The 143,249-nt window shown below is 48.0% G+C and overlaps 4 protein-coding genes and 1 long non-coding RNA gene across 5 annotated transcripts; 2 read left to right on the top strand and 3 right to left on the bottom strand.

The window, feature by feature from the left end:
* Nucleotides 1-30,155: 30,155 nt before the first annotated feature.
* Nucleotides 30,156-67,461, top strand: LOC144155552 (protein disulfide-isomerase TMX3-like). Its single transcript, XM_077687069.1, has 13 exons — nucleotides 30,156-30,303; nucleotides 30,392-30,449; nucleotides 30,692-30,731; nucleotides 30,828-30,991; nucleotides 35,622-35,702; nucleotides 36,559-36,676; nucleotides 37,394-37,547; nucleotides 41,061-41,238; nucleotides 45,696-45,749; nucleotides 51,516-51,714; nucleotides 58,465-58,533; nucleotides 60,628-60,757; nucleotides 63,819-67,461. The coding sequence occupies exons 1-13, from the start codon at nucleotides 30,246-30,248 to the stop codon at nucleotides 63,845-63,847; spliced, it is 1,332 nt and encodes a 443-aa protein (XP_077543195.1). The 5' UTR covers nucleotides 30,156-30,245; the 3' UTR covers nucleotides 63,848-67,461.
* An 81-nt stretch (nucleotides 67,462-67,542) lies between these two features.
* Nucleotides 67,543-85,663, bottom strand: Gdap1 (ganglioside induced differentiation associated protein 1). Its single transcript, XM_077687070.1, has 5 exons — nucleotides 85,589-85,663; nucleotides 83,054-83,249; nucleotides 74,893-75,063; nucleotides 69,048-69,266; nucleotides 67,543-67,748 (listed from the first exon to the last, which is right to left on the bottom strand). Exons 1-5 carry the CDS (start codon nucleotides 85,661-85,663, stop codon nucleotides 67,543-67,545), a joined length of 867 nt encoding a protein of 288 aa, XP_077543196.1.
* Nucleotides 85,664-87,737: 2,074 nt separating this feature from the next.
* Nucleotides 87,738-90,271, bottom strand: LOC144172607 (uncharacterized). The gene is made up of 3 exons (XR_013323058.1): nucleotides 90,125-90,271; nucleotides 89,617-89,880; nucleotides 87,738-87,807 (listed from the first exon to the last, which is right to left on the bottom strand). It is a non-coding gene; the product is annotated as an uncharacterized LOC144172607 (long non-coding RNA).
* A 23,590-nt stretch (nucleotides 90,272-113,861) lies between these two features.
* Nucleotides 113,862-115,609, top strand: LOC144155551 (uncharacterized). Its single transcript, XM_077687068.1, has one exon. The coding sequence runs from the start codon at nucleotides 114,225-114,227 to the stop codon at nucleotides 115,275-115,277; it is 1,053 nt and encodes a 350-aa protein (XP_077543194.1). The 5' UTR covers nucleotides 113,862-114,224; the 3' UTR covers nucleotides 115,278-115,609.
* Nucleotides 115,610-125,085: 9,476 nt separating this feature from the next.
* LOC144172598 (uncharacterized) lies at nucleotides 125,086-129,037 on the bottom strand. Its single transcript, XM_077701254.1, has 2 exons — nucleotides 128,778-129,037; nucleotides 125,086-125,555 (listed from the first exon to the last, which is right to left on the bottom strand). Exons 1-2 carry the CDS (start codon nucleotides 128,829-128,831, stop codon nucleotides 125,274-125,276), a joined length of 336 nt encoding a protein of 111 aa, XP_077557380.1. The 5' UTR covers nucleotides 128,832-129,037; the 3' UTR covers nucleotides 125,086-125,273.
* Nucleotides 129,038-143,249: the final 14,212 nt, after the last annotated feature.

Genomic DNA, 143,249 nt, shown 5'->3' with positions numbered 1-143,249 from the left:
AAGAATCAGAGACAACGAAACGACCTGTAAAAAGAGAATGGACGCAAAGAAGTATACAGAATCGAAAAGTGGGAGATCACGAGGCAAACGTTCTTTGATAATACCAAAGGGAATGCATTGCTCTTTGGAGCCCGGGTGGATTGCTTGCGGACGAAAACGCTTATCCGCGAGCTGGTACAGGAAGAACTGTGCGGAGGTTGCGGCAGGGAGCCAGAAACTGTGCGACATATTGTAACGGAGTGCAAAGGTATCCGTCCAGTCCTCAGTGAGGATGACATCCAGCTTCCGGAAGCCCTTGGCTGTAAGATTAACGGAAGAGTGAATCGGACAGCAGTAGAAGTTATGAAAGGAAGGTTAGAATGTTGGTGGGAAACGAGCAGGTAACAATCTGGGAAGACATGCGAACAAAGAAGTCAGACTAGCGCAAAAATTCCATAAAGGGTGTTTTTTTTTTTTTTGCGAGGTGGTTGTACAGTGGAGTTACAACTAAGGTCGCTGTGCAACCCCCTCCCCCCCCCCCCCGTTACAAAGGGGAAGCCGCTACGCGTCATCATCATCATCATCAGAAAGCAACAAAAGCCCTTCTACGCTTCCTGAGCGAAACGAATTTACATGATCGACTGTGGCGCCTAAAACGGGACTAGAGTGCGCGCCTTGCCCCTTCTATTTCTTCCTCTTCGTTTTCCCTCTCTCTCTCTCTCATGCCCTGAACCCCATTTCCCTAGTGCAGGGTAGCAAACCGGGCTCTGCACCTGGTTAACCACCCCGCCTTTCCGTCCTTCTTTCTCCTCCGCCTCCTCCATTTTTCCGAGATTACTTGTGCAAAAGACAATCATACCCAGCACCTTTACAAGTGACGCCTATAGCAAATGCGCGTTTCCGAGTAGACTTGGGCGGCGCTGAGAGGCCGAAACCAGGGCGGAGATGAAACGGTAGCACTCGAGCAGCGAGTCGGCGGAAAACCAACAAGCGTGCGGTCTAATCACTGGTGATGCGTATTTCCGGAAGCGCTTGTTCTTCTTCATCGTTGTCCTGGCTGCAGTCGTTTGCCGCGGTTGTTCCACACTTCTCGTAGAGGTCCTCTACGCTTCTTGGCTTTAACGGCACAAAATCACATGACAATATATATAGATCAATGGAATCAGACATGGTGTGTGTGTGCGTGTGCGTGTGCGTGCGTGTGTGTGTGCGCCCGCGCGTGGGCGCGCGTGTATGAGTTTGTAACTTCCTACTGGGGCAGATTTTCTGCCATTCACGTACAGTCATGGACAAATGAAATGCGAATACGAAACTGCGAACCAAAAAATGCAAAATTTAGAAATGCTGTTAGCAGAGGTCCAGTAAGGGCACCCTATTTGTATATTTTGAAAGCCACATTTCCCAGTTTTATTACTGTAATTATGCGATGCATTAACTTGACTCGCACGGAAAGAAATCACGCAGTTTGTGTGTTCTGGTTCGTACTTCCGTGACCACATTTCATTTGTCCATGGCTGTACTTACATACCACAGTGGTTTGTTCAAAACTAGCGTAATATGACTACATTAATGTAGCCGTGCATGCGCTTTCAGTTGGGTTCCAAAACGTTGGCGCTTGAGGTGGGAAACGCCCATATGAGAAATAAATCCCCGAAATTTACCCCATCAACAGCGGAACTACGGAGCGTGTAGTGTATAAAAGATTGCTGGTTTTACCACGCAGCATGCGGTATATCGAAAGCGCAATTCATAATTTACTTCAGAGTATTTGTTCTCACACTAATTCATCGATTTGAAATACTCTAAATGGCTTTGTGGGGCATAAACCTGGGCGGAAGTTCTATACTTATACAATACCAAACAGTATTTTGGATGTGAAATCAACTTTTTATGAGTAAACCGAAAATATTTAGCAACGCACCGTGAAATATCGGACGAACGGTAGTGTCCTAAACACCTGAGGTTATCGGTTTGAACTTTAGTTTGACCATTCTTGTACCGCCGGATGCTCTAGAGTTTTTCAGTTTAAAACAGGGAAATTGGAGGTGGGAACATGAAACACTACCCCGGCCATTATTTTAAAACGCGCCGAATGCGGTTGTTCCAGAACAATTATCTGCTACCTCTCGGACTTGACTGCGTTAAAGTCGCCTTTGCTGTCATAGATTTGCCAGGAACAAGTCACTGGTACCCATAAATGTGTGTGCCTTAATTTCTTTAACACGCATACCTGAGGTGACTTTCTGACTCGGTAAATTGACGTCGCCGAATCTACGCACTTTGTCGAGCACTTTGTAGACCCATTGTGCTATAAAATTGCCCCTGAATGCCGTCGCAGCCCTGCATCGCAGAGAAAGTTCTAAATTCCTCGGTGTGCTGCGGAAAGAGCCCACAAAACATATCAACGGCGAATGATCACTATAGCTTTAGTCCTTGGTTGCGAAGCTGCTGTAGGTAAACTTTGAAGCGCGCCGCTGTGGAAGCCTGCGGACTAATTTTTGCCGCAGGGGATCTTTAACGTGTTTCGAAAGCCAGGCAGTGGGTGTTTCATTTCCCCTCCACCAGCAGAAGAGCCGCGAAACCGGGATTTCGTGCTCAGCAAAGAAACGCCTTAGCCACCGAGCCACCGCGACGGCTTAATGTGACGCTACGTAATGCAGTAACTTGGCAGCTAGCTGTCGTGGTTCACGAGGTACTACTTTTGTAATGTGGGCTATCAAGTTCTTTTATTAACACGTAGGTGTTTTATTTCCGGATACACCAAGATTTCACTCACGTCATGCCCGTCACGGAAGTGCCGTGCAGTACAACGAAGCAAGCGGCCTGTAAAGGGTGCACCCTCTCACACGGGGTCTTCTTGCGGGGAAGCAACCGCTAGTACTGAAGAGTACGTTATACTTAGGGCTGTTCGTTTTCGAGTTTTATATTTTAACACGAAAGTGTTTTATGCCGAGATACACCAAGATTTCACTGACGCCATATCCGTCACAAAAATGCCGCCAGTACAGCTTTGCCAAAGCAACCCGCCAGCAGGACGTCGCTCGCCAAGCAGACAAACAAGACAGCCGCCGACCCTCAAATCATGCTCAGCTGCAGATTTCGCTGCACATTTCACTTTCGTGTTTTACTGATTCCTACGACAGAGGAATCAACCACAGTTTTTTTTTTGTTTTATCTCCCTCCCCCGTTTACTCTTCAGTCTAATTGCGAGGCGACTTCCTCTTTCAACAAGTGTTCATTAAAATGAGTTTCGGTTGCTTGGGGGTTCCCGCAACGTTGGATTTTGCGCTGCAATATATTAACTTCAGCGCGACAGTGTTTCTATTCGCTCTGGTAAGCCGTGAGCTAAAATGGACTTAATCGCGCGTCAACCCGCACACCGATGGAGAGACTAACGCAGACATAGTATTTTGATCGGGTAGGTCCCATGAGAGTATGTTCGGGTCATTAGAAATAATGGTGAATGCGGAAGAACGTCCCGGACCTCATTTCACAACGCAGGGTCCAAACGAGGGGCGCGGTTGAGGAACAGATTTTGCCAGCCGTCATGGAGGCATAAACGCGCGCGTAGCGGGTCGAGCGAGAACGAAGGGTAGGGGGGGCAGGACGTGAGAGCCGGCCACTGAACTCTCGGTTCACAGACCCGGGCCAAATTGGGATTAGCAATAATCGAAGCGAGTCGGAAACGAGGCCGCATCGACCAACCACGTCCACGCCGGCGCGCTTCCGCTGTTGTTGGCCGCCACGATCGGCTTTGACAGGCCACCTCTCCAAGCTTCGGCGCGGTAGCATTTGCTATCACCATCGTCGTCGTCATCGTCGTCGTCACCCCCACCCTTGACGCTTTTGCCAAGAAAGTGAATCTCTAAAACCAACGCCGCCTGTATAAACATTGCCTAACGCGTCGCCCGCTTTCCAATGAGAACAGTAGGGTGTGGCCTCCGCGATCGCGGAGGCCACGAGTAGGGACGCTTAGTTCAGGCACTCATCCGCTATGTGGCGCACGCCGGCGGACGTCTCGCCTTACGTCACTGCTCGCGAGTCGCGAACGCTGCACCCACTTCTACGACGTGTGTCTGTCAGTTTGCATGTTACGTTTCAAGAGCCGTTTCGCTCACAGTGACGGGGCGCTAGTTCTGGGGCGCACTGGGGATCTCATTCAACGTGTCGCTCGCTTCATACCTGCTGCATTTTTAGCAGGATGACTGACGTTGGCGCAACTGAAATAGTCTAAGAACATATTAATTGTCGGATAGACAAATAGAAAACATAGAAACGGTATTTTCGGATGATGCAGCGAGTATTTTACTGATATATTTCTCACTGGAGGATATAGGGAAGAAAAAATTGCGTGTACATTTTCCGTTCAAGCGCTCACTTCTACCATTACTTTTCAAAAGTATCACGTGCTTTTAAATTTCAGATTATAGGAAACAAAGGGTTTCTACAGTACATTTTCAATTTTAAAACTTAGAACCGATGCGGAGTGCGAACAGACTGGACAAAACAAGGCCGAAACGCAGAGTCGACAAAGGGGGGATGCCCCACTCAGAAAATTTCGGGCCCCTAATCCCAGTACGTAAGCACGCAGAGCCGACATCAGCCTGCGGCACCACAAGTGGTTTTGCGTCCGACGGGGCGCAGGTGGTTTTATCAGCGTCAGACCAGGACAGACAGGCATAGCGATAAACAAGAAGGCGTAGGAGCGCCACCTGAGGAACGCTAGACAAAGTGTCAACTATTTTGCATAGTTTCCGAGAAGCGGCGCTGGCTGGCGGACATGAAAGCACGCAGGAAGGCTGAGGAGCGAAAAAGGGTATATAGGAGAGAGCAGCAGGAGAGTGGCTGTTTGGCCATTTTTCGCTCGCGCGTTAGGCAATGATTATACAGGCGGCGTTGCTAGAACATGGTACCTTGCTTTTTCGCCGCCGGTTCGCCAATCCTGGAAGAAGGCTGCTGGAGACTGCCATTGTCTCTTTCTGTGGTTCTGTATTTTTTTTGGGGGGGGGGGGGGGGGAGCACAAAGGTGGGCCTCTGTCATAGCTAGGGATGTGTGCCACGCCGTCCACTCATTCACTGCAGAGACGGCTTGTCTGCCGTGCTAGAAATATTCAGATCGGGGTGACTTTTTTTATTTTATATTCACATCCCTCTCATCTCCTGTTTCCTTTTTCTTCGTCTTTCTCTTCAACATACTGACTAATTCATTTCTTCTCCAATTTGTTTCAATGACTAAAACAAATTATTCTTGGCCAATCCCCCTAACTGCGTATGCGCAATTTTTATGGGCCACCACCACTACCACCCTGTCCATCGCAGGACTACGATCTCTCCCAAACTGCTCCTATACTCCGCTGTCCGAACCCATTCTTTGCACCAAAATTCCCTTATCTCATCCCTCAACCGAGTTATCGGTCTTCTTCTGCCTCCACTAACGTCTCTTGGTAGCCCCTCTCCGAGGGTTTGCCTTGACGAAGGCAAGTCTCTTTGCTGAAACGTTGGCAACAATGGTGGTTTCTACCGTGTTCGAAGTTTTCTTTTCTTATATATATATACCCAAAGCAAACTTACACAATTACGTGATATTAGAAAAACAGATGAAGTAGCGACGATTTACCACCTACTTTCTCGCACAGACTTTATGTTGTCCTAGCGACTATTCATAAAGCCACCGCCAAGAGATATGACGGTGGGATATATTTTCTGCCCTTTCTTTTTTTTGTTGAAATCGCAATCGACGCTGTGGAATCGCCCATCACGCTAACCTTGAAGCCTTAAATTTAGGCCTGCGTACTGACGCGTTCAAATACCAGCGCTTAATACCAATGGCGCACATTTTTTATATTTGTAACAAAACAGAAAAGTCCTACAACAGGCACATAAATACTACCAATGAATTAGATTACTTGGTCACCCTGAATAATTTGTTAGCTGTCGCCTTATCGAATGTGTTAGCTACACTTTTGTTAAAAGTAAGCTTTAGTTAACGCTCAGTTACGGCATTATTGCTCTGACCACTGCAATTCCTTTTGAGATAGCTATACCGGATGTGGGCATTACAATCAGTATGTCATCGTACCGCCTGACCCCCGGCCATCGTTCCGTGTGCTACATTGCGGAATCTTAAAACAGATTATGCCGTTACAAAATGAAAGGGAAATTTGACGCGCGGAGCATGAGATGGGACGTTTTTGGGTAGACGCTCTTTAATTCGTCCACAGCAGTACACCCCTCCGGAACGAGTAGCAGTAGAAGTAATGTAGCGAGTTGGGCAGTCAGCACAAGTGCACCTTCGAAAAAAAAACAGATCTGAAAGAGACAAAACTGCAGAACAAGCAGAAAAGATGATCGCTGGGCGAATGGGACAGTGTGAGGTACCGGCCTGCCTTTCTGCACGTGTCATCTACTTTGATACTGTTTCTGCTTCGAAGACAAGGTCGAGGGCTGCAGTTTCTTGCCAAGGGATTAAGTGCGCACCTTAAAAGTTTTCCCTGACAAATCTGTTGTTATTTGTATCTGTAAGAAACGAAACTTCTCCCCTGTACTGTCCTCAAAAACTGACCACGGAACTCACTTCCTTCGCATTGATGACACTTTTGGTTGTGAAAGGCAGGGTAGAGAAAAGTATAGAGCAATATCCACGTTTTGGTGCTTTTTTTTTGCTTATTAGGTTTTACTTACTTTTTGCGTAATATTTTAAAAGAACGTGATCCATCTGATCTTTTTCGTTGTTTTCCGTGCAAACACATTTAAAAAAAAACTGACGCAGTTGATGCCCCGTGGTATATCTCTGCTCCGAGGCGCAGCTTATGTTGCAGGCCTGTAGACTTATTTTAACCAGCTGGTGGTATTAAACGTGGATCAAAATCTCGATACACGGACGTTCTCGATTTCCATCTACTTCAGAAAAACGGTCGTGGGGAAGGGAGATCGAGGCCACTTGTGGTCAGCAGCAAACGGCTTAGCCACTGAGCAGCTCCTGCGGTCACATTTGTGAAGTATTAACGATATGCAGGTGTCGGACCTTTTAAACAAATTATGAAATGCAAAAAGTTTGCACCCATCGGGTGTGGGCTTTCGCTGTCGCGCAGTGGAGCACTCCTGAGCCTGATTGCTCCAATAAAGCCGCAACTAGGGAAGGGCAAAGTCGTTTTATATCCCCTGCAAGCTGCCGAGAATGACATTTCGCTTGGTCAGCTTGCCCTACGCTCGCGCTTCCAGCAGCAACAGACCATTGCTACATTGGTGCTCATTCATTTCCCCTGTTGTTACATAGTGCGTGATAATGTTCAATTGTCTGGAGAGGAAAGTGTAAGAGCGGGTACGAAGTTGATGGTACCTGAAAGAGAAAAAGGCCTGAATTTCATTGACTGTGCAACATACCAGTCTGGTATTATCGCACCAGACCGGTATTCTCGTAACATTGGAGGCCTTCTGGAGGTCGTGGGTTCGGATACCACCCGGCGGGCATTTTTTCCCCACTTTCTTTCTGACAAAAAATTCTTCATCTGTTTCTATGACACACCACAACCTCCCCTTTGCTTTCTGGGGTTTTCTTGACTGCCAACCCTTATTGTCTTTCTTATTTCACCGAGCCCCTCATTTCCCATTTCTGATGCGCTATATATAAATATATATATATATATATATATATATATATATATATATATATATATATATATATATATATATATATATTTATATAGGGAGCAGTTGAACTTTTGAAGATAGTAGAGAACCCACCAACAATCAGGCAATTCAGGCAACAATCGTGCTTTTACCTTGTTCAAAGTTTTATGTTCTTATATATATATATATATATATATATATATATATATATATATATATATATATATATATATATATATATATATATATATATATATATATATATATATATATATATATATATATATATATATATATATATATATATATATATATATATATAGCGAATCAGAATAGGAAATGAGGGGCTCGTTGAAAATGACACTGAAATAAGATTTGGCAGTCTAGAAAACCTCGGAAAGCAAAGGGGAGGATGTGGTAGGTCTGTTACGAGTCGGGAAGCCGTTCTTCAGCGTTTATTGGCGCCGTGGAGAGAGCGACGCAAAGCCGTGCATGGTCGTTCAAGCGCAGCGTTCCGAACTCGTGCGTGTGCCTGCTGCATTCCGCGTGCGTGCAAACGCGCCACTTCTTTCTCATCGTCTCTAAAATCCTCATCATTGTCCATGTTGGCGGCAGATTAGAAATCCGCAACATCCTCCGCGCCCACCAAATGCTCACTCGCATAGTTACCAAAGGCACAGGCACAACATTTGCACTAGTCAAGCAAATTCTCTACTGCATGCTAGCTGCAGTGGCTCGGTCCATGTTCCCGTTCTTTCCTATACACTTCGCCGATTGTCCAAGTTTCCAAAGCGTAGCACGCAGGCATATCGATGACTCCGTCAGTCGGTAATGGTGAAACTGGAGCAGTTTGCAGCTTGAAAAGTGCGCCCACTGTGTCTTCACGGATTTTCGGCCGCGAACTACCTTGGAAACATTGCGGCCTTCAACGACAGTATCGCTGACCCCACGGTGAAGTCGCTCATGACCGCTGTAAATGGGGTGGTTATAGTGATGATCTTCGCACAGTTGTACCAGACATCTTTCTTTGTCCGATGTGGAGCTGAGATTCGGTTCTATTTTATGGTTACTATTAAAGGACGATGCTCCTTCGAGGACGTCGTTCAAGGACGACGTTCTCACAGTGTCTGAAAATGCGTCAAAAGCGTCACGAAGGATAGTGGTTCTTGACGCCTCTAGGAGGGCCTCACGATGCGGCGAGTAGAAGGCATGATCCGGAACACACGTTCCCTCCACAATATTTTCTGCGTGGTCACCCCACTGGCATTGCCTCACAGCACCTTCGTGCAGTCTTATAACGTCTTCGTTTGAAGAAAGTTGTCGAGGTACTCCGTGAGCTCTAGAAAGGGCATTCTTGCCATCGTCGTCCATGGAGACCGGTGTGGACTTCGGCGGGAGTTGTGCCTCATAACGTTCATTTTCAAACACAGTTGAGTCGGTGGATCTGCGTCCGAATCGTTCACTGGGATGCAAGTTCGGCGTGTTCATAAGGCCAACTGCGTATACCTCCGGAAACCGCCAAAGAGAGGAAGAGAAGTCTTCATTCGCGTGCGCGTCCGTGCGGAGAACGCACACGAGGCTAGTACCTTTGCATCTATTGCTATCTTCCCGAGATAACGGTCCTTGTAAGGTCCATCCCAGGCTTGTGCTGACGGCGACCAAAGCAGGATTCGTTTCTTCCCACTGTACTTTGCTCGTTTTTGGTGTGAACTTCCAGATCTGGTCGGATCCAATGAGAAGGCTTGCTCCTCCATACCTGGGAAAGCAATGGTGTCAGCCAGTGGCTTCCCCTCGGCGACCAGGCGTTGCAGAAGCGTGTTGCCCTTCGGTGCTTCAGTTACGTCTTCACAAATGAAAGGCACGACGATGGCTTCCACCTCAGCAGACGTACTGTCATGTTGACTGCGGATGGTCGCTCTGACAACTTTAAACTTCTTCTTGGCACCTCCAGATCGGCCGAAAGCACTGATCGCCAGATCGACTTCGCCAATTGCAGCTAACTTGAGCTCAGAGGCGACGTCTTGTCGGATAAAAGTCCGCTGGCTGCCATTGTCAAAAATTCCACGGATGTAGCAGCAATGCGCCGAAGTCATAATCCACGCCCTGAACGTCTGTAGTAGGACGTCACTGGAGAGTCGCGGGATGGCTGATTTGCGCGTGTTGACGTGCATCGCTCCATGTCGTGTTTCTACAGTCGATTCCGACGGTTTCCGAACGGGGTCAGTGGTGCACATCGTGGTGGCGTGGCGGCGTTTACATGTCCGACACCGGACCTTCTTTCGGCAACTCCGTACCAGATGTCCCTTAGCCGTACATCTAAAGCATCGGCCGTCACTTGCTAGGCGGGTTCGCTTGTCGGCCAAAGGGATGTCGCTCGGACATTCTTCTGTGCTGTGATCTTTGGCGGAGCAGAAGAAACAAGACGAAGTCTGTGCCCTGTTGTGCAGGACGGCAGCGGTCGGAAAAGACTGCTGCTTCTTGGGCCCTCGGTCAGCCTCCTCACTTCGTTGAGGCTTGCTGATCTGGAAGCTTCTTTCCCTGCACTCTACTTCCACTCGCAGGAAAGACAGCAGATGTTCTACGTCCTGGGCAGAAGAACTCTGACTGCTCGTGGAAGCGGCGCTGGCTGCAAGGCTCTGCTGTTTGAAACAATCGACAATAATGTCGCCAGGTATCACCTTTAAAAGCACTTCATTCAGCATTGCCGCGTAAGAAGAAATGCCAACGCCCAAGCTTTCCAGTCCTCGCCGGTTCGTTTGCACGTGGTCGTACAGCTTCCTCAATGCGGGCACGTTGCTGGCTGAATCGACAGGCCTGAGCTTCCGCAGATTTTCAAAATGCTTCAGCTCGATCACTTTGGAATTACCAAAACGATTCTTCAAAATATAAAGAGCATCTTGATAGCAGGACTCTGTCACTTGCAGGCCAGCAACGGCTTCAGCAGCAGCTCCGTCAAGAAGTGAAACCAAGTAGTGAAAACGGTCAATATTAGAGAGCCGGGGATTCTCGTGTACGGAATGGCGAAACATGTCCCAGAAAGGTTGCCACCGCGTTATCGCTCCGTCAAAGCGCAACAGTTCTAGCTTCGGGAGACGTGCTCCAAACTCACGAGTCGGTGGTACGGGCTGTCCGGTAGAAGTCGCAGCCCGGCGGTCTCCGCTGGCGTCATCCAATGGAGGAGCAGTCTGGAGCGCCGAAGATGACTTCACCACCTCCATGTGATGCTCAAGTAAAGCCAGTGCGCTGGTCGCTGCGTCGTCATACTGCATGACGGAAGCGTAGTCTTCCGCTGCTTGTTCGTCGGTCAGGTGGGCTTCAAGCTCGGCGTTAAGTGCGGACAATGCTGCATTGCTCGCTCGAAGACGCCCGTGAAAGACACGAAGGGTGGAAAGGTCCATCTGCTGGGACTGTAGCAGCTGGTCCACCTCGCTGATGATCTTCGTGTTCATAGCCCGCCGTGACGCACGCTTGCTCTTGACTCGATCCATGCCGGTCGCAACTGAAGAAAAGGCTCACCCAGCTCGTAAGAAGAAGACTCGCCGCAACGCTGGCTTGCTTCCCGGGTTTCGGCACCAATGTTACGAGTCGGGAAGCCGTTCTTCAGCGTTTATTGGCGCCGTGGAGAGAGCGACGCAAAGCCGTGCATGGTCGTTCAAGCGCAGCGTTCCGAACTCGTGCGTGTGCCTGCTGCATTCCGCGTGCGTGCAAACGCGCCACTTCTTTCTCATCGTCTCTAAAATCCTCATCATTGTCCATGTTGGCGGCAGATTAGAAATCCGCAACAAGGTCATTAAAAATAGATAAAGAATTTGGAAAGAAAGAATGAAAGTGGAGGCGGGCATTTTTTCTCCACTTTCTTTCTTTCCCGCTTCCGGAAAAAACGGCGCATTTTTTCTCGACTTGAATTTTCAATTATTTATTCCTGCATAAAAAAAAAGGCAATCATATCTCATTCGGCACTATAAAACACTGTTAAAAAAAACGCCAAACAGCACTGGCAATAAGGACTGCAACTTTGATATATATATATATATATATATATATATATATATATATATATATATATATATATATATATATATATATATATATATATGTGTGTATATATATGCAAAGAGAGAGAGAGAGAGACTGACTGCAGTGCGCTGCTGGTGCGCGCCGCATGCTATGATGGCCGTTTATTCGTTTATTCTAAAGACCGCACACCCACTACGTCTCCCATTCCAGTGGTTTGCTACGGTCGTTCCCCCGTTGAACTTGCACCCTACATGCCCCTGTGTGATCATTCGCTTGGTCCAAGGATATCACGGCGTTGATTCGAGTTCGCGAAGAAAAGGCTTATTCTAAGCATTAGCTTTTCATACTTGTTTTATCAAACGAGACTTGCAACCATTCCCTGCAAGGGTCTTTACTCGATAGACTAATTACATGCTTCATGTCGCCTGGAAAACCCTCGGAGCAATCTGTTTGAATTTGTCTTTGTTTCTTTTCCGCTCAGTTTTTGTTGCAATTCGCTTAAATGTGGTGCTGAAGAAGTTAACAGCTGCTAATATGTAATAGAACCATTTGTCCGCCTATGACATCCAGATCACACAATGCCGAAATTCCTTCGGAATTTGGGCAAGAACGCAATTCGTCTGGCGACTGTGGTAGCGCACATGAACCCGGTCAGCCAGCGTCGCGCGCATGTCGTGTGGACGACGCTGACTGGCTGTGACCACCGGGAGTCCACGCGCATCGATCTCTGGCGCTGTTCGGAAGGCGAAAAAAGCTGCCACCCAGAAATTCCACCCGCCGTCTCGGACTACTGCAAGTCGGAAGAGGCCGAGATTCGCCTGGACACGCGAGAGCGAACAGCCCGGACACCTCGAGGCTGCTGCGGAAAGAGTCGCACCAACTGTGGCTCGCATTTCCCTGCACAGGGCCGCAGCAGAATGGACGGGCAAAACACCCGAGGGACCCGTGAGGGGAGCCTGGACGCGCCGTTCCCCGGCGATGATCCCAGTGCGAGCAGCGTCCAGGGAAGCGACAGCACCGATGGTCGCAGCGAAGGGCATTCACTGCCGGCGGAGCCGACGCCCGATCAAGTGACGGGCCGGGAGGGCGACGAAGCATGTACCCGTGCATCGAGCGTGGACTGTCAGCTGCAGTGGCCGCAGGGACCCGACGACCTGGAGGCTGCGCCGCCTCTCCCGCAAGAGACGGCGCCTCTGCTTCGGCGCATTCCTCCCGGCCTGACGGCTGTGAACGGTTCGCCCTACGCAACCTCTTGGCCAGCGGCGTTGTAAACACAGCGGCCCTACGCAACATGAAGGGGCATATTTCGCTCAAGGCCGCTGCGGCGAGTAGAAGAATAGTGGAGGAGGCCCGTGCATCGAGCGGGGACTGTCAGCTGCAGTGGCCGCAGGGACCCGACGACCTGGAGGCTGCGCCGCCTCTCCCGCAAGAGGACGGCGCCTCTGCTTCGGCGCATTCCTCCCGGCCTGACGGCTGTGAACGGTTGGCCCTACGCAACCTCTTGGCCAGCGGCGTTGTAAACACAGCGGCCCTACGCAACATGAAGGGGCATATTTCGCTCAAGGCCGCTGCGGCTAGTAGAAGAATCGTGGAGGAGGACCGTGCATCGAGCGGGGACTGTCAGCTGCAGTGGCCGCGGGGACCCGACGACCTGGAGGCTGCGCCGCCTCTCCCGCAAGAGACGGCGCCTCTGCTTCGGCGCATTCCTCCCGGCCTGAATGCTGTGAACGGTTGGCCCTACGCAACCTCTTGGCCAGCGGCGTTGTAAACACAGCGGCCCTACGCAACATGAAGGGGCATATTTCGCTCAAGGCCGCTGCGGCTAGTAGAAGAATCGTGGAGGAGGCCCGTGCATCGAGCGGGAACTGTAAGCTGCAGTGGCCGCAGGGACCCGACGACCTGGAGGCTGCGCCGCCTCTCCCGCAAGAGACGGCGCCTCTGCTTCGGCGCATTCCTCCCGGCCTGACGGCTGTGAATGGTTGGCCCTACGCAACCTCTTGGCCAGCGGCGTTGTAAACACAGCGGCCCTACGCAACATGAAGGGGCATATTTCGCTCAAGGCCGCTGCGGCTAGTAGAAGAATCGTGGAGGAGGACCGTGCATCGAGCGGGGACTGTCAGCTGCAGTGGCCGCGGGGACCCGACGACCTGGAGGCTGCGCCGCCTCTCCCGCAAGAGACGGCGCCTCTGCTTCGGCGCATTCCTCCCGGCCTGAATGCTGTGAACGGTTGGCCCTACGCAACCTCTTGGCCAGCGGCGTTGTAAACACAGCGGCCCTACGCAACATGAAGGGGCATATTTCGCTCAAGGCCGCTGCGGCTAGTAGAAGAATCGTGGAGGAGGCCCGTGCATCGAGCGGGGACTGTCAGCTGCAGTGGCCGCAGGGACCCGACGACCTGGAGGCTGCGCCGCCTCTCCCGCAAGAGACGGCGCCTCTGCTTCGGCGCATTCCTCCCGGCCTGACGGCTGTGAATGGTTGGCCCTACGCAACCTCTTGGCCAGCGGCGTTGTAAACACAGCGGCCCTACGCAACATGAAGGGGCATATTTCACTCAAGGCCGCTGCGGCTAGTAGAAGAATCGTGGAGGAGGCCCGTGCATCGAGCGGGGACTGTCAGCTGCAGTGGCCGCAGGGACCCGACGACCTGGAGGCTGCGCCGCCTCTCCCGCAAGAGGACGGCGCCTCTGCTTCGGCGCATTCCTCTCGGCCCGACGACTGCGAACGGTGGGCCCTCCGCAACCTCTTGGCCAGCGGCGTCGTAAACACAGCGGTCCTACGCAACATGGAGGCGCATATTTCGCTCAAGGCCGCTGCGGCGAGTAGCAGAATCATGGAGGAGCGAACCAAGATTCGGGCCCTTGGGCACAGCTGGCTGCGGGAGGGGAGAGCTCGGGGCCGGGAAGGACGGCCGCCCGGGAAGGATCCTGCAGGCGGCTGGAGGCGCCGCAGAGGGAGAGTCGGCGTGGGAGCGCGCACAACCTCTACCTGGAGGGCTCGAACGGTGGGGACCAGGACGGCGCCCCGGACCTGCGACGTGCATGTCGGATGTCTCATCCCGGACCAAATCGCGATGCCTCCGCTCACTCGGCAAGCCTCGAGGATGCTGAACCTGCAGCTGCTGGTGACTCCGGCGGCCAGAGCGGCCCCGTTTGGGAGCATGTTGAGCCGACGGCGAAAGACGAAAAGGGGTAAAGCGTCCACAGAAAGCAGAGCGGCCGCCACCCGTGCTACTATAGTCGAAAGTACGCGAGGCCTAGGGCGTTTGAATAAATTTGGTCAGTTAAGCCATGTCTGCGTTGTCACTCTGTCGTCGCCAAACTTAATTCTCCAAATTATCATTTACTTTCAGTTATGTTTTATTAGATGCTGCAAGCTCCACATCCACTTGACAAACTCCCACGTTCCCTTTGGGTTTTGCATTTTACGAGCGTAGCAAGCACCAATACCCATTACCCGCCGCGGCTGCTGAGCACGAGGACGCGAGTTCAATTCCCGGCCGCGGCGGCCGCTTTTCTGATGGAGGCGAAAAAAACGCCGGTGTGTACGAGATTTCGGCGCACGTTAAAGAATCCCAGGTGGTCAGAATTAATTCGGAGCCCTTCACTACGGCGCGCCTCACCGCCTGCGTTGCGTCGGCGCGTCAATCCGTACACTCAATCAAATCAAACCACGACCCAGTGTTAATGATTCGAGCTATCTTGTTGACTTCGACTCTCTATCCATTTCATGTAGCGTTGCTGATGTATTGCTCCCTTGAGAAAGGACGGCCATCATGGTCTGGTAAGTAAAATTCCTCGGGACACTTAAATATGCTTACGTGCTTCGAATGCGGAAAGGAGGGGCGCTGCGGTCGCCGAGGTGAGCGAACGCACCTCACATCGGCTCCGTCGATTATACTACTTTTCGGAGGACCATCCCGCCTCAGCTGTCCCAAACCTGTACGTACGCGTTCCTTTTAACGTCCGGAGCACGTCGATACCAGATTTGGGCATTTTCGCCCATCTCTGGCCGATTTACGAGTGTTTTTCTCGAGTGATGCGAGGCCGCCGGGCTAAGCCTAACGAAGGATACGACGACTCCGAGCATGGCGCCGGCCACGTCGACGGCCGCCGCCACGAGCGACGCCTCGGGCCCCGCCCCGACAGGGGCAGCGGGCCACCACGTCGCAGAAGACGCCTACGAAGATTCCACGGAAATGGATACGACACCTGCCGACTCTCCTCGCCGACGACGGCCCAGCCTGGATCGCAGCTCGGGGAGGACGGCCATTACGGTTCCCGGCACCGACGACGACGCCGACGCGGGTCCGCGCGCCGACGAAGACGCCGCCCCGGGCAACAGGGACCGCGCCTGGTGGATTCAAGTTGTCCCCCTGCGCCGCCGCAAGAACCAAGCGGGCAAGCAAGGGACCCATCCGCAGCAGGCCCCTTCGCCCACCGGTAAGCCGAGCCCCGTCTCCGCTTCACAACCCCGCACGCCCCGGCAGCCCACGCGGGCGGAGTTCGCTAACAAAGTCAACGCGGTCATGACGAAGACGGCCAGGATGCCCAATTTCGCTTCCCGCGACGAGAACAGGGTGGTCGTTCGACCACGTGGCGGCCTCGTGGTAGGCAAGGTGCTACTGACCGACCTGCGGAGAGCCGTTTTCGCGGCGGCAGGCGTGGACGCGGCGGCCATGGAGGAGGACTCCGTGTCGCCCAACGCGGCCCAGAACATTTTGGTGATTAGCACGCCCAGCGAGGAGCGCACCTTGCAGTACGAGCTGATCCAGGAAATCGCGATCGGAGGCGCGACATACGAGGCCTACGCGTACCGGGCGGCGCCGGAGGACTCGTCCCGGGGCGTCATCCGCGGCGTCGGGCTCGAAGACACGGCGGAAGACATCCACCGCTTCGTGGTCAACAGACACAACCCCACGGCGATGGACGCCCACCGCCTCGGCAAGTCCACGGCCGTCGTCATTCGCTTCGACGGCGGGAAGGTACCGTCCTACGTCAGGTACGGCGGAATGATTACGAGGTGCTACCTCTACCGGCAACACAGAGAGGTGTGCAAGACGTGCGGCCAAGTCGGCCACCGAAAGGACGTGTGTCCCACCCCCACGGCCCGGGTCTGTTTCGCCTGCGGGCAGCGGAACCCGGGGCCAGACCACGAGCAACGCTGCAAGCCCAACTGCAAGCTCTGCGGCGGCCCGCACGCCACGGGCACCAAGAGCTGCAAGAATAAGTTCAAGACCCCGTTTCAAGTCAAGAAGCGACAGTGGCAACGCAAGCTCGACGAGGAGCAAGCGAAATCGGCACCGCCGCCGCCGGCGCTGAAGGTCAGGATTTCTAGAAGAGACGATTTCCCGGAGCTCGACCAGCTCGCGGCGCGCGGCGGCAGCCGGGAGAAGAGCCGCGACAGGAGCGCGTCCGGCGTGGCGCGCGGAGATAGGCGCAGAGACCTGTCACGTGGCCCCACATGGGCGACGGTCGCCGTCGGCGGCGCAGCTAGAGTGTGCGCAGCTGCGTCGTCGAGGTTGGCGGCTGTCGCGGCGGCGGTCCAAGTCCGCGCGGCGCGAGAGATCGGCGTCCAGGGGAAGGCGCGCGAGCCGCTCCGGTTCGCGCCACAACAGCACGAGGCGGCCGGCCGCGAAACCTAACGGATCGGAGAACGCGGAGCTACGCGAGATGGTGAAGGAAATGCGTGCGACGATCCACGAACAGCGCATCACGATCGAGCGGCTCTCCAAGCAGCTAGAAGAGCTATGGGGACTGCCGAAGAAGGGGTGGGAGAAGACGAAGGCCGCTCCCGCCTCCGAGGCCTCGAAGCCTACTTCGACCACGGCGGCGCGCCCCGCGCAGGGGCAGGCTCCGCGGCCGCAACCCCAGCGACAACAGGCGGCACGGGAACCCACCCCTGGGCAGCGACAGGAACCGCAGCAGCCGTCTCCGGCGGCCTCCGTCTCCAGACCTCCCCGACCCCTCCCAAGAGACGGGTGCAGGAGTGCGAAGAGCGCGAAGAATCCGAAGAGGAGATCGATGGGGACGAGGACGACGCGGAGTCAGTCGTCTCGTCGGCGTCGGCGAAGGCGACCGGCGCCGCGAAGACCACGGGCTACGCGGGTCTGAGTAACCGCTGCCGTCGGCTGGAGAACCAGATGAACCGCTGGGGCAAGGATCTGGAGAACATGGAGAAGCGGCTCACCAACAGGATCGACCGAGCCCTCAACCAAATAATGCAGCAAGTCAACCAGGCCGTCAGCCAGATGACCCAGCTACAGCAGCAGCTGCAGCAACAATTCAGTCCCGAAAACATGAAGACGCTCGAGATGAACGCTATACAAGAACACTTCGACAACGGAGCCTCTCAGCAACTTTCGCCATGACGAGCCGCGACCGCACGACCCTGAAGATCTGGCACTGGAACGCCAACGGCTTCCGGTGCCGGAAGGCAGTCCTGCAACAGCACCTGCGCTCCCTGACCACGCCGGACCTCCCCGACGTGATCATGGTCGCACGCCGAAGACGCGAACGCGACGTCCCTGCCGGGTTACAGAGCGCACGCCAGCCCGCCGGGCGCCCGCGCCTGCGGGAAGGGCGCGCGGCGCAAGGAGTGTGCACGTTCGTCCGCAAGGGCATCGCCTTAGTCAACCACGAGAATTTCCTGGGCGGCCGCGGCAGTTCCATCGAGCACTGTGCGATCGAACTGGCAATAGTCACGGGCAGACGGAAGAAGCGGGCGACGGGCACCGCCGTCCTCGTCGTGAACGTATACAGCAACCCGCAGCAAAAGTTCCGGGCGCTGCTGCACAAGGCTCGCAACGCGGTCTCCGGGCAGAGGGACGCGGTGGTCGTCGTGTGCGGCGACGTCAACGCCCAGCACCGGGAGCTCGGGTACACGGCGACGTCGGCCAAGGGCAGGAGCCTGCTGGAAGACGCCGCCGAGGCCGGTTACGTGCTGCTCACGGACCCGTCGCACCCGACGCGCATCGGCACGTCGACGGCCCGGGACACCAACCCGGACCTTTCCTTCGCGCTCCTGCCGGGCGGCAGGACGGCGCGGTGGAGGAACACGGGCCACAACCTGGGAAGCGACCACTACATCGTCGAGGTGACGGTGCCGCTCCGCTCCGGCGACGACGGGGACGGCGGCGGCGCCGGCCGTGTCCAGCACCGCCTGACCGACTGGCACCGGTTCCGGGAAGCGGAGCTGGGCGAGATCGAGAACATCGAGGAGTGGACGGAGGGTCTCGTGGCCGCAGCCGAGGGGGCGACGGCGACGATCGAGACGACGGAGGACACGCCGCGCATGGATCCCCGCCTCGCGCACCTGCTCGAGGCGCGGCGGTCGCTGCAGCTGCGCTGGAAGCGCCAACGTCACAACCGCGCGCTGCGCAAGCGCGTGGCGGTGCTCGGCCGGGAGATCGAGAAATACAGCCGCCAGCTGTGCGCGCAGCAGTGGTACGAGCTTTGCGGCGAGGCAGACGGGCAGCTCCACCGGGGCGGCACCTGGAAGCTGCTGCGGCACCTGATGGACGAGAGCAAGAGCAAGGAGTATCAGCGTCACCGCATGGCGCAGATCCTGTACACCGCGACCAAGAAGCTGGGGGAAGAGGAGGTGCACAAGCGTCTGAACGAGCAGTACCTCCCGGCCACCCCTCAGGAAACGCATGCCGACTACGCCGGGCCGCCGAACGCCCGCCCTCGACCGGGACATCGAGGAGTGGGAGGTCCGCCAGGCGACCCGCTCCCTGAACTGCCGCTCGGCCGCGGGCCCGAATCGCGCGACCAACACGGCGCTGCGCAACCTGAACGACGCGGCGGTGGTGACGCTGACCAAGTACTTCAACGAGTGCTCGAGATCGGGCAGCCTTCCCAAGCAGTGGAAGAAGGCCAAGACCATCCTGCTTCCCAAACCGAACAAGCCGCCGGGCATCGAGAACCTGCGCTCCATCTCGCTCACGTCGTGCGCGGTCAAGGTGCTGGAGCACGTCTTGAACGCCCGGTGGCAGCGGTTCCTGGAGGACAACGAGCTGTATCCCGACGCGATGCTGGGCTTCCGCGCGAGGCTCGTCACGCAGGACGCCATGCTGCTGCTGCAACACGAGGTGCTGGCGCTCCCGGAGGGGCCCACGGCGGACAACCGAGCGATCCTGAGCCTGGACTTGCAGACCGCCTTCCAGGGCCGTACCCAGAAATTTTTTTCGGGGGGGGTTATGAATTTTGGGAAGGGGGTAGTTTTGCTGGAAGCAACAGTATTGTTTATGATGTGCTGCCTGAAAAGATTTCGGGAGGGATTCGAACCCCCAAACCCCCCCTCTGGGTACGGCCCTGCCGCCTTCGATAAAGTGCGGCACTCTGCGGTCCTGGCCCAGGTGTCCCGCCTCGGCCTGGGGCGCAGGTCCTACGACTACATCCGAGCCTTCCTGTCCCGGCGCACGGCGCGGCTGGAGGTCGGGGGCACGCAACTGGAGGAGCGCGAGCTCGGAAGCACCGGCACCCCGCAGGGCTCGGTCATCTCGCCGCTCCTGTTCAACCTGGTGACGATCGGCGTGGCCCGGCGCCTGGACGAGCTCCCGGACGTCCGGTACTCGATCTACGCCGACGACATCACCCTGTGGGTCACGGGCGGCAGTGACGGCCACATCGAGTCGACGCTGCAGGAGGCGGTACGCACCATCGAGGCCGGCCTGGCGGGCACGGGTCTGTGGTGCTCGCCGCAAAAATCGCAGCTGCTGATCCTGCCCCCGCCGGGCCGGTATCGAAAGCGCGCCGCCGCGGAGGCGGAGCGCAACATCGTCGTACGAGCGGCAGACGGCACGGCCATCCCGACGGTCCCCAGCGTTCGAGTCCTGGGCATGCACGTGGACGCGAACCGCGGCAACGGCACCACGATCGAGAAGATTATCACGAAGATGGGCATAGCCACGCGCCTCGTGAAGCGGATCTCCACGCGTTTGATGGGGATGCGCGAGGCCAGCCTCCTCCGACTGCTGCAGGCCTTCGTGGTGAGCCACGTGGCCTACGTGGGCGCCTTTCACCAGTGGAAGGCGCAAGAACGGGAGCGCATCGACGCTGCCATCCGCAAGTCCTACCGGGCGGCCCTGGGCCTCCTGAACGGCACGAGCAACGCCGCCCTCCTGTCCCTGGGGGTCCACAACACCCTGGCGGAGATCAGCGAAGCGCAGCGCGTATCGCAGCTGGAGCGCCTGGGCAGCACCACGTCCGGGCACAAAATCCTGCAACGGGTGGGCCTCCGCCCGCACCTCGGTCCCGCGACGGAAGACGAGCTGGTCCCGCTGCGAGACGACATCGCACGCCGTATCGTAGTGCCTCCGCTCCCGAGGAACGTGGACCCGGAGCGAAACGTCGAACGCCGGTCGGCGCGGGCGCTCGCGCTCGCCAGAACGTACAACGAGGACGAGGGAGCGGTGTTCGTGGACGCGGCCAAGCACCGCGAGCGGGCCGACACCTTCGTGGCGGTGGTCCTGAAGGCCACCTCGGGAGAACTGCTCAACGCCGGGAGCGTGCGGGCCGCGACCGCCTGGCAGGCCGAGGAGGCGGCGATCGCCTTAGCCTTGACCCTGCCCGGCACGCGGACCGTCCTCAGCGACTCCAAGTCGGCGATCTCCAACTTCGCGAGGGGCACGGTGTGCAGGAGCACCGCGCGGCTCCTCTCTCGGATCCGGGAGGGGGCCGCCAACAGCACGAGCATCCGGTGGTTCCCGGCCCACGCGGGCTGGGAGCTGCCCAACGGCCACCACAACCGCAACGAAGAGGCGGACGCCGAGGCCCGAGACCTCGCCACGTGCCGGACCGAGCCCCCCCCGCCTCGACCGAACCCCGGAAGACTCCGGGGAGGAAGCAGACGACGACCACGACGAAGACGCAGGGGAGCCCCTCGTCGCCTACGGCGAAGTGCTCCGGTGGTACAGACGCGAAAGAGGGACTTTTCCGCCTCCACACCCCGGCCTGTCCCGGGAGGAGGCGGTGCTCCTGCGGCAGTTACAGACCGAGACCGTGCTCACGCCGGCGCTGGCGCGCCACGTGTGCCCGGAACTCTACGAGCGGACCGAGTGCTGTGTGTGTGCGCGAGTGCCCACGGACCTGGCCCACATCATGTGGGGCTGCGACGAACAGTGCGCGCGCGACGGAGGCGACCGCCTCCCGCCGGACATTCGCGAGTTGATCGGCTCCCCGGAGCACGGCAACCAGCTCAGGGCCGTCCAGCGGCTCGAGGCAGCTCTGGCGCTGCAACGGCGAAAGGAAATCCAGCGCCCCTCGCCTCCCGGCCCCCGCGGGGGTCGAGCGGACGGCGACGGCACCGGCGATCCGAGTAACCCGCGCGGCCGGCCGGGCACGACGCCTCGGGCTCCGCCCGCTACCTAGCGCAGGTAGTTAGACGAGGTACGGCGAAGCCCTGCGTGGCCTGACCCGCATCTTTCTCGCAGGACGAATCAATAGAGGTCATTTCTCTCTCTCTCTCGAATGCGGAAACGTCATGGCTTCCCCTGGCGATACTTATCAAATTCTAGCTTTAAGCGCAGAATTTCAAGTGGTATGCTGTCTGCTAAGCAATAGAAACGAAGAGAAGAAAGTGATGCAACACGATTTACCAGTTTTCTGAACAACTGACCAAATTTATTCAAACCTTCAAGGCCTCCGGCGTAGTTCTACTGGCACGGGTGGCGGCCGCTCTGCTTTCTATGGACGCTTTAACCCTTTCCGTCTTTCGCCGTCGGCTCAACATGCTCCGAAACGGGGCCGCTCTTGCCGCCGGAGTCACCAGCAGCTGCAGGTTCAGCATCCTCGAGGCTTGCCGAGTGAGCGGAGGCATCGCGATTTGGTCCGGGATGAGACATCCGACATGCACGTCGCAGGTCCGGGGCGCCGTCCTGGTCCCCACCGTTCGAGCCCTCCAGGTAGAGGTTGTGCGCGCTCCCACGCCGACTCTCCCTCTGCGGCGCCTCCAGCCGCCTGCAGGATCCTTCCCGGGCGGCCGTCCTTCCCGGCCCCGAGCTCTCCCCTCCCGCAGCCAGCTGTGCCCAAGGGCCCGAATCTTGGTTCGCTCCTCCATGATTCTTCTACTCGCCGCAGCGGCCTTGAGCGAAATATACCCCTCCATGTTGCGTAGGACCGCTGTGTTTACGACGCCGCTGGCCAAGAGGTTGCGGAGGGCCCACCGTTCGCAGTCGTCCGGCCGGGAGGAATGCGCCGAAGCAGAGGCGCCGTCCTCTTGCGGGAGAGGCGGCGCAGCCTCCAGGTCGTCGGGTTCCTGCGGCCACTGCAGCTGACAGTCCTCGCTCGATGCACGGGACTCCCCCACGAATCTTCTACTCGCCGCAGCGGCCTTGAGCGAAATATACCCCTCCATGTTGCGTAGGACCGCTGTGTTTACGACGCCGCTGGCCAAGAGGTTGCGGAGGGCCCACCGTTCGCAATCGTCCGGCCGGGAGGAATGCGCCGAAGCAGAGGCGCCGTCCTCTTGCGGGAGAGGCGGCGCAGCCTCCAGGTCGTCGGGTTCCTGCGGCCACTGCAGCTGACAGTCCTCGCTCGATGCACGGGACTCCCCCACGAATCTTCTACTCGCCGCAGCGGCCTTGAGCGAAATATACCCCTCCATGTTGCGTAGGACCGCTGTGTTTACGACGCCGCTGGCCAAGAGGTTGCGGAGGGCCCACCGTTCGCAGTCGTCAGGCCGGGAGGAATGCGCCGAAGCAGAGGCGCCGTCCTCTTGCGGGAGAGGCGGCGCAGCCTCCAGGTCGTAGGGTCCATGCGGCCACTGCAGCTGACAGTCCCCGCTCGATGCACGGGACCGTGCTGCGTCGCCCTCCCGGCCCGTCACTTGATCGGGCGTCGGCTCCGCCGGCAGTGATTGCCCTTCGTTGCGACCATCGGTGCTGTCGCTTCCCTGGACGCTGCTCGCACTGGGATTATCGCTGTGGAACGGCGCGTCCAGGCTCCCCTCACGGGTCCCTCGGGTGTTTTGCCCGTCCATTCTGCTGCGGCCCTGTGCAGGGAAATGCGAGCCACAGTTGGTGCGACTCTTTCCGCAGCAGCCTCGAGGTGTCCGGGCTGTTGGCTCTCGCGTGTCCAGGCGAATCTCCTCCTCTTCCGGCTCGTAGTAGTCCGAGACGGCGGGTGGAATTGCTGGGTGGCAGCTTCTTTCGCCTTCCGAACAGCGCCAGAGATCGATGCGCGTGGACTCCCGGTGGTCACAGCCAGTCAGCGTCGTCCACACGACATGCGCGCGACGCTGGCTGACCCGGTTCATGGTTCATGTGCGCTACCACAGTCGCCAGACGAATTGCGTTCTTGCCCAAATCCCGACAGAATTTCGGCATTGAGCGATCTGGATGTCATAGGCGGACAAATGGTCCTATTACATATTATTTGCAACTGTTAACTTGCAAATACGTATGAGCACAAAAGAAACAAAGAGAAATTCCTACAGATTGTTCCGAGGGTTCGCCAGGCGAAGCGAAACATTTCAGCCCAAGTTAAAGATCCCCAGGTGGTCAAAACTAATCCAGAGCCCATCACTATGGCGTGTCTCATCGCCTGCGTTGCGTAGGCGATGAGACGCGCAATAATAAACATCATCATCAAGTATCGAAACCTTGTGCTGGATGGCAAGGCGCCGGTGAACATTGGGAACCCCCCATGTGTTCTGGTAAAGATTAGGTTTGCAGCTGCTCTCGAAAGGGGAAGGGGGTTGACGTCATTCGAAGGCTACCGCATGCGTCAGGCTAGTTCTCGCCCAAGACGCCGAGCGCATGCGTCAGGAGGCAGAATTTGCCGCCAGAGGAGCCGAGTGCAAGCGGCATGCCCACCGAGGCAATGAGGAACATTGCATTACCTCCCCCATCAGCACGTGTAGTGGTTTACAACAGCTGCGCTGGACATCCGCTTTCTCAGGGCGGTATATTTTTTTAAGTAGTGCTGAGTGCCGTCTCTAAGATCGCGGTCGCTACCCAGCCACGGCGTCATCAGAGAAAGCTTCGGCTCGATGTCTGATGTAAAGCCCTGTATAAATTGTATTGAAATTCAAAGGCAAAAACCCTGGTGACCAATAATGAAAATAATCAAGAGATATATCAAGCGAAATAACCAAATATCAACATAATCAAGCGAGCTTCGCCTGTTCAGTGTGCAACTTTTTTCTTGTAGCAAAACTGTGGTACGTGATGCAAGTACTTCATTGTTCACGAGTTCAAGTTCCCAAAATACATCATGAGTTTGCCGTGTTCGTTTGGTTTTCAGTGTGGGATCGTTCAAGTACACCCTATCTTTTCCGGCGAGTTAAAGGAGCCATGAAGAGAAAACACAAGTTTGGTTCATTCAAAAGATTGTATCGTTAGAATCATACTGACACCACTTTTAACGTAAACTTCGCTCAAATAAGCTACATAATTAGGAAAAACGGGAATGGTCATGCGACCCACCAGCTCATTTCCCGCAACAGAACCTGTGATGTCACATGGGCTAAGCTCTGCGATTGGCGGAGGCTGGCAGAAGCAGACGCAAATTAGGTAGAGCCTACAAACTAGACGAACGAGCGATTTGCGCTTAAATTTAGGGCACATTCTTTACAAAGCAATAGGAATGATGGGACAAACAGTGGAAGTTACGAAAGCACATGTAAACATAGAAGTACTGATGCGTTCTGCTGTTCGTACTGCGCACAGCATGCTTTGGTTTAGCTGCACAGCACTACGGGGCTTGGGGTTGTCTCAGACGACACTGGCCGATTGACGCAAGCAACGGTGTCTTACGTGACCCCATTTGTCGAGCGAGCACTGTTTCAGGGAACGAATATTTTCTCCCAGAACAAAAACAAGCCAGGTTTAAATGCGGGCAAAAACAAACCAAACGCTTGCCACGGTATGGTGGCGCCATCTAGGTTACGGAACGTAAAGAAACGCGGGAACAAACCAACACCGCTGTACAGGGTGGAGACAACCTTTGAACGGTCCCGTGCCGCCGCAATTGGGCCAACGGGCTCAACGCGTTATTCTTTTCGTTTCCCACGAGACCTAGCAACGCGAAACAGACAATATGATTCAAACTTCTTCAGTAAACCGCGTTGCGGCGATAATTTTAGCGCGGTTTTGACACAATGACTTGCTTCGGCGGCGAGCGAGCAACCGAACATGGCGGCGCCAGCGTTACGTGTCTCTACCCTGTACGGCGGATGCGTGAATGAAGGTACTCTAGGCTGCAGAGCGGTCGGTTCCCGTGATGTCACTTGGGACCACGAAAACGCACGATTGAGCGGGAAAATCAAAATTTTAACCTAAATTGTTTAATTTCTCAGTGAATGAAGCACCGTTTGTATCCGGACAAGCGCTGGGGGCACTATTAAACACGAAATCTTTCGAATAAAACCAACTTGCATTTTCTCTTCATGGCTCCTTTAAGGAGGGCGGGGTTGGGTTGTGCGAGTTTATGTTCGTCAGCTCGTGAACCGGTTTTTGTTTTGACAGGATTCGAATGACCCTTTTCTGCGAACCTTTTTACAAAGTGTACAGGGGGGATTAAAGGGACACTGAAGTGAATTTGTCAAGCTCCCGTTTTTGCTTGCACTGTGTAGACTGGCTCAAATTAACACTCTATTCATCGTTTATCCGGTTGACAAATCGGTAATTATTTTACAAAGCGCGAAAGAAGAAAAACTACTATGCGCGGTTTGCGGCGGCCGCACCAACTAAAGGCTGTGACGTCAGGAGGGGGGGGCACCGTGATTGGACGATGCCCAAGGTTAGCAATCAAACAAGTTTCGGTTTCGGTTTCGGTTCTGTAAAACAACATGCTTGACATCTGATGGCGTTGTTGGATGGGCATTCTCGATATCTCAGTTATCGCCGTACCGCGCTTCTGCCATGTTGTCGGCTGTCAAATGTCTAAGATAAACCTCCCAGGGCGGCTTGGAATCGTAGAAATCACTAGACGAGGCCTACGCAGTGGATGAACGCCCTCCGCGTCACCGCAGACTCTCAAATGCCATGCGCTTTTCCCGCATATTCGGAGCTTTCCTCACTCATGTCTGTTCGTAAAAAGCTAGTTCGCACCAGGCCAAGGGTGTGCTGATTCAGGCCTGGGCCCACTGCCCGCAAGCAGTCGGTGCTTGTGGCAACAGCACGCCAACGAGAACTCGCTAGCGCGTCATTAACAGTATGCGCGCGTTCTGCGATCTCGCTCGTGGAGCAGTGAACGTTACGGCCCAAAAATGGCGAACTCAGTTCAGAAAACATCGGCCGCATACGAAAAAATCAACTTACCCTCGGGGATTCGAACTTACGACTTTCAAAACAAATTCCAGCGCCTCAGACCACTAGGCCACGAGCCGGCGCTGGCCGGTTTGGATATATAAGGTTTATAATGTATGACCAGTTTACACTTTTATTTATTTTAAGCATTTTAAGTATTTTATGTGACTATTTGTTGTATATCACTCCTGCAGTAAGTGTCCCCCAGACTTCCACAATATCTCACGTCTAGCAATTGCATTTCTTTGACGGAAAAGCGTTCGCAGACAGTGTGCGGTCGTGCTGCTGACCGCTGTGGTTGTTTACCCAGCGCAAAAAGTGCTTCCTGCTCCCTAGTTTTGCGCTGTACGGTAAAAGTTTCAGTTGATTTTATTTTCTTAGTACCTATATTGACTTCGCTGACTCTTCTCCCGCCTTCAATTGGCCTTAGATTTTCCTACTAGCGTAAAGTCAGCGAAGCGTCGCATGTGCACTTGTGCAGCGCTTGTGTGGAGCGACCCGGACTCTGAGTTTGACACAGTGTACAAACTAACAAAGTAAGGAAAGGCACATTCTTTCATTCACAAAGTTGTTGTGGCTTAGTTTCAATTGAGCGAGCGAATAGCGACGACCCGTCGGCGGCCGGCGGACGAAACGCTGGGCCGACTGACTCGATCGGTAGGTCGGCTGGTCGGCGAACCGTGCAGTAGCGCAGCCATTTTGAGCTCATCTCCTGCTGACGTCACACGAAAACGCCACAGAAAATGGGCGAGCGTAAAGAGAGGAGGACAGCATTTTCGAATTGATTTTTCTACTAAATAAATTCGCGTAAACGCGGCCAGAGTGGTCGAAACAATGCCTACGGACTCCGAACTACAATTTGCGCTGGTAATCCCGCAATGTTTACAAATCACTTCAGTGTCCCTTTAAGAAATGTGAACAACGGAGCGCACAGCCTCCGACGCATGCTGCACCATCTGGCTGCAAAGTCAGTAAGCTGCGCGCATGCGCCATTCTTCGTGAGCGTTTGAGAGAGTGGCTGAAATTTATGGGAAATACTGGTTCAAGAAGCGACACCCGTCGTTTATTTTGAGGCGCCTTTTCACGCTGCGTCACCACTGAGAGGGATTATCGTTCAAGGGCATCATGCTAGCTGCACTCAGCCTGCAGCTCGCTTGGCTTCCGAATGTAGTAGATAACAGGACGCTCAGTAGCGAGAGAGCATGAAAAGACGCCTCAATATAAATGACCGGCGTCGATTGTTTATCAAGTATTTCCCATAACAGTAGGCCAAACTCTCGAACGCCCTGAAAGAACTACGCATCTGTGGAGTTTACTGGCAGTGCATCTAGACGGTGCGGCATGCGTCGGAGACTGTGCGCTCCGTTTGTATTTCTTTTAATCCCCCTGTACTGTCAAAGGTATTGCAAACGTTTGCCTCGTCTGCAAATGAAAGCTGTAGTTGCCCTAAAGGCTCCATTAAGGAAATTGTGGACTCTTTCAGGTTTCTAGCAGTACGGTTTTCATTGAAGTATCTAACAACCGTGTCAAGAAAGGCACCTGCTCAAGACTTAAAGCGTGTGTTGTTCCTTGTGCCCCTTTACCGATCATTGTATAGACCTGTTCCTTGGCCAGGACATGTTATCTCGTGTTAAGAAGAAAGCCGTCCCAGCCATAGCATCCCTGAAAACCTTTTGAGCTACACACCGGTACACTGCCCGTTAAGACGTGGATGCAGGAGAAAGAATATATGTAGCTGTTGGCTCGAGTGGCACCACTAGTTGCTTGACCTACAGCGTGCATTTAGTGCAACGATTCGCTAACTGTCGAGCGGGTCGCCCTTTTGGCGTCGCAGTTTACTTTGAAGCCGTTTTCAGCTAGCGTTGCAAAAGCATTTCTACCATAACCCCAGAAGCACCAGGCATACACGTTGCGGGATTGGGGCTTGAGTAGTTGCGCGTAGTGAACGTGGCGATTCCAAATTACGTGTGCACATATTTCATCCTAGATTCTTACTACCCCCACTACTACTGCAATATTACTCAATATTAATTACCCACTGCAATATTGCTCAGCCTGCGCTTGCGGATGCGTGATTGCTCCGTGAAATTTCTTCCCAGTGTTAGGAAATTTTCCTCTTTGATAAAATCTCTTCAGAAACTCCGACATGCCGTGCCTTCTGATTCTTTAAAGCTCTGTGAGTCCAAAAATCGCCCGCCTTCGCTCTGCCAAATGCGAACCGATTTATTTGCACTAATTTAAGAGTCATGCTGGCTGGTCGCAATCAGTTGTTTTGTTGCGCGCAAAGGAAACTTCACTTAAATTGCCGAGATTACTCTAGGCAAACAAAAGTGCACAGGACTGGCAAGAGAAGCCAGCTAGAGCGCAAGTGGGGGAATCTTCCAAGGACTGTGCCACAGATCGTACTATTTAGACAACTGACACACACGTACAGATTACGATAAATAAACGTTTATTTAGGTAGGGGTGGCGATTGCTTCTATTGGGGAGCAATGGTTAAGTGTTGGGGAAGGGGTTAATCAGGACGGTGAATGGGCTCCAATGGAGTAGGGACGCTGCCTATGAGAGATATGAAATCTCGGGCAAGTTGGTGATACACAAGGCAGGCGCTGCGCCAGTCGCCTGCTTGTTGTCCATCCATCAGTCCCTGACCTAAATTTACGCCGTGCAATCTTGTCGACGATATCTATAACCGCAGCTATATATGCGCGCAGGCTGCACGGCAAAAATGAAGGAGTTATAGGCCCCACGACAGTCACTACTACTGCCACGCAGTGTGTTGCTTTCTGGTTTAATTCTCTCCCGTCTGATCCCACCCTCCCATTCCCATGTCTGATCCCATTCCCTGAGATTTTTAAACCACCTTCTCTCTTATTCCTGATAGAAAGTGACATCTCTTTACTGCTTTGCCCTTACCACTATTTCGACATTTAAGGAACGATTCTTTATTTCGGTATTATTATTATTATCATTTATTCCTTTTTCACAGCGGGTTATTTCAACAAAATCTCCCGGAAAGCTAATTTGCTAAGTCCGGACTACAGTGCTCTATCCGAACCTAGGTGCTGCCTCATTTGTTGTAGCAACTCTATGGTTGTAGCCATCTTCAGCTAAAAATAAGGCCTAAGCGGTATTAATTGTGTTTAGAGGCGATATCGAGGAACACGAAGGCACCTACCGTTATTACTAAAACAACGCTGCCTGTTGCCTCAAAGTACTACCGCTTTGCACCAATTCAATTTTTCGCGCTACTTTTATTGTATTGGTAACGCTATTGTGGGGCCATCTGTCGCTGACTTCACAAATGCTTGGACGTTGATGCAGAGCACGCAAATGCAATGGCGGCTATGCGGTGAAGTGGACATTCATTGATGGTGTTTTACAACAAAATAGCCATGTGCCATCCGCTGTCATTCATGCTGCTAGCAGGTAAGAAAGTACTGGGTCTGAGGGCCTACGTCCTCATGCTCTTTTCATATAACTTGTGAGCACATGTTCCGAAACTTTCTTTTGATAGGCGTGCTACTTTGCGTGCCGGTCGCGTATGCCAGCAAGGTGTTGGAGCTCAGTGACAGGTAGTGCAATTTTTCCTCTTGAATTCATGCTTGAGTGTTTACAAGGGGATGATGATTGCAGTGGAGATATTTTCTGGTGGCCGTGTTATAATTGCCTCCACAGAGCTTGTCTACAGGAAAGTGAACGCATTTATGTTTTTCGAAAGTTTTTCCTGGTTCGGACTCTTGCATGTACGGTATCGCCTGAAGCAGTCATGAAAACAAACATGTCTAATTACATTATGATTTGCTTCTTTCGGCAGGTTTCTCGACGTAAGACATGAAGGATCATGGCTTGTCAAGGTAGAATTCTGCGCTGACTACGCAAGCGAGCTGTTTATATCTGTGATGTTTTTGTAATCCCTATTCTGTAATATTTTTGTTTTCGTCACGGCACAGTTCTATGCACCATGGTGTGGGCACTGCAAGATGTTGGAGCCCATCTGGAGTCAAGTTGCTCAGAGCTTAGCAGATACGGACATCCGCGTCAGCCGTGTGGACTGTACGCGGTTTACGTCTGTGGCGATGGAGTACAGCGTCAAGGGTTTTCCGACTGTGCTTTTGTAAGGCTTTCAAATTTTGTTTGGTTTATCTTACCAGAAACTCTAAAAAGGGACAGTGTTAGCACGCATCAATCCAATTCAAAAACCATGTCTGGCAGTTGTGCGAACTCGTATAAAGTTGTTTAGGAATGGCAGTTGAAGGAACGTTCAGTATTTTAAAATAGAGCGTGCGAGCAACTGACGACGTAATAGAAAAATGCGGTTTTTTTTTTGCTATTCCGTCAGGGTTCAGCAAATTCTGATGTTAAGACGAGTGTGAAATGTATATTTTAATTCGATTACTGGTTTTGTAATTGTTACGGACAAGCAGTCACCACAATGCTTTAGTGTGCTGCACTTTCTTTGTTTTTATGGCTGTTTCAGTGCTGTCATAATAGATGACTGTTTAGTACCAAGCGCTTGTATGACCAAAATATACAAGCCTTACAGCCATTCATTGGGATCGATAAAAGGGCAAGTAATTTAAAGATGTGCTGAATTGTATGCGGTGCGAAACTGCTAAAAACAACTTTGAAAGACAGTTTAGTATGTTCTGTTTGTCACGAGTTCTGTTTAACGGAAGTACTACATGCTAACAAGGGCTGTTTTGAGAAGCAAGCAAATCAAAAGCTGTCACTGTTTCAGCGACAATTTTATTGTAAGTTTCTGTTGACCTAGAGTCTGCTGTCCATTACAGTTTTTGCAGTGATAGTGTCTTCAATAAATGCTTAAAGGGGCCCCTGCAACATGTTTTGAGCAGTGCAAATAAACGTGCGCGACGTTTAGATTACACTGCCAAGAATACCTGAGCCAAATATTGCACATGCACGTGAAACGGTGGGCACACAAATCGTTGTGAAAGACGCGGAAAAATCAACCGCGCTCTCTTCAGTTTCCCTCATTATGCACCACTGGCACTGGCTGTCCTATTGGCTGTTGCTGGTCAACTTTCTCACATTTCCTTTGATGAACCGCCTTCGTCAGCGCTGTGCACGAACTTCTTCTATGCCTGAAACTGTACGAACAGTTTGGCATTTCTTTTGTGTTCTCAATGCGCGTGGAGTTCGAGTCACGAACTTAATACTTCCCTTTTAACCCGACCGCTCCACAACAAAGGTTTATTACTTCAAAAAATGCCCTACCAGCCTTAACGCGTGCTTGCAAGCAGGCCGCCATGCCTGCTTTTCTATTGCACCACACCAAAAATAGACCCCTCCACGCTGCAGAGAAAAGGAGGAAACTCCCTGGCCTGTGATATATCGAAGGCTGCTGAAGAGAACGCAAACGAGCCATTTCCTCTCCGAGAAAAAGCGCTCAGCTTTTGTCGTGTAGTCTGTGGTCGAGTTGATAGAGAATGATAATGCGGGATTTCTCATCGCGTAGCTTCGATGATAGTGAACGGATTTTTATAATTCTTGCGGGAGGATTTTGCTGGCACAACAGACTTTACCCCAAAATACATTCCGAGCAGTCGATGGTAAGTGCTGCAGGGTCCCTTTAAGGTGAGCTGTAACAGCCTCTGGCCAGCTGAACTAGCTTCTGCTCCTGCAGGTGAAGCTGTGTATGTTTTCTGCTACTTTCTTCAAACTGCATGACGTGCATGACAGCTGGTCTCCTCAGCCTGGTTCTGTCTTTTGCCTCACCTTAACTACATAAATGGATAAAGTGCCATGCGTGCTCGGAAATTGTCCACAAAGACTTGACTCGCTGCAGTGTTAATTCTCTTCTCAAAGTAATGTTATGCCTGATTGTTAAACCCTTGGCTCCCGAAGACGAGTCTGCTGTTGTCCATATGTGCTGTCCTGTCTGCTGACATTTATGAACCTGTTAGGCATGGTGTAGTATCTGAGGACTAGCGTGGCTATTATGCACACACGATGCTGTGTGTTCAAAATGTGGTCGTGAATGTTTAATTCTGCTGGAGGAAATACAATACAAAAATGCCCAATGTGCATGAAAATAATGTACATAAAAGAACTCCACATGGTCTCAGTGAATCTGCAGGCCAGTGACAGCTTCTGGAGAGGGAAGGGGGACTGCTGCCCTTATGGTTGTGCTCCGTCGCCTTTACCCAACCGTACCAGTATGGTGGGGCAAAGGCCACCCTAAGGGTCACTCTGGGTCTGCCTCTGAGTGCACGCTGCTTGAAACTCAACGGCATGTTTGGCACGTTAAACCCCAAATGTAACACCTCGATATGTTATCGCCAGTAAAAAGGGAAGGCTAGCATTGCTGTGGGATTCAGGCCACACAGTTTATTCGGACACATGGCATGCACTCGCTGCATTGATAAGATAGGGACAAAATTCCTCTCTAGAGAATTGTCTCGGATGTCAAGTGCCTGGGCATTCTCAAAGTGGGTATGGTTGCCACATTTAACCCGCCGCGGTGGCTCAGTGGCTAAGGCGTTGCGCTGCTGAGCACGAGGTCGCGGGTTCGATTCCCGGCCGCGGCGGCCGCTTTTCTGATGGAGGCGAAAAGCAAAAACGCCCGTGTGTACGAGATTTCGGCGCACGTTAAAGATCCCCAGGTGGTCAAAATTAATCCGGAGCCCTCCACTACGGCGCGCCTCATCGCCTGCGTTGCGTCGGCGCGTTAAACCCTACAATCAATCATCATCTTGGTTGCCACAGACCTTGTATGCTTTAACAGCAGCTCTTGTGGTGAAGGGGTAGAAAAAAAATTAAAATTTTACTGAACATTCCTTTTGGTGTTGCGCAAGGTCAAATGCTTGTCTGGCCAGAAGGGAAAACTGCCTGCTGAAATGAAGTCGGCCGAGAAAATGTTTAGTAACGCGGAGCTCCTCATCAGAAGAGGCACTTTTTGGATGTGTAGTCAGGCCTGGCCTTCTGGAGGTGGAGTCGAAAAAACAGTTTAATCGTAAGACAATCATGTTATTTGGCTGTGCAGTGCTTTTCCTGTGTTTTTAAAAATTAAGGTCTTTGTGTTCAGAATTAATTTACAGTTCCTAGCTGAAAACTTTTTGTGTGACACTGTCATGGTCTTTATGGGTGATATTCTTTGATAGCAGTTTAAAGGAGCCATGCAGACAAAATACAAGTTTGTTTTATTCGAAACATTTCGGGTTTCATAGTGCTCCAGCGCTTGTCTGGCAGCAAACGATGCCGTATTCACTGGGAAATTAATCAATTTAGGTTAAAATTTTGATTCTCCCACAAAATCGTGTGTTTTCGGGATGTCTGCCGAGAAGTGACAAGGACGGTTATGCAAACGAACTTCCAGTGCGTCATTGGGCTGTGCAGCCTTGCTTACCGTCAGTCCCAGATGGTGCTACCATACTGAGCCGCAGGCTGTTGTCCACCGTTGCTTTGTATTTGACCATATTTGCACCTGGCTTGTTTTTGTTACGGTAGAGAGTAATCATTTCATGAAACATGGGGTATGCTCGACAAACAGGGTCACGTGAGACAACGTCGCTTACGCCAATCGCCCAGTGTCGTGTAAAGTGGCAACCACATAGAGTGTTTTGCTCGCGTCTGACAACCGTCAGCATCTCCTAGCGGCGACGTAAAACCCACGTTGGAGAAACCAAGATTCAGAAAAATAAACAGCCAAATTGACCAATTAGGCAGTTTTTAACTAACAAACCAATGTGGCAGATGTTGGTGGAGTAAATTGTGCTCTCCAACATTTTTCGCGTCGCCACCAGGAGACGCCGACGGCCGCCAGACACGAGCAAAACACTCCATGCGGTTGCCACTTAAGACAACTCCAAAGCGGCAGGCTTCTGTGCAGCTACAACAAGCATAGTACACCCAGTACCAACAGCAGTGCACATCGGTACTTCTATGCTTATGTGTATTTTTGTAACTTTCATTGTTTACCCCACCATTCTTACTGCAGTAAAATGAATGTGCACTACATTTAGGCGCAAATAGCTCGTTCGGCAAGCTTATAAGCCCTGCCTAATTTGCGTTTGCTTTTGCCGGCCTCAATTGCACAGCTGGGCATATGACATTATAGGTTCTGTTATGGGAAATGAGCTAGTGGGTCGCATGGCCATTCCCTTTTTTCGTAATTATGTAGCTTATTTGAGCGAAGTGTGCGTTAAAAGTTGTGTCAGTATGATTCTAACGAGGCAAGCTTTTGAAGGAACCCAACTTGTGTGTTGTCTGCATGGCCCCTTTAATTGCACTTATAAAAACAGCATGGTTTTCAGTAGTGCTTGTGTACCTATATACGTAAATGATCCAAAATCGTTTGTTCCGAAAGATAAAAAGTGTGCTCCAAAGCTGCGTTTTACCTACCCCAGGAATCGCTCCAAGCTGCTCTTTGTCAGTTCCATGACTGTGTGTGGCTTTCTGGGACTCTTTTTAATTGGCCCTACAGTCTTATTTAGCTTGTCTGCGGATTAAGGGGTCTATTAGTTCATTGGCTGGCATTTGTAGCTTGCGAGGTACAATTGGCTAGAGAATGGTATGGGTAATGCACATTGCTGAACACTTAAGGCATGGCAGGAATGAGGACACCTCTGAGGCAATAATGGTGTGTGCAACACATGTGGTCCCTGTTTCCTTCTCCTTCAGAGTCATGTATACATTCCAAGCTACTGTAAGAGGACTCGGTGCATTTTTTATGAGTTTGTATTTAAAGGTTAACTGAATTTCTATCTTTTTTTTTTTTCTTTCAGCATCAAAGGTGACAAGACAGTTGAATACAGGGGGGACAGAAACAGGGAAGAGCTGGCAGAGTTTGGACGAAGGATGGATGGGTGAACACATTTTTCTCATCATTGACCACTGGTGCCACTAGTTTACGCAAGTGGTGATAGCCTGTTCTGATATTACATCATAGTATCATTATATTATATCATTCAAGTGTTAGATAATTGTATGATCACAGGAAATTTTGAGAGTAAGCTGTTTTACGCCACCCTGATGAAGGCAAGTCCTCTTGTCAAAGCGTAGCCACGAGGCTGATCGAATTACTAGAAGCTGGAATCAACCGTGAATAAGGTAGAATTGATTTCTTACATGGGGTATGAAAAGATAATGTAGTCAATAATTACCCATTTGGCAAATGCTTAACCAAGAGCATTGTAACTGATGGGCTTACGCAAGGCATACATTTTGAGGCAGGTGTAATACGTCAGAGTTGGGTAAAACCTCCTTAACACTAGTCTAGAATTGTTTAGCAAATCTGCATAGCTTACCTATATCTCGGTGCTTTTTTGTGCTTACGAGATTTATTTATAGTTCATTTCACAAGCTGCATGCAGCACAGTCCATGCTACGTTGTTGCCAACAGTCTGCTCACTGTGCACACCAAACTCGCCACGAAGAAAAGCGATGGCGTTGGGGCCTTGGATTGAAATTTCCGTTCCCCCGCTGGTCAGGGGGAACCTCGAGGACCCAAACGCCTATTGTCGCTTTTCTTCACGGGGAGTTAGACGTTCTCAGTGAGCGGACTGTTGGCAACAGCGTAGCATCGACTGTGCTGCACGTAGCTTGCGAGACAAACTATAGATGTGGACTCATGCAGGTGGGTACCAATTTCCGTGCATTGCAGCTTTGCATGAGCCTCCTGACAGGAGTGACCTTTGCTTGACCAATTGCTTTGCTTGTCAGGCCACCGGTGCATCATCTGACAAACTGCGATGATCTGAAGGCAATGCGGGAACGTCACAAGGTGTTCTTCATCTATACTGACGGGGAACAGCCAAAGGACGATACCAACACTCTGAAGGTGCTTTGTTGGTACTTAATATCTGATTCTGATTCTGAAGCATTGTTGCTAGTCAAAGAGCAGTACTGCTGGTTACCTTTTTGTTTTTGTTTTTGGTCAAAAGGAGACACATTCAGTTGAAATGAACTGAGTAATCCGATTCCACAATTGGACCCATGTGTTTACATGTGTAATTCGAGGCACTCAGTCTATGGGAACACTCTGTGTTTGGTCACGTATTAGGAAGAATTAGTCACTAGTGTTCCATGGTCACATTTCTGTCATTTTAGTGTGGACTTCCTTCAGTTGCTGTACAGGAAAAGTAAGGCTAGAATGTAATGCATGATGCAGAAGGAACAGCTTGGTGTGAGGCCTTGCGGGCACCTGTTCTCGTGACTTATTCTCGCGCCTTATTTTTGTGCTGTTCTTTTCTCCGACACATTCCGTAGTAGCCCAACCCTGCACTTTACATTTAATGCTGCTGCTGTAACTCCACTTTTGACTGGCATGATGCTGGGAAGCGGTAAGGTTTGATGCTTTGTTGCAAAGCTACTATTTTTGCTCTGTCCACAATGCAGATGTGGCTTCCAGTGCTAAATTATGCTAAGTTGCTCATTAACTCACCATGTCCCTGTCTTAAAGTCTTGTTGCATAGCTGTGTTTCTGAAGTGCCCTCTGAAGATAAAAAAAAAAACAATGAAGTTGTCTGATGTGCTGCTCTTTTCATTTTCATTTTAGGAAAATTTTACAAAGATGGCAGAAGAATTCCAGCCAATGAACTACTTTTTCACCGTGCCTCCTTCATGCATTAGCCAGCTTGGAGAAAAAATCACTTCACCAGCATCGCCCGCTGTTTATGTGGTGAAAGACAATACTGCCTTTCTTTTTGATGGTGAGTGTGGGTCCATTGGAGCAGCCTCTCAACTATGTCTGCTTGAGGTACTGAAAGAAAAAAAGAAAAACTCAAGGGGATGCAGTTGCCAAATGTCCCGCTACTTTTGTACAATTCAGAATTGTTTGAGAGTTGTCGGCCAGCTCAGTTGTTGCCCATATGTACCAGTGCAGACTGATAAAATAGAAATGCTAGAATCTGAATGCAAGCGTGACTTCTGAGACTTGGGTTGGCAAAAGGCAAATGGTGCCATAGCTCAGGTCTAATAATACGGTCAGCTCAAAATGAACCACTGCATCACTCAAAATTTAGCTGACAAATTCTTTGGAGTTCTGTATTTACTTTCATTTTTGCCTTCACGTTAATTTGTCAACAATAGCTAGTGCGTGCATCTTTTTTTTTTTTACTTCTATGTGGTTCACTTGTCTTGTTTGCCATGCCTAACCAATTGTAATTGCTGTGGTTAATTGTGCATGGTGATATTATAAGGGCATAATGGCAGTAACTGTTAAAAGATGTGTGCCTTTTGAGTGAGCCTATATGGGCCTGCATCCGGTAACTCAAGAACTACAGTGTTCCACTGTTACACTTCAGTTTGCTAGGTAAACGATAGGTGGCCGTAGCCATATTTCTAAGGGGGGGGGGGGGGGGGTAGTAGTAGCGGGGAATTACAATGATACTGCAGATTTGGGATTTCTGTGCAGGCAGAGCCCTTTATTAAAGCACACCTTACAAGCCTGATGTTTTGCTGTTGCTCAACTTGCCAGACCTCTAGCACTAATGAAGAGGGTTTACAAAAATTGGGGTGCAGAAATCTGCACTTGTGAGCGGCGAGGTGTACGCTACAAATCATTTGATTTTAACATTTGAACATATAATTCATTTAGTCCTAGCGTCTTGTTTTTAATGTCACCTGTTATGGTTGAAAACAAAGAAGAATTTATTGAAAATCCTGCCAGGTATGATCGCCGAAATTGCTACTTATGTGCTAAGGGTGATGGATATTCAATTAAGTTCGCAATGAGCTTTAACTCTCCTAGAGAAAAGGGATCTCATGCAAAAAGCTGGTTGAGAAGCCACGTTGGTAAGGCCCTGAGCCCCCTGTCTCCTAATACTGTGATGTTCGTAATACCGCATTTGCGCAGTTCTAACGCACCCCCATTCTAATGCACGGGTAAGCTTAATTAGGGAAACTCTAAAAAATAATTGGATTCTACCAAGCAGATATAAAAGACATGACACCACGTACCTGGCAGAAGACATTTTATTTAACGCATGTAACTGTAGCAGCGGAAATTATTTTTACTTCATAAACTTCCTGCTGGCATTAAAACTGGAAGGGTTACATTGAAAATGCTTGCAACTTCAAGTGCCTAGACCTTCTTAATTTTAGATGTGACAGGCTGTTGGATCATTCGCTGTTAATTCATAAATTCCACCTGGAAGTCTTCAAGTTCTTGAAGGCGTCCGTGCTCGGGGCTGGTGAAGCCTTGCGTGAAAATATGGTTTTTCTCTGTTTAGGTCAATCGCGCACTCATGTCTCCGGGATGCCCAGTGTGCATGATGCTGCTCGGTTCATAGTGGTACCTCTTTGGAGCCTTAACGACTGAAAGCAGCAGAATTATGTGCAACGGCTAATCGAGGAATGGGTGCACCAAAATTTACTCGTGTGATGTTGACGGATTTTTTTGGATTGCATTTAGTTGCATTTTGGGAGGAATTTGGGTCCATAGCAATGCTGCTGAGCGCTTTGAAGCTGACCTCAGTTTTGAGCCTGATTATAACTTGCACACGAATTTGAAGGCCACTTTTAGCAACAAAAGACGAATGTTAGAATCGTGCAAGCGGTCTAGCAAAAATAAAGCACATTTGCTTCCAGTCAAAACCTTCACTCATTGACGGGCACTATGGCCCCTATCCTGTTATTTAGCATGCATGGTGCATTAAACTGCAGTTTCCTGTAAAAACTAGAGCTGCACATTGATTCTGGTAAATACAATACTCACACCTAATGTGAATTCAAATCCATGCTATGAGTTCTGATTTATCCCCTGTTGCAGAGCAATTTAATTATCTTGCATCCTATGGAAGTTTGCTGCAGCACATGCTTTCATTTTTCTGCCGGTTACATGTGCACTTAGTAACTGCCACTGTGTATTGTGGGCTTGCTCTAAAGTTCAACATTGTTACAGCAGAGCAACCTGTAATAAACAATTATATGTAGGGAAGTTCCGGCCACACTACTTCTTTGCAATGTTAGTGGTAGGTGTGTACAAGGTTATAAATAAGCAGTTTCGGCTTCTCCAACTTTCTTTTTTCGCTAGTGCACTCCACTCGAGTTTAGCTGTACCAAGTTAAAAAAAAAAAAAAAAAAAAAAAGAGGGTTAAGCAGTTGCATGAATGCAGTCTTCATTGGGTACATATGGGGCTTGCTTGGAGGCTATTAGGAAAAGGGCCACTAATGTGGTAACTAGTCTGATTAGCTAAACCCTGAAGCCTGTGTTAAGTACTTAATTTTGAAACCCAGATTCCAGGGGGGTAGGAATCAAGCTTATTTTGAAAACAGCCATGTGCCCGTGGTTGCTACACAGCGGGAAAATTCCGCTTCAAGTTATTAAGCCCAAAATTTCAGGCTTTCACAGTGCGAGTATTCGGAACCAGGGTTCAGTCACTTGCTGAACCAGCCACATGATCAAGGTGCTGGCGGTCAGTCGTGCCATTCCGACGGGCATCAGTTATCGCATTGTGTGGCCTTCTTCAAAGGTGTTAGTCTGGTGCACCTGTTGTGGTCATGCTACCAGTCATGTTAGGAAAGGTGAGCCTGCTCCAGGCAAGCTTTATTCTCATAAATTCTTGCTCAAAGTAGAACTGTTTGTTTTTGGCGCTGCCAATGCCATTGATTCGCATTTGAAATGGGCTGCATTTTCTGATTTGGTACCAGCATGCAAAATAAAAAGGGGATCTGTTAATTCCACAAACTGGTGTGAATATTATATTACATAAAAGCTGGACGCACTATCTTCTTCCTCCAGTCCCTCCCTTTTTTTTTTTTTTTTTTTTGCTACAGCTATCGTTCCATTTGCCCGAACTGCTAGCACCATGCAGTGGGGTTTCGACATGGAAGAGCTGCTAGTGCAAGAACCCGCAGGTTGAGGGTGGTTGTCGTTTTGATTTCATGAGCGCCTGAGGCAATGGCTTAATGGCTGAGGTTTTCTGTAGTCTTTGCTTTCTTAAGGTCTGGTCTTCAGCAGCCACATATCAAGGGAGGTTGATTTCAGTAACACCTGTGTTCTTAAACTTAAAAAAAGCCCGTATGGCATAAATTAATCTTTGGCTTTTATTGCAGGCCTAGCAATGAATGGTAATTTAGGTTTCACTGAGAAAAAAATAGTTTTCTTTCCTGTAAAAAGTAGCACACTAATGTTGAATCATGGCTATTAAGGGAATACCGGTGTTTCTGATTTTTTGTCTTTGTTTGGGGTATTGTCAGTGACATGCAATGTTGTATTTCAGAAAACAGTGCCGCCGAGCAGAACATGACATTTTTTGACTGGATGAATAGAGAGAGATTCCCAACATTTCAGAAGATTACTTATGGGAATTTTCATCAAGTACTGAAGACTGGCAAAAAGATAGTCACTGCTGTCCTGGAGGAAAACCAAATTGGAAAAGTCACCATGCGCATGCAAGAGTATGTCTGCCTTTGACAGTCTGCTACTTTCTTTTTCTCTGTTGCTGAACTGTTCATGCATTTCACTAGGTTATACTGCCTGAACTGTTCATTGTGTTCTGTCTAAGGTCCAAGAGCAGGAATGTGATTCCCATGAACTTGTTTAGTCTTAGATGCTTGCTTTTTAGTAGCTTTGATTCTTGACTTAATGTGCAGTTTTTTACACGCCATGTGCCCACACTTTATATTTGTAGGCTGATGTTTGATGCTGCTCAGGACTGTAGCGGGTACTATTGTTGTAAGAGGTCACAGAGATGAGACTAGCATAGTCGAGAGCAGGAGTAGAGCTGTTTGTTGCACAAAGCAAGTTGGTTGCGGTGGGCTTTGCATAGATGGCATGGGCTGTAGCGTGTCCGGTTAAAGGAGGGGACTTTGACCTAATGGCAGAATATCGAGAGGAGAGTGATGCTAGTGGGTACACATATACAACACAGACAAGAAAAGTTTTGCCGAAGAGTTTGTGCGTAGTTTAGCAGTAGAACGTGAAGTCATTTTGAGAGACTGTGAGGATTAGTGGCCACGTATTGTCATGTTGTGGGCAATTACAATGCAACGAGACATTCAGCTTGCCAGGCAGCTACAGGATTCTGTGATAGACTGGAGCGCCAAGTTAGAGATGGAGAGAAGCATGCTTGCTTTTTGTGAAAGTCTTCACTAAAAATGCTTTGAGCTGCAAAAAATTATATTTAGCTTTATAATTGGTGTGGCATTGAATGGTGAATGCTGGGTTCCCTTCTTAGGGAGAATTTCCTTTTTTTTTTTTTTTGCACTGACAGTAACTGCCTAAATGATGTACAGGCGCCGTCAAAAGTTCTTGGAACACGGTCTTGTCAATTTACTGGAAATTCTTCTTTGGGAAACTGCCTGGCTGCATTGGTGTGCATTTAGAGGAGTCCTCCCTAATAGAAAAAGCTTAAAGCTTCCTGTAAACCGGTAATGGCTGTCATAAAGCCAGCAATACAAATATTTTGTGATATTCACAAATCCTTGTTCCAATTACTTATGACGGCACCTGTACACCACTTTGTAAACAAAACACTGCATGACCAAAATCAGTAAAATGCCTTGTTAAGGGAGCCATGAAGACAAAATACAACTTGGGTTTATTAGAAAGACTGCTTAGTCCCGATAACAATGATGCCAATATCATCGCAATCTTCGAACAAATAACGGATATACTAAAGAAAACGTGTGAAGCAGTCGCGACCCCCTAGCCAATTTCCCGCAACTTCTCTATGACGTCACGGAACCTTGTTTGTGCGATGGGCGGCCGCCTAACTGACCTGTCGCGACGACACATGACTGGACGTCTGTAATGGGGCCTCTAGTTCCATTTGACCGCATCACTTGAATGCTAATGTGCAGTTAACGCACTGAAAATTATGTTTTATTGTTGGCCCGTATGACATCATTCTTGCTCATAACACGTCACTGTAGCGCAAAATTTGAAAACTTTTAAATACTTCTTGCTTTTTTTTTTTTTTTTTGTTAAGAAAACACCTTTTGTGGCTGTAATGGAGCTGAGTGAGATACTGAACCCTAGTTCTTTCAAATTAAACGAAGTTCATGGCTCCTTTAACAAAACTGCCCAAGGCTCCTTTAACAAAACTGCCCAAGTAAAAACAGTACAGGAGTGGCAAAAATAACCTGCTCTTGATGTTCCAGGCTGGTTATGGGGATATAGTCATCGTTGCTGTCTGAACGGGTCTCACATCATCATGAGACCCATAGCTGTTTTAATCATCACAAAAATCAACTCTGGGCATAAATGAATTGGGAGAGGTGTTGTTTGTAGGAGCACACACCACTCGCATAGGCAGCCGTCCTTCAAAACAACATTCTGCTGTTTTCACGGTTGGTCCAGAAATATAGGTAGCTTGCAGAAAAACAAAATACCACAATGAAACTAAACTTGTAGTCTTGTGTCCACCCATTGGATGGCTAAACGGGCCCGAGACATTTGTGGGAGCTTGAAAATGATCCTGAATCTATCAGGAATGGGATATCAATTCTTACGGGGCATGTGAGAGGAAAGTAAAAGATTGTAATGAAATTCCTCTACAAGCAACAAATTGCATGCATTTGGGCATGCAATTTGTTATACCTATATATTACAAATCATAAGCTATAGTTGTTGCAAATTGGGTAATAGCATGTTAATGTGTGGCAGGGGTGACTAGATCAAAGGAAATTCAATGTTACTCCTTTCACACCCCTGAACTACAGCCTGGCTTGCGCAGCACAGTGATGGCATTGTTTGGCTGTGCTGTGTGATACCATGGGTTTGCTCTCGCAAAGCGCATTTGGTTCTTCTTATTGTGTTCAACCTATGGGGGAAATCAAGGAGTTTTAAACAGTAATACGTAGCAAAGAATCTGGCACTGCAGTCCTACGCAATTAGAACAATGGGTAGGGCTGCATTTGGATTGGCACACTGCAGATTAGGTTCTTGCGCTTCGTAGGTTTGTTCAGTTCGTTGTTGATGTCTTCTTTACGTTAAAACACGGCCTTGCTCAATTGCCTTGGTTGGACTTGCTGTGCCTACGCTAGTCGCATCGTAGTTAAGGGGATAAGCAGAAGTGCTTGCATGGCACTTAATTCATGTTTACATCGAGGTGCGTTTGCTTGCCCGTGACGTGAGTGGAGCCAGTGTCGAAATTTTCTGCTGGAGCAATGTATATGATCACATGCACTAGTGGAAGCACTTTGCTAATTAACAGGAATCGATTTACTAGAGGACGTGAGCTAACTCTTAAAACGGCTACCCGGTGGCTGCGGAGTAGCGCGTTCTCTCTGCAGTTCCACAGCCCAACATATAGAACTTCTAAGCCGAAAGCCTGAAATGGTCCATTGGGCAAAAACGCTGACATCCGATGTCCGTAGCAGAAACAGCTCATTCGGAAGCACTTCGTAGCACAAGCTTACTCTGAAGCAGGAAGTGGCTCCTTTAGAAGCGTTCCATGGCACGAGGAATTCCACACTGCGAGCTTAGACTCGGCTGCCAGCTTGTCCCGTCGTTTTCTTCTGTGTCCTGTGTTTACCGCTGGTTTTTATTCCATTCAAACATGTACCAACTACCCCAATCCAACGCCTTGGTTAGACTCGGCAGTTGTGAGAGGTGAGGTCGCCAAGCCAGTACAGTGCAGATTGAGAGAGCGGAAGAATGCAGCCGAACGGGCCAATGGGCAAGCAGATAAATTCGCCATCGTTGCCAGCTCTCCAGTTACACGGCGGCAGAAATGAGCAGGGGCTTATTGCATAGAAGACAGATGAAAGCCATTTGAAAGCGTTGGGACAGATTGCAAAGCAAAGTGTCCCAAGCGGCAAGATTACAAAGCCCTTCGACAATGCGAGGCGGAAGCAAGACGTCTCAGGGGTTAAAGTGGACATTCAAGCTTTCGCATTTACAGCCCATATGAAGTACTTGCAACTTAGGTGTTCTCTGACTTTTTTGTTCCATGGGCCTGGAAAGGCTCTGTTATTTACATTTGTGTCTTACATTAAAGGAGTCTTAAAGGTATGTAGGGCGACCAGACATCCTATTTTGGCCGAGACAGTCCCGTTTTTGAGGTCCGCTTCAGCCATCCTGTCTTCTTGTCCCAGTGAACAATCGTGTCCTGTTTTCGCAAGACTGCATGGTTTCAAAATTTGCGCCAAGCAAGTTGATAAAACCAAATGTGTGCCGACTCCCTAGGAGTATATTTTACAACTATGACCTTAGGTACTTAAAAATATTTACCAAAGGAGTAAAATTTAGATCTACAGTCACCGAAGAATGCGTTGAAGTTCCTGTCGAAGACAACTTTGAAGAGGCACTAGGTCACCAGTGGATTATTGTCTAGCAAAGCACTGAAAAGAAGCTAGAAGACTTGAACTCTCTTCAGGTGTTTCAGATTTTGTGAGATGAGTGCATGTAGGCTGCGCTGAGTTTTCTCGCATTGCGAAACTGTCCCTCTTCTTTTCCTGGAACTACGGCTCTAATAGAGCTTGTCTCTTTTTTTTTTTTTTTTTTCCATTCTGAACTCAACTGGGGCATCAACCTGCTGTCAACATTGAGTGCCGTGTTACTTGTGCGGCTGAAGTTTCTGTACTAGAAAGAAGAATTTTACAACCGTGTCTTGCAGGGTAAAAGAAATTCACCCAGCAAAATACACCAACGAGGACCTGAAAAGGGATCTTCGAAATGAATGCACCTAATATAACTCTGAGTGAGGGCTTAGAGCAAAATGATATGTTTTAAATAAGAGCAGTTGTTGCATTAAAATGTTTTCTCCCAATCTCGCTGCAATAGACAGCACTGGTTTAGGAAGAGATTTCCTTTTTTTTTCTCCAATTTTTGCTGAAGGCTCCGTCTAGCCTAAGAATAAAATGTTGTATGTATTGTATTTTAGTTGCTTAGTGTTCACCGCATTTTGCAGGTTCAAAGACATGCTTGAGGCGATTGCACTGAACACCAGGGAACTGTACCACGAGTAAGTATGTCAAGCAGCTATCAGGTTTATTTTACGTGAGTTGCATGGAAAGGGGGATGGAGGAAAAAGTTTCAAGAGTTCTCCGCAGACCGCAGTCATGTGATGCCCTGAACCTTAGTGATTACCCGCCAGTGCTATGATTTTCTGTTTTTTGTTTGCAAGCACCGTAAACTGCTCTTAGTTCCATAGCTTCATATAGCGCAAAAAACAAAACACAGAAGTACATAAAGGCGTAACAGGCAACAAGTGCTACCACCACTCTTCTCCTAGTTGTGCAGTGAAAGATAGCACATTTCTGAACTTGGCTACATTTGTTCCCAGCCTTGCATGGGCTCTGTCTCGGGCACTTTTGAGGAAAACAGGGAAGTGGAGGTGCTGGCAATACCTCTACTTTACATAAGATGATATTCCCTTGGATGACGGGACGGTGAGAAAGAGGACTCCTCTGTATTTGTGATTGCCCCACCACGTGCTATGTTTGGAAACAGTGGTTTGTATGCTGTGCAGTGACTGCAAACAAAAGCTAGGCCCAGAATTTCCTTGAAGGGATAGTGAACACGTAGTATTACAGCGAAATTTCAGTTAATTTTCTTGGGGGATCAAGGAAAATGTTCAAGTAAAGCCATGCTCATCTGAGGTTAATGTGTTTAGATCAAAGTTAATTCAACATCATAAAATCAAGGGGGGGACGGGGCTTTCAACTTCGAAAAAATGACCAAAACATTGTTTTTTTGAAAACTGCATATTCAGCTTCTATGTTTTCTTTTATGCGCACTTGCGAAGTTTTTCCGCCGAAAACCATCGCAAAAGCAGCATAAAAAATACTTCTGCCAGCTGCGGTGACAAAATGTTAGCGCAAAAGGGTGAAAAAACGGCAATTTCTAGAGCACTGTACCTCCGCAACGGGGCCACCGGGCGTGGCCATTTAGCGACCCTCTTTCCGGTTTCGGTTATCTCATATCTATGTTCGTTCAAAAACGCATGAATAGCAGAAAAAGAAAGATGCACAAACGAAGCCAGAAATAGATGCTGAAGCGCAATTGGCCCTTAGGTCAATCCGGTGTGCCAAAACGGCCCTCCTGATTGGGCATTGGTGTGGCAACGCAAGATGGCAGCCGCCTGAATTGCGTAGTGCGCATTTCGGAGTTCATTTTCCCTGCTTCGCTCAGCCAAGTTACGGTTCAATTGTTTTATCTGTGGTTGTATTCAACACGGACACTATCGCAATGGGAATGCCTGAGATCACGAGCCAGATTACGGGAAGTTGCCTGGCTCAAAAGGCGGAAGTCATCCAATGCTTTGTGGTGCGCATGACGTTACCGTGGCCAGTGCCCAGAGGGCGAAACGCGATGTGTGCGCTTGTGATAGCGGTTTGCGAAACGAAATTTTAGTCTGATTTGCGATCTTTACACACTTAGTTATTGCTATGTTTGACAGTAGGCTCTCTAGTTTTGAAAAAGAAACGGTCGTCGCGTCAAAAAGTGCAGGGCGCACTGCATAGCCGCTGTGCGTTAGAGCATCGCCTGACTACGCAACCGGTTGTGATTTAACGCCAGTAGGTGTAATTAATGCCTGGAACGTTGCATTTAATCTTAAAAGCCACCTGACCAGCCATATCAGGGGTAATCAAAGTGCGATATGTTGCGGTAATCATGCACCACGATGCACACAAGCCATTTTGCCTTTCTTGCGCAATGTTTCCCGTGCACGTTAAGTAATCATGCAAACAGGTCCAAGTTAGGGGGAAAAAAATTGTTCATGGCATTAAAAATGTACCTTACTGTCATAGCATTTAACAGATTAATTTTTTTAAGGGAAATTATTAATACCAATGCCTACATCTATAGTTAAGTGCATATTGGGTGTGCTGCGAGTAATATTGGATGCCTTGAATGTCAATAGTACTAAAAAGTGTGCGTGTATGAAAGTTGGAGTTATGCAGAATATTATACCAAACTTCAAAGTAGCTTATTTGTATTCTTGTGGTATGTAAACTTTTGGCAATGAACACCTGCACATATGAGTACACATGAGTACCTACGTACCCACGAGTACGCATGAGTACATGTACACATGAGTACCTGCACACATAAGTTGCCGCTCCAGGCAAGGTTATCAGACATAAAAGAAGCTGAAAGTCATTTTTAAAATTTAAGTAAAATAAAAGAGTGCTTCACTTGTTGCCATGGTGACAACATTGCATAGGGAAGTTGTCCAGTGCAATTCAGGCAACCAGTTACCTACTTTGCATTGAAAGCCATCTCCCCCCACCCATTTGGTCTGCAAACTGAGCTATGTACTCTTCACAGAGGAGCTGAAAATGATGTTTTGTGGCAAGAAAAAAAAGGCTACAAAAGGCACTCCGATTTCACGGCAAGGTATTCCAAAAGCCCTGTGTTCAAAAGGACACGAAAGGCTACATAAACCTTAGCGACTTTTGATAAGTGAAATCTATGTTGCAACTTCAGAAGCAGTTTTCTCAAAACAGTTTTTTTTGCCACCTGCGCCGCTTGTTCCAGTGATTTCTTCATGACCGCCGAGTCTGCTTTGATTCCATTTTTTGCATTACATTCCTTGATGAACCGTCCAGGTCGTGACATTCTTGGTTTTGCAGGTTTACTTTTTGTGAATTTTTTCTTCAAGTAGTCGTTGACAGTCTACATGCCTGTTGTACAGCCGTGAGCTGAAGTAAACGGACCACGGGAGCGGTGGCCAAAACTAATCGCTGCGCCGTCTGGTTGCGCGACGCCTGCTGTCGAGACCGCGCACAGCGCAGGCGCGGCCTAGCAGTACAGCGCACATGCCGCTATCGCTCGCCCCTTCGCGACTGCTTCTTGCTTCGATAAATCAGCGCCAGGGGAACCACGCTGCCCTTTTGCTGTCTGCTGGTCAACACACCTGTGGAAACGGCGCGCTGGTGAAATCGGCGGCAACGCCGCTCCGCAGGGTGGGCGCGCTTTTTTTTTCCCCTCCCCCATTCTCCGCTTCATATATTTTGAAGCAGAAAATGAAGCAGAAAAAAATAACTGTGCAGTCGAAGAAAATAAGACAAACACCATCTTTGTCGGTTTTGAGGATAGATGCGAAATTATAGCCTCCCGAGAATATCAGCGAACTCGAAAAATTATTGATGCTGAACATACATGCTAAGGCTTTGACAAATACTGCTGTGTTTAGGTATGTACTGCATTGCTTTATGAAACTTCGTTTGCCGTATGCGGCATAAGTGCCAGTTCGCAAATGCTCAGGAAAATCCAGCTTTGCAATTTTTTTCAAGTTCGAGGCACCGAAACATACATTTAATGTTAAAAAACTATATTGCGAAATGAGATACGATTGAACCACGCCTTGAATGCACAGCGAATATCGAAACGAATGCAAACTACATTTTTCGATTAGATTTATTTGCACTTGAAAACATTATTCATAGTTCTTGCGCACTTCTGTGACACGAGTTGAAATTGAAGAATTTCATGCAAAGGGGGGTCGTTCAGTCCATGATTGAAGATAAAAAGATTACTAGCTTATGGTCGACGGCCGACCAGGTCGACTAGGTTCACCGAAACCACTGTGAAAATCGCCTTTCAGCATCCACATTTCTGACTGCTAGGATAATTCCAAGTTTCATCCATCAAACAAAACTAGGTTAATGGCCGACTAGAAATGATTCCGTTTAGTTTCTTGGGCTAATTTGGTTAATATACCTTCATAAAAATTTGAAAAACTCGTAAGGCGTTTTTTTATATATCCTACATCGTAATAACTTCAATCTATTAAAGTGCGAAACAAAGCAACGTGGAAACGCCAGCTTCGCTGGATGCATTCATGTTATCAATGAATTAGTGGGCCGCTATTTCTGCCTTTTGGTTTTGATAACTTCGAAGCAGTAATAAATGCTCCAAAAGCAAGATTTACTGTGTTTCACTTAACCAATCACCCGTGTGGCATTTCTTTTTGAGCCGTTTAATTTATAGGAAACATACAGACTGCCCCAAGCACGCACACGCACCGACACATTGTTCACAAAAAAGCTGTTTGCTCGATTCGGTGGGTGTTCTTGGCAAAAACCTAAGTGCTATAACAAGGTGTGGTGTGAACAATTGCGGGATTTGGTGACGGGGCGTAAGGGGTTGTGGCAGTTAAATAGGATAGGATTCACTGTAATGTGATCGGAAGCCTGTTTCGGGGACAAGTTTTCCCTGCATGAGGCGCAAATATACCAAAACAAGCTAAATAGCCCGTATACCATCTTGAGCTAAGAGAAAGCACCCACGTTGGTTGGCCATTTTTTCGGATGTATTTGTGATACTGAATAATAAAAAAAGGCTACGAGACCAACACAGCTATAGCACACTGTGTGGCAGCGTAGCACCATTGCCGCATATCAGGTGAGTCGCATCGCTTTCAATGATAGTGCGGCACCCGGCAGCATTCCTCTAACTGCGGGGCGTGATTCCCCCGGCGCTGATTTATCGAATCAAGAAGCAGTCGCGAAGAGGCGAGCGATAGCGGCATGTGTGCTGTACTGCTAGGCCGCGCCTGCGCTGTGCGCAGTCTCGACAGCAGGCGCCGCGCAACCAGACGGCGCAGCGATTAGTTTTGGCCACCGCTCCCGTGGTCCGTTTACTTCAGCTCACGGCTGTACATCAAAATTGAAAACTAAAAAAAATTGTGCTTAATAAGTGTCACGACCTTGTCCATTCATTTGGGAAGGCAAAACACTTCGATCAAGTTTTCTATCATGTTTTATAAGCTGCTCAAGCTTGGTACAAGGTGAACAGAAAGAAAATGTTATAAATAAAAAAAGTTTTCAAGATTTTTCTTTGAAATTTTTATGGTGTTATCATAGAAGCATTTTCAGTTGTGCCAATTTTCATCAAAATTCACAAATAAATAAAAAAGTTGATTTCAAAAGCCACATCCCCCCTTAAATTAGGAACATTTATTTGTCACTGCTTGCCTTATCTCGCCGATACTTCACATTTTAGTGATGTGAAAAAAATGGCAAACTTTTTCTGCATTTGCGAATTTATCAAGGGCGTATTTATAAGTTGACTGCATATGCCAGGCTCTTCTGTACCTTCCTTGTCATAACACCATTTTGAAAAATGCCAAATGCTTTCCTAGTGTTGATGTGCATAGTGCTGTCACCAGCTGTTACACAATTTCTTGTTTGTTGAAGAAACCAGGACTAGCATATTTGTGCTGGCTGAGGCTATGGTTACATGGTGAATCTAGTATGTCGCCCATTTAAGAACTGAGTGCAACTGCAGCTAGATTGTGGATCAAAAGCCATGGGCATCCACGGGAGGGTTAGGGGTGGGAGGCAGCCCCTCCCGTCTGGAGATCCAATGTCGAGGCTGTGCTTCCCTGCTAAGATTGGAGCAGAGGTTTATGAAAAAAGAATCGAGAAGCATTTGTTCAAGTGCAAGACCAATTGACATGCTGCAGTGCCCTTTCAGGATGAAGGAGTTGGTTGAACTAAAATTTTGTGTAAAAATAGTTTATCTGAAACAAACCTACATTGGGTGTAATGTTGTGTAGTGGGGTACCAAAGAGCAGTTTGTTTTTATGAGTGTTGAATTTCTTGTGAAGGTATTAGGCTACCATAGTGGAGGATGATGTTCGAAAGGTCATGTGCATAGTTTTTTTCTAGGAATTTGTCCCATTTTGCCACCGTAGGAGGAACTCGCACATTCAGCATGTGTGTGCAATCCATTTGCGTGATCCACAGCGGCTGACGGTGGTGTCGGTGCTTGTTCGCAGGCACTTTGTGTTTGGCTGGGTGGCCACGCCCGAGATTGCCAACTCGGTGGCTATGATGCACCTGCCAGTGCCCAGCCTAGTGGTGATCCAGCCCGAGACGTACCAGTACTTCCTGCCCGAGGGTCACTCTCGGGAGCAGCCCCCGTCCCCGCAGGCCGTGCTCGAGCTGCTCAACACCATCTTGGACGGCTCCGCTGTGGTCAGTGGGCTGTGCTTGGCTCTCTACACTCTTTAAGGCAAAAGAGAGTAGCGGTTCGTCCTTCATGGCAGTAGTTGTGCTTGCCACAATTATTAAACCCTTTCGGGACTAAATCTGAGCGGATTAACGGTTAGTCCGCAGCCGGTTGGTTCGTTCCAATACTCCCCAAGGTTGAACTGCCGGAAGAAAGTCTCAGGGAAAAAATTGGCACCGCAGCTGGAATTGAACCACCATCTCGTGCAACACAAGTCCAATACCTTACCAGTCGGCCACGCCACCAGGCAGGATGGTGGGTGGAAATATATGCAGTACTTCACGCAATGTGACATTTTTCGCTTGTGTCAGAATTCTTAGCTGTGCAAGTGATCGCGATTTGCTTATTGCTTCCTCTGGGGAATAGTACTATTGCTCAGCTCGATTCTAAGTAAAACCTCACAGCCATAGCTTGTTCTATTAAAAAAAATAAAATATTATTGCTCTAGTTGTGACGGGAAGCTGGGTGATGTGGCGACTCATTTGTTTCGGCACAAGTTAGTGCCAACCAGGTATATTCTCAGGGTTCGCTACATATCCTTAGTGCTTTCGGTGCCATATATGAAAGGAGTTGTCTGTGTAAGTGTCAGAATAGGGAAACAGACCACATTTTTCTGCATAGGCGAAACCAAGCTAGGCATTCATTAGCCTGAATTCTTCGAGCTAGCGTTGGCAGATGATCAGGACGGGGAAATGCAGCCGGGTCTTAAATGGGCCATGCAGACGAAACACAAGTTTGGCTCATTCAATGTATTGGCTCATTAGAATCATACTGACGCCACTTTTTTAATGTTAACTTCACTCAAATAAGCTATACAATTAAGAAAAAATGGAATGGCCTTGCGCCCCACTAGCTTATTTCCCACGACAGAACCTATGATGTCATATACCCAGCTGTGTGATTGGCTGAGGCCAGCAAAAGCAAACGCAAATTAGGCAGGGCTTATAAGCTTGTTGAACAAGCGATTTGCGCTTAAATTTAGGGCCCATTCTTTTTATGGCAGTAAGAATTGTGGGGGGAACAATTAAAGTTAGAAATGAACACGTAAACACTGGAGCAGTTAGTGCGGCACTTTGCCAGCCGACACTGCCTAACACAACGTCGGACGCGTTGGACTTGTCGGACACAACACTGACCAACTGACATAAGCGACACGGTCACTTACATGACCATGATTGTCAAGTCATAGCTTATGTTTTAGGAAACGATTAGTATGAACCCTAATAAAAATAGAGCAGGGATAGAAGTCCGGCCAAAAGCAAAGTGCGAACACTGACACTTCAGCAGTATTGCAGCATCATCTATGGAATGCTACAATTCTGCGCGTGCGCAACCATATTCGCGCGTCCTGCAAAGTTTTGCGAGTGCAAGTCTGCCTCAGACAGATCACAACATGCTGCAGAATGGCTCGCGCAAGGGCGCCTCATTGTCGGCGTGATTCAAACTTTGGCGGTGGCAGATGTGGCAAGTTGAGAGTTGCCCGTAGGATGCGGACGCTACAGCGAACTCCTCTCCCCCCCTCTCTCATACTCGGTGTGCGCTGCTACTACCAACCCCTCGCGAATTCTGGAAAGAGTGTTGTGTGTGTCCGAACTATGTTCGCGCCATGTGCAAAAAACAGGGTGAGCACTTGTTTGACTGTTAGCGCGCTTTCGACATAAATGCGGGGGGCCCCGAGCGCAGAAGTGTATTCGTTTTGGAGCAGCTAATCAGTGCTGTCACTCTGCTCGAGTCCTGTACTGTAACCTCGCCCAGAATGGTATTATTCTTGTCTTGCTTCGGCTCATCGCTCGCCATGCAGTACACCAGTTAAGTTTGCTTCCGGCTTCTTGTCGTCGTTACCAAGGCAGCAACTTTTGCTGGCCGCTCTTCACCACGCTACCTCGCATGATGGAGGCGGCAGAGCCCGGTTTGGGGACACCTGTCCGAATGTAACGGGTTTCCAGTGGTGGGATCGCAACTTCGCAACAGAAAGTGGGCAATAAGCTAGATAACCAAGTGGCCATCTGTGAGATGGTAGCAGCCCAGGTCAGCAGGCTATCTTTAGTTTTAAGGCCCTGCTCTGGATACATCATTGTCGACGTCACGAAAACACACGGTTTAGCGGGAGAGTTGAAATTTTGGCTTAAAATGTTTATTTTCTCAGTGAATAAAGCATTGTTTGCTGCCAGACAAGCTCTGAGGACACTATAAAACACAATCTTTTGAATAAAACAAACTTGTATTTTGTCTGCATGGCCCCTTTAAGGCAGTTGCAGCATTGTCATAGCTTTTGTACGCAAGGCATTTACTGTGTACCTATAGTGAAAGATAATTTCAAGTCGCTAAGCTATAGCGTACACTTTTATTGTCGTAATTGCCATCAGTAACTAGTGCATTTTTCTCGTCTATTGAACATACAGGCATTCATTACTTAACATTTCATTGCGCATTCATTACGCTTAGCGAGTAAGGTTTTGCTATTTTTACTAACTGTCTCATTGTGTGACGCTTTGTGCAATGCATCATATTAACATAACCACTGAGAAGCATTTGTCCAGAGCGCATCGCCGCTTCATTTAGCCCAGATGCGTTTCTTATCACAAAGGGACACTGAAGGCAAGAAGGCAACCAGCAAGTTCGTTTCAAATCATACACTGACCTTCCTATAGCCATTTTAGCGTTGATTCGGTGCCGAAAGATGCCTTAATTGCTGAGAAATCTCTAATCAAACAACACATTTTCCTCCTCATTTCCCTCGCAGCAATTTAATGACGCAAACAGTTTGCGTCACAATAAACCTGAAGCAAGCGAGGCAGTGGTGATGTATAGCGGTATAGGAGCAACTGAATACAACGCTACCACGTACCAAGCGGTTTCGCCAGTTTTGGTCAAATTACTTGTGCTTTCCCGATCTTCCATGTCCTTTGCTGCTCCGGACCGCTAAGCAAAATGGGACCCTTCATGGGATCCATGATGAGTATTGAAGCTTTGTTGAAGAAAAGCATATTGTCCTTTTTGCCTTAAAAATGTTGGTGTCAAACCAACCACTCGTGCACAGCCTTCGCACGCCGCCTCGCATAGCGGCTCCGCCGCCAGCGTGGAGGAGTAGCACCATCCAGTGACAGCCAGGGAAGATGTTGCCTACGCCACACGTTTCATACATTTTAAAATACTTACTTTAGTCACAGTAAGTGTTCCCGTGTTTTTCTTTGCGCAGTGAAAGCATGCAGAGAGTCATCCGTCATAACGCACAATCATCTGGGCGAATATGGCACCAGGTATTGCACCGAAACTGAAACGAACTTGTTGGCTTTTGGGGTCGCCACGTGATCTATCGACTGGGTTTCATGATATTGTTTCCAGCTTTCTTTTTGTTCTTCAATGCTCGAACATGACGCTAGAGAAACTTCAAGTTAAGTTTATAAACTTCTGAAGGTGTATTGTTAAAGTATTTGTAACGCAATTTTAACCACCTCCGGTGTAAGTTGCACAGTATGGCCAGGGGTGGCGATACCTGTGTTCACATTTTTGCTATTTTCTATCTTATTTTAGACGAGCTACATGTAGGAGTGGTATAAATCTATCAATTTAGAGCAACTTGTATTTTGTCTTCAGTGTCCTTATAAAATTGATATTTTATCACAAGGCACTATATAAAAGACCCAATGATTCCAGTGACTTCCGTTTTGCAATTCTAAAACTGTACAGAGGCATATGTGCCAAATTGCAACAACACCATTACAGGGGATTAATGACGCAGCAACGAGACTAAATGTGTTTTGGCTTCCCATTGCTCTCTATAGATCCGTGGGGATGAACATTTACTCCACATTTGTGCATATGGCGCACAAGCTGCCACAGTTACTCTACTTGAAGACGAACGGTTGCCCATTGAGACTAACGGCTGTATTTGGTCCCAGTCTACTCTCCCGTTGCTCTCTTTTGCCTTAGAGTGTAGATGGCCTCTCATTTTTGTGGCCCTCTCTTTGACCTTGCCCAGCACTTGGTGTATCGCTGTTTTATAACAGCGATACACCATCAGCTACACCATCAGATACACCATCAGCGATACACCACTGTCAGCTGTTCAGTGTAGCTTTGAGTACCGTATTTACACGATTGTAAGTCGACTCGAATGTAGGTCGACCCTCCAAAATTGCATCTCTCAAAAAAAAAAAAAAAATGTGAGCGCCGCCTAGAAAATTGTATCACAAAGCATGGCCTCCGCAATTTGCTGCCGGCGGCGGGCTCAGCACCGCCGGCAGCAAAGCGCGCAGGCGCCGCCGGCAGCAGATTGCGGAGGCCATGCACAAAGAGAAGCTTTTCCGTCAACCCACACCGCGGCACAACCCGCTCGCGGTATGCGCGGTAGATGTTAAGAAAGAAAGGCTTTTGTATAAGCACCCGGAATAACCATTCGCTGTGGGTTGAGTGGGAAGAACACATTCGCTGCGAGATGACAGCCATCGAAGCAACCGGCAGCGGCCACTGCCGCGCGATACCAAAACAAACAACATGGCGGCTGACGGAAGCGGCCGCGCGCGATTTACTTTTGAACGCGTTCGGAAGTGTACTGAACAATGTGATATGATATGGGCTACGTTAGCGCCGCGTATTGAATCAAGGGATTCGCTAATACTCATTTTGTTTATTAGAGTTGAATAAAACACTTCTTGACGCGTTTTTGCACGCAATTCGTGCGCGTCGGCATTGCGCGGACGACTTTTTCACTCCTGCGGCAACGATTCCGCGCGCGCGGCACCTTCTACTGCTTTTAAATTCTACCAGTTCTACCTCGGCAAAACCAGCAAAACGCGCACCGCGCGCGACACCGGGAGGAGCCTGACGACGCGCGCTCTTCATCAGGACAGCCGGCTGGCGCCGCCGGAGATGTTTATGCTTACCACGGTGGCGGATATTTGATTGGCGATTTCCCTAGCGGTGCGGATAATGCTTTATAGTGTCGTTTTCGACCATATTATCAGCTCCTTTCCTGCACAAACGTCTTCGTTTGTGCCTTCAGCGATATCTGAGAGAGCGGTTAGAAGCGGTCGCTGGAGCTACGCGCACCTCTTCGCGAATGGTGCCGCCATGTTGCCGCCGCCGATCGCGTAGCGCGCAGCATGCGGGGATGCGGGTGGTATTTGCGGCAGCGTCAGTGCGGCGCATTTTCACGAGCAGAAGACGCCCCATGCGGTTCATAGTTTAGACCATAATTATGGGAACGAGGGTGCAAAGCTGTCCCCACCTCGTAGCACCCCCGATTTCTCGTTTCTCTTGCCGTTACTAGCGGTAGACGGTTCGACTTCGATTCTAAGTCGACCCCCCAACATTGGATTGTCAAATTTGAAAAAAGGGGTCGACCTACAATCGTGTAAATACGGTAAATGGAAAACTAGGTTTTTTACTGAAGAATGAGTGCGAAGTAGGGGTTGTGAAGCTACAACGTCACCTCGTTACAAGAGACACTCAAGGGACCCGGGAAACATGTCTCTCGTAACAAAAGCCTCTTGTAACCAAAAATTCTAAAAACAGTGCGGAGTCGAACATGACCACTTTATTATAAATCAGTACCAAAGTGTATTCAAACCGGTTGACAGGAAAATTCTCACTATGGCTTAAGAAAGGAATTTAGTTTAAGGACTGCAGATTGTATTAGCTCCCTTCCCAACTTTTGTAGGTAAAGCACTTCACTTTGCAGGCATTGCTGTTCTCACAATACCGTTACAATACTCTTTGACAATTGCCAGTCCTGGCACTTTCTGTCCTACAATACCCTCGTTATCCTACTCCTCTGGGTCATCCTCTATGGCACCACTTACTTGCACGAGGGTCACATGATCTGTAGGCTCCTCGAACACACAAGGTCCACATCTGCAGACACAAACTCCTCAAAAGTTTCTGGAACCTCTGCGGTCCCTTGGATGCAGGCTGAAGCTTCATCTTCAGGGCAGTTTTCCACGAGGTCCTTCATATAAGGCCCCCCTTCCATCGTGTCTCTTCTAAATAGGGAGGAATTTACTCTAGGGACCCAAAAAAGTTGCCCTTAGTAACAGAGTGTCTCTTGTAACCATGTCTCTTGTATGCAATGTTGCTAACGTGGTGAACATAGGAAAACCAACCAAACCATTTTCAAATGTCTCTTATAACCAATTGTCTTTTGTAATAGCAGTGCCTCTTGTAACGAGGTTCTACTGTATAGCAAAGGCAGCATTAGTGAAGCTGCGCCAAAGAAGCAAAGACTGCGAAAACAGTGTTCCAGCTGGTATTTTTGCTGTCACACTTGGTTGGTGCGTTCTTTACATCTCGTGGCTAAACCAATAGCTCGCACTCCAGCAAGCCGTCATGCAGAACATGAATGCTTGCCGAGGAGCATGAAATTGATGTTCCAGCAGGGAATACCCTCATTTTCTCACTCTTTTGCATTTTCTTAGCACAATTTGCTGATGGCAGAGGTTGTTTTGCTGGCAAAAGCGTGGCAGAATCTTGTGCGGGGCTGCACATCTTGTGCCTGATACAGAGCTGCTGGAATAAGCAGCTGTCTTCATCAACCTTGGTTGTATCTGGGGGCATAAAATGGCAAGAGAAGCCTGAAAGAGAGAGAATGATTTTTCAAAACCTTTCTAAGTGTAAGGATCCTCTACACAAAACATACTCTGTCTGAGACAGCAAGGTACCATTACTGAGCCAACGTTAGACTTTTCTTATTGTTTTTTTCCTACCTTTGCCTTTAGCCGTACGGGGGTGACAGCTTCCCTTATCGGCTGTATCGGGCTTACTTCGAAGCCAAGACAGCATTAGCGGTGAGTATGTATGTTCACGTTGCTTGATGTTGCGTTGCCTCTTAAAATTTCTTGTCACAGTGCTTGCCTTTTTAAGCTGACCTTTCGGTTGTGTGTTGCATGCAAGAGTTTGTACTGTGTTCGTGCTTTTCAGGGGATGTTGAGGAGTTGTTAAGTACATTTAATTATGGCACTAGCCTGTAATAGTGAATAGTATCCCTTCGACAAAGCGTCTTTCCTTTAATATTTTGACCAGCTTATAAGCTTTTGTTTAGATTACCTTTGAGCTTGAATTGCTTGTAGCTATGTCTTAAGTAATAATTTACTATAAATAGTGAACTTTACAAAACTTATTGGGGAAAAATAAATGATAAAACTTTTATTACTTTATTATTAGCAAGTTGAAGCATCGTTATTTTAGTGCCCATATGTACAGTGCAATATGCGTCGGGCTAGTGGTTTTTGGTTGCAGATTCTGCACTAAGTTGTAGCAACTAGATTTGTACGAGTGTGGTTAAAAATTTGAAACAAAGTTCAAGTAAACAAAAGCCTTCTTGCTGGTTTTTTGTTATAATGTGAACAGAAACACCATTATATCGCCTAGAAAATATGCCTTTGTAATTTTGTGTTTTGCTGCCATGAATGGGCACCTGATAACTCGGTGGCTCCTTTCACATGGGTTGGCCAATCAAAAACCTCTCGTATATGTGCGACAGTCAGTGGTGCCTACTTGGGCAAGAAATCAAACGTAGGGCACTTGCATGACGAACATGCCCCATATTATAAATAATAAAAATGTATGCAGAAGCAGCCAAACCACCGTGTCATTTGCTGAAACAGCTGCCGTTGTGTATTTACTTTGGTGGGCATTATGCATGCTATCAGATCCCCTTCGCTGCCGCAGCGCGAGGTATCTGTGAGCACTGGTTGCACAGCACACTTGTAATGAGCCATTGCAGGTAACTGTGCGTGCAGGAGGCCTTCAGATGTTCTGTTGCTGGTTCTTGAGTAGCTTCTTGTACCTGGTAGTACCTTTGATGTACTAAAATTCTGGGCAGCAGGCTCCTGCCGTGTGCAAGGTGATGAAAAGTTGAAATTGAAGCATAAAAAATGCGGAAATGTTCGCATCACGTATTGAACCTAAGCCTGAATATGTGTCCGTTTTGTGGAATAAAAAGTGTGTTCATTAATTGAGTAAATATGGTAAGTGTGCATGCTATGTAAAGAACTAAAGGAGGTGGGATCTGAAAATTTTTTTCCATGGGCTACTTGCTGCATTGCTGCCGCACATAAAGCACGCACAAAAGAAGACGCTGGGAAGTTAGTGAAAATTTGTTCCGAACGCCGTAGAAACGTTCTTGTAGAGTCCCAGTTGAGAAACGCTGTGATAAAAAAAAATGCTCAGTTTGATATGCATATGACATACTAGTATAGGCATTTACTCACACACAGCGACTAACTAGCTACTGACTAAAGTTGGTAGCTTTGATTACTTAATCATGGTTAATGGAAATTAGCACTCACTGAGTCTTCACTAACCGAACCTGCGTTCAGGCTGCCAACCTGATGTGCTGACTAAGTAGTCAAGTGCAAGTCAGGGCTGTGCCGCAGGCAGAAAATGCTGCGCATGTGCTTTGTAGATTCAGCCCTAGCAACAGGACAGCGGCTGTGGCTGTAGCTAAAGATATGCCTCACCACCCACCCTATTTCGTTTCGATTTCGCTGCCTGTCACGTCGTGAACTTCGCATTTGCTCCAATCGGTGCGCTTGCCTGCCCATAGCTCAATGTCCTGTGTTTTCTCCATAATGCTTGGTGTGCAATGTGCGTGCCTGTTTATGCTTTGCCTAGGCCTGTCGAGCTTTACTTCAATCTTATGTATATTCACTGTTAGTATTGCTTGGTGGCATCAGTCATAATCACTCACGTACCGAACTGATTGTTGTAGAGGTTTCTCATGTAGACTCTTAAGTGTATTTTTGCAGTCTTTCTTGCTGGGCAGGCAGTGGGAAAGGCATTGCGGGAATTCCACCTAATGTGCCTTGCATTTGCTCAGCTGAGCGTTGAACTGCTGTTCGCTCCAGCCGTTGAAAATGCATTCTTGTTTTCCCTTGCAGGGAATGTGGCGTGGGAACCCAGTCTTAACAGCAGTGCTGTTTGGCCTTCCACTGGGCTTTCTGAGCATCATATGTTACACCACGTGTTGCTGTGATGTCCTAGAAGCATCTGATGAGGACGACGAAGCAGGCAAGTGCTCTCTTTTGAACCAAGTGCACAGAACATGGCTGCTGGTTTGTTAGTTATGCCCTGTCTTCCTGCTATTTGCAATGCCAGCTAAAACTGCTATTTGCAGCCAGCTAAAAGAAAGCAACGTTCAAAAGCCGAGGGGGGCATAGCATGCTCAAGTGAGAGTGGAAATGCAAGCCAAAGTCTTGCTTTCTTACGTTTTATAGAGTTGACTCCTGTAACGAGTCATGCGCAAAGCGGCGAAATAACCCCTCGAGACGCAATAATAAGTAAAATTGTGATTCCTTCAAATATGGCTTTTAAAACAAACCCAAATTCAGTGATATAAATCAAAATAGGTTTATTGATCTAAGAAAAAAAATTTCTGATGTGTACATTTGTACTCATGGCCCCCCTCTTCAGTAAAGCATGTCAATTAGAATTTGCACAATCAAAAACTATTTTCAAGTACTTGACTTGTCAGTAGTATTCAAGAGTGAAATTTCAATGCCTCTAAGATTGATTGCTTTGACGGTGCTACTTTCTGATGTAAATCCAGAGAAGCAATCCTTTGCGGCACTGAGGCCAAGGTAAACTTCGCATTTGCGGCAGCGAACCCGAGACTTCGAAACAGAGCTTGTGTTTCGACACCTTTGGGGGAAGTTAGCACTTATGTGATTGGGCCAGTGGTTCATTCTGTCAGACCTTGTGAAATTCATTGGCATGGCGTGCCGACATGCAATTTGCAGACAGGCTTTGGAGAGGCCGTGCTTGGCCTTCCCCTCTTGGGTGGCGTAGCTTTGTTGCTGGCAATCAAGCTACCGTATTTACTCTAATCGAGGCTGGCCTCGATTCTAAGCCGACGCCCGAAATTTAGAAGGTCAGGAAAAAAAAAAAAAAAAAAACTTACCTCGATTGCAAGCCGAACAAAAAAAGGCTCTGGACCAAGACTCGAACATGCACTTTATTTATTGCGGTGCTTGTCGTAGCATCTTCAATGCTCACTTGCAGGCTGAACCCGAACCGCTTCATAGAATGAGTGACCTAGACCATGCTGGCCTTGAACTGAGCCCGCACGACGCCTCGAATGTTTGGCATCTCCCTTGCCTTTGCCTGTATTATCTCCATCATCACAGGCATTCCACCCTCTGGTTGTTGCTAGGAAAGTCAGCGACTTCCTCCTCCACCTCGTGGTGTAGGCCTTTCTTGCGTCCTGTGAAGGCCATACGCTTGGTGGTGAAGTTGAAAAGTTTGTTCCGCTGTTTCCGCCATCGGCGCACATTTTTCTCATTGACTCCAAAGTCGTGCTTTGCTTGGAGGTTTGAAGTTCTCTCGGCCTCCAAGACTACTCTCCGCTTGAAATCCGTGGTATAGTGTACTAGCCGCGTTGTAGTGGCACTGCTTCGTGGGCGCCATTGTGCTGCGAACACAGGCTCTTCTCAAGGTCACACGACAACATACACAAGCAAGCACGGAATGCTGAGAGCTGGGTTCACAACGTTCAAACAGACAAAACGCAGCCTGAAAACTTGGAGGAAAGAGAAGTTTTTCTTCCTCTATGCCTGAAAACCAGCTCCAAGCCTGTGGCTGCGAGATGGCGTTGAGCGTTTAGCAGTGACAGGAAAGCCACATCCTCAAATGTAAGCCGACCCCCAACTTTTGTAAATGACATTTTAAAAAAAGTATCGGCCTAGATTCGAGTAAATACGGTACGTGCAATGTCTAACTGAAATGCCATGACATCTTTCACTTTTTTTGGAGGGAGTCCCTCAGAATTCGCATCTCGTGTGTATTTCAGCCAGCTGTTCCCGTCAGCAATTGTGGCCAAAAGAGCTTAAGCCGACGTCGTCGATGTTTTTGCGACTTATTGAGTGGTCTCTTATACCTATAACAGATGCAATACTTGCATAAATCCAGTAACACAAGTTAGATAAAAATGAAATGCAAAGACAAGGTGATCTGGCCAGGCAGCATTCAGGCGCCATGTGTACAATTGTACGCACGTTTTTTTTTTTTCTCCGCGGCATAGTGCCATCTTTTACAGGAGTCACAAAACTTCTCATTCGTGACAAGTCCAAACCTTGTATGTTATGCTGCTATGGAAAACTTTTTTTTTAACATTATTAGCCTTAAAAACAAAAAGAATCGCAATGCACTTACTTGCCTTCCATAAAAGCTGGAGGCGTCCATCTTGAGTGTTTGTTTTGGCTTCAGCTTCGGTGCGAAAACAAAAGAAGATAGTAGCTCTAATTGTCCACTTAGAAGGCATGCGGCAGTGCACACGTGAAGTACCATTCCATTTGAAGCAAAGGAGCTTGTGCACCGTGGCGCCAAAATTGATATGTACAATTCTACACACTGCCGCTGAAGGGGATAAAGAGTTGGGATGCAGGAATAATGTCTGCTCATAGCTACCCCTGAAGTTTAGAAATCTACTAGGAGCAGGACCCAAGTAACGCCCTGATTATGCAAGTTCTCTGCACGAAGGCACCCTGGACCTAATGATTTCTGCTTGTCTGAAGTTCACAGCCGGTAGGTCAGCCAGGCACAGCCCCTCGAAGAATCCTCGCAATGGATTTACTGAAAAGGGACAGAGGAGGTTTTGCAGGATGAGCGGCAGTACTTTCTCGTGTTACTGTTTTGCCCTCAACCTCTCTGAGGCCATTTTCTTTTACCAGGGGTCGAACTGCATATTAGAACCAAAATGCACATTAACTTTGGGCTATGCTATATGCTTGTATTCAGAGTGATAGGCTGAACTTTGTTATAATATCCTAGCTTGCTTGATTAGGATCGAACTTGTGTTGTTCGGGCATATGCATTTTGTAGATGGACTCATCATTAAATTTCATGCACTGAACCTGCCAACCTTTCCACTATTCAGTGCAGCAGGTTTCGTAACATTGTGTCGTACTCTCAATTTCATGAAAACAGTAAACTCTTGAAAATGTTCTCCGAATCTGCCCAAAATTAAACTCCCAAAATGCAAAGCTGCACTCATAACCCCCTCAAAACCTCTACTTGAGTTGAAATTTTTATGGATGTGCATTCATTATGGTTTCAACTTTTGTGCCTATTTCAGACGAATCAAGTCACGAGAAGAAGGAGTAAGAGCATGTCCGAGGAGCCTGTTGCGTGGGGAGAAAGCAAAGGGCGTGCCTCTGCCCTGCACGCCTTCGAGCAGTGGACATCACTGGATATCACTTCAGTAGATGGTGCAGCACCTTGCCAAGTGACCCCAGAGCAGCTGGCAGGCTGTAGCCCCTGGCCATGGTGTTAAATGTTTAGAGAACACCTGGTCAGGGAGCAGTCAGCGTCCCCCCTTCTTGGGCCTCTCATTCGGAGGGCACCTGGAAGAGGATGAGCCTTGTAATCGAGGGGCGTGATCAACCAGCACATGTGCAGCCATGTCTGTGGGTTAGTCTTGGTGCAGGCTGTATTCTGGCTCCATTCAGGGCTGCAAACATGTAGCCTTTTTGTTGCTTTTTCCTTTTTTTAAGGAAAGGCTGCTTTTATGTGGGAAGAGAGGAACAAATGTGTATACTGGTTGGCAGGGTTGTACTGGGGTAAAGTGGTTTGAAAGCAAGAGGGGGCTCTAGTCTTGTTCACGCTGTGCGTTTTTATTTTTCTATTGTTTTTTTTAACAAAATAAGTGAAAGCTATGTGGGCACACAAGTGTTTAGGTGCTGGTTTAAGCCTCAGCACCATCCCCCTGCAAATAGAGTCGGAGAAAAAAAAAAGAGGCTTACCTGAATTGAGCGCTGAACATAACCTTTTCTTTTTTTTCCCCCCCTTTCTACATGGTTTTATACCAGGCCTTTAGTTTAGGTCAGAGATGGATACTTGGTTATTTTGTTGCGTGTCTGCTCCTTCATAGACCAAGTTGTATGTCCTCTTCTTTGTAGTGTTTACATTTTAAATGCACACCGCAGGCTTATTTTGCTTGCACATGATGGGGAATCTAGCTGTCGAAGGTATGTTTCGTCGCAGGACTCTCTACACCCTTCGGGACCTGTTCATTGTGTATGCGTTGTGACCTATGTGATGCAGGCTTGTGTTTTGAGCCTATGAAGACACCGGTATGTGCTTTCGAAAACTGCTCTTGCACTTCCATTATGTCAGAGATGGATAGCAGTAGTACCAAAGGCCATCCACAACAAAATTTGACCTGGGCAACATTTAACTGCTCAAATGGGCAGTCTATGTCACCAAACGGTTCATGACAAAGTTTTGGGCAACTGATGTGCCTGGTGCTTTAATTGAAGCCGTCAAGAGGGCCCAGTGGCAGATCATTCAGCCCCTTGTTAACTGTTGCCAGAGTCGCTGGTTGGGTGTAGCCTCAAGCCAGGGTGTTAATTTTTAGTTGAAAACCTGATTGGGGAGCAGTCCATTCTGCAAGAGGTGGGAGGGCTTGCATCAAGTCACGCACAGATTCTATTCTGTGCAGAATTCTGCAGGTGACGGACATATTTTCCTCTGCACCTTCCATTTGGTTGCAAGTTTTTGCATAATGCAGGCTATGATGCGTGTCTCGCTGTTTCCTTTCAAGATTTAGCAGGCAGCTAAAAGAGGGAACATATAGTATCTCTTCATCAGGGGCTGTAAAATGGCACCACATAGCAGCCTTTTGTGGCAGCAGAAATAACAGTGCACATCCTTTGAGGACTGGGTTGGGCAGGCACAGTGCTTGTGCTCCCTTTTTGCGTATCACGGGGGCACAGCTGGTAAGCATTCTTAAGTCCTTGAAACCTAATGTAATATATATATCAAAAGGACGCAAATGCAAAGCACACTTCTTCCGTCTAGTTGTCGAGAGCAGTAGTTCATTTTAAAAGCTGTTAAGTGGTTTGCAGTTTTCTATGAGCAATATACACGGCATGACAAAATTTCCACATCCATCATCATTCTGGGACAGAGCAAGTGATATTACAGAACGAAAATAGAAGGAAGAAAGCACATGGAGATAGCGGCCTTTGAGAATGGAGAGGGTGGCGTTGCCCAGGAGGCGCCTATTGATGAGCACCTCCTGTTGCGATTTCCTGCCCTTCTTTCCATTGAGCATGCCTATTGAGTTTGTTTTCATTGGATATTCGCTTACAGCAGGCCTTGCGTGCTCTACAAGTAAGGAGCGCACAGCCATCATCGCTGCACTCAAAGCGTCAGCATCATTTCTGGCTGCCAGTAATTGCCTTTCTTTTTTTGTTTTAAAAATGTTGATCTTTTGTGGGCTGTTCTTGATGAGTTGCTGCGTATTTGTGGTGTCATATTTTGCATTTGACACTTGTTGTAGTCATGGTATTAGAAAAGAGTGGTCTTGTTCAATCAACAGTCCCATACACACACTGCCCACGGTGAAACCTGGCATTCATTTTTCACACATATTCCTAATGAATCTCTTCTTCAAGGAGAGTAGTTTTTAAGGTAGTGTTGTGCCACCCCCCTGCCGTGCATGGCCTTGATGTTCTTGGGGAGCACCCACAGGTCACTTACAGTGCCCCACCACCCAACAGTAGTCGCAGGTGGGCTGCTGTTGCAGGAGGCATGTGACAGTCTGCTCAGAGTCGTGCTAGTTGGTCCTTGATGTCTGTGCCGTGCTCTTCCTTCAAGTTGCAGGCCTTCAGGCACAGCAGTGCCACACGGTACTTTGAAAGGGCCTGCTTGATCTGTTTCTTGTAGAAGTCATTTCCTTCCTGTTTGTGACCCGCCGCGGTAGCTCAGTGGCTAAGGCGTTGCACTGCTGAACACGAGGTTGTGGGTTCGATTCTCGGCCGCGGCGGCCGCTTTTCTGATGGAGGCGAAAAGCAAAAACGCCCGTGTGTACGAGATTTTGGTGCACGTTAAAGATCCCCAGGTGGTCAAAATTAATCCGGAGCCCTCCGCTACGGCGCACCCCATCGCCTGCGTTGCGTCGGCGCGTTAAACCCTACAATCAATCAATAAATCTTCCTGTTTGTGCACTCTTGGGATGGCGGTAACCTGCGAGAGGCTGTCGAGGCCTCCGATAGGCGGAGCTTGATGGCTGTGTTGAGCTCTTCAAGTTGCAGGCCTTCAGGCACAGCAGCGCCACACGGTACTTTGAAAGGGCCTGCTTGATCTGTTCCTTCTAGAAATCATTTCCTTCCTTTTTGTGTGCTCTTGCAATGGCAATATTCGGCAACAAGCTGCGAGGGCCTCCGATGGGTGGAGCTTGGAGTCGCTCGGCCGTGGCTCAGAGACCGAGTCTGCTGCAGCAGCAACGTCGGCCATGGTGGTGAGCAACTTGCTCATACTGCTGGAATAAACTTACCGAGCTCCTCCATCACAGATTTGACGGACAACACTGGGATCTTAACAGATGAAAGGTGCAGTCAGATATTTAATTCATGAGAAAGCTGAAGCCTGACTGGGAATGGCTGCCGTGCTCCCCAATCACACTCTCTCAACCTCCTCCTCCTCCTCCGTCACCTCAGATAAGGTCTGGTGACAATCGCTGATAGGTCATCACGTGGCTGGCATTGAAGGCGAGAGGATAAGTATAATTGACAATGGCGACAACATGCAGTGCAAAATTTTGTTGTGGTTGGCCTTTGTATAGAAGAGAGATGCAGGTGCAAGAGGATGTGTGATTGCTGTGCGTAAATAGTTTGTGCCATTTTCAATATACATAGCGCCACCATTTTTACACTGTATGCTTGCCTTCTTTCCTTTTTGTTTTTGATGACAAAAAAAAAAGAGATACAACTCCAGTGCGTGCATTCGAGTTCACTGTATTCTACTCATAAACACTGGCATTTGGACACGATGTCAGTGAATTTTCCATAGACATTCTACTTGATGAGCCCTGGGAGTGCCTTGCTGATGAGGGGATCGTGCTTCATCCTCTTGAAGTACCTCAGAATGTTTTTGTGTTTCTTTTGTGCCTTCTCAAAGTACCGTTCCCACAGGCCTGCCTTGTAGATTGCGTGCAGAAGTACCATGAGGTAGATGTCAGCCGCCGACACGTAGATTGAAAAAATCCAGGTCTGTGCTGCATCTGCTAGGGAGAAGAAAAAGAGAGAACAGGCTTGTGAGCCCTTTAGCTTGAGGCTCTATCTATTGCTGTTGCAATGGACTAGCAACATAAACCTGTTGTCACTCCGAAAAGAAATCGCCGGGTAGGCTGGGACAGGCCATAAAAACTGCCCGTAGTTGTGTGCGGTGAGCTGAATGGGGAATGTATTGCCAGATCCCCTGTGCAGATACACACGTCCTAAATGGTTTTGTTGCTACCGGTAGTACTGCTACCTCTATCCATGCCCAGGGCCTTCCCATTCTTCTCGGGCAAGTTTTTTTTTTTGTTATTTTAATATCAGGCTAGGTATGGGGCTAGATATAGTCATATATCTTGTATAAAATACAACATATATGGCTAAGATACGAAGTCATTTCATTTCAGTGATCTTGCTGCCTGCTGCACACTGTTCAGATGAATGCGAGACCGAACTAGTGGTAGAAACTTCACACACTCATTTCTAGTTTGTGGTGAGCTTCTGAGGGAATTAGCTTAGTGAAACTTGGTGGTACTATAGGTTTTTCCGAGCTGACAAAAACGGTTCTGTTAAAATCTGTTACACGGCACTACCATGAAATGTGATGACATTACTGGAACAGCTTTAGTAGTGGCGGCTTCATTTATTTGTGTGTTTGTTTTAATTAAAACTTCCACCACAAGTTATCTGTCATATCAACTGAGGTAAAGCTACCCATGGTTTGAGTCATCTCAGCAGCCAAACGTATAGAGTTTGTTTTGGAATGGTTGTTGTAGAACATGAGTTACAATTGTCTCGAAAGTTCCTCCCAAAGATACCCGTGCATGTATTAACAGCGGATGACAATTAGCAAACATCTATAGCTCCACTATAAACTAATTATAAGGAGTACGTGGCACCTGGAGCAGTGATAGTCGTATTAGAGGTCGAAACATATTTTTTCTAATGTATCCATTATAGTGCAGGTTACAGACCATTCCACATACAATTGGTTTTATGCAAAGCATATTTGTTGATGAATGCCAGCATTGGCAACGGTCTCGCACAATCCCGGCGACAAAACAGCATGGCAGACAACTCTCAAGAATGGCAGCATTCTGACAAAAAAAGAAGAAAAGGTCGACTGTACAGTGGGAATTCCTTTTAAGTCTGTGTATTGAAATTTTATGCCTCGGGACAAACATATGGCAAAAAAAAAAAAAGATGTGTGCAATAAGTACGGATTTCCTCACTTTGGTTTGGAGATTTTCGAAAGAAAAAAAAAGATTGACAACACTGTACTAAAGCCGTGATGGCCGACGCACCAGGCGTGGTATTTCCGGCGATCTTCCTGGTGTTGAGCAAGTCTTCCATGGCGTCAAGGGTCTTCTCAAGGTCATCAAGCTCCTTGCTCACTGCGCCCTCGGACTGGGCCAGGCCCAGGAAGTTGTCGTACGCGCGCTGCTTTTCCACGTATGAGCTCACGTAGTCCGGGTTGCGCTCCATCAGCTCGATGATCTGCGCCTTGCCCTGCTTTACCAGAGCTGCGTAAAGCCGGAATTTTTATTTTTAATGTCTCTATATCATTAACACATTATATATTTTATTAACGTCTCTAAATTCTCTCTAACCACATTTGTGAGGTCACCTTTGGATATATTGATTTAGCATCTGCTTTTGGCAATAAATTAGTTGTGAGATTAATTATATTTTAGATTTCTGATCCGGCCATACTGTCCTGCGAAATTTCCGTGTTTTAGGTGGGGAGAAGGGCGACTTCGCTGACTCTGTCTATAATCCAGCAGTGACTACTGATAGTTATGATTTCTGACCTAGCTATACTGTTCTGCGAAATTTACGGTTTTTAAGGGGGCGAGTTCACTGACTGTCTATAATCCAGTAGTGGCTACTGATATAATTTCTGACCCAGCCATACTGTCCTGCGAAAGTTCCGGGTTTTAGGGGGGCGGGGGGGGGGGGGGGGGGGGGGGGTAAGAGTTCACCGACTCTGTCTATAATCCAGTAGTGGCTACTGATAGTTATGATTTCCGGCCCAGCCATACTGTCCAGCGAATTTTCCGGGTTTTAGGAGGGGTAGGAGGGCGAGTTCACTGACTCTGTCGTTCACTGACTGTCAATAATCCAGTAGTGGCTACTGATAGTTATGATTTCTGACCCAGCCACGCTGTCCTGCGAAATTTCCGGGTTTTGGGGGAGAAGGGGGGGGGGGGGGGGGGGGGTAGGAGGGCGAGTTTACTGACTGTCTGTAATCCAGTAGTGGCTACTGATATCTTTCTATCACTCATATGTTGCACTAGTTAAACTTACACAGCTTGAATGTCTGCCTTTGCCACAATGATCAGTCATTTTGTGGTGCTTTAGAAAAAGAAAACGAATACCATAACAATCGAAAGGCTGGGTGGAGTACGTCCATGCATCCTGAAGTCGTGGGTTTTATCTCCAGATGCTGCAGCTGCTTATATAACGTATGAGAAAAACCAAAATTCCCGTATGTAGAGATTTTGCCACACATCCCCAGGTAGTCTGGATTAATGTGCAATTTTCCGCTATGGCACCCCATACAGTCAAGTTGCTTTGGTGCGTGAAACCCCAAATTTGGGGTAAAACCATGTTGAAGTTGTGTGCATTTGGTGCAATTAGTTTGTAGAACACACATTTATTCAATTGTGGCTGTACAATTTAATGTCAAAGTGGGAGAGAAACTGGTTTGTGGAATTTTTAAGCAATGAATTAGCCCTTTGGTTATGTACAGGCAATCCAAAAGTTAAACGGAGCACGCGAGCGGTGGGGACACTGGGCAATACAGCACACCAGCGTGAACTATATGAGTAGGTGCACCTGACCCGCCGCGGTGGCTCAGTGGCTAAGGCGTTGCGCTGCTGAGGATGAGGTTGCGGGTTCGATTCCCGGCCGCGGTGGCCGCTTTTTTGATGGAGGCGAAAAGCAAAAACGCCCGTGTGTACGAGATTTCGGCGCACAGTAAAGATCCCCAGGTGGTCAAAATTAATCCGGAGCCCTCGACTACGGCGCGTCTCATCGCCTGCGCTGCGTCGGCGCGTTAAACCCTACAATATATCGAGTGGATGCACCTGAGATAGCGGGAGTGCGCTGGCACATCTGGCTGACCCATCTCGATGTCTTGACTCTCGTCTTATCGCCATCCCGAGCGAAATCGCGCTGCTGTAATCACTGCTTGTCAAAGGCACTTTATCGCGTTGCGCAAGCATTTGTTTGTCCTCATCGTGAAGAAAACTTCGGTCTTTGATGGCGTGCGCTAGTGTCACTATCGTGCACGTTCTGCTTCATCAGGAATGCCGCCACTTTTAATCTGCATGATTGCTGTGGTTCTGGGGGGTTTAATTTCTCGTAAATCAATGTGGCAAGCGGGGCCAAAACCATGGTTGGGTCAAGGGAATGCATGAAAAAAAAAAAAAGTGTATTCACAGCATTGCTTTTAGCATACAAACACGTTCTCAACGGAACTAAACGAGTGAGTCGATTGCGGACGAGCTACTTCCCCACACATTGGCTTTATTCCACGACAGAAAAAAATAAATGATCTTAGATGTTTTATCTCTGCCGCAAGACCATAGCCCCGTTCACTGTGCACGGGTAGGGAAAGCCTTGCTGAAAGAACAGGTTGTGCGGCTATTTAAGTGGATGCCCAAGGACAGTGACATGAATATAATTAAAATGTTCAAGAGAATCCTGAAAGCCGTATATATCGTGTTAATCATAGCCCATGTTCAGGCGCCCTAAGCAGTAAAAGGATAATGGGACAGTCCCCGTGAATGACCAGTGCATTGCTGCTGTAAATGACATGGGTAGGGACTTCACCAGTTATTGAACTGTTGCGGTATAAAAAGGGATTATTTTCTAGAATGACTTAATTGCAATTCTTTGTTTTATTTGTTGCCACCTACCTGCCGCGGTGGCTCAGTGATTAAGGCGTTGTGCTGCGGAGCACGAGGACGCGGGTTCGATCCCCGTCCGTGGCGGCCGCGTTTTTGATGGAGGCGAAAAGCAGAAACGGCCGTGTGTACGAGATTTCAACGCACGTTAAAGATCCCCCGGTGGTCAATTTATGCAGAGCCCTCCACTACAGCGCGCCTCATTGCCGGCGTTGCATCGGCGCGTTAAGCCCTACAATCAATCAATCAATCAATCAATCAGTCAGTCAGGCTGTTGCCACCTGTGATTTATTTCTGCCTGCATGTTTGAAAAATACAACCGGTCATGTACTTCTGATGGAGGCACACCCTTCTTTTCTAGACTAATTTAAGTTTGTTTCCCCTTTGGAATAAAACGAATTTGTGAAAAGTAACCATTTTTAATCGGCTCACTTGCTTAGTGCTGTTGAGCGCCCGTATTTTGTATGGGAATGGCAATCGCAATACCTCATGCAATTTTTTTTTAAAGACTATAGTCTTTCTTGGGCTACTTAAACCCAGAAATTTTGATGTCTTTTTTTTCTTTATTGCCGGTCTTCGACAGTGCAACACAACATAAAGGTACTACAGAAAACACACGGTCTACAAAAAGGCCGCCATGCCATGCTGGACTGGCGTTGTCATTTAAAATTCCCTAAGCATGGCGAGGGGTTCCACCCTTGGCAACCACTCAGGAACAGAAAACTTCGCTCTCTGAATTTCAATGAACTTGGAAACAGTTTCGCGGAAATATTGTCGCGTCGGCCGCGCGTCTACATCGCAATTGAGCCATGCCATGCGCGACCGCCAAATACTGTGCAGGCCCAACAACATGACGAGATCGTACGGCACCCCATCCTCTCTCTCTATACATAAAAACCGTATTCCACTGGGGTTCAGTGGAAAGTCCTTTCGCAGTGTCCTTTGGAGGACATCCCATAAAAACACTGCTGCCCAACAATGGAGAAAGACATGCTCCACCGTTTCCGGTTGTTTGCAAATAGAGCAGTCAGTTCCCCATGGCATCGAAATCCCCTTACCCTCCATCCATGTTGCAACTGAAAGCGTGCCCGTGTGTAGTTTAAAGAAGAAAGACTTCGCTCCTGGTGATACTTCCATTCGCAAAACGCTTTTTAGAACATCTTGTTCTGGGCCTGCACAGTATAAAACTCTATATATATACATTGGTACAGGTATGACCACATCGCATACATCTGTCTGTCCGTCTGTCTGTCTGTGACTCGATTCAGCCACCCGGCCAAAGTAAAAGAATGCCTGCGCAATAATATAGTCACAGCTAAATCTACCCGTCTAAGTCCGGTGTAATGTTCATACTTGTCAACATTGTTGAAAAAGAACAAGACATTACGCAAATATAAGACAACAAATCAATACAGAAGTGATATTTGCAGTGTTCCTTTATAAAAATTCAAACATGCTTGACTTTTGCGAAATTAAATACTTCATCAACTGCAGAAAAAGAATTCACTCCGCCGTCGCCTGCTGTCGCCCGCGCCACTATAGCTTCTGGCGCCATTTTAAGAAATCAACCGGCAACAGTTACGCAAAGTTCCACTAGATAGGTTCCACGTTCTGCTTGCAACGCACGTGGAGTAGGGAAACGCGGTTCTATAAACGTTGAAGTAGGCCGCCTCGATTCACGCGCGTCTTCGCCGTACGACAGCGTTGGCATCGAGACACCCGGTTTGGAGCAGTGGAACGCGGGAAATTTAAAATGATTTATGCAAACCTGTGGCGTCTTTACCTTGGAAGGAGCGCGACGCAAGCGGAACAACATGAGAGGTGAGCGGAAAAGCGAAGGGAGGCATTTACTTGGCAAAAGTCGATGAAGACTATCGTCTTTTGACGACATTTGCAACGAAAGGAGCAGATACGCGGCCAATTTTTTCATTCGTTTCCCTGTGCTAAGCATAATTTCGGATGCACTGGCCAAATTGATCTCTCATTGTAATACCACATTGCACAACAAAGTCTCTGCCAAACAAATTACAAGCCACCTCAGTCACACAGATTGAAAATGGTGTGTTCCTGACAAAGCAAAGCCGCTGAAGGCCGAGTCTTATTTAGGATGGCAAACAAGTGCTTGCCCCAGGCAAGCATGGATGGCCGCAGTCCTGTTTTACTCGAGTTGACGATAAGGCGAGCATCTGAGAGAGATGGGCCAGCCGGATGTGCCTATACGCACTCTCGCTGTCTGCAGTGCTTTTACCTCCTACTGATACATAGTGCTGGCATTCAGTTTTGTCCAGTTTGGCCATTGCTCGCTTGCTCCGTTTACCGTATTTTCGTGCGTATAATCCGCACCCCCACTTTCAGCCCGCCGGAAAAGAAAAAAAAAAATCTTCGCGTATTGCCCGCACATTTGATACAGGAAAGGCTGCACCAAAGCTACTGCTCAAGCAACACATTACATACTGTGTAGACAGAAAAAGCGTATATTTAGCAAGTAGAATACACTGACGACTGCAAGGCGAAAGTCACAATTCACTAATAAAATTCAGTTAGAGTGCGCTTGCGCTTGTTTTTCCTTGCCCTTGTATGTTTTGCGCAATCGCTGCCATGGAAGGCTTAGTCAGTGTTACCGCGTAGGAGCTTCCCGGCACAACGCGCATTGCCGTGAAGCTGCACTAAAAACCCCGCGTATAATCCGCACGCATACTTTGCCACTGAAATTTTCCCATTTTTGGTGCGGGTTATACGCGCGAAAATACGGTAACTTTTGGATCGCCTGTACATACCGTGAATAAGTTTAGACTAGGATGAGCACATGTACAGACACCTTTTTAAGTAGGGTGCACATGATGTCAAATGTACAATGTCTGTATAGAGTAGTCGCTAACTACTTCACTAATAGTAAAGCCGTAATTTTAGTTTTGGGTTAAAAGAATTTTGATGTGTTTCTCGTCATCATAATTTTCGCGTGCGTGTGTGCTATGGTAACAGCTGAGGTCAGCAGGCAGTGCTACTTATTTCGGGTTCAGCAGCACACGGCCTGGAGTTATTTAGTAACCAGATCGTAGGGCCTGTGCAGTGTGTGTGTGCTGTTTGACTATACTGAACCTCATAGCTCCTGGTGCCCTTAAGTTACTGCGGGTTCATCACTGCACCTAAAGCAAGCTTAAAACACACAAGAGTACACGAAACTTCTGCAAGGTCTGCCTATGCTGAAAGTGGCGAACACTGCCTGCAGTGTACTCACCAGCTCTCTTTTGGTCGTCGTCCGATTGACCTGACGAGGAGGTCATTTCGGGGTGAAACAAGGCGCCGTACACTATCAGCGGCATGTTAATTTTTCCCAGCTCCCTCACCAAGTTTTCCACCATGGTGCCGAGCTCGGTTCCTTTGTCGGGGAACAATTTTCCTACCGGATCTGCAGAGGGCGAGAAAGCGGTAGTTTACATTCCTTTACCTGGACATTTAATTGAGCACAAAGCCTTTACACTGGTTGGTCATTGCGGGAAAGTTCAGCGCCGCTATTGCACAGGCATATTTTATCAGACACACCCGCACGCACTTACCAAGTTGCTCTGACATGAAATTGTGTCTCAGAAAACGACTATACGTCTGCGCTGTGCTTCCAAAGCATTAAGAAAATAGGGCTACGTCACATCATCTCAGCCACACGAAAACATGTTTCTACTTTCTGCATGTCCAAAAACTAATACTTTTAATGCGAGAGCACTAGATGAGCCGGTCTTAAAAAGGCTGTGGCTCTGAAGGGTTCTGTAGCCTCATGATTGAAAGGATGCCAAGCTAGCAAGAAAGAGGAGGGTGCATCTTCACAGCTGCAAAATGCACCGCAGTGATGGCTGTGTGCACAGCAGCTCGCCTCCTGAGCGAAAGAAGGCCAAAATTGGAAGAAAGAACTTAAGCAGAAGGTGCGCCTCCGTTTTCGCCTTCCTTTTCCTGGCTGCATTGGCATTCTCCCACTCGGCAGGCGAACTGCCTTACTTGGCTGTCTGTGATCGCTGCTGCCGATTGTGTGCACCTGATCTAGAGCTCTCACACTACCGCCACATTCAGCGAAAAACCGCTCTCATTTCTTTTCGTAAGTTGCAGATGAGGTGCAATCTTGCGATGTGCCCATGTTTTACAGTGGAAGGCACGCCTATGATGGCAGCTCCATGTTTTACAGTGGAAGGCACGCCTATGATGGCAGCTCTGAGCTAATAAAATTGGGCACACAAGGCTATCATTGCTGATGTCCTGCCACGCAGCTTCTAGGGAAAAGGGAAATGTGGTTCTGGAAGAAAAGAAAGCCTATAGAGAGCAGCAGATAGCTATATGTGCGGCGCTTTTCTCCTACGTTGTGCTTGGTGCACTGTGCCTCTTCGCGGCTTCAGGAGCACCTCGCAGCTCTTGGTGATATCCATAGTCATTTCAACATTTCCTGGTACGATACCATACATGCTGTTTCCTGATGAGAATTAAGCTGAGTGAATTCACGATTCTAACAAGCCTGGGGGTGTCTAACAGGTCTGTTGGATGTTGTTATAAGGCACGCAACCCCAGGGAATCACACAAGGCTCTTGTCTTGAAAGGCGAGATTTTGCCTTCAGGGTAAAAAAAAATTTAAAAATAAAACAGCAAACGTTGTTGCCTTCTCTACCACTACATCATACCACGAGTCGAGCAAACCTTGGACGTCAGTATGCAGGCTCTGTACACATTTGAATTAACATAGTGAGTCTTTCCTGACCTAAACGTGGGAAGAAGCGACATGTGTTGATGGTTCTTCGATTATCTATCTCGAACTTGCCGCAGACTCCCTGCGAAGCAATCTGGCATTCGTATCTCGCATATATTTCTGTGGCATGGGGAATCCTCAGACTACCTGTGAACTAGCCGCAGTGAGCACGAGGCTGCAAATCGAAGAGCCGCAGTGAATGATCGGTCATCGGATCGGAGTTACAAACAGTTCGTTTGACCCAATTTTAGAGGCGCTTATTTCACAGAAATTTGAGCTCCCATACAGTGCAACAGTGTTTTGTGCCCACTTTGAGTATGCATTGTTTATGCTTTACATTTCACTAACTGCCATTCCTTTATGTTGAAAAGAGTAATAAGAATGATGTGGTAGTTTCACATCAGCCTCTTCAGCCGGCCATGATGGACATTTTTTGATATGCAGCATCCTTGAAGTAGTGACTTTGAGGTGGCCTCTTTATCTGCATTATTATGCGGTCACGTAGCAGACAGGTACATTTAGGTTCCATCGTGATTTTCATTGGCAGGCGTTGTTGGCGTTTGTTAGCAGGCTGGCTTACAAAGTTTGCTTTGCCACAATGCGTTTTCTGTTGGACTCAGTCGCGGAAGTTTTTGCCACGAGATTCTAAGGCAGTTTTGTTGTAAAGTACTCGCCATCTGGAACAAAAAAAAAATGTGCCCTTGCACTCCGTACAGGGTTAATCGGCATAGCTGTAACGTGTGGGCACCGGACGGCATTTACTCTGGTGCAGTGGTTCTCAAATGAGTGGGCCGGGGACCCTTTTCACTCTTGCAAAAGCGACGGTGTCCCCACGATGAACTATTGATCCCTGTCATAACGTTCAATATTTTGCAGTTGCGATAAAAAAGACCCACCATCTTATTCAATGTCCGCCTTTGTGTCTGACTTCTGCGCTGATGCACATCATAGTCACACATGTGTGTGGCTTTTCCGCATAGCTGGCGTGTTGGGCAAAAATTCAACTTTAAAGCATGTTCTACGCGGAGAAATGGAAGAAATTTAACGTAAAAGTTATGTCGCGAAGCCACCTATTTGAATTACCAGCAAGGTTTGGCATAAGGGAGAAAATAATGGTGGGAGGGGGGGGGGGGTGGATGGGGGAAGAGTTTTGAGGAGGGTTTCGCGGACCTCGGGCCCTGGGTTCCGCGGACCCACGTTTGAGAACCACTGGGGTTGCTCCTTGTGGTTCATTAAAGTCTTTTTCGTAAAATGGTGCACCCCTCCGTCTAACGATGGCGATGGTTGAACGCGAAGCTTTTTCTTGATAGATTCCTGGACTTTTGACTCGCCGACGGTTCGAAATTTTGATCGCAGGGGCTTTGACGTTGATCCTTCGCCATTTGATTTCGCACGAATAAAAAGCTTCGCGTTCGACCATCGTCGTCGTTAAGAAGGTGGTGTGAATGATTTTTCTGTCCAATTTGACACGCCCATACTCCCCTCTCCAAATTCAAGCTGCTTCGACCGTTTCGGTATGGCGCAATCGGATAGACGTCAGCTTCACAATGGAAGGGGCCCAGGTTCGATTGCGGGAAGCGTTTTTTCTTTCACTTCACCCACGGTCATCATCATAGACAGAGAAATTTTGCCTTCCTGCAGTGCGTTTTCGACGCGGCACACACCATCAGTGAGATATAGAAATCTTAATTATATTTAACAGGTCGCGTGGTTGTGGTATTCCTTTCGTTCCCGTTCTTGCTCGCGACGTCGATGATTGTAAGCTGCCTGCTCCTCAAAAGCACGTATGACGCGTGCCCCCCATCCGTACGCACCCACGTTGACGCTCCTCGTCCCGCCCGGTCGCCGCCCCTGCCCGCCGTAGCTCGCTGCGCGCGTTCTGTAGCGAACGAGGGTAACCTAGCCACACCCTTACTCCTTTCCAACGTGGTTTTTTTCACGCATGCTTATCGGGTTTCGACGGAGGAGTTTTCTGCGCACGCAGGACCGCAGGATTTTTTCTTTCGCCCAGCCTTATAAAGCTTCGCTTCAAAAACGTGCAATGTTTCAACTCGCCGCCGCAAGTTTTTCTTTTGGTCGCCTGGACATAAAGGGCAGCTCTGCCGGGGCAGAGCCTGGCCTCCAGGCTGTGGTCGCGCACAATAAAGAGTAGGAGGGGTGGGACAGTTGGGGGAGCAATAAACGGGACGAATCGCATTATTTTCGTCATTTGGAACGTGGGTGTTCATATGGCCTATCACAGTCTTTAGAGCTGGCTAGTGTTCAGCTGCATATTCAGACACGTGTTTGCGGAATATGCTAGCACGCCCGGATACAAATTCCTATTCCGCTTGAACAGCGCCCCCCCACCTCCCTCAAGAGAAGCCTGGCTTTCTCGGGGGCCATTTTCTTGATGGGGTCTGTTGGGTTCGACACTGGTTGCCTTTGCCCTTATTCACGCTTTTTTCTATTAATTATAGCATACAGCCAGCTGATACAAAACCGATTTTTGTCTTCGTTGTTCCACAGCCGCGATGAAAAAAAAAATTTGCCATCCCTTCCTAAAGAAAGTTGAGAGAAGAGCTAAAGCTAGAAGTGCGTCCCGTAGATCGTCAAACCTTCAAAGAGCCAAATCGCAAATGAAGAAAGAACCCATGCGAAGAATTTTCGCGCACTCAGTAAGTGCATCTACGAAAGATCTAAAGGTATACACGAAACGTGGTTAATGAGATGGAGGTAAACTATTGTACTCCTTCCCCATGATCGATGCGTGTGCTGTCTTATCTAGAACCGTCCCTATTTCGCGATTTTCAAGTGACCGTTTTGACACAATGGAAGCCCGGTTTCACGCACTTATCCAGAGATATTCTCAGAGCTTTTCGTTTTTTTACCGGACGCCTTCGGTCCCACAAAGAAAGATTTCGCTTTAATATATATCGTACAAGTTGAACCTATGACCTCGCCCGCTTGCGCGCGAGGGTTCGATTCCCCGCTGAAGGGGCTTTATTTTGATGGATGGGGAACTTCGAAAGTGTCTCTGTGCGCAACCTTTCGGTGCACTAATGAAACCCGTGTAGCCTGCAGGTTTCCGCGGCGCGTGTAAAGCTGATGTGTGGCTTCAAGGCGTTAAATCTGAATTTCCTCAGATTTACGAGACGCAGCGACGCCACGTCTCGTGTTAGAGCCATCTACGCCGCTGGCACGCTTTGGTCTTTGCCGGCTTTAACCGCCGCGGTGGCTCAGTGGCTGAGGCGTTGTGCTGCTGAGCACGAGGTCGCGGGTTCGATTCTCGGCCGCGGCGGCCCCTTTTCTGATGGAGGCGAAAAACAAGAAAAAAAAACTGTGTTTGATTTCTGTGTCATATAGGAATCGGTAAAACACGAAGTGAAATGGGCAGCGAAATCTGCAGCTTAGCATGATTTGCGGGTCGGCGGCTGTCTAGTGGGTGTGCTTGGCGAGCGACGTCCTGCTCACGGGTCGCTTCGGCAAAGGTGTACTGTCGTCATTTCCGTGACCGATATGACGCCAGTGAAATCTTGGTGCATCCCGGCATAAACCACTTTCGTGTTAAAATATAAAACCCTAAAACGAACATCCCTAAGCATAACGTACTCTTTAGTACTAGCGGTTGCTTCCCCGCAAGAAGACCCTGTGTGCAGGGGTGCACCCTTTGCAGACCGCTTGCTTTGTTGTCCTAGCGTCATTTTCGTGACGGATATGACGTCAGTCAAATATTTGTGCATACCGAAATAAAACACTTTCGTTCGTGATTTCGGCGCACGTTAAGGGTCCCCAGGTGGTCAAAATTAATCGGGAGCCCTCCACTACGGCGCGCCTCATCGCCTGCGTTGCTTCGGCGCGTTAAACCCTACAATCAACCAATCTTTGCCGGCTTTATGTTCCTCCTTCACTCTTTCCTGTCGAGACCCTCTCTCTTACAAGCTGTTTTGCATGCTTCGCTCCAATGAAGTTTTGCCTTGGACTCCGACTCGCAAACACCTAAATGAGGCGGAAATATTTATGACCATTTTTCACTAGAGCAACTTTCCTCAACCTCTGATGGAATTGCGTGTAATGGTTGCTTTATTTTATAACGAGTACGTCGGGTCGTGGCAAAAAAGATGCCATGCCGTAATAATAAAAAAAAGAGTCATGTAGATATCTCGCCGTGGGTGAACCGGTGTTTCAGCGAAGCTGTTATTCGTGTTTGTGCTAATTATTCGTTAATGTGCAATGCAAAACTAGTGATGTTTCGGCGCTGTCTAGTACCGCGATTGTTCACTGCCGCATTGTTTAGATATTTTTCCACTTCGGTATTACGACCCAGTACGGACTCGCCTTCAAAGTGCTATCCTTTGCAGCGTATAGAATCTGTTATAGTGCCTAGAATATACTAGGCACTATAAATCTGTTCAGCAAGTGGAATTTATGATGATATTTACTCTGTATGTCATCAACTCAAGATTGCCTGTCATCCATCTTCCGTTACAAGCAATGCGCGTTGAGGCTACGCGACTTCGCCGTTTGGTTCCATCACGATTAGGCAATTTCAATGCCACTGCCTAAACACAAAGACAAAGAGAACAACCGGAGGGTTTTGTAGAGGGCGGCTACTATGCCCTGAGAAGTGTCTTGATCACGATATACTTTTTTTAAATTTCATGCTTCTACATTTTTGTTTATTGTTATTTTTCTAGTTTTTTTGTGGGTTCGGTACGGGGGAGGAGGGGGGGGGGGGGGGGCGTACCGAAATCCTGATTTGATTGATTGTGGGGTTTAATGCGCCGACACTTCACAGGCAATGAGGTGCGCCGTAGTGGAGGGCTCCGGATTAATTTTTTTTTACCACCTGGGGATCTTTTCCTTGCGCCTAAATCGCGAAAGCACTGGAGTTCTTGCTTTTCGTCGAACCGATATCCTGCGTACGCCACCGCGTTGGCCGAATCTGCGTGGTTTAAACGAGCCGAACGCAGTTCCATGTTTTGTGTTTATTGTGTTTGGTGTCACTTGGTTACAAAATCGTGAGGCAGAATCTTATTCGTTATTATTCCGTGAAAATATTGTTGTAACAATATCTTCTTCGTGAAAATATTGTTTTTGTTCCACTTTTATCTCTCCTCTCTGCGACGCCGCTTTTGACTCAGACAGCGTTTTTTTCTTACGCCGCTCGCGACAGTGCAAGGCAGAGTCTTTTTTATATATTTTGTTTTTGTTGTTTTATCTCGTCTGTGTTCGACGCCCTTGTTTAACCCGGTTTTTAACTTGTTTTCCTAAAAAAACCAACCTGACGTCAGTTTTGTATTAAAAGAACTCTAACTTTCGTTTACGTACCTTGTGTTTTATCTTAAATTTGCCCAAGACTACCTCTGCGCTAAGCAGTGTTGATATCTACGACCGTTGTGACCCGTGGTACTAGTTAAAAAATGTTTTGCCTAAGTATGCTTCATCTTCAGGCTCGACATTATGGATAGCAAGCAGGTGGGGCTAATCGTTTTTCGCATCAGGACAAACCACTGCAAGCGAACAGCGCACTCGAAGAAATCGCCACGGGTGAGCTTCACCGGAATGCCCCAGAACTGCTGGCAGCCCTGGGGGGAAGGGCTCGGCTGCTAGACGAGCTCCTATTATGGAGCCACCATACTCCTATGGCCACCGGGCAACACCAGGGAGAGGGACAGCGTCCATGGGGCGCTGGGCGGATACCTGGACGCCTCTGGGCTCCGCCTGGCGCTACACTCCCTGTGACTGTGGACCCAGTGACTGTGTGTCTAGACTTTTACTTTCTTTTTTTTTCCCCTCTTATGGACCGGACGTTGCGTTTGCGTGTGTGAGTGTGCTCCTCTCTCCGCTGTCTTCTGTAAATATGTCACTGCTATCCTCTGTCTCTCCTCTCTATGAATATCTGCCCCAACTCCCACACCAGCAGGCGTTCCGGTGTCCACCCCTAGGTGTGACAATTTACTCCTGCTGGTGGTCTTTCCTTTCCTTTTCCTTGTCAATAAGTTCATTCATTCATTCCCCGTCACCGTGACCAAATATGCGAATTGGGCCAATGACGAGACCCAGCATGCGATTAACGTAAAAAATAGATTCTGCGCTGGCACAACGGCGCAAGGCGCTATTTCTGTTTTTTATTGTACTTTAATCGTATGCTTCGCCTCGTTTATTCGCCAAATTCACATCACTGGTCGTTCTGGGGCATTGTGGTGAAGCCCACCCGCGCCGATTTCTTTTAAGTGTTGACAAAAGTTTGGCTCGGACCCCCCAAAACCCAAGGTTACTAGCCAAAAAATGGCACGAATTAAAAGTTTCGAAGGTTTTGTATTAGCACAGTAAGTTCCGTAAAAGACAAGAAGCTGGCCGTACGTTTACCGACGCGTTTGCCTCTCCACCGCTTACGCCACGTAAGCAAATGCTTTGCCTTCGCCTTCGACTTTTTTTTTTTTTTTTTTCTGCGGAAGGGCATCTGCAGTAGTGAGACCACGCTTGCCCTCGCTCTGGAGAGAAGGCCCGAGGTTGGGCCCTGCGCCGTTCTGACAGGGTCTATATCGCATGCATTCAGTTCGGAGGGAGGACAACGAGCATTTATCCACTCCGCAGAGCCGCCTAGCCGCTGAATGCATCAGTGAAGCAGCAGTGTGCGTGCGACGGTACGTGGTATAGGAGCGGGGATCTGGAGAGGCCAGCGGGTTACCTGGGGAGGGGCATATCTGGTCAATGTAGAGCATCATCTGGTCAACTTCCGTGAAGACGGTGTCGCCATGCTTGAGCACTGGCAGCTCTCCCAGGGGGCTCATGTCCAGAAACCAGGGCTCCATCTGCTCGCCGTGCTGAACGTCCATGATTCGGGGCATGAAGCTCACCCCCCGCGTGTACAGGACCAGTAGCATCTGCGTGCGCAAATGTTTTCCAACTCGTTCTGTGAAACGGTTTGCAACAGGCCCGTGTTTTCGCTAGGCCAAAACTGACGAATCTTGTATAAAATGCGTCCGTATACCTCAACTCAGCCTGTAAGCAGGATTTGCGTGCAGACGCCGGAGTGAATAAACGGTGCTCACTCCTTGAAGTTCCTACGAATAGTGACTATAAATGTGATATTTGTTGGGAACAGTTTTGCGCAACGGGGGCGGAGAGGCTCGACCCCCATTTCTTGTTTTTCCTTTCACAAATCCAACCATTTCAGTACCTGTAAAACACCGCAGCATATTTGATATGGACCCAGATTCTATGTCGTTGGGGTAAGCTTGGCGACTTTGGTCAACGGACAAAATGTTGCATAGAGATTTTCGCGGGAAACCTTTGCGGCGAAGCATGGTTGTCTCGAACTTCGAAAAAAAAAAAGTAAAGACTGTCTTAATGATAAAATATGCCATGTTTGCCCGCTAAGAACACGCGCATATAGCTTTTCTAGGTTTCACAAATTGCGTGTGATTAGTTAGCAGGGGCGCTGTCTACGTTTTGGGAGTTCTCGCGCGCCGCATAATGGTTTGCAGGGGAGTATCGTTCCATAAAACGGCTTTCACTCGTGTTCCAGAACAGTCATCCTAAAACAAGTTATACAACGTTCGACCGACGGCTTCATAACCGTAGGGAGCTTTATCTCGGTACCATATATTATTTGTTTTCTTTTTCCTATGAAATGAAATACTCAGTCGTCAGTCAGCGCTTGTCATGCGTGTGTACATACAGTATGTCTCGTCTTTTTGCCCTTTCAAAGCAATGACTTAGGGCGGACTCACTAGAATGCCTTGGAAACAAAACGGTGACATCGCAAGTGGTTTGATCATTTGAGTGTAAAAGTCCTACTCGCGAGACAGCTTCATCATTTGTGAAATGCAAGTTGCCTGATAGCCTGGCACCGTTTTCTGTTTCTTTCCAGCTTTCTCTCGATTGCACTTAACAATCATTGTCTCAACATTATTTAGCTTGCCTTAACGGCAGTATAATGTTTGTACTCGCCTTGTGTAGGCAATTCACTCTCTGGAAAAGGTGGCTCAGAAAACTAACTAAAGAAAACGAAACCCGACTTCCCCTGGTAGGCATAAAAAAATAAGGTCGTTAATGAAACAAACTCTGTTTGCTCGCGCTGTAGGCACTCTCCGAATAACGTAGGCCTTAAAATTTAATCTCTTCGCAATGCGGCAATGCTGCATGCGGCCGGACGAGTCTATTGTAGTCATTGTGTAATGTTCTATTAGGGAAGCCACCGTAAAGCCTAATTTTCCTCGAAAACAAATGTTCCCGTAGAAAGAAAACGCTGGCTATTTTTTTTTTTGGGGGGGGGGGAGGGGGGCAACACTTATCAGCCAACGCAAGAGTTATTTAAAAAATAGTTTGGTAACAAATGTTCAGCTGTAGAAAAAATTAACGCGTTAATTTCTGAGGCTGACGTTCTCAGTCTTTTCCTGTTCATGATTCTCGGACAGTATTTAATAGCGTTTTTGGGAATAGAGGTTATTTACGTATCGTTTTACTCGGCTTACAACCCGAGAAAACACGTGGCATGGACGGCATCGATATACGTGACCTTCAACAAAATTTTAGCGCGCTTAAATCTGTGCTGGTTTTCATGGTGAGTAGTCAAATTGAACATTTTATTTATTCCTGATGATTTAAAAAAAACGTATAGTGAAGCCACTACATAAAAGAGGTTGTCATAGGACAGTAGAGAACTATAGACCTATTTCTATATTGCCTGCGGTCAGCCAAATCACTGAGAAACACCTGTTACTAACAGTGAACAACGTTCTTGTTAAGAACGGCCATATGGGGCAGGCATCATATTGTGCCTGGGACTTCCAAGGGAGGAGTGCAGCCACACTGTTATATAAGTTATCTTGTGTTTATTCTGCTTTCGATGATACCTAAACATGTGCGCGCTTCCTGAACGCAAGCAACGAATTCAATTCTATAGTTCATAAATTACAATTACGAACTCTGCTTCCGGTCGTTTTTTATAGCTACTATCGAGTTCCAACCTCCCTTAGGCGGTTCGTATTGGAATCAACACAAGCGGTGATTAAACACTTAATTTATAGGAGGAACCCTAAAAATCGATGTTATCTTCTCCCTTATTTAAATTGTACGATAATGACCACGTAGGCTCCACAGAAACTAAGTATAATATTTACAGTGCTCCTCGAACGGAGGGCTCCTTCTGAAAATCGGCTCTGTAACGTTTGTGGCGACTCTACAAAATGATAAGGGAAAGCGGGAGCCGGCCAGAGGCAGGTGCCCTTGCCTTTCTCGAGCCAATGGTGTTGGGGTAGTAGAAGAGGATGAGCTGCTCGTTGGTGTACGGCATGGTGGCGGCCGGCGGCCGCTGCGGCCCGCTCTCGCAGGGCCCTAGCGCTCCGGGACGGCCGACCCTTCCTGGCCCCTCCTCCAGACCGTCGTCGTCTTCGTCGCCCGGCCATGCTCGGGCATGCCATGGTAGCGGCACTCAACCGACCGACGCGCTGTGGCCCGCAGGCTACGAGCTGATGAACTTACGCGATACGCCCTCTCGTCGCCACGCTTCTTTATACGACCACTATTAAACCGGTAACGAAGACATTCGATTGCCGTAAGAACGCTTACAATTCAGAAAGCAATCCTTTGTGCATCCATTCGCCCGCCACCCAGGATCGCTCGGAATAGTCTATCGTGTTTTTTTTTAAATTAAACATCTGTTTGCTTAGACGCCAGTGCGTTTGACAAGCCTCTCTTTAAATAAATACTGTCATGCATAGTTTTAATCGCAGCGGCATTTATACCAGCTGCTTCCGGGGTTTTGTATCAATGGTACCATCAATCCCCCCCACGAGTCCAAGATGGAGGCGAAAGGGTACGCAGGAGACAAATCTATCTGCACTTTGAGAATTTTATAAGTATATAAAGAAAATCACGAGACAGTTGCATGAATTATTACCTGGTTGATTGGTGAGAGCTAAAATTTGCGGCCATGTTTTACGTACTTGTTTTGCAACTGTTAAGTTCATTATGTGTGCGTGCTTGCAGGCGTGTAGAACGCCACGAGTCAAGAAAACTATGAAGACATACGGGAAGTAATAGACATACACGAAGCTTCTCTATCCCCTTGCCTTTTCTGGAATTAAGTGAATCCCGCGTTTAGGGTTGGCACCATTTCGAAATTCCTATTTTAGCAGCCATTGCCCTTGCAACCACCGCGGGCAAAGAACATATGTCACCGTCATATCGAACTCCCAGACTGCGCGTGGAAACTTCCAAATTGGACGCATTTCACCAACAGCTGCAAACATATTATATATCTACCCAACCTCATCTACCGGACATTCTCATCATATGGACACCAGTTCATTCATTCCTGAAAGGGAATGAGGCGTCTCCTGCCGCAGCCCGAGCTCACGCACACAGGGCGTCTCCTTCTGGCATTGCAGCCATGAACCCGACACGGGAAATTATCCCCATAAGATACACAGACATCCTGGCCCATTACCGCTTGGGACGAATAACCTTTCCGCCTCCACGTCTGGAGATACCTTGCGAAGACATGGTCATCTATACACCGACAGTTCCAGGCAAGCACATATCCACATCGTTCTTAGCACTTTTCATACACCCGACGTTATCGACATCTACAACTTTAAATTCTGCCGAGAGCCACGCACTTTCTGCCCCATTGTGTGGCAGTGCCGCCATCCCACCTCCATTTGAGCAGTGGGAGGGTCGGAAGACCGGCTCCAACCGCGATCACCAACATCTGGTATACCGGGCGAGTCAGGCCGCCCAGACCCAGGGCTAAGCTGAAGTCCCCCACCTGGCGGTCAACCGAAGTTTGGCTGCTCTAATAAACGTTTATTCCCCCTCCTTCTTCACACAGAGGAGACATGCCTTCCCTGGCGTCCTTGACTGTTGGATTTCCTTTCTCTATCCTTTGGACCAGCGCGTCATTACCGAATATGATAGGCTAAGTGCATAGCGAGGGCCTCCGTTCTGGGAGTGTTGGAGCCACAGGTTGCATACGAGGGTTCCTGGCCAGCCCGGCACATACCCGCGCCCCCCCTCCCCATCACGCTGCACCGCCAGCAGCGACGGAGACGCAATTGCTAAGGCTTCAAATTCACGAAGGTAAGGAAGAAGTGATTTCGCATACTAAAAGATCCCACGTTCCTCATGCACGCGGGTCAGATATGATCCATGATGACCTGTGTTGCGCGTATTCTCTACAGGTGAACGTGTGGCTCCCTGCCGATGGGTTTAGAATAGAACACAAAGCAGGCGATTTCTCCTTCTGCGGCCCCGGCGCTCATGTCACCTTGTTCCGGTCTTTCTCTGCTGTCGGGCTGTGTGGACGCACAAGCACTGATTGTTCCCCATAAGACAATCCGTCGTTACAAGTGACAAGGCGAAGGAGTGGAGTTCCACGAACAAATTTATTTCAGTAAGCAGGCTCATTGCATCCTTCAGTGTAGCCGCTTCGTACTCCTGTGGTTGGGTGATGAAAAAAAAAGAAAAAAAGAAAACAAATTAAACACGTAATACAACAAAGTGCTCGCGTAGAGCAAAAAAAAAAAGTACTTTACTTATGAAGTACGCAATCAAAAGCTGTCAAGAAAACTTCAAGGCCTGTATTACCGCGTGGCGGGGGAGGGGGGGGGGGGAATCAAGTTAGCTGAGTGCCTCATGAGGTTAGAAGTCCAGTCGGAGTGGAAGCAAAAAACGTGAGGCCAAAAATTGCTCTTTGGTGTTTGTACAAAAAACGTGAGGCCAAAAATTGCTCTTTGGTGTTTGCACAATAATGCTAACGACATAGCGCCGCAACCGCGTATTCCGACCCCAAATAATAATAAAAAAGAGTGACCTTGCAGGGTTATTTCTCTTTAGCCGCAAGCGAGAGAGATCGGTAAAACTCCCTATGCATACTGCCTTCAGTCTTCGCCATTCACATTAGTTTCAAATGTGAAGGCAGTAACGGGAGTGCAGACGCCGTGGAAGGTGGAGGAGTCGGCTGAGGAGTCCCCTCCGAGAAGCGGACACGTCCGCCTTAACAATGCCGCCGTCCACAGCCGAACCCCTGAGGTGTTGCAGCACCAACGGTTCCCTCACGCTCTCGTAGCCGCTGCCGTTATAGCTATGCTCCAGCGGCTACAAACAGGGTGCTAAGGCACTACCGACACTTTGACAAGTAACTATTAAATTGAGAATTCAATTAGATTTTACAACAGATAAAGAGGTGCAAATTGAACTGCCGACTTGTGGTGCTACCTCAATGACCAGCTTGCTCATTTGTTACGCTCAAACAGCGAATATTTGCTTGTACATAATAGCACGCAAGAAGTACGGTCTGCTAAACAAGACGGCACGGCGTGTGCTAAAGCATATGGCTTTGGTAAACGCCGTAATGCGCATACGTTCAATAAACATATTCATATACATAGCCGTGACCGCCTATCGCGCGCTGAACGACACGAGTTATGTTCTAAGATCAAATACGATCCCCACTTTTCGTTTCTTGCCCAATCTGTGAGCAAAGTGTGGGCCTTGTGGCCGGCTACGTTACATCGCGAGGGTGGTAGCATGGGCAAAAGCTGTCGAACCAATCAAATAAAATCCTTAAGGATTAGCTAAAACTGGTATGGGGCATAACAGTAACAGTAACCGCCACGACACGAGGGGGAAGCCAAAAAAAGAGGAGATTTTGGCGATCTGGTACCGAAAAACAGTGCAGGGACTGATGGAGCGAACTCATCTGGGCACTCTCTCACACCCGCGCTGCTCTTTCCTTTTTGCCTTTAAAACCCTGAAGATTCCGCGGGACTTTCTGCGTCGACGGCCGCAGGCGGAATTTCAATATTACTCGTTTTATTTCGATTTCTAAGCCTTCTGAATTGTTGGAACTTGGCTGTTAACCACGGTGCAATGATTCTGACTGAGCGATTTCATTAACTGCAGACATAATTTAATTGTGATCTCTGAGAACAAGTATAAGGTCTCTTGGTATGGAGGTTTAAGTTACTTGAGAATTTTACAGTGATGTCTTCAACGACTGAGGTTGCTGGTCACCCTTACGCGGATTCTAGGGAACGGAACTGAAATAGCGCTCTGGCCAGTTCGGGTGTTTCATACATGGAAAGCGTTACGTTTCTTTCGTACGCGCGCCGAAAGCTGCCTTCAATGAATTCACCTCACAATCCGTCCACGCATGTGAAAACGTCCGTACGGTAGAGCGTGCAGAACGTGCGACATATAATAGCAGATCCCCTTTCACTTCGCTCATGCTGATCAAATACGTACCCGAGAAAACGGGCTGGTTGCGTCCCGCGTATGCTAGCCGATGTAGCCAGGGTAACCGTAGCCGACACCGTACGGTCGGTAACCGTAGCCGACACCATACGGCCGGTAACCATAGCTGTAGCCACCGTAGCCGTAGGGCCGGTAGGGCCGGTAGCCGTAATAGCCGCCTCCGTACGGTACTCCGACGCCGTAGCCAACGTTCAGTCCCAGGCCGACGGTAGCCACCACTACCGCTGCCAGCGCCAGTGACAGGGCGACGATGAACTGTAAAGGGGAAAGAAAAACGCGGGAAAGTAGCTCGCTCAATAAGCGCGCATGATTTCCGCGAACATTCGCATATTCGGGGTGACAAAACATTGGCACTAGCGCGCAACATGCACGTTTCAATGCAACGCTTGATAACATACGCAAGTACCGAAGGCTCCCGTATGACATCAAGCGTTTGCACTAATGGGCGCCACTCGTTACTCTGTAATACAAAACAAGAGGCCGAACATCCAATACTCACAGCGGCCTTCATGGTTCGCCGGTGTGTGCAAGCGGTCGAGAAGCGGAAAAGCTGTTCGTCTGGCTCTGCCGGGGACGTTTGAGGATTGCGCTTTCGGTTGAGGGGTTCGTGTTGCTTTTATGCGTTGGGCCCCTTTGGGAGGGGAATGAGCCAGCCTTCGCCTCGAGGAATGCCCCCGAAGGGGCACAGGAGGGGGGGCCCGCACCCCTTACCTCCCCTCCTTTTATTTTCCCGGGGCCGTTCGCACGGTGTGCCGAGTGTTTGCCCCGTCGAGACGATCTTTCACCCGGGTGGGGGGGGCCAGGGCCCCCTCGTCCATGCGGCGGCGTCTCATGCAGGGCAGCCCGTCGGAAGCGCGCGGTCCCTCGCGCCCCTTGTCTTCTCCTCTGGGCGGCCATTTACCAGCCGCGCTCTTTGTCAGCCTCGGCCAAGGCCGCCACTTATCGGCTGCGTCATCCCAGCCGAGACCGCCAGCGACCAGGCCCCTGCAAGAAGCCCTTTCGGGGGACGACGATGCGCCCTTCGGCGACCTGTGGTGTCCACCCCGCTTTACAATCACCTGCGGGTTTTACCGAGAAAAATGGCTTCGGTCACGTGGACACCCACTTCTTAGAAGAAGCCAGTCTCCGCGAGTCTGCCCATGTACGCAAGCACGCAAACGCACATACAAACAAGGGGCGAGGTGCTTGTGGAGAGTCTCTGGAAGGCGGTCACCGTGATGACGTTGCACTACTACATGAAATGGAGAGAAGAGGGGGGAGAGGAGGGGCCATGTTGCGCCCATGCAAGTAATAAGCTACAGTTGTATTATTTCCAACAAGGAGGCGCGACCTGAATCCAGTCTATTTTGCAGTTAAATTGTTACAGCTGCAGCGGACTTCTTGGGGAGCTAAGAGTTAAAACGAGATTTTTGGTAGTTGCGCACTAACAGCTTGCGCACTAACAGAGCGTAACTTTCAACTGACGCACCAGTGTAATCACCCAGTGCAAAACTTTTTCGGCGTTAGGCTGCGCGGTACATGCTCATGTGAATGAATCCTTAGCTTGTCATTTGTTTTTGTTTTTTTGTTGTTGTTGTTTCATCACCTGTTGCGCAGTTATCGTGTATATTTGCTCGATGGAGGCATAATATTCAACATCCGTGTACCCAATGTTTGGTGCAGGTTAAAAAGCCCTACGTGGTCTAACTTATAGCAAAGACCCTTCGCTACGATTCACCTCAACATAAGATGCACTATATTTACATTAGACGAAGTTCAATTTTCAAATTCAAATTTTGGGAGGTTTACGCACCTTAGCTACACCAGGGCTATGAGGCGCGCCGTATTGGAGGGCTCCGGATGAACACCGACCACCAAAGAATCTTGAACGGGCGCCCAAATCTCGATGCACGGGCGTTTTTTTTTATTTTCGCCTCCGTCAGGAAAGCGGCCGCCGTGGCCAGGAGTCGAACTCTCGTCCTTGGGCTCAGCAGCACAACGCCTTAGGCACACTGAGCCACCGCGGTGGGTAACAAGTTAAATTCAAAATCAAATTTAAATTTACTTCGTCTTTGTTCCCACTAATACCCTTTTCGTTTCTTCTCCCTGCACCGTGGTACTCTAATCTCAGAAGCAGCCTATGACGTATTTTCGAACATCTGTCGCTTGGATTAGGCTCGCTGGCTCCTTGCTGTCATGGTCCCGCTGCTCCCATCCCGTTTAGGCATCTCTTTATTCTTCGAGAGCAAAGCGAACGGCTCCTTCTGGTTTCGTTATGGGAGGTTATTATAATAAGCGGCTTCGGTTATCGCGTTAAGTGTGACCATGCCGTCTAGACAAACCTCATCAGAGTCGCCGCTGGACTGTCGCCGATAGGCATCGTCTTCACTTTGGACGCCTCTCGGTGCGCCTAAGTGGACAGAATCGCTGTCCGTATCTCCTGCTCTTCGCTCCCAACTTCCCACGCACCGTGGTCCGTCCGTCGTGCGGGCAGAAGGACTCGGGGAGACACAAGTGGCCGCGCGCACATCCACATTTCGCTGGGTGGAAACGGTGGCTCGCTCTGCGGCACGCTGCGAGCTTCACGCGCGAGCCCTCAGGATTCTATGGTGGTACTAGGACTGAGGCACTACTAGGACGGGAATAAATAGACGCTATTTATACACTGTGCTTGTTTTTTTTTTTTTTTTTTTCAATTCATCAGGCGTTTAAAAGAAAAGTGGGGAATGTGAAAACCATCTCGCTTTTTTCTTTTTTACGTGAGCTTACGTGTCTCGGCGAAAACTCGGAAACACAACTGTAGTACTTGCGTAATTAGCTAACAATGTCAATTGTGTATTGATTGCTTGTTTCGAGGCCCATGCATACTTTCAGAGAGCGGGAGGCGTGTTTTAAGCAAATCCAGACCCACTGACAAAAATGCAGGTTCTCGCTGTACAGCGAGAACCTGTAGTTCGGCATACTCGTCCCTAAATAGTATCGCCATCAATTACTTGCTCATGTTTTGGTGCACCGCCTAGTCACGCACGGCTCTCTTATCCCGGGCTGCAGGTATTCCAAGAGTGTATATTTGGCTAGACCATTTTCTTTTTCATATAGTTTTATTTTTGAGAAGAGGGGGAAAAACAGTTTTACTTTTTTCCTATTACTACTTCATTTCTAAATTTCAGGAATTCCAATACGATAGCACCCCAGCTATACCTGTAGACATTTTATCGTAACTTTCAATACATTCTTTGAACTAAAAGTTCAGTTCGCATGCGGTACACGCACGCACACACGCGCGCACTCGCGCAGGTTTCATGCATACCGCATACGGTAGTTTTGCGCACTTCACACGAGACACGATCAGCCAAAACGGAATTTTCAGTTATTCGCGTTCATTACTGTACAACGTTACATATTTATGCCTAGAGGGGGCCATTCTGCAACACGGACTGGTACACATCGTAACTCAATCTGTATACACTCCACGTTTCATTTTCCTTGTTCTATTTTATGCACACGTAATCGTAGCAGCTGCTGTGAATGGGAATAAGTAAAACAGCTGCGAAGAAATTATCTCAAAAAATACCAATACCGAGAAAACGAAATAAGCATAAGGAGCATGCATACATTATTGGGGTTGGGGAGGAGGGTCTGCTTTTAATTTATGCGGTGTTACACAAGAACAGATCCCGTGAGCTGATGTGCTTAAGGAATAAACGAGTAATAAATGTATAGATGCATTCTTATTGGTTCTAGTTATGGGGTTTAACGTGCCGAAACTACACAGGTTATGAGGCGCGCCGTAGTGGAGGCTCCGAATTAGTTTTGACCAGCTGGGGATCTTTAACGAGCGCCGAAATCTCGAACACACGGGCGTTTTTGCTTTTCGCCTCCATCAGAAAAGCGGCCGACGCGGCCGGGAATCGAACCCGCGAGACGTATTCTTATTAGTCACATGCATGAGCCATTAACATCTATACAGCTGATCGATATTTTTAACAAATACATGCCGCGTAGATACGGGAGACTTGCTATCCTCTCTAAGGAACTCTCTCTAAGGAATTCTCTAAGGAACTTCTGGGATGTTCATGTAATTAAAAATTGTACATGATAGGCTCCGATGTTTGATATTTGGCAGCAGCCAAATAGACTACATTTCATACCGAAAATATTTGCCATAATTGGAAGCCAATCGTTATTTCATATAGCGCACTTGGCTACAGTTGCGGTACAAAGGCAACCCTGGCGTCTGTCCACAGAACAACGCGAGCGAAAAAGAGAACCTTTCCTGCATAACTCCTACATGCGGGCCAGGAAATAGACTGGCGGCAAGTACTGTATTCATGCTTCAGTCATCAGTCGATGATTTCTTGCTATTAAAGACGATAGTCTTTCTTGGGCTACTTAAACCCAGAAATTTTGGTCTGTCTGTATGTCTATCTGTCCGTCTGTCTGTCTGTGACTTGATTCAGCCACCCGGCCAAAGCAAAACAATGTCTGCGCAATAGTCTTATATAGTCAGACCTAAAAATACCCGTCTATGTCCGGTGTAATGCTCATACTTGTCAACATTGTTGAAGAATAACAAGACATTACGCAAATATGAGACAACAAATCAATACAGAAGTGATATTTGCAGTGTTCATTTATAAAAAATCAAACATGTTTGACTTTTGCGAAATTAAATACTTCATCAACTACAAAAAAAGAATTCACTCCGCCGTCGCCTGCTGTCGCCCGCGCCACTATAGCTTCTGGCGCCATTTTAAGAAATCAACCGGCAACAGTTACGCAAGGTTCCACTAGATAGGTTTCACGTTCTGCTTGCAACGCACGTGGAGTAGGGAAACGCGGTTCTATAAACGTTGAAGTAGGGCGCCTCGATGAACGCTCGTCTTCACCGTACGGCAGCGTTCGCATCGAGACACCCGGTTTGGAGCAGTGGAACGCGGGAAATTTAAAATGATTTAAGCAAACATTTGGCGTATTTACCTTGGGAGGAGCTCGAAGCAAGAGGAACAACATGAGAGGTGAGCGGGAAAGCGAAGGGAGGCATTTACTTCGCAAAAGCCGATAAAGACTATCGTCTTTTGACGGCATTTGCAACGAAAGGAGCAGATACGCGGCCAATTTTTTCGCCTGAGTAAAACAAAATATATGTATAGCGCTCATAGTACATTTTAAGCCAGAAATTCCTTCACCTTTCGGGTTTTCATTTTCGTTCCGAGCATAGCGCACACGTGGAATTATACCAAACTACCACCATTTCCTTGATTTAAGGTATGCTTAGTTCACTGCAATTAGTAACGTAGTACTCATAATGCCATATTCTTGTCACTGATAACTTATGATCTTAGTCAACTACAATGCAGAATTTTTGTAAATCTTTCTCGCGCTGCATTCATGTGGTTAAAACGGCTTAAAGGAGTACTGACACGAAATTTCAAAGCTGAGATAACTATGTAAAACGCTTCCTTTTCATCAGGAGATATCTCCCAGCAAGTTTCAACAGCAACCGTTCAGCGAAACATGTTTAAAATCCATTTTAATCTTCGCCCGCACGAGAAAGCCCAGAGCGGGCCGACGTGACATCATCTGCTACGTGCCCCAAACTGCCGACGTCGGGGCTCCCGTGACGAAGCCGACGCGCTGGCTGTGGTTGGCGCGCGCTGCTCGGGCGTGTGTACACGTCATGGTTTTGGGACTGACGTCATGCTGCCCGGGCCTGTGGGGACGGCGAAAACCTCGGCCGGTCTGGGCGCGCGCGTGCGCTCGCTCGCGCGCGCTTCCAGAGAGGCAGCGATACGGCAAGAATGGTGACGTCATGTTATACATGCTGTCATGGCGGCCACTCGGCGTTTTTCAGTCGAAACCGAAACTGGCACGAATAAACGACGCCGTAAATGAATGTTTGCGCTGCGCTCGACCGTCTAATCTGTCATTCTATGATTAGTGGGCTGGTAGGCACGCATAGCAGCGAAAAAAACGTAACATAAAAATCTCGTGTCAGTACTCCTTTAAAAGCGCGTGTTCTCGCCGTTGTTGCCTCCGGGTAATTTAACGGCTAGACTTGCGAACATGCCGGGTAAATTTGTCATTTGATAATAGGGCACACTTCTCTGATATATTCAGCTTTTTCATCAATGCAGCGCAGGTTGCTGATGTAACATGCCAAACACAATCCCTGTTTCATTAAAAAAAAATGCGGCCTTTTTCATTTTCGTTTTTTTTTTTTTTCCCCTGTGACGCGCGCACAGAACAGGTTGCGCATTCCTGCACCAGCTCATCGTGGCCACCCCCGATGTATTGGACCCCCAGTTTTGCGTCAAGGGGCCAGCCTTGGACACAACGTCCCTGACTCAGAGACGCCGTTCATATTAACCCGTCCCTAGCACTCGCATTGCCTCCGTACAATCCTTCCGATATCCTAGCACCACATTTACTTCGAAGAGCAAGTAACTAACGTCACTTGAAAACCTTCTCAGATCAAGATGGGGAGCCCGTCGCTTCTCGGTGGCTCGGAGCACACGGGCGTATTTCCGAGTTGATCACCCTTGAGCCGGCAAAGAGTGGAACACGGCGAAGGAGAGCTCCAACCCCGCAGCAGACGCCGCAGGGCGCCCCTGTCCGTGAGGAAAGTACAAAGCCACGCTTGTCACCCTGTACTGGCGCGGCCAGCCTTTCCCTTTCACTTCTGGCTTTTCCCAAAGCTCTTTCGGGAAAAGCTCTTTCGCTTTTTTCCCGGCAAAAATACTGCTGGGAATGGCGAACACGTGCGAGGATGTGCATTGCAGCAACAGAAAACATTGCCGGCACGTTGCTCTCACCGTGTGCAGACAGGTCTTTTGAAGAGCCACCGAAAAAAAAAAAAAAAAAATGTGACGCTGGTTTCAGTAACCAGACGGAAAGCCTCTTGTTAGCCGGCTTCTTTAAGTAGGTTGACGCTCCATCAGAAGGTCAAAGGTTGCACAAGAAAGGCACAATATATTTCTTCACTAGGGAACGTTTGATGTTTTTTGTTGTGGGGTTTAACGCGCAGAAGCTACACCTGGGCCATGAGGCGCGCCGTTGTGGTGGGCTCTGGAGTAATTTTTACCACCTGGGGATCTTTAACGTGCGTCGGAGTCTCGACTCATGGGCGCTTTCGCTTTTCGTCGCCATCTGAAAAGCAGTCGCCGTGGCCGGGAATCGAACCCGCGTCCTTGAACTCAGCAGCACAACGCCATAGCCACTGAACCACCTCGGGGGGTCACTAGGGAACGTGAAACCGGATGGCGTACACGTAATCTCAAAAAGGTGGCGAGCAGGTATAGCGTAACACTATTTCTGTCTGCCCCTAAAAAACCCGGTCAACTCTGCGGTCGCAGCTGTGCTGACTTCAAATATCTAGAACGGGAAATGAATTGCAAGTCAGGCCCCACGCATGTTGTGCGATCCGTCTAATATGCGAAGTTCCCCTTTCGAGTGAGGAGTCTTATGCAGGAAAAAACTGGAAAGTGTGAACGACCGATTGAGGGAGCACGCACAAAAGGTGAAACTTAACAGAGGAGCATATTTGAATCAGCATTTCAAAGTTCGCGCATGGGACCCACGCTAGAGTGATTCGACGATTTGTGACTGGAGCCAGAACCAGAGAGTACGCCAACTTGATAGGCTTATTTGATCAAAGAAAAAAAAAAAGAGCTAGGGGGGGGGGCAATGTACCACACCAGTTACACTTCTGTCAGTTTGTGTAATGCTGAGATAAAACACTCTGAGGACTTCTCGTGAACATAAAATGTATTTTCACCTTTAGTAATGTGTGAATAGATGCAAAAAAGAAAACTTGTATATATATGTGCACTTTGCTTTGTTTCGAATACAATTGAGAACACCGCTTTTCTTTGTTTTCTTCTTTCTCCTGGTGGTCATTTCCACGCTTCTCATAAAGATTTGTAGTTTACTTTCCACGAATTTCATTAAGCCTTAGGGAATTGGCAATGCGGAATAGGCAATGCTCTCGTATAAATTTGGATGAATGCTTAGCCTTCCAATTTCCAACAAAATGCGTCGGATTGTTTCAATTTCCTTTCTGCAGGGCCACAAATTCCCCACCATTTTCGGTTAACTTGACTACAGGGCTCTTCGTTTCCAAATAACCTGCTCTGTAGCTTAGCTTCAAAAATCAAAGCAGTACCCTCGGAGTCATAGTAGAGATTTCCCTTTGTGATACTGCACTCCTTTAGCCGGTAAAAATCTAGTGACATTTTCGGTTCAGTCTTTTTCTCTGAAGATTATTTATTTATTTATTTATTTATTTATTTATTTATTTATTTATTTATTTATTTATTTATTTATTTATTTAAATAAAAAATAAGTATAAAAGGACGGATTTGGTTACCGAGATGTTAAAACTAAGCGGTTTGGAATCTCTAGAAACCAGGCGACAAAAGCAGCGCTTAAAAGTATTTTTTCAGATAATGCAAGGTCAAATAAAAATAGATAGAAGAATTTACGTACACCTCTCGAATATGATCAGCAGCCGGATAAACCATGACGCGGCAGTTCGCCCCTTCGGTGCTCGCACGGACGCCTTTCGTAATTCTTTTTTTCCCGATGTCATAGAAGCATGGAACAAATTGCCGCGATATATTGTTGAAAGTTCTGACGTTAAGAAATTTGAATGTGCTCTTGATGTTTACTTCGCCGAGAAATGAATATGCTATTGTGTTATTGTTCCAAGTTGCTGAAAGTATCAATGTCTGTATTTGCTTTCCATATCTTATGCTTCCCTCTCTGTAATGACCCTCAAGTGAGGGTTGACAGTATAATTTATTTATTTATTTATTTATTTATTTATTTATTTATTTATTTATTTATTTATTTATTTATTTATTTATTTATTTATTTATTTATTTATTTATTTATTTATTTATTTATTTATTTATTTATTTATTTATTTATTTATTTATTTATTTATTTATTTATTTATTTATTTATTATCAAAACTCGGGGTGCACACTCGAGCCCGAGCATACAAAACATGCACGAGTATTGAAGACGGCGAAATACCAGCAATGACAAACACTAACACCGACCCGCCGCGGTGGCTGAGTGGCTAAGGCGTAGCGCTGCTGAATACGAGGTCGCGGGTTCGATTCCCGGCCGCCGCCGCCGCCTTTTTGATGGAGGCGAAAAGCAAAAACGCCCGCGTGAACGAGATTTCGGCGCACGATAAAGATCCCCAGGTGGTCAAAATTAATCCCGAGCCCTCCACTACAGCGCGCCTCATCCCCTGCGTTGCGTCTGCGCGTTAAACCCTACAATCAATCAATCTATTCCACGTGCTTCTGGTGTAAAAATACTGGTGTTAATGTGCTTTGTTTTTTCATTGTTTGGTTCATGTGCATGACACAGAGGAAGCAGTCACGTCTCTGGGGGCGTTCCAAACTTTCTAATAAGACATCGCAAACACTTGAGAGAAGGTCCCACAGCACAATACTAGTTTTGTAGGTTTCTTGGAACAAGGCCCCAAGTTCATTAGCTGGCACATCGTTTAAAATAAAAGCAGAAGTCACTTGCCATTATCGTTATTTTTAAAGCATACATTAGAGCAGTATACGTTCACCAACGTTCCAAGCTCAACTCATCATACTCCACGTATAAGCTTTGTATAGGGTTTGTCTGGAAGGCACCGGACACAAGTCCCAGCCCCGAGTCCTGAGTGTAGCACTGGGTCTAACATGTTTAATGCAGTTTTGAATGCTGAGCCCTAAACCACACTGCCATAGTCCAAATGCTACTTCACTGAACAATTAAAACGCCCAAAAAGGCTCGTTTTGTCCAAACCATGGGAGTGGTGGGAAAGGACTGTTATTACGTTCACTAGGCATCACACATACTGTCACACCATAGGCATCACACATACTGTCTGTTCTGCCTCTAGTTTGGTCGCCTTGCTTCTCTTCGCTCTATCACAATTGCTCACATACTGCAACCGAAAGTTGTCATAATCTAAATGGTCTGTATTTTATGGTCAAGATCAGTTTAATGTTTGAAAAAGTCTACAAGAAGTCTACAATGACAAGTCTACAAGGAGCTACTGCATGTGCATTTTTTGACAGGCCGGCGGTCGCACCAATGCAGAATTGAAGAGGCGGAATAGAGGGGGACCGAGACCGATACCAAGTCTCGCAACTCGCAATTCGGAGCCCGAGTCTCGCAACTGTTATGCATTGAACAACCCTGCTTAGAAGGGCAGATGAGAAATATTCGATTAGCCCGGCGCCAGAGTTTGTATTTGCATCGGGGGCACCATCTACTGCGGTCATACGGAAGTACCGCCAGTGCATCTATACTTTGCAAAATCGAGGACGCAACGGTCAACCAAGCACACTAAATGGGTGGTAACTCCACAAATTTTGTCGGTAGACGTACTAAACGTACGCCAGTGTAAAACTGAACGGCACACAAAGATTTTTTCTTTCCTGCAATAGATCTTTTGCGCAAAATTCTTGGAACTACAGCTGCGTAAAAAGATAAAATACTTATCCCATCATTCCGGAGCGCAAGTGGCAAGGGAGCTTCGTGGTTGGAGTAACAGCTCTTGTGCCGTGCAGATAATGTGGAGTGGATAAAGTAAATAGTTCTGTAACAACTTAGCAGTGACGAGCGAGATTTCAGCCAAATGGGGTGTGTTAATTGTGAAAGTGACTAAGTTGCTATTTCTAAATGATACGGCTAGTTCTTTTACGTTGGAGCGAAGAGCTGATACATTGGCGTCTGTGCAAAAGCGGCCAGCGGCAAGGCAGTCGTTTCGCGTGCTCCAAGATCCTCTGCAATGAATTAAATGTAGCTTCGATCCCTTATTTTCCCCCTTCGCTATTTGTTTTTTCCCCACTTGCGTGAAGACATTTCTTCAAAGTATATACAGGGTATGCATCCGAATGTAATGCCATATATAGGCACCGCATACGAAAACCACCTCAACACGTTCATGTCCCACTAAGAACTCAAGTTTGTTTTTTAAACGTTTGCAACGGAATTGTGAATTGGTTGTTTTGCATTTTGTTGCGTTGCGGAGGTAACAGAGCACTGCACGGGCCCGGGCCGGCCCGAAGTCGATTATCGGCGGGCCCGATCCGGGCCCGGGCTCAATGCCGCGGGCCCGGGCCGGACTCGGGCTCGACGCCGTGGGCCCGGGCCGGGCTCGGGCTTGAATTCATAGGCACGGCCGTTAATAGGTCCGACGTGAAGTGTAGAAAAGAGCATTAAAATGAATATTCTGGGTTTATTTTTGCGCGCTTCTAGCTGTTATTTATGCGCATTGTTTTAAAAACGTGTTTTGCTAGGTCTGATGGTCACTATACTGCAATTTTAATGACATTTCTTTACTGCATCAAGATTTTATATTTTTGGTGTATAACATAGCAAAGATACAATTACAAGGAATGCCCAAGAGAGGAATGACTTAATTCAGATATCCTGGAGCTTTGCACCTATGTCTATGTATGCACACGTGTGTTTTAGATGTCGCACCAATAAAAATGCGGCTGCCGTGGTCCGGAATCAAACTCGCGTACCACAGAAACACCACCGCTTAACAATCACTGGAGGGGAAGTATTTCAACGCGCGTACATACTCGTTGATTCAAATGCGGATCAAAAAATTTAAGCAATACCAACTTATGGCCGAGACAACCTCGTGAAGTTGCCAAGAGTCTGGTCTTCAAAGGTGATGGTGTCTCTCATGTTAGAATAGGAGCTATTATTAAGCCGATGTGGCGTGAACTGCAGACGGTGAAAGCTAAACTACGTGCACTTTTAAACCCTTATTTTTTGCGTTTCAGTTCATGACGTGCTTGTACAGACTAGATGCTCCGTCTGATCACCCGGAATATAATAAACAAACTTCCTTCAGCGTCAAAGACCGGGCCTGGTCACACACGCGCGGGCCCTCCCTAGACCAAAAAAAATAAATAAATTACCGGGCCGGGCCGGGCCTGGTCTTAAGATGGCGGTCCCGGGCCGGGCTCGGGCCAGGCTCACTTATGATTGCCCGGGCCCGGACCGGGCTCGGGCTAGGTGTTACGGGCCCGGGTCGGGCTCGGGATTCGCGAAGCGGGCTTTGGCCGGGCTCGGGCCTTAAAATCTGGCCCGTGCAGTGCTCTATAACATGCTGCTCAGCGCTTGATAGTGCTTCCCGAACGCTCCCGGCTCATATTCAGTGGTGCGAGATTTATCACTGAGCAGGTACTCCGGAACAGTTTTTTTTTGGGAGGGGGAAGGGGGGTGGGGGGCAAGTATTGTCGTCTTTGTATGTTGTGTTTATTTTTCCCACAATATTTGCCAATTTTCATTTACTTGCCTTACAATTTATTATTCTAATAACCAGTATTATTTTATGGCATCAATTATTAATGTTCTAATTCATTTTATCTGTAATAAATTTTACATATTTGCATCCTCGCTTATTCTGCATTGATATACACTTTAAAATTGGTTTGAAGTTTCAGAAGTACTGAAAACCTGCGCAGACCGCGCAAATGGCAAAACGGGTTCGAAAGCTGCGGAAAAGCATTTGTAATAATTATTCATTCGCTCCCACGGTGAAGCAAATGTTAATTGACACAAGTGCATAAGTGTGATACAAGTAGACAAGAAAGTAAGCACTAAGTACAAAGTTATTACCGCAGATTGACGAGCTTTATGGCTGGCGTGACAAGATGGCGTTGGGCAGTTGAGGTTGTTAAAGGGAACGGAATATTGGTGTTCTTTCTGTCGTTCTAGACCCGAACTCTTTCATAATGGCATCCCAGTGCAGTTCCGAAGCTCTCTTCTTGTGCACGTGGAGGAGGAGAAGATGTGTCCGCCTCCTCTGTGTCATTAGATTTCGCAAAAATGTTTTAGTCGCCTTAGAAGATCGCTCTCCTAAAGCAGCTGACGCAGGCACAAAAAACACGAGTTTCAGGTGCCGGACGACCTGGTCTATCATAGCTTACGCATACCTGGAGACTTCCCCTGCAGAATCTGTAAAATTCATTCACTTGCGGCCGGACTTTCGTCACGCAGGAGCGTTGGGAGAAGCACGATTTGCGCTGAAAGCCTGCTGATACCAAAATCTCCAGCGTGTGCTCCTAAAAGCTCATTTAGGTTGTTTTCCCGAAGTTTCTACCTTCAGCAGCGTCAGTCAAAATGCGCTCGAGGCTAATCAGCTTACATGCAAGCCTGTTTAAATCGCCGTCGAATCTCGCTGGTAATACGATCGATAGCGGTAAAAAAAAACTGTTTTCTCAGTGACGACTTTCCGTCATGCTCTGCAGGCTCGTCAGGTTTGTCTAGAAATTGAAGGCTCCTGGGCGACTGCGAAACTCTGAGAACACGAAGTTCTTGTAGACGAGGTTCTCTTGCTCTTGACGTTTGTCCGCTGCCATAGGACGTCAAGTAAGGCGTCAGACCATAACTTGCCAAGCGGTCACAAAGAGCCTCTGCTGCTTCTTTTGCTCCTGCAGCATGGTAATCTTGGCGTTGAAGAATACTCGCAAATTGCTCACACGGGCCAAACAGGGCTATAGAAAGGTTGATGTCCAGTAAAGTTTCGAACTTCTTTAATATATACTTTATCGTATCCTTTTATGGCTCTCTTGCTGTTCCACTGAGAGAGCTTCGAACTTGTACCAGTTCCTGCAAAGTCGCCTGCACCCTTTCATAGTTCTCAATGAACCTTTCCATGTGCACCTCGTTGGACGTAGTGGTAGCTGTAGGGTGTTCGGCCAGGAACAATCCTGCTCACCGGCATCATTACCCAGAGAAAGTACAACGCTCGAAAAAACACACACGAAACATTTTACATCCATTTTGCAAAGGTGTAGTATAAGAGGAATAAAGGTGTTCGTAGGTCATTACGCCCTCTTAGGAGCGATGCCCCTTAGGGGCTGGGGCTGTTTGCGTTTCCTGTCGTCATCGTAATCGTCGTCGTAATGATCGTTTCATGTAGTCACGATACTAAAACATCGGGAACTCGTTTACGCCTCGCGCTAGAACGTAACGCGTACTAAAAAAAAAAAAACACCTGTACACTCGTTTACGCCTCGCGATAGAGAGCTTCCTGCTTCAAAGACAACAGACAGCAAAGCTGTATACCTCCACCTCCCAGCGATTTCATTTCCGTCGGTAAAAACGCCAAGTCGCCAAAAATGCACTTATACACGGCATGTTTCGCCCCTCCCCAGGTTTCACGTTAGAGGAGATGGCCCGGGATTTTTTTCTTGGGTTCCGACAGCCGGATTTGTAGCTTTATACTCTTTTTGTGTGGTAGAAAGCGTGTTTACCAGCTGCAACACCCTTGGTTTTCTGTAGGGTGTTGAAGGGATGTGAAATAGATGTTCAGTAGCAAAAAACAAAGCAGTGGAGCTGGGGGTCTACCTAGCTTCTACCGGTATTGCTAAGTTTTGCTAGGTTTCGCTGGGATTTGCTAAGTTTTGTTATGTTTTGCGATGTTCTTGCTAGGCTAGGCTAAATGCTGAGGGGTTAGGTCAAGTTTAGCCGGATTTTACGAGGCTGCTACAGTGTGTCCCCCGCACTGACAGCGGATCCAAGGGGGAAATAAGCTAGGTCGACCACCAGCTCCACTGTCTCTCCAGCCTTGCACCACTAGTGCAAGCTGGGCTAATTTTTGCGTTTGAGTATCCCCAAAAGACTTTTACCATTAAAATGGTATAGTAAGAGGTGCGCATGCGCATGCGCCCATCGTGCTCACACTCGAACAGGCGCGGAAGCTGGCTTCACTGTTATAATACCCTATCTGCGGTGGTGCACCCTTTAGAGGTGACGCAGTTTTTTTCTCTTGGTATTGTTTTGCTAACGCCTAGCTCCAGCTTAAACAGCTCCTCTGGTAATAAATTATGCCAATCCATATTGTTTTAAACAACGTGAGTTACAAAACATCCCCCCGCTTGTAGAAAATATTCAAGTCCACCCGCGAGTACCTCAAGTACAGCCGGTAAAACGCTTGTCTATAACAGCGATTTCAACTTCAACCAGCTACATCCGAAAACTGCCGAAACATACTCGTTCCAAACATGTCGGAGGCAAAAGCGAAGGGCTAAGACTTCAGAATTCCGCAGTAGTTTTATTCAAATCCCGCTCCGGCGGGGCAGGATAAGGCTGAGAGTACGAACGCTGTGTTACAAGCCTTTTACCGGCTGTATCTCCGAAGTTGGAGGTCTTTTACACCCTTTGTCTTAGTTGTCAGTCTTTCACACCATTTTTCTTAGTTTCAAATGCCCTAAATTTGTGCTTTACGCCCATGTGGGAAAAAGAGTTGAAATAATGAACACCCATCTTTGTGGGTGTTAAAATTGTGTGAAATACGTGTTTGGTATTTATTAAAAATCTATGACTTATTGAACATAATAACCACTTCACGATTAAAAAGTTTTTGCAAATTTGCATGCCGACTTGTATACGCTCACATTAAAATGCATAGTTCCAAAATTAGCTCTAAGTTATCTGATTTTTGCCACAAGCCCACCGACTCAATCAGAGGACTTTCCTGTGCTCGCTTTTATGTTTGTCCTCTAAAACAAAGCTCGAGGCCTTCCAGGTTTAACTCCCTACAGGACGCATGTCGTTCATCTGCTCTTCTTGCTATAAAAGTAAGAACAGATGTATTTCTAATTAAGTACGTACTCGCTCTCCCCATGCATCCCGTGGGTTTTCTAGCTCAATTCATTTGTGGTCAAAGTGTGACTTGTGCGTGTTGAGTGTGTCTGTATGTCATGCTGCGCGCTCAGCCGATCCACATTGTCACGCGTAGCTGCGCACACCCGTTTTTTAGGGAGTTAAGTAACCTTGATTGATTGATTGATTGATTGATTGATTGATTGATTGATTGATTGATTGATTGATTGATTGATTGATTGATTGATTGATTGATTGATTGATTGCAGGGTTTAACGCGCCGATGCAACGCAGGCGATGAGGCGCGCCGTAGTGGAGGGCTAAAGATTAATTTTGATCACCTGGGGATCTTTAACGTGCGCCAAAATCTCGTACACAAGGGTGTTTTTGCTTTTCGCCTCCATCAGTAAAACGGCCGCCGCGGCCGGGAATCGAACCCGCGTCCTCGTTCTCAGCATTTAAGCGACCTTACACCCTTATTTTACTGTGTTCAGAAGCGCACCCTTTTTTAGCCAAAACACCTTTTATAGGTGTGCGCCATGGGACAAGATTTTTACACCGTTATCGGACAAAAATAGCGTAAAAAAGTTTAGTAATCTATAAATCGGCATATGTGTGTGGTAAATTGTTGGCAAAATAAATAAAATGGATCAGTGGATAAAATACCTAATAGGCAAGAAAAGTTGAAGAAAAAGAAGGAAGAAGGATTACAAAATACAAAGCAAAGATTGCGTTTAACAAAAGAAATGGAACAGAAGAAGAAAGCGTGAACTTCAGGATACGCTATTGTACCTGACTGATAGATTTCCATTTAGTAGCGTTATCGAAGGCTGTATGCCATAAAGCCGACATTGGGACAGATAGGCTGGTCAATGATCTGGTTGATCTTTTCTACGAGGTCTCCTGCGGCTTGGTGTGTAGCCTAGTGCTTTATTATTTCATGTTTCTGTTCTGTAGCGTTTGGAAATTTGCGTGTCAGGAGTAGTCTTTCTTTTCTTGTTATGGCGCAGTCTATGAGCTGGTCATCGATCTTTTGTGCGGGTTTCCCGCATTTGCAAGAGTTGTGGTCAGTTTTATTGGTACAGTGTCCGGTGATTGCCTGGCTTGTGTATTTGTAGGGAAGTGCGATGGCATCAGGGAGATGTTTCTTGTCCATTGATGTGTTGTGTAAATCAATATTCCGTCTTTTTTTTGTGTACACCTGTTCGCATACTCGGGATTTAAAAGTTTGGCTACTGGTATGTCGAATGGCGTGCTTTAATTTGTGGCTTGTAACCGGCCATCATGCCACCATTGTACGTGCAATCATTCATCGGCCTTTTGGAAATCATTTGACTGCGCAACCGCCAGTTTGAAAATTTAACATAGCTCTTGTCGAAAATTTAATTCCAGCGTAAACGGTCGGAAAAAGGTGGAGGGGAGGGGCTCCCCCCCCCCCCTGAAAAAATGTTGGGAGGGGGGCGACCCCCCTCCGGTTCCGGAGTCCTTGTCATTAAACTATATACGACTGAGCTTTGTGGATGCAGTTCCCGCTCCATCCTTCGCAGGTATCTCCTGAACTCAGTCGAATGAACAGTGTGTGCAATTCAACCGTGGGAAAGGCATTGTGGATGGTGTGCGCCTGTTGATCGGAACTGCCTAGAGTATCGCCAACAACTTCCATATATAGCACGAAACAGCCCTTAACGACTTCTCCAACCAGACCTCCTCAGCTCAAACTTGGTTTGGTAATATTTTTTTATGCTGAAGCGTTCTTTGGTGAGCCCCGTGCAAAAAAGAAAAAAAAAGCTGACTCCTGCAGTCTGAAAAATCAATGCATAGTTTAATAAGTTAACATGTGTAATTGTTATAATAGTGAAAATGCGGATGATTGTCACATTCAGAATTGGCAAGAAATGCGGGACATGATGTCCTAGCAATGCATATTATGAGCATAGTGGTGAAGCCGACCTTATAAGAATGGCGTGTAGCTTTTTTTATGGTTACATGGGGCCTTCATACTGACTTTGCCGCGAGTACGATGTCTTCCCAGCAAAGAGGCTGAAAAGAGTGTTTAGGCATTAGTTGACAATTCTCAGAATTTACGTAGCGTTGTTTTCCAGAGAAGCATCGTCCGATTGCTTTCCAGGGGGAGGGGGGTATACCCGAACCAGAAAGTTTCCGTTGACAGAAAATCCCGAAGCCCCAAGAAAAATGTAGTTAGGGTGGCTCCGGGAATCGAACCCGGGACCTTTATACAGTGAAAACGGAAACCTAACCACTGAGCCACCGCAAAGGTCCAAGGTGTACGGGGTTAGCAACGGCGGGGAACAAAAACATATAATTAGCCAATTAGAAAGAAAAAAGTGCTTCCCGTGGTCGGAATCGAATCTGGGTCCCCGGCGTTATGAAACTGGCCTCTATCCGATTGAGCTATCATCGCATTCCGAGAGCACAGCATTTCCTGTGGTTTCGTAGCGCGGGCGTTGGCTTTGGACTTCGCCGCGGGTTCTAGCTCGTGAAAGATGGGAAATCCTGCAGACGAAAAAGTTAAGAAATAAATGGAAAGTGATGACGCATGGATCGGAAGCTTGGCGCCTTACTAAACAACTTGAAAGCAAGCTTAGGGTGGCTCAACGGGGCATGGAACGAATATCATCAGAGCGACACCTAGAAACAGGAAACGAGCTTCCTGGTTCAGAGAACAAACTAGAGTGGAAGATATCATAGTCGAAGTGAAGGAAAAGAAATTGACTGGGGCTGACCGCGTAATAATTAGGCGACATCACAATCGGCGGACTACCAGGGTGACAGAGTGTGCGCCGAGAGACGGGTCTGGAGAAAGAGGAGGGACAATTACTCGATGGAGGCACGAAATAAGGAAATTCGGGGGCAAAGAATGGACTCGAGTGGCGCGGGACATTGGAGGCCTGTGGGAGAGGCCTTCGTCCTGCAGTGGATGAAGGCCTCTTTTCCACAAGGCTTCTTGCGCGTTGTTTTTCAAACGAAACTTGAAACAACTGACTTGAAAGTGCGATGTGTGTATGTTAAACACTAACAGTAAAGCCCACCTGAAGGAGCTTTGATGATGATGGCGATGGTGATGGTGATAATAATAATAACAGTAGTAGTAGTAGAAGTAGTAGTAGTAATAATAATAATAATAATCAATCAATCAATCAATCAATCAATCAACCTTTATTTTCGGTGCCCAGGAACAACCCTAGGGTCTTGGTACTGGTACACCATACAAAAAAAAAAACACTACAATTAAGACAAGACAACACACAAAAACTATATGTATGACATAAACAATAAAGTAAAAATAGTTACAGAAATCTTAGAAAGCAAAAAAGGAAAAAAAAAGAACAGAAAGTCAAAAAAGAAAAGGCAGGCTTAGTGTTGCAAGCCATGCCACTCGGCCAGCGAAACGTTCAGTAGATGTGAAAAATAGGAACTATACAAGAAAATATTGAATCAACATGACATAGAGTATACGTATATAACCAAGGTTTTCTAACAACATATCAGGAAGTTCCAAAAAAAAAAGGGGGGAAAAGCTTCAGCATTACCAACACTGACACTAAAACGTACAAATATTCAAGCAACACAAAACAAGAAAAAGTGAAAAGCAAGCAAGAACAGTTTGCACATAATACATAGGGTACATAAATTTGGAATGACATAAAGGACTTAAGCTACAACAGTTTTCAACTCATTAGCGAACAAAGTAAAGGAGCTCAGGAATATATCAAGCCGAACGGAATATTCATTATATGCACATTGTATTCGGCAGATGGACGAGCGTCGGCTATTTAAAGCAACTGGTCTGAAAGCTGGAAATTTTCTGAAAAGTTTATTTGGCAAATTGACATTGATAAGTGTAACCAAATCGTCACACAAAATAATAATAATAATAATAATAATAATAATAATAATAATAATAATAATAATAATAATAATAATAATAATAATAATAATAATCAATCAATCGATCAATCAATCAATGTTTATTATAGTGCCCAGGAACAGCGGAGGCCTTCGTGCTGGAGCACTCAGAGGGGAAAATGCAGCACTGTAGTACATCAACAATGTGCTAATAAACACTCAGTGATAATAATAATAATAATAATCAATCAATCAATCAATCAATCAATCAATCAATCAATCAATCAACCTTTATTTTTGGTGCCCAGGAACAACCCTAGGGTCTTGGTACTGGTACACCATATACAAGCATTCATAAAAACAAACTAAAATCAAGACAACACAACACAGAAAACCGTATATATGAAAGAGACAATAAGATAAAAATAGTTACAGAGATCCCAGAAAGCAAAACAGCAAAACAGCATGACACCCGGCCAGCAAAACGTTGAAGGCACGTGAAAAATTGAAAATACACAAGCAAATACTCAATGCACATGACGGAGATAGATTATACACATAAAACAAAGGTTTTGTAACAAAATGTCAGGAAGTTTCAAAATGGAAAAACGAAGTTCAGCGTTACAAGCACTGACACTTAAACCGAACAGAAATTCAAGCAACACAAAATCAGGAAAAGTGAAAAACAAACAAGCAAGATGATGATTTGCATAAAATAAATACGGAACAGAAATACGGCACATAAATGACATAAAGGCACTTAAGTTACAACAGTTTTCAATTCATTAGAGAATAAAGACAAAGAGCTCTGGAATATATCAAGACGATCGGAATATTCATTATATGCACATTGTATTCTGCAGATGGACGAGCATCGTTTACTTAAAGCATCTGTTCTGAAAGTTCGAAATCTTCGGAAAAGTTTGTTCGGCAAGTTGACATTGATAAGTGCAACCAAGTCATCACACAAAATATCACCATGAAGAAGTTTATAAAGAAAGATAATGTCAGCTCTCATTCGTCGACACCAAAGGGAAGGAATACTTTTGAGACAAGACGTGCTGCCGTTTGCGTCTTCTTGTACATGACGGAAACGGTGCCTAAAGATAGAAAGGAACTTATTTTGAACCCTTTCGATGCGGTCACTATTGGACTTGCAAGTTCCATTCCAAACAACAGAACCGTATTCGAGAAGAGGTAAGCACAGAGCCGAATACAACTTTAAGAAAGGAAGAGGACTTTTAAACTCTCTAGAATACCTGCAGACAGCACCCAGACATCGAAGAGAGCGTCCGGTAATTTGTGTAACGTGGGAAGAGAAAGTCAGTGAAGAATCAAATAGTACTCCCAAGTCCCGAATTTCGGTCACCCTCGGCAGTGCAGTGCTTGCTATTTTATAGGAGTATTGCAGCTGTTGAGTTTTCCTACTATAGGAAACAACTTTCGTTTTTGAGGGGTTCAAAATTAAGTCGTTTTTGGTGCACCAACGATGGAATGACACGATATCAGCCTGAAGAGAATTACAGTCCTGAACATTACGCACTTCTCTGAAGATTTTCACATCATCAGCATACAACAAAAAAGAAGAATTTTTAATGGCAGAAGCAACATCGTTTATGAAAATGGAAAAAAGAAGGGGGCCCAGAACGGAGCCCTGGGGTACACCACTGGTTGCTTTGTACCTAAATGATGTTTGATCATTAACACTTACATAGCAATATCGCTCCTGGAGATAGCAACGTATAAGACCCACTAAGGAAGCGTGAACATCTAACAGAATGAGCTTGGCAAGCAATAACGAGTGGTTGACTACATCAAAGGCCTTGCTCATGTCACAGTAGACCGCATCAAGCTGGCTTCTACCAATGACTGCTGGGACAGTAATAATAATAATAATAATAATAATAATAATAATAATAATAATAATAATAATAATAATAATAATAATAATAATAATAATAATAATAATAATAATAATAATAATAATAAATTTAATTCCAGTTCCCCGGTCTATGGGTAGGCCGCGGGTGATTCGTTCGGCTACACTGTAGTTCGGCCGAAGAGCAGGCGGTTATGCGGGCACGCTTTCGTGGACGTAATCGTGAGCGGGCTCGTGAGCGGCGTGCGGATCCCGATGTTCGTCAGGCGGAAGTGGAGGACAACATTGGGCGCTTACTATAAAGATTCGCGTGTTTTATATTTTGCTTTAGAAAAGGGACAAATTTTTTTTTTGTCAGCTATGCAGTACAGTCGAGCACGATTCAAGGTTATCGCGCGAGCATCGACCGGCCAAGCGTGCCAGGGGCCTAGCGGTTCGTTTAGGAACCATGAAAATCAAGATTTCGCACTCTCCCCTTGCAGGGAAGATCTGCTAAAGCTGGTGTATCGTCTGCTTCATCTGGACAAGTTGCGCTCCCACGATAACCTTCAAATTGCACACAACTGCGGCACATTTGCGGCACATTCGTATAATATGGCAGTGAAGCAAGCAAACGTGTGTCTTCGTCCTTAAGTAATCGCCTTTTTGCTATTTTTCTGTGCTTGTAACGTCGTAAAGTACCTACATTCAGCGGAGCACCTTACTGAACTGCTGTTGAGTGTTGAGCTTGTTGCACGTTTCTTAATTTTTATTACATTTCTAGCCGTTTAGTCGAACAGACATCGTTTCAGTACATTTGCGGTTAAGCAAATACAGAATGCTGATTCTAACCAAGTAATCAATGGAATAGTGCCAAAAAAGACAAAGCTCCGCAATAAAGAGAGTTGTAGAGTTTTTTTGATGTGGGGGCAATACAATATTGGCACAAAGCAATGCTTTTCATGCAGCAGATTTTATTGAACTGCAGGAGTCAGGGAAAGACGGTGTTCGTAGGCAACTAAATTATATCACGGATTGGTAGTTGATTGAACAAAATACACTGGCATGCTCTGTCATGTTATTTATTACACCTTGTACCGTAGTAAAAAAAAACTACAAAATATAACACTTAAATCCAGATCACATGTGTGTCCATATGGGGCTTTTCCTGCTGTACCGCCGTTTCGCGGCTGTGCTGTGCTGACAGCGAAACAGCACGACCGCCTCGATCGGCTCGCGGCGGGTTCCCGGCGCAGCTCGGCGCATTCGGCACTAAATGCAGCAGGGGCTATTCGGAGCCGGGCGGCGGGCCGCGCGTCGACCGGCTGTATATGTTTACATTACAGGTACCGTCAAAAGTAATTTGAACAAGGTCTCGTAATTTACGTGAATTTTTTCTTCCGGTAACTGCCTGGCTGCATTGCAGTGCGTTTAAAGGAGCCCTGCTTAATAGAAAAGGCTTTCTGTATACCGGTAATAGCTGTCATAAAGCGAGTAAGACAGATATTTTGCGATATTTACAAATGCCTGTTCAAATGACTTATGACAGCATTTGTACAGCATCTGGAGCGGCCGCAGGGATCAGACCTTGGCATCGCCTTTGTTTTCAGCTTTGCATGAACCAGCATGTTTTTAAAACTGCAGGTTCCGCGCCTGCAGGCGACTTCAGGCTGTTTCGCAGGCGACCTAAACCTCACGCCAACCTGGCATAAAAAATTTGGGGGTAGGAAAAGTGAGGCACGGGCCCGGTGCCTCCCCCGGCTGCGCCCCTGATCATTGCGCGGCAAAGCTGAACGTTCGTCTGTTTTTTTTTTTTCACGGATAAAGATATAGGGCACTGATCGAAGCGATCTGTGACTCAGTAGCCCAACTGTCAACAAGGGCTTAACCCTATGAATTAACAAGCGAATTTAGCAGTTATCTTTAGATACGTTGAAGTGAGCGGTTTTTATCTCTGGGATTCGGAAGAGCGTATAGCCTCTCAGTTGGACTTTTTAACGTGGCCGTGACGTGGCTGTAGCGCTATTAAAACGATTGTATACACCCTCCCACGTTTTTAATAATATAGAGGGAGCTACGACGGATCGACATGTCAGCGCCTTATCACGGTGTTCACCGGCAAAATAGGCGAGAGTACGCGCACGCGCATAGCACTATCTGTTGCGTGGAGCGTCGTCTGCTCCGCTGTTCTCCTCAGGGCTACACATCCCCTGTGTTTTTTATCTTGCAAGACCGTTTCGCTACCGCCAAAGGTAGCTAAGCAGCGTGGGGCACAAGTTTTTTATTTTTATCATATTTGTTATTTATCGCATTATATCACGCAGCGTCCTAAGGCCATTTTGGGCATAAAACCGGTCCTGTTTTACTTTTATTTGTCTTTTCAGTGGCATTCCGCATGCTTTGCGGGGCAAGTGATCCGAAAGAAAAATCAAACGCGCATGACATGTGCATGTGCTTCAAATAACCACGGGTTCTCGTGAACAAAGTCATTCAGATGTAGTGGCAGGGGGTGTACCACTCTCAAAGAAACAGCGTAGTAAAACGACACTCATACAGCAGATATCCCTATGCGCGTGCGCGTACTCTCGCCTATTTCGCTGCTGAACACCGTGATAAGGCGCTGACATGCCGATCGGTCGTCGCTCCCGCTATATTATTAAAAATTTGGAAGGCTGTACTACATGTGCACAGAGTACCGAAACCGATTTAGGGCATGCATTGTCAATAGAGCATAAGTCCTCCCAAAAATACATTTACGCCTATCGAAAACAATTCGATATTAACATGCGCTGCATATTTGTACGAGGGACAGGGACAGTGGAAAAGACAAAACCAAACGATGGGGCGCAAATTGTCTTTAGTGCGCAATTGGTTTTATCTTTTCCGCTGCCCCTGTCCCTCGTCCAAATATGCACCGCACGTTGATATTGAATTCTAGACTATGCCAACTAGCCCCTAAACAAGCCATTTTAACTTCATTTTATCGAAAACACATTTGTGAGGGCACCATGACGATGCCGTTACAGTGAATTAGATTAGTTCTAGGTCGCTGCAATACCGTCGAGAGCCCCAGTTCTTATCTCGACGTTGCTCTTACCAGAAAATGCGCACTTTCCCATCGTGGGAAGTGCGCAGCCTTAGGAAGACCACGTCTGCACCACCACAACCGTTCTGTTGCGGAAGGAAACTGAAGGGGCGGCCTACAAGCGCGGTGTATTTTCTTTTGGCCGACTGACAAGAGACCAGAATGGGCGCCATGCCTCTCTTGCTGCTCTCGTTACTGAGCCAGCAGCTGGCGTGCTGCCCGGTACCCGGCCTCCCCAGAAACAGCGTGCTTCTGGAGACCGACCAGGAGTTCAGGGTGGGTGCGGCGGTCACGTATGCCTGCAGAGAGGGCTTCCACCTGTTGGGCTCCAGTCAACGCGTGTGCCTCAAAAACGGCAGCTGGGCGCCCCCCAGCCTGCCCTACTGCCTCGCCGACATCGCCGATCCGGAGGCCGTGTCACAGTCAACGTCCCAGCCGCGCGGCGACGCCAAGCTGGCTTTGGACGGGAACCCGACTACTTGCAGCGCTACCATTCGTCAGCTGTCTCCCTGGTTCGTCGTGGATCTGCATGACTCGTTTCCCATCGGCGTCGTGAAGATCCAGTTGCCCGCTCCGACAGACCCCAATCCGGGGAGATTAACTGTGCGCGTGGGCAACTCGTCCAGTGGTTTCGGGAACCCCGTGTGCACTGCGTTCAACAAAGAGACCGCTTCTGGCCGTCCCATCTACTTGCCGTGCGTATCCAGGGAGGGTGGCCGCTACCTCAGCGTGCACCTGGAGGAGTTCGGCTCCCTGTCCATCTGCGAAATGGTCGTCTACTCCGAGTACGCCGATCCTGCAACCATGGACGAAAACCGAGGAGACGCGACCACTGTAACGCCACAGACCCCAGTTACCCGGCTACCGGAAACGAAGAGAGGTCCGTTGGGAATGAAAGGACTGACCGGGGTAGGTATTGGCGCATTCGTGCTGCTCGCCCCAATATGTTGCTGCTGCTGGTGTCGAAAGTGTGGCAAGTGCTGCTGCTGCTGCAAGAAACGCCGATCCGATGGGGAGCTAGCTGGCACCGCGAACAGCGTGTTTGTGCTGAACGAGAATCCACGGGTCTTCGGATACACAAGATCGTGGGATGAGCTAGACCGCAGCGGTACGGTTCCCACTGGGTTCAGTGGAGGCACTACAAGGTTACAGAGTGTCGCCACAGTAACCTCCCCTGCAGGCAGTGTCCGTGACACGGATGTGGGCTGGTTTTGAGACTTTGAACACAGTAGGCTTGGCAGAGAATGCCGATTGCTTCATTCATCTACTTGAGCAGGTTCCATATTTCACAAGTGTTATCTTAATCTCCTTCCTTGTTGGGCAAGTTTTTATGCATCAGACGTATCATGTCCAGTCTAGTTGCTGAACGAATTTACTTGCTACGGCTTGCGCAAGCTTTGTTGACTTTATGCAGTGTTCCGCTAAGGTGTGGTACCGTTCATGTAGTGCTTTGCACTATTTTAGCCCAATTACTCAGAACGTTTAGTCAGTGCAAAGCTCTGTGTACACACGCTATTAGCCGCAAATAAAGCTTTGTGTCGATTATATCTAAAGGTGTCCTTAGACCGCGTGCCAAAAATGAGCGCCACATAGTGCGCTGCGGTATCCTGTCAACTCGGGGTTCCCATTCTTAACAGCGCCTGTATTTTGCCGCTACGTCACTGCCATTTCTCGACTTTCTGAAAATAGACATTGGTTAGGTGCGTTAAAATCAACTTCGGGCGCTCGGCATGATGCAAGCACTGCTGTGCGCTGCTCAATTCACATCGCGCAGCCAACGTTATGTGGCACGAATCAGTATACAAGCAGTGCTATAGCAGTCGCAAACGCCTTAACCGAACCGAGCTACGATTTTTGAATAGGACAACTTTGAAGGGAATTTCGCGCTGTAGTGGTTCAGCCAGTAATCGAATGATGGAAAACTTGTACCTTTCGACTTCAATTTGACTACAGTGTGCATATGGCTTGTTGCGCTATCACCTTCCCTGCCGCCACCGCCGCCACGCCATCGTCTGCTGCTATGTTACAAGTTTATGGCGTGATCACAGAAAAAGACGGCCGCGACCATCGCTTCTATGACACATAAGAGCAGCGAAGCGCTACGCCTGATAACCGCGGAGCGCACCGATGTCGCCGATTCACTCATTCGTCAAGCTCGACTTCAATCAGCGCTGTAATGAACCAAATAGTCACTTTTCTTTGTTATTTTTCTCTTGAGTTCGATCATGTGACCCAACAGCTTACTAGGACGAGTATGGACAAATGCCATGCATTGGGTTCTCTTTGTCATGGAGAGGCTTGTACTGCCCTCTTATGTTGCGGTTACGCCAAACAAATAATTTTTATTTCATTGCCAAACATAAAAGCAAAATGCTGCACGTTATTTGTATGCTCCATGATCGCTGACTTGGAAGCAGTTGAAACTATAATTTGTTACGGTATGAAACATGCTTTAAACAGCGCGCATGCGAAACTGCGCCTGCTGCAAATTGCAGCACATTTCGCGGCGCCGTAAGCTATGGCAATTTTTTGCCCTATTTTGCTTGTATTTTGCGACAGAAACAGCCGCCATTTTCAAGCTGTTACGTAGCATTACGTCACTTTTACGCAGGCTGAAGTTGCCAATGCATGACGTAATCGTTCCTGCCAACTTTTTAAATTTCGTCACGCCTTCTCAGCCAATCACAGAGGGGGTGTGTATTACAAGCAGTATTGTTGAATAGCAAAGACAGGCTTACGTTGTCATGTCCGCTGCATTAGTCTGGTTTTTCATTGCCGGCCAAGAATTATGCGCTTTAGTAACGAGAAATAAGGCAAACTTTAGAACTGGTGTCCGTAAACGGCATGAAACGTCAAAATGACGATAGCACACACAACCTCTTTGTCAACTGGAAGCACGTGACCAAAATTGAAAGCCAATCAGAAAAGACTTCCGGCAAATTGCCAGAATTGCCGGCAATTTGTGCAGTGGAGAATAGGGCCCTTAGTTGGTGAACTCTGGAAGGCTTAGCTTCTCATCCCTGCTCTGCGGCTGCGCGCGACTGACGTCGTTCAGAATGCGAATCAAAGATAACGCGTGTGGCCGCATTTCAGCAGCTGAAATGCCCAAAGATACGGCAAATGCTGGGTCCTGCCTATACGACGCATGCGCTCGGCGTTTTGGGCAAGAACTGCTCTATTTAGTGACGCTAGCCTTGCCTAGCCGTCAAAGATAGCCTGAGAACATAATCTTCACCCGAAACACATGGGGGGAGGGAGGGGGGGGAGTGCCATTATTCACAGGCCCCGTATCACCCATTATGCAATTTCGATGCTTGTTTTGTAGTTTCCTTAAACGAATTCTGAGCTCTATGCTGTATGCCTGATTAGCCTGCAGTGCGCTCAGCGTCTTAGGCCGTGGCGCTTTGGCGTTTTTGCCCACGGCGATGAAACCGTTCGGGGTAGAGGTATGCAGCTTTTCTGTAAAAGAGGAAGGTAGGTCGGAAGCGTAGCTTGAGCATTTTTCGGCCGCGAGTTTTTTTACGCCGCCATAAACATGCAGGGGGAATACCAAGAAATATAGGATCGCGCTCCCCGCGTCCGGGCCTGAACACAACACGCTGTATTTTTGGTTGCACCCGCTGTGGTGGCGCAATGGTTAGGGCGTTGTGCTGCTGAACCCAAGGACTCTGGTTCAATACCGGCTGCGGTGGCTGCTTTTCTGACGGAGGCGAAAGGCGAAAAATCCCGTCTGTCGAGCTTTCGGTGGACGTTACCAGGCTATCAAAATTCATCCTAAACCCTCCACTACGGCACGCCTCATAGCACAGGTGTAGCTTTGGCGCGTTAAACCGCAAGTTCAACACGTACGTTGTTGCGTATTTCAACACCGCTGCACAGCGGAGCAACGAACGAGTTACGGGCATTACGAGCCTAACATTTCGCATCTCACAAGGTCCATTCTTTGCGCCACTTGCTTGGGGGGCTTCTTGCTCGTTTTAATTGTTTATCGATAAAGGTAGCCGAACACGCTCCACATGCAATCAAAATCGGAGTGTAAAGTTAAGCTCAGCTTTGATGTATGATAGCGAAGCTGCATGTTCCCCGTATAGCGTGCGCGGACAAATCGGCTTTTCGTCTCCAGATATAGTGTTTTGTGTAGCCTTGTAATGATGGGTTCCTAGAGGGACGTCTTGCCGGTGTTTTGACCGGAAGGTGGTAATCATTCAGGACAGAATGTTTCAGGTGAACTGCAATACTCGCAGTTTATTTATTTCTGATTCTCAAGTTCCCCTCCGTACGCCCTCGGAGACTCGTCGTCCGTTACTCGCAGGACACGGTGAAACTGTGCTCGCACTTCTTTTCTTACACCGGGGCAACTATACTCGGGAACAAGTTAAATGCGGCAATAGCTCATGTACGGTATCACTCCGCCTAAGCGGCGGACCCGGGTGCCAACGGGTGCGCGTGTTTTGAAAGGACGTTGTTATGAATGCGTGATATCGTCTGCCTTTTCTGACGTAGCTTGTTTGTCGTCGCTGCAGTTGTTTTTCGGTATATTAAGTAAAAAAATCACAAAAACGGCTAATGCAATGTTCAAAGTATTCCCAATGACGCTCTATTTGTGCCGCGCGGAGTAACATCCGGCAGCGGTGATGAGGCACAGCGGCAACTTAGTTGGAGACATGAATGCCCACATAGAAGGTTTTGATGGATACACAGACCATATCAGGAAAACCGACTTGTAATAGTAAACACCGAAAACAAATGTGACGGACAAATAACGTGGGAAAGCGGTAACAGACAGTCCAGCATAGACTATAGTCTAGTCCCCGAGACAGTATACGAAAGGTTGCGGAAAACGAGAATAGATGAAAATGGAACAGACAGCTAGGAAGCGGCCACAAGCGGCGTACCTTGCACATTGGAGGCGCAACCTGGACAAATTTAGAAATAGGTACGACCGGAGTAACTAATTTGAACAATGAGCAGTTAAAGATCATCACTGATAGGGTGGAAGATGAAATCAATAAATACCCAGACAAAAATTAGGATTACGACGAAATGATTGCGTTCATAAAGGGTAAGATGAATGAAGCAAAGCAACGAAACCGATGGAAAGGAAAGAGAAATCCGAGAAGCTGGTGGAATAAGCAAATAAAAGAGGCTATTGACCGGCGAAGAAAGGCGTCGAGAAAAAGAACTGGTATGGAACCGGAGGTAGTGAAGGAGAAATGGTATATCTACCGCGGAAAAAAAACTAGAAGTGCAGAAAATGGTGCAAGCAAAGATCAAGCAGCAAAGCGAACAATGGATGGCAGAAATACGAAAGAAGGACAAAAGCACACCCAAGAAGTTTTGGAACCATGTAAAATTACTAAGCTAAAAAAAAACGATATCCATCAAAAATTTTTCGTTGATAAGGAGGGGGAACATTTAGAAGGAGAGCACGCGTTGGCGCATATTTATCGAGTGATTAGTGAGAAGTTTAGGGAAATAGAGGTAGGGAAGCCTGCACCGATAACATCAGCGCCACTGAAGACTGCGGAGAGGGAAAGTTTGAGCAACCTTGATTGGAAAAACGCAGAGCAAAAGGTTTCCCCCACAACAGAAGTGGGCCCAGACGGGATACCAATGCAGCTGATAAACCTGCTTGAACCAAAAAATAAGGCATCGTTTATAAGGGCAATAGGTAAGGTGTTACTAAACCAAGCAAATACCGGAGGACTGGCTAGAAAGTGGGATTAATTTAATGTATAAACGCAGAGACAACAAAGATGGTACTGATCCATACATACCTCTCACAGTAAAGTCAGTGGTGTATAAATTCGTATTGCAGGCGATAAAATCAGAAATTCAAGGAAGAAAATGAAATCCTTGAGGAACTGCAGAATGGATTTAGAGAAGACAGGTGCTTGGATAATTTGCTCGTGATAACGCAGTGCATTTAAAATTGCGAAAGCTCAGAATAGACCATTATGGATTACGTTCTTGGACATTAAATGGGCATATGGCAACGTAAGCAGAGAACTCCTGTGGAGGCTGCTGAAACTCCAGGGCCTAGATGACGAGTTAATACAGTTCCTTATGGCGATCTATAACGACAATAGAGTACACCTTACATGGGAAGGACAGAAATGCGCCCAGCAGGTCAACATCCATCGGGGATTGAAACAGGGATGCCCTTTGAGCCCAATACTGTTCATGCTTTTCATGGCAGGTTAGAAAAGAAACTGGAAGAAAGTCAAGTAGGGCTTAGCCTAACCCATATGCTGCAAGGCGAAGTGGTACAACAGCATATTCCGGAAATATTATACGCAGACGACATTGTTCTTTTAGCTGATAACCAAACCGATATGCAGCGGCTAATAAATATTAGAGGTAAGGAAGCCACCAACCTCGGGTTAAATTTCTGTGCAGAAAAATCAGGAATAATGGTTTTCAATGACGCTACCACTGACGTAGTGTCTATCCAGCAAGGCGAATTACCTAGGGTGAAGGAATATAAATATTTGGGAGTGTGGATAAACGAAGGGGATAACTACTTAAGAACTCACGAGGAGCAACTTAAGGTTAATGCAAAGCGAAACTCAGCTATAATTAAGCATAGAGCTCTGTGGGGGTATAACAAATATGAAGTAGTAAGAGAAATGTGGAAAGGAGTAATGGTTCCGGGTCTCACGTTTGCGAATGCTGTACTCTGCTTAAAATCAGACGTTCTATCAGGCCTTGAAGTAAACCAGAGAACGGTAGGACGTTTGGCCTTAGGCGCGCATGGAAAAACAACTAACGAAGCAGTTCAGGGAGATATGGGCTGGGCGTCGTTTGAAGTTAGAGAAGCACAGAGTAAAATATGCTTTGAGATGATGTTGAGGGCAATGGATCAACGAAGGTGGGCAGCTAAGCTTTTTAGGTACCTATACTTGAAAAGCGTAGACACGCAGTGGTTAAGAAAGACTAGAAGACTAACGATGAAATACGGAAAGAACAGTGGAGAATCCAAAACAGCCAAGGTAACCAAAAACGAGGCAAGGCAGATTGAAACGAATAAATGGAGGGAAAAAATGGAAGCTAAAACGTCGTTCGAGATCTACAGGGCTGAAAAATTGGACATCATAAAGGAAAATTTCTACGATAATTCCCAGGGCAGTGCTTTGCTTTTTGAGGCTAGAGCAGGTTGCTTGCGAACTAAGAGCTTTGTGGGGAAGTATTCACAAAATGATGGGGTATGAGCGGTCTGCAGAAAAGAAACAGAAATTTTGCGGCACATAGTGTTAGAATGCGAGTGTATCCATCCAAATCTACACGAGGGAAGTATTCGGCTTCCAGAATCCCTAGGATTTAAGGGTACACAGAGGAAGTTAACTTCAAGGCTGTCGAGGCGACGAAAAGAAGATTAGAATGGTGGTGGACGAAAAGCAGAGAAGGGAATATTGCCTAGGACAGTTACTACCTGTAACAGAAAAAATAGTATTTTGTGCCTAATAACCTTTTGTGCCAGCCCTAAGCAGCACTAGTATTAAACCAAAAGTATAAAGCGTAGGTATATTAGTCCTTTTTGGTAATATGACATGTCATCACTCCGCTACAAAGGGGAAAGTAATAGCAATCATCACCATCATCGTCGTCGTCGTTTCCGCTCTTAACTTGTAACCGAGTGTACAAGAAAGGGACGCAACAAATCTCTGCACCTGTTTAAACGTCCGCGTTCTTGTTCTCGAGGCCTTGCGTGGGGGTATCGCGACTACGGAGTTGGTATGTTGTGAGCGAAACGGGCGCGTCCTCTCCGTGACGCAGCGCTATGCTAGCGGCGTACCATGGAGAGGAAGGCAACCCTACATGACTATTGCGAGTTGCTCGCGGTAGCCGCTGCCAGGTGGTGAGCGCCAGGTTGTAAAGCAGTCGCGAATTGTGTCAACACGGAGCAGTCGACACGCCTCGCTCAACCCGGCAGGTGCCCGGTGTCTTCATATGCCGTGTGTGTTTGGTAAAAACAAAAAACAAAACAAAAAACACAAAAAAACGTTAAAATGCCACAAGGTAATGTTCCAATCGTTTTTAGAGCGCAGCTCTTAGCACCTGCTGGTGCGGTTGAGCACCGTCGGCGTAACCGAGCGAGCGCTCTGTTGGCACAGGGGAGGATGAAAAGGAGCGAACACGGAGTGGAGCGGGGAATGATCATGACGGTCATAGCGGAAAGAGCGCGATGAGGGAAGCGGAGGAGAGGAGGAGGGAATGAGGAACCTGAGAGGCGGTTAGGAGATGGCGCCAGAGTAGCTCGCGTGCTGTCTGTACGCCAAGCATGTGGTCTGTCTAATGATTACGTGGGTTTAACGCGCCGACGCTACACAGGCGATGAGGCGCGCCGTATTGGAGGCCTCCGGATTTGTTTTGACCACCTGGGGATCTTTAACGTGCCTTAAAATCTCAAACACACGGGCGTTTTCGCTTTACGCCTCCACCTGAAAAGCGGTCGCCTCGGCCGGGAGTCGAACCCGCGTCCTTGGTGTCATCTGTCTGCAGCGATGGCTGCGAAACGCTCCCGCGCATCACCCACGCTTCCCGTCCCTCAATCTCCAGATTAGTAATGTTGAATTACAATGGCAGATCGGGAGCGGTCGCCGAGCTCCACCGCAGAGCACCCTGCTCCCTCGAAGGGCAGGTGCTCCGAAACTGCCTTTGAACACACGAGCTCCCGCCGGAGCAAATGTCGAAGCCCGACAGGAACAGGAATCTCCTGACAGCCTTCACGTCGGCATTTTTTCTTTGTCCAGTCTCAACTAAAGTCCCTTCATCGGCTTTTTTCCGACAAAGAGACTTTAGTAGTCTCGACGGCGTCCAAGGACGCCCGTGACGAAAGTTTCGTCGGCCTTCTCGCAGGCAGGCGAAAAAAGAAAAAAGAATGAAACGCTGAAGGCGCGTTTATACGCATCTCCATCCAGTCGTCGTTCGAGCTCGTCTCCTCGCTACTTGATTCTGAGTTTCAGCTGTCGCACTCGCTTTCGTTAAGTAGCATGCATGAACGCGATAGGGCGTGCAGCATCTACCTTCTCGTTGTGAATGTGCCGTGCCGCGTATTTGCCGGAGCGGGCGCCATGGCGGTTTGAAAAGTGCGGAAGAAGACGGCGACGACGTCACGAGAGTAGAGAAGGCCCTCCGTCAGTTCTGGCCGACTCTGTCGATTTCGGGGGAGCAACTTTTCTTGCTCCACGGAGTGATCCATCTCGGCTGCGACGGCGCCCTCGATCTGCCATTGGAACAAGATTTGGTCACTCCCGATCTGCCATTGGAACGAGTTTGCTCCGGACGGAGCAAAAAAGTAGCTCAGAAAGTGCTCCTGATCTGCCATTGGAATTCTACATAAGGCAGTCGCGCCCCGCTCCGCTCACTTTGATATGTACCGCGCAACACACTGTCCGCGTCAGCCACGCCGCTCATAGCGTTCTCTTCATAATGATACAAAACCATTCGCCTCAATTCGCCGCAAAATAAAAACACGTAAACAACTGCACTCAAATTTTGCATTATAGGGAGAATCGCAAGAGCTTATGAGCAAGCCTCGTCTTTTTGGGCGACAGGGAAAAGGGCGCTGGCCGAAACTTTTACTGGAAGAGCGCGCCCTTGTTTTCGCGGCGCTAACTGCATTGGCCACCCGTCTGGCGACTCGTTAGTATTTCAGTGCGGTGTAGGCCGCAAATTAACGCCGTTTGGATATAGGTAGTGGCTGCGGAACCAGGGCGTGCGCTATGCGAACAAAGCGTGTATACCGATGGATCGGTAGTGGGTGCCGGCTGGACACGCAAGATCATGCTGTGCTCATTCCTCCTGGTGCTCTGTGTGCGAACAGTCACTTTGTTTGCCTGTTTGTCCGACCAACTCAATGGCTTTTGGACATACTTTGCAGCGAAGAGGGCAAATTATATTGGCTATGTAACTGCACGCCTCAAATATTAGCAGTCAATAGAGTTGTGAGCACCCCTTATACAGCCCGTAACATCGCCGACAAATAAAAACAAAGTTTTGACTACGAAGCTACGAAAGTGGCCTGATGAGGCGAGAAAGATAGTTGTAATGGCATTCTCTGCTACAGCAATCTTTCAGGTCACATCAGGCGTTCGTGTGCTGTGTTACGACGTTTTGGCGCGATACGAACGCCGTGTTGTGGACAACGTGCACGCGGTATACTTACGGCGCTTTCCAGTGTGCGCAAAAGAGCACTTTAAAAGTGCGTCAGAGTTTGGGTGCGCATGCGCACCTAATGCTCATTGGCTGGTCAGGGTCGAGGAATGCATACAATTGTGCATGCCGATTGGAAAGCCTTATTACATGAAATTTTCCAACTTTTATTTACCTGTGAGCGTGTATATACGTCAACCTGTGGGATAATTTGTTCCAATATGCAGCGAATGCCGCAAGCCTTGGTTTAGTTCTAGATATCGTAAGAATGAGAAACGCCTGGCACCCTTCGCAGCTGCCTCACGAGTTGCCACAATGACGTCACGATGTGAATTGATGCTATTTTAGGCTTTATTGTTTACCTATGCTATGGTTACTGTCGGCTTTGTTTTTGCTAGGGTGCAATACATATCGGATGGGCGTGCCTGAAATCTGTTCAATGCCACCCAGCGGACTTGCACGTATACGTATGTCATCATATATAGCTTACGTCAGCAAACACGGCGAGGAGTACAGGAAAGGAAAGGTGCACTTTTGCATGGGCTGTTCTCGCGAATGCACACAAATTGTCTGAATGACCTAGAAATGCGAGCTTCGAATCCTGGCCTTAAGTTCATTACGTTCTAATGCAACGTTTGCACCTATTCCTCCTTAGAAGACAGCAAAACAAAAACTCATTATCAGGATCCTGGCAATTCAGGGTTAGTCATGCGCCTTTTCATTAGCAGGGAACTTTCCTTTGGCAGGGTTTGGTTCTCTTGTAGTGGTAAGAACTTTAAAAAAACGAAAGAAAATACCCTGGATGCGGTAAACGTTATGTTCGAAAAACCAGATCTGTACCGTCGTTCCTATTAGTGGAGTAAAAAAATGTGCTTTTATTCCATTCACAGAATGAATGCAGTTGTACACAATAAATAAAAATTTGATGCATTTACACGTATGTACAAGGGTTGCGAGGGGACCGAGGAAGGTGGTGAGAGGGGGTAAAGAGCGGCCACGTGGTGTTAACTCGAGACCAGTCCAGGGGGCGGCCGTCCGCAACGGCGGGGCTGCCGCCTACCAGGCGGGCACGTGGTCCACATGCACCACGGGCTTGATGACGGTGGAGATCTTGGCCACGGGCACCTTGACGATGCCGAACACCGGCTTGTGCACGTACTTAATGCGGGTGACGGGCGCCTTGACGTAACGCACGTCGACGAGCTTGGGGCCGTAGTCGAAGCCGCCGTGGTGGCCGTAGCCGAGTCCACCGTGGTGGTGGAAGTGGTGGTAGTGGCCGCCTCCGTGGTGGTGGAGCCCCGCCAGGGCGCAACCCAGTACCACCGCGAGCACGATCAGCTGCAGTGGGGAAGGAAATCGGGATAAATTGGATGGCACACTTGTGTATGCCGCGAACACGTCAGTACTCGCGGTTCGTGTTTCACTTTCGTAAGGATTATATTATACGTGCCCCAGCCGTCTCTCTTACAGGAGCGTTGCGCAAGGCTAGTGTCGTGTCCCGTGCGGTCATGTTACGAAATTATAATAAATCCAGGGACTCCTAAGCCCTTTGTTATGAGTTGTAGTTCAAAAGCATCTATATCCAATCGAACGCCGCCGAGTGCTCCTTCGAGTCACGCTGCGAGTAATGTTTCCGAGTTTTGCGATTAAATTGGTGCGGGTTACTTTTTAGAGTTGCCAGTGGCGGCGTGCAGAGCGGGATGACTCGCTGTGGACTCTTGCGCGACTGTACGAGGCCAGTGCGGCACGTGCCTGATGCAGCCGCGGACTCCGAACGGCGGCTGCAGCCACACCGGCACTCTCCGCTTTCCACATGGCTCTGCGCGTGCCCAGGAGTTACGTAGTAGCGCACCACTGTGTACTTTATTAATGTGAAGCAGGCGCTATGGAATGCGGTACACTCACGTGGAGCCAGCCACGTGGAGCCGGTGAAGTTCGGGACCATTTCACCAACCCCAGCCTTCTCGCTCGACGAGCCTTTAATGGTTTCGCTTTAACAACGGCTGGCATCGCCACTATTTATACGCACTTGGTCTACCGCCTCGCTTGAAATTAAGCTCTGGCTCTCACTGTACGCTGCATAGAAAGACTATGACTGCCAAGACTGCATGCTGAGTGATCAGACACCTGGCGAAAGGGTTGTTCTGATACGGTGTTCCAGTGCTGTAAAGTACATACAGCTCGCGAGACTATAGAGCTGAAGCCATTCAGTTATTTAATTCATACGCGTTTTCTTTCTGCTTCTGTGATGGTGTCCTCAGATGGGGCGGCGTATTTACTTGTATACCTGTCACTTTCGCACCGATTTATCTCGCAATTTAATGCCCTAATTTAAAATTTAGCTCGTAATTTAAGCAGGAAACTCGAGGAACGTCTGAGCATGACCCCACTAGTTTCGTCCTTGTTCCGAAATCGGTTACTGCGCCGGTATGGTTCAGTTTTAATATTCGAAAGCATTCGCCACACTCTCTAATTCCACCCGAACTGCCCCCTTATTTGATATCTATGGAACACATTCTCGAAATCTGATATCTGAAGGATCACAATTATTTTTAATTTTTTGTAACTCTCGAAATGCAACTTAATTTTGTCGAACAGAAGGACGGGATGAAAACCGAATTTCCCCCTCCTCCAAACACTAACGCATATATGTTGCACATTAGCCCGTCAAATAAACAGCGTCTTAGAGACGTTTTCTTTTATAAACTTTACGGCTATTGAATTGGCCTGAAGTCTACATTATAATGAATACCTCAGGCCGTGGTAGCGTATTGTAGAAGGTGTTCCATTCCTAAAAGCACGACTACGTGGTCTGTTTCCCGCCACCAGGTGCAATGGATTATACTGACGCGGAATACAAAAAAAAAAAAATAAAGATGCCGGGGATACTTAGAGCTTCTTAAGAATGTGAAGGCAAAAACCCTGTTCGACCGTCTGCTGATCTGCTGTTGAACTTTGCGGCGGTGCCCGTCACCGCTTGACCAGCACCCTAGACAGCACCCTCCGAGGCTCGTTCCGCTCGCCATCTCTAGGAGCGTCCTGTTGACCCCCGTCGGTACCTTTACCTCTCAAGGCGGCTGCTATTGAACGCGCGGCTGTGGCCCACCCTCCTCCGGCGCTGCGCTACGTCAACCCTTCTCAGAACCCTCCTCCAGCACTGCTGCTCCCCTGTTCCGGAGCGCGACCTCCGGCTTGCGCTCCTATTTTGTGTAGCTCATGATTTTCTGTACCTCACAACGCGTGAGCGCTTGAAACATAAAAACCCGAGACTTTGCCTAGAAAAGCCCGCATGCACAAGGTTTTGTTACACGTAAAAGAAATTCAGGTGTAGCCGTTCACAACGGCGGGCATTGCAGCCATAAAACATGGCTTCGGTGCCGTAACCCTCAAACCGTATGCAGCTCATGCCTCGCGACTTAGACCGTGTTCAGACTGTTGCCGCAACTGTCCTAATAACTTTAAAGAATGACGTCATTTCACGTCTCAGCCAACCGAACTGCGTGACATGCATTTTTTTACGTCCGTAGATCACGATATGGTCTTTGCGTCGGTAGTCTGAACGTAGCCTTACTTTTGATCTTCGTATCGAAGGTTGTTACAAGCCTCAGCGCCTCTACAGTCCACGAAAATAGAATGGCAATCAATATTGAAGGTGGATAAGTAAGGCCAATGCTATGCTAGAGGCCTAATTTCACTGGCTGCAGATTTGAAACGGGGCCCACAAGCCTTTGAGCTGCCACGTTTCAGGGGACGCTAAAATTGAGAAAGCATCGGTTCACCTTTAAAAGTAGTGACGATTTCAGGGTAGTTGCCATTTTAAATTTTAAAGCGCATGCAGCACCTTTTACATAAAAAGCGGAATAGATTTGGCGTTCTTCAGTTTAGAACGTATAAATCTGTCTGTATCTCAAAATAACCAAAATCGCACGCTAATTGAAGTCACAATTTTTAATTTTTATTCTAAACAGTGCCAATCGTTTAAAATCTACGCTCTTTAGTAATACATTCGGTTTGGCGTCATTGATGACAGAAAAGCGTAAAATGGGGAGAATTTTACTCGCTCTTGAAAGGCAATACAGGCGATCCCGACTTTTTGTAAGATTGCGTACTTGTTTAATGCAACTCTGGGTTTCCTGAGGTACAATAAGGAAAGAACCAGAATTTTACACCATGCGTAGAATTAACGGCCAGAATAGATATAAAGTTTGCGCTGCACGCTGCACTACGTAGGACGGTGTGTCCTGTCCGGACGAGTTACGCCATTTACACGAACTATTGTACACTAGAGGCAATTGCACCGCGCCGACCTCGTTTGATCCTGAATGAAGGGCACATTGGTAGCCGATATTAGGGGTGTGACGTGGGTTTACGTTGCGACCCAGCTAGCTGTAGCCGTAATTCATTTTGAGACTTGGAATACGTTACGCTGCTCTAATCGCCTGAGTGAGTATCGAGCAGTGGATGCGATGGGGACAGCGCCGAATGCAGCCTCCGACAGAGAGTGGGGTCAAACTCCGGTCGGAGTCTGCATGCGAGGCGGCTCTGCGGGACGCTACTCACGTGAGAGTTCATGGTGCTGTGGTGGATCTCTGGCGGACGAGAGACGGTGACCATGACCGGGCCGGCCGAGGCTTTTATACCAAGTTCAGCCGGGTGAGGAGGCGCGGACGAGGAACAGACGGAGTGACCTAGAAGAAGGGCTTCTCTCCAAGGCCGCCCCGCATCACTTTCGATTTATTTTCTCTCGCGGAAGTCTCGCCCCTTCCTGCATCCCGAACGTCGCGGGGAAAGAGATAGCGGCCGCATTGCTTCTCTCGCCAGGGCGGCCGCCGCAAGCAAACGGAAAGGATCCGAGGGAACGGCGCCGTGTTTCTATAATTTACCCTTATCTTCGGACAACGTGACCGTGATGCGCGCGCTCCCTTCGTCGTCGGTCCCGTTTGTTTGGCTGCCACCGCGATGCGCCGCCCTCTCTTTTCCTTTTAGACAAGAACGCAAAACAACGCCGAGGAGACTGTTTTTTTTTTTTTTTTTGCTCTGTGTTTCCTCATTAACGGCACATACGCGAGACCGGCTCTTTAAACAACGACGGGCATGTTTTAGAGCGTATGACTTTTCGCGACGACTGCGTCTATTATTTCTTCTCCGTGTTCTATCCCGCCATACCTAACAAATATACGTCTAAATTTAGGTTTCCAGGCTTTTTTTTTTTTTTTTTAGGAGAGCGTTGGTGCCATCGGTTTCCAAGACAGAGGATGTAGTGCAGGAAAACGGAGAGAGGGGGCTACCAGGCGATTACTCGTTAGCCCGGTATTAGTCGGACGCGTTTAGTTGTCGCCTCTGGCTGACAAATTGCCTATGCTTGCAGCGTCTTCCACAGCGTCTTCTCATGTCTGGTCAGATATGAGCAGACACTGCATGAGACAAAACAAAACTTGCAAACTGTACACTGGGATTTTATTACAGCTCGTCTGTTTCATATTTCGCATTTCTGGAGACGGCCTCAACAATTGCGCTCAACCAATAGATCACGTAGTAGAGCCATCTCTAAAACGGGACACCTCGCAATCAGCGGGAATTCGCTTTCAAGGCGACCTAATCAGAACACTTGGGAGAACGCTTTTTGAGCGAATCCGCGGAATCGCTTAAAACGTTTGACTACGCGTACTCAAACGTTACTGCCCATACCACTTACTGAAGTTGAAAATGCACAGTCGTCTTCTGTGTTTCTGTCCCTCGTCTTTTGCTGCGCTTCCATACTTCGCGATCTTTCAAGTCCTTTACTAAACTGAATATTTCCCTCCTAAATGGGGGTGGGTGATGTTTCGGGGGTAAGCGTTCTCTCGGAACTTTACGGTACGGCGCAAAACATTCAGTGCCATTCCACTCTGTGGAGGTGGATGACCCGCGGAGCAGTTTGTGGGCTATGCGTTGGTCACAAATCCTGCTCAAACCTTGCTGCGGCGCTGGGGAAGCATTCAGGGGGATTGGAGCGACGCCGACGTCTTGTGCTTTCCGCCTCGCGGTATTCGGGGTCCCGACGGGCACCGCGATTGCTCTTAGCGTCGCGGTCAGATCGTCGTCGGTGGTCTCTTTCCGCCGCGTTCGCCCCCATTGCCCCCTTTTTTTTTTAAGGGCGAAGCACCTGAGGCTGTCGGCGTTTCATGTCATCGTCGTGTCATGTCGTCGTATTCTCATGTAGTCACGATACTAAAACACCGGGACACTTATTTTCCAATGCTTCGCCCACGAACGTAACGCGTAATAAAAGACCACACCGGGACACTCGCTTTCCAACGCCTCGCGCTAGAATGCTTCATCTCCATGGGCAAAAACATGTACCAGAAGAACACACCGGGACACTCGTTTTCCAACGCCTCGCGCTACTTTTCAGCATACTTCTTAGCTTGCTGCAGCGTGTGACGAAAAGACAACGCATGGCCAGTCTATCTCTCATTTAATTGCTTAAATCCGGTTCAACGCAAGAGAGGGCGCCACCGGCTCAGAAAACGCGCGATTGTTCCTCCCACCGGTGCTTCTCCGGCGCCCAATCAGCGTGCGCCGTGTGGCAAGAGAGAGAGTTACAATCTTCGAATACACTTATACACTGCATGCTTCGCCCCTCTCTAGGTTTCACGTTAGTGGAGATGGCCCGGAATTTTTTTCTTTGAGTAGGCTTCGTGGTGCAACACACAATATGAAAAAGCCAGCTTACAAAAACGCAGCCTGCACCGATTTTTCTAAAGTCGGCTTCACTTCTAAACACACATGCATTGCTAAAAAGACATTTTTCTGGGCACTATACGCCGTCTTATACCAAAATAACGAGTGACGAAGGCGAACAGGTGGCCGAAGGGAAATAGTGTACCGAAGAAAGGAAGAGTGGAGCAGCTTTTCTCGGTATAAAAATATATGCGGGGGAGTTGGCCTATAACAGCTACTCTGTAAAAATATCACACAGGCTTATTGATAGGTGAGATTGGTCATGTGATTCTCCGGCGCGACATCCGCGATTTTTGTCAGCTCGTTTTAGTCTTTCTTTTGCGACCACTCTGACGCAGTCCCGTAGCTGAGCTTCATCAAAATTCACTCGAATGAACAATCTATGCCGCCAACAAAGCAAATTCGACGAATGACAGAAACGTGCCTACCATTTGACCCAAACATGTGATCTGCGCTGTCACACTGCGCAATGCAGAACGCCATGCTAGCATTGCGATTCGCCGCACCGCAGACAAAACCTTTTAGTCAAATTGTATATTGGACATTTTATTGGCCAAAATTTCATCGCTGGTTGCATCAATTGGTCCACCGAGCGCATTGTGGGGAAGATGAGCCATAGGATCGCCTTTAAGCAGTTCCACAGCGCCAGCTGCTGCTTTACTAACTGCACGGTACTCTACGTCACGGCAGATGACGTCACCGGTGGCGGATGCGTCTTCACAACTGGAATAGACATCACTTCCGGTCATCGTATTAGTGACGACGCCCATTCTCGTTGCGACGTCACATCCGCCATTAAATAATTATTTTCCCTCCTTCCCTCTTAGCACGTAACGGACGCCTAATTGTAGAGTCGATTTGGCGTAGCTGTGGTGGCCCTGGAGTAACCTTGAGGTGGCCATTATTCAAAACCCTGTGGGGTCACGCGACGGCCCGGGCCATATCAGTGACGGACGCACGGACCGGACAACATTATTTATATGTAGTTACATTATCATTTACGTTGTTGGCTCAAAGTTAGCGTTCTCTTAAACTATTGATCTTAAACTATTGATCTTAAAACTATTGATCTCAATAGTTTAAGGACTAAGAATTTCACCAGGTTTGCCGCAAATAACAACTTCTTATTACCAACTGTACATACTAATTACGGCAAGAAAACTTCTTGCTCCGCTGCAATATCATTTTGGAATAGCCTCCCTTTTGCTTTAAAATCATTATCGTCTATAACAAGCTTTAAAACTTCCTTGAAAAATTTTTTGTTGTAATTAACTTCAAGTATGGACTTCCACTGTATTTTTTTTGTTATTATTGCCATTCACTTGTCTATACGTCTACATTTATGGCTTTGCACTACATTGTGTTTTGTTGCTTCAAATACTGTGCATTTATATGTAACTTAGTTTAAACCAATGTTTGCTAATCATAATACTATGCAGTTATGTGTACTTCTCTTCTCTCTTCTGTAGGTTTGCTCATGTTTATTTCTTAATGACTGCTCCGACAAACTTACTTTGTGCGTTTGTATAGAGGGTCCCGTTACAGTCTGCGGACTCTGGGACCCTCTTCTGTATATTAATATGCTTGTATACCTGTACTCAAAAATAAATTTGATTTTGACTTTGATTTTGACTTTGACTTCTGTAAGGTTTGTTTGCTTTTGCTCTACATTTATCATCTTGGCCAATCCCTCTGAGGTGGTATGCTCCATCCGAGAGCCATAGGCAGGGTGATCCGTGTCCGCATATGACACGTGGCGCAGGGCGTGTTCTCTCGGGCATTTTTCGCTGACGGACTACAAAGCACAAATGAAGGCAGCTTCACTGAACAGAACTAACTGCACGCGGGAGGCATGTGTCAAGGCTCGACAAAGCGCCGTAATTAATTTCTTTTTATGCCCCGGAAACTCCATTTTTGGTTGTACAATGACGTCAGTGCGGGAAACTGCCTCAAGATTTCAATGGTGTATGTGGAAAAGTTCGCGTGTAGGCCACTTACGCTCCCGCGAAGATACGGGGAAACTGAAGCTAAGGGGCGCACTCGGGCTTTAAAAGGACCCTGCAACGCTTTTGTTCATTTTTTTTTTTGAAATCCTAAATGCTTGCAGAACGCAGTCACCCAACACACCCAATACTTAGATTAGGGGGTTGCAAAGTACCTCAGCCAAAAGTTTCTGCTCTATGCCCATCAGATAAGTTGGAAACTCGCTCGAAAGATTTTGCTCTCTTTCCCGGTCTCGACGTACATCGACGGCTCGAATTACGTCACTAAGGCATATGTCGGCAAAACAGAAAGAACTCAATCAAACTCAATCACAATTTTTTTTCATTTTCGCTGTACTCACTCATACTCAGAATCAAAAAGCTCGTCTGTTCTCAAAATCACTCGTACTCACTCATCACATGCTCATTTGTAATCGTACTGACTTGTACTCTATCTCATTTGTCCTCACGAGCATTCGTACTCAATCTGTACTCATGAGTACTCAAACTTCAGTACTCATGAGTACTCAAACTTCAGTACTCATGAGTACTCAATTTGTATTACTCACGAATACTCAACTTATCTATACTGCTAGGTCGTGGCTCGATTGAAAGACTAAATAAAAAAAATAAAATGTTTAATTAAATAGAAAAACTGATGTTATATCATATAGATCAGAACAGAGGAGCGCGGGAAGAAAACATCTGACGCGGTGCACTGCCTAGGGCGACTCAATGCGCGAAGGTACGTGCACGTGAGAGCGAAACGGAACGTAAGCACTCGCTTTGCGTCTGGCGTCTCCTCTGGTTCTCAGGAATGATGCAACGAAGTCTGGGCCGGGTCGGGCTCAATGGGAGCTCGGGGCTTCTCTGTGGGCCCGTGGCCATAAATTACGGTTGTCTGGGTGTCTTCGGGTGCCAGCTTTTGTCGTCCGTTTTCGTTTCCGGGAGCGCTGATATTCTCAGAATCGTGCTCCGAGTCCGAATTGTGCCTTCCCCAGGCACAATTAAGTGTCTGCGTAGATTGACGTCCGTTCGTATCCAGATCCTTGTCCGCGTATTTGCAGTTGCTCGATGCTGGCGTTTGTTTTTTGTAGTTCTGGATACCAGAAACTTCGTTTAAGGGCCTTCGCCTCCATGAGATTCAGTGAATTTCTAATCGGCTTGATTTTTTGTGTGCGTGGGCCGTGGGATTTACTTCGTCGGACCTGAACTTGACAGCGTTTACGTCGTTGCGTTAGTCACGTCGCTTCCGTCGGTGATTGTGTTCGTGTAGCTCGTTGCGTGCTTGATGCGTGTGGTAGCGTAGACGTCCGTTTTGTCCGGTGGCGAGCTGCGGTGATCAGGGATGGCATAGTTCGGCGAATTGAGGACGTTACTTCGATTGAGGTGTTCGTTACGTATGGTGCGGGAGCCGGTTGGTTTTTCGGTAGGTTGCGGTGGCATTGCGTTGTCGTGGGGTGGCGTGGCTGATCGGACAAAATCGTTGCGGCTCCGTGTTCGCTTTCGCCGTGGTTGCTTCGGAAGTGAAACCGTTGTGGTGCGAAGCGGGTGTAGTTCGCCTTGTCCGTTCGGCCCACATTCCTTGGAGTCGTAAGCGTGACTTCATCGGTAGGGCATTCAATGCCTTCGTCTGAATCGGGTTCATTCGTTGCCGTTCTTGCCGTGTCCGCGTCGTCACTCAACCACTCGTCTTTTTCCCGTTGTTTCGAGAATGCTAAAATCGGTATCTCTCCCGTACAAGCAGGCTCGAAAGCTTTCCGTTCGTCTCGAGTCCGCTTGCTCGCGGTTGCGTCCTGTTGTACGAAAGGTGTTTGTAAGGTGAGTCTCGATTGGAGCAGCGGGCGCCGGAGATCTTGTTCTCGCCGGCTCGGACGCGCCGCATGCGGTGGCCGTGTCGTTGCTCGTTGACGGGCCTAGTTGCACGAGTTTAATGTCGTTCATTCAATCAACTCGGGCTGGAGCAGCGGGTGTTGGAGAGCTTGTACGTTCCGTTATTGTTGAATCGCGTGCGCTGGGTCTTTTGTTGCTTGTGGCAAGGATGATTTCTGCGGTTGTGACATTCGCTGGCCAAGTCCGCGGGCTGCAGATGTCGCGAATAGCGGTTAGTTCCTCCGTGTAATGCTGGCTTGATCGCGTTCCGGGCGCTGTGCATTTCGTTCGCCGTGGTCAGCTCCAACGGTCCAAGCTGGATATGGTTTGTCCCGTCTGGTGCGTTGTGTGCGCTGTGCGTCTCGTTTGTCCTGGGAAACTCCTGTAACACTGGTGTGCTGTCGTTCTCCACGTATGGTGCGTTTCGTGCGCCGTGCCCGTGCGTCTCGGTCGTCGAGGCCATGTCCACCAATCCGGGTGCGATGTCGTTGGTTGCGTGAACCGGAGCCGTGCCAGAACGCCGGGAAATGTCGTACGTACTGGCTCCGTTGCATTCCGCGCTTTGAGTTTCGTTCGTGTAAGTCCGGACCGGAAAAGCGGGTGACAGGCACGTGCTGCGTTGTGGCTCATGCGCGCTGCGTACGTCGCGCGTCTCGTTGCTTGTGGCTGGAAAGACCTGCGCGTGGGTGATATAGCTCGTCGATTGGCTTGGTGTCACAGTACCGGGTTCGTCGGTACTTCACTAAAACGGTACTTTAATAAAATGAAGGTCCCTTAATGACAACAACAACAAAAAAAGTCGGCAATTGGTCAGCCCGAAAACTGTCTGCGAATCGGCTCATCGAGATGTCATCGAAGGGCGATATTCTTCTGTAGCCCCTGCCGCGTAGCGCTCCTGACGAGGCGTGATCGCGCGCCTCATGAAGAGCCCCTGGCATCATACAGGCTTACGCGTGGGCTTGCGCCCCGTGAGGAGCTCGTATTAAATACAAAGAAAAAATGGCGAGCGCACATGAGCTTGCGCCTCGTGAGGAGAGCCCGACGTCGGCCAGATCAACCTTCGGGAATACTGCCCAGCGTTCGAGGCGTAATCTCTCGCGTGCTGTTCTGCTTGGCAGTTCACGTGCGTTCGCGTCTGGTGTGGGGCGTACAGAGGCCGAGTTCGCGCTACAGACGCCGGGTTCGCGAAGCCGGTTGCTGCGGGTGCTAGCGCGCGCTAACGCGCTTTACTTCGAGAGAGATGTGAAAGGCTGCGGACAAGACGGTTCGGGCCTGCCATTCATGGAGAACGTTCTGCGGCAAGTTCTAAAATCCCTGTGAGGTGCTGCAACCGGGCCTCCGACGAACAGAGAGGGGATGGCAGCTCTGCTGTTTCTCTAACCTTGCACCACTAGTGCAATTTTTTGTGTTTGTTGTTGAAACATAGGTTTTAACGCGTTTGTTTTTTTTGTTTGCGATCGCAAAAATTACCCCCACGTCTATTCTTCATTAAGGAACAGTGCGAATATCACTTTCGTATTTATGTTTGGGTTCAAATATCCCTCATGTTTTATTTGGTTGAACAATGCTCATAAATAGGAAGTATGGTACCAGATTTAGTGGCTAGGGAATATTTTGCCGATATGAAGCTCTCGATGAAGAATTCTTTTAACTTTTGGCCGAGCGGCTGAATCGCGGGGCAGAAAGTTGTCATTATGTACATAATGGCACATAATGGCACATTATGGCACATTATGGCACACTGTGTACATAATGCTACTTGGCGGCAACCCCTGTAGCTCCCATGTATACAGCGGGCCATGATATTTATTTGCAATAATAAATCTTTGACAGACAGACACAACAGACAGACAGACAGACAGACAGACAGACAGACAGACAGACAGACAGACAGACAGACAGACAGATGGACGGACGGACGGACGGACCGACAGATGGACGGACGGACGGACGGACGGTCGGACGGACAGGCCAACATTGTTGCGCTTGAGTAGCCAAAAAAAAAGGCTATAGCATTTAAAACCAGCTGCAAAGAGACGCTTCCGCCACTGTTCCGCATGCTGCGAACACTGCGCAACCGTACCCCTCGATACCACCGCCAGCCCGCAAAATAATAGATAAACACAAAGACAAAAACCGGTTAGCGCGCGCGAAGCCAAAGAGGGAGGTCGCAAATAGCTAATTTCTTTCTCGAAAAGGCCAGAGGAAATATGTACGGGAGTAGCTACAGTAAATCCCGCTTATATCGAACACGGATATATCGAATTATTGCCTGTATCGAACCCTTGTATAATTCTGGTAAAAATTACATGCATTTAAAACTTTTTATATCGAACGCGATTTTGCTCACAATAGATATATCAACTCCCCCGCGCGGGATTTTTCGCTCTCCCAGGCTTTCCCGCAATACATCGGCGCGCAGCGGTGTCGCGGGTGTCGCTTGCGACTCCCGCGCGACGGCCGTGGCAGAGTGGACCAGCTCCACGCATGCATGCTGATGATGCTTAGTGGCTTCCCCTTTGTAACGGGGTGGCGTTGCACAGCGGCCTTAGTCGCAACGCCACTGTATAATCACCTAGCCCCCCCCCCCCCCCCCCCCAAAAAAAAAAAATACAAACAAAAAAATTATGTCAAAATAAAAAGAATATACTTTTACGAAATTTCTGGGCTAGTCTGACTTCTTTGTTCGCATGTCTTCCCAGATTGTTCTCTGCTCTTTTCCAACCAACATTCTAACCTTCTTTTACTAACCTCTACTGCTGTCCAATTCACTTTTCCGCTAATTTTAAACGCATAGTTCTTCCTGTACCGGCTCGCGGATAAGCGTCTTTGTCCCCAAGCAGCCCGCCCGGGCTTCAAAAAGCAATGCACTCCCTTTGGTATTATCGAATAATTTTTCCCTTGTGATCTCCTGCTTGCCGATCCTGTAGATATCTAAGGACTTCTTCGCATCCATCCTCTTTTTCCAGGTCGTTGTCTCTGTTTCTTTCACTTCATTTTTTATTGCCTTGGTCGTTTCCCCTGCACTTCCACGTTTCATATACTTTGTCCTGAGCCTTCTGGTTCTTTTCCTCCATTCTGTGCCCACGCTTTTCATGTAAAGATACCGTAACACTTTGACCGCCCATCTCTGATCATCCATATTTCTAAGTCGTTCTTCAAAACATATTTTGCTCTGTGCTTCTCTCACTTCGAAGGATGCCCATCCCATGTCTCCCTGCACTGCCTCATTTGTTGTTTTACGGTGTGCTCCTAATGCCAATCGACCTACGGCCATCTGATTTACTTCTAGCCCTGATTGAATCTCTGATTTGACACACACTACTGTGTTTGAAAAGGTGATTTCTGGTACCATTACTCCCTTCCAGATTCATCTCACTACTTCATATCTGTTATATTCCCACAGTGCTCTGTGCTTCATGATAGAGGCGTTTCTTCTGCCTTTCATTCTTAAATGCTCCTCATGAGTTTTTAGATACGCCTGACCTTCGTTTAACCATATGCCCAGATATTTGTATTCCGTTACCCACGGTATTGCTGCTTTTTGAACGAGTACCGATTCGTTACGGGCGTTGTCATTAAAAACTAGAACTCCGACTTTGCTGTGCTAAACTCTAAGCCCAGTTCAGTGGCTTCTTCCCCGCAGATATCTGTGAGCTATTGCAGACACTGTTCGCTATCTGCTAGTAGTACTATGTCATCTGCATATATCAGTCCCGGGATATGTTGTTCCACTTCCTATCCTTTGCGGCTATAACATAGATTGAAACCTATTTCACTGCCTTCAAGCTTTCTTTCTAGTCTAGCCATGTACAGCATGAATAGCAATGGCGACAGAGGACAACCCTGCTTTAAACCTCTATTTGTGACTACCGGTTCCGTGCACTTTTGGTCCTCCCAGGTAATTTGCACCTCGCTCTCATTGTAAATTCCCTGCAACAGCTGTACAAAGTCCTGGCCTAATCCCTCCCGCTCAAGTATGCTCCATAGAAGTTCTCTATCTACGTTGTCGTAGGCTCCCTTCATATCGAGAAATGCTATCCATAGTGGTCGCTCCTGAGCCATTGACACCTCTATGCATTGGGTTAGGACAAATAAATTGTCCTCTAAACGTCTGTCTCGTCTGAAACCATTTTGTAGTTCTCCCAGTATGCTGTTCCCCTCTATCCACGCCTGTAGTTCCGCTTTTATGGCTTGCATTGCCAGCCTGTATGCCACTGAGGTAACTGTAATAGGCCTGTACGAATTGGTATCAGCCCTGTCTCCTTTACCTTTATATATCATCTTCATCCTGCTCTTACGCCAATTGTCCGGTACTTGCTTAGTTTTTATCACTTTTTCGATTGCTCGGATCAGTTGTGCCTTGCTTTTTGGGCCCAGTAGGTTGACCAGCCGTATAGGAATTTCATCCGTCCCTGTTGCCGTATTAGCCGGAACATTTTCTTCGGCTTTTTTCCAGTTTAGATTCTCCAACTTTAGCTCTCTATCTGTACGCACTTCGCTTGCCCCACTCCCTGAATGCTGTAGCCCTCTCTCCGTTCTTCTGAACTTCTCTTGTATCATTGAGCGAATGTGAAATACCGCTTCTTCCCCTTTTAGTACCTGGCCTTCGCCGTTTATGACATGACGTTGTAGTTCTTCGGTCTTTTTCCTTAGTCCCTTTACATGATTCCAAAACTTTGTCGGCGCGCCTTTATCCTTTGCCCGTATATTGGAGACCCATCGCTCACTTTCTCGTTTAAGTTTTTGCTGTACAAGTTTTTGTACTTCCAGCTTCTTAAGGCGGTACCAATTCCACTTCAAAGTTATTTCCTCTGTTTGCATTCCCACTCGCTTGGCCTCCCTGTGCTCTCTCGATGCTTGCTGCCTTTGTGTTGTAGCTTCCTTAATTTCCTTGTTCCACCAGCTTCTAGGTTTTCTTTTTCCTTTCCAGTAGTTGCGTTCTTTCGCGTTCCTTATCTTTCCTTGAATGAAACCAATCAGTTCGCTGTATTCCCAATCTTTCGTAGGTTGTCTCTCGATTTCCGTCTCCAGACTTTTGGCAATATTAGCCATTTGCAGATCGTTTAATTTCAAGTCGTGTGCCACCGTTTTCTGGTTTTGACATTCCATTTTTCCAAAAGTCAATGTTATCCGTTTATGGTCACTTCCTGAGCTGTGGGCACCTATTTCATCTATTTCCATTAGAGTCAACCTTTCATACACTCCTTCTGAAAGGAGGCTGTAGTCTATACTGGACTGCTTTTCCCCTCGTCCCCGAGTAATTTGTCCCTCACATTTATTCTCTCTGTTTACTACAATGAGATTATGCTCTTCACACATATCTAGTACGAGTTTGCCGTTGCGGTCTGTGTATCCGTCCAGGTCCTCAATGTGGGCATTCATGTCTCCCACTAGAATCACTTCTCCCTATTGTCTTAACTGATCGAGGTCCCGCTTAATGCATCCTACCAGTTTTTCATTCTTTTCTCTAACCTCCCTGTTATCACCTGACCACAGATAGGCGACTCCCAACAGCGTTTCTCTTCCCGCTATCGTGCCCTAAAGTGCCACATGGGGAGCTGCGGGCTGCGGTGTCACCGAACTTCAAGTCCGCGCCACTCGCTGCCCGCACTTGCTCGGTTCGCTGGGTTCGCCGTTATTCGCTTGTATCCATGCTTGTCTCCGCTCTGTCGAAGACGCCGAAGACTCCGTACCGCTTCCGAGCACGAGCGAAGCCGTCGCTGCCGTGGCCCTGCTACGGTGATACTGCAGTGCCATTGAGGGCAGCGGTATTGTGCTTGTCGACTGTTTAGATACCGTGGAGCAAGCAGTCACCAGCAACGCGTTGTGCTCCAAGAAACAGGCTACACTCACGCAGTTCTTCCGCCCCAATAAATTAATGTTTTCTTTCCGCGAAAGTGCCGTATCAATAGTGAACTGCAGGGTGGTAAGAGCTCAGCGTTAGCTCGTGACTCCGTCGGCAAGATTGCTCTCATATAAGTTTTTTTTTGCTCCACTTTCTATGTCGAATTTTTGCTATATCAAACTATTTTACAATCCTCGCGCTGTTCGATATAAGCGGCCTTTACTGTATTCAGTTGATGCGTAGAGATTTCAAAGCTTACTGAAGAGCGGGGAGATTTAAGCTGGAGCGAAACGTGAAAGTCATCGCGACAAAAGTATTTAAGCGAAAGCCTTAAATGACCCAGCGAAGAGAAAAAGCGGGGCCCGGTGCTTCCAGAAAAAAAAAAAAATCAGTGCCTTCCACTCTGAAGAAGGATGACCAGCGTAGCTGAGAGCAGTGCAAGGGGTCACCAAACAAAACTCATTGTCATTTGCGATTTTGCATACTTCCTAGCTAATTAGCTGAATGAAACTTGGGCAGAGTAGAGTTTTACTCTAGGGAACAAACATGGGGATGTCCGTTCACCTCAGAAGAGACGTCAGTTTTTTTTTTGTTTTCAAAATCTTCTCTTTAAAGGCAACTTCAGTAGCTTGATATACATAGTTCTATAGTATTTAGCACAGAAGGTGGTTTGTAAGTCGTTTGTCCTGTCACCGCCCAGGTAAGCAAATAAGCACCCTTCCCTCTCCCGCTAAAGCTGTAGTTCACCCAAAATGCTAAACTATAATCTGGACCAACTCCGTCCCTATTATGTTGGCGGAAATTGCCAGCCATACCTTGTTGACACAAAGAGACTTCGCCTTGACCTCAATGACAAACTTTAATCAGCACTGGTTCTTCCCTTGCGCCTGGCAAACATACGCACGTTGTCCTCAGTTTTTTTCACCTCCGCTGTTCATGTGGAGTCCCTCAACATCACTGGAACCGCCGGTGTCGCTCAGCGTAGCTCGAGCCGAAGCCCGTGGAGGATGCGTGCTACAAAAAACTTCGATCAGGCCCGGGTCTGAGTCGTCACTCTTTGTGGATCTTAGCGAGTGCTTCGGAGCGCCCATGTCGGTGATGCGGTCGTCCCAGCTGCGGCAGGGTGCGTCCAGCATTCCTTCACAAGGTGGCTCGAAATAAGTAGCTGGGCTTGCAGCTAGGGCATTGAGGCATGTCTTTGCCTGAGATCTTCGGGCCATCACGACCGGTGCCGGTGATCCAATAGTTCCCTGCGACAATTTCCTCTGGGAGTTCCCTTCCCCGATGTCCTGCATCCACCCTGTAGATCTGCTGTGACGGCTTCCGCGATGTAGAGGAAGGTTTGTGAGGTTCGAAAGGGGCTTGCGCTCCGTTGCAGCTCTTCCAAAAATAGCCGGCCCACACACTGGTTTCTGGTACACCGCCTTATCAGGGAAGCACAGGTCTTGGTACGAGCTGATGACGTCGAGGCTTACTGAGCGTAGGAGTGATTCCATGTCCTTTGTCTTGCGTCAGTTGGTAGCAGCAGATGCAGCGAGTCACAGCGACAACGCAGTGTAGACGACTATTAGCAGACGAAAAGGAACGGCACTGCAATGCTGTGGGATTCACGCTCCCTGCGATGTTCCAGCCGAACGGTGAAAGACGGTCATTTGGGTGTCTCGCGGCCTCTGAGTACTGGGCCAATGACACCGCCGCACGAATAGATGGATCGTGATGATGATGGTGAAGACGGGGACCGATGATGATGATAATAACTTTATTTTGCCCAAAACTGGATGAAGGGAGGAAGGGGAAGTGGGAGCCTTCCTGAATTCCTCCCCCTCAGATGGCGGCCTGCAGCCCTTGGGCGCGAGCGGCAGCTTCAGCCAGTTGGACGACCTTGATCTGTATTTCGGGGTCGGAGCTAAGCAAACAGGTCTCCCACTGTTCCGCACCGGTGATTCGTAAGCATGCTCGTAGAGTTGGTGGCTGGGAATCACAAGCCCAAATCATGTGAGTGAGTGTGGCTCGCTGGGTGCACTACTTGCATTGATCATTGTAAAGGTCGGGATAAATTTGGCTGAATAATGCAAGATTGGGGAATGCATTAGCCTGCTGCTGGATTGACGTCTATTGAGCGTGGGATGCGCTAGGGGATATTTCTGGCGCTCCATGCAATAGTGTTGAGTGATGTCCCGGTAGGTCACCAGCCTGTCCCTAGCCACCTGCTTCGAGCCAGCAGCGTTGTCTGGGCAATCCCGGGAGCTGAAACCTCGGGCAGCCTCACGTGCTAGCTCGTTGCCTGGGAGAGATGCATGGGCCGGTGTCCATATTATTTGCACGTTGCGCATACGAGCGGCTTGGACGGAGCGTAAGATGCGTACGGCAGTATTAGAGATCCTACCAATTTCGTAATTACGGAGAGCTGTTTTAGAGTCGCTCACGATGGTTTTAACCGTTGTGGAGGCTACGACAAGCGCAATAGCGGCCTCTTCTGCTTCCTCAGCGTGATTAGTGTAAATAGAGGCGGATGCCAGAGACTTGCCTTTAGCATCTATTGCCACGATGGCCATGACGCGCTTAGGGTGGTAGTCAGCGGCGTCATCATATATAGCATACATCAGG

Source organism: Haemaphysalis longicornis, unplaced genomic scaffold, assembly GCF_048455015.1.
Source record: "Haemaphysalis longicornis isolate Haplotype H1 unplaced genomic scaffold, Haemaphysalis longicornis Haplotype H1 scaffold_1, whole genome shotgun sequence".
Lineage (NCBI taxonomy): Eukaryota > Metazoa > Arthropoda > Arachnida > Ixodida > Ixodidae > Haemaphysalis > Haemaphysalis longicornis.
Note: the sequence above shows the minus strand (reverse complement) of the source record. Positions and strands in the feature narration are given on the sequence as shown.

What these genes read in the sequence shown, in the direction of transcription:
- LOC144172598 (XM_077701254.1), bottom strand. Translation starts at nt 128,831, where the DNA reads ATGGTCACCGTCTCTCGTCCGCCAGAGATCCACCACAGCACCATGAAC. An exon ending in ACAGCACCATGAACTCTCAC is followed by an intron (nt 125,556 to 128,777) that starts GTGAGTAGCGTC and finishes TCCCCACTGCAG; the next exon opens with CTGATCGTGCTCGCGGTGGT.
- LOC144155551 (XM_077687068.1), top strand. Translation starts at nt 114,225, where the DNA reads ATGGGCGCCATGCCTCTCTTGCTGCTCTCGTTACTGAGCCAGCAGCTG.
- Gdap1 (XM_077687070.1), bottom strand. Translation starts at nt 85,663, where the DNA reads ATGCCGTACACCAACGAGCAGCTCATCCTCTTCTACTACCCCAACACC. An exon ending in CGAGAAAGGCAAGGGCACCT is followed by an intron (nt 83,250 to 85,588) that starts GCCTCTGGCCGG and finishes TTGCGCACGCAG; the next exon opens with ATGCTACTGGTCCTGTACAC. An exon ending in CGCCGGAAATACCACGCCTG is followed by an intron (nt 67,749 to 69,047) that starts GTGCGTCGGCCA and finishes TCTCCCTAGCAG; the next exon opens with ATGCAGCACAGACCTGGATT.
- LOC144155552 (XM_077687069.1), top strand. Translation starts at nt 30,246, where the DNA reads ATGGTGTTTTACAACAAAATAGCCATGTGCCATCCGCTGTCATTCATG. An exon ending in TACTGCCTTTCTTTTTGATG is followed by an intron (nt 37,548 to 41,060) that starts GTGAGTGTGGGT and finishes GTTGTATTTCAG; the next exon opens with AAAACAGTGCCGCCGAGCAG. An exon ending in ACCAGGGAACTGTACCACGA is followed by an intron (nt 45,750 to 51,515) that starts GTAAGTATGTCA and finishes GCTTGTTCGCAG; the next exon opens with GCACTTTGTGTTTGGCTGGG.